The sequence below is a fragment of the Molossus molossus genome, unplaced genomic scaffold, assembly GCF_014108415.1.
Source record: "Molossus molossus isolate mMolMol1 unplaced genomic scaffold, mMolMol1.p scaffold_m16_p_21, whole genome shotgun sequence".
NCBI lineage: Eukaryota > Metazoa > Chordata > Mammalia > Chiroptera > Molossidae > Molossus > Molossus molossus.
This window is the reverse complement of record NW_023425357.1, coordinates 19248264-19392442: the sequence shown is the minus strand read 5'-3', so window position 1 is coordinate 19392442 and position 144179 is coordinate 19248264. Positions and strand designations below refer to the sequence as shown.

Sequence of the window (144179 nt, the reverse complement as noted above, 5' to 3'; positions counted from 1 at the left end):
TACTTGTTTGTTTACTTGTTCTAAAGAGCAGATGACACACGACTGATTAGACAACTGGCCAATAGTGGCCCAGACAACTTCCAGGGTGAAATATGTCTTCCAATCAGAAAGAGGAGAGGTGGGACAGGACAGGCAGGATTGAGGAGGTGAACTACTTCTCAGTTTGACCTGCCCTCCATATTGAGAGTGGCAAAAATAACCCTAATGTGTTCTAGACGCAGGTTCTAGACGCTGGTTCATCTTTCACGCCCCATTTAACAGATTTTTAGAAATAGCTAGACAGCATAAATTATAGCCGTGTTACATCACTAATGCTGGGATATCATACTCAATTTTTATCAGTTAAATTATTTCCCCAATTATGGTCATTCAATGTTATGAAAAAGAATAGGGTGAGAATTATTTAAACTGATACTGCTTGGTTTTCTACAATGATTATTTGATAGTATAAAAGCACCATGAGATTCCTGGAGAAAACACTAAATTTAAATGAAAGATGTACCTTTGCTTTTCCCTTTTATTTGGACTGGGTTTTTTGTGGGTTTTTTTTGGTACATGCCCCTAGCAGAAACCGAACCAGGACTCTCTGGTCCCCAGGCCAATGCTCCACCCGTTGAGCCAAACTGGCCAGGGCTGGACTGTTTTAAAGAACAGTTATATTTATGTTACTCATCTAAAAATAAATCATACTGTGCTTATATTAGCTATCTTAAAATAATTTATGAATAATATGTTTACCACTCTGAATATTGTTCACTACATCAAACTCTTATTTTTTATTTATTAATTTTAGAGAGAAAGAAAGGGAGAGGGAGAGGGAGAGAGAGAGAGAAATATTAATGAGAGAGAAACATCCACTGGCTGCCTCCTGCACGTCCCCTACTGGAGATCAAGCCCACAACCCAGTGCCCTGACTGGGAATTAAGCCAGTGACCTCTTGGTTCATGGGTCAGTGCTCAACCACTGAGCCACATATGCCAAGCACCTCAAATTTTTACTAAACTGCAATCTGGGGCACATGAAAATTTTCACATACACTCAAGCACACTTGTTTTCAAAAGTTACATGAACTTACTTTTTTAAAATTTGATTTTAGAGAGAGAGGAATGGGGGGAGAAACATTGATTTGTTGTTTCACTTGCTTATGCATTCATTGGTTGCTTGTTTTTTAAAAAATTTAACTTTTTCTATCACCATTTATCTCCTCTGTGCCCTCTCCCACCCTATCCCCCACATTGGTTGCTTCTTCTTCTTTTTTTGCTGTTTCTTGCTCAGGTTTTGTTTTATTTTATTTATTTATTTATTTATTTTTATCCTCACCCGAAGACATTTTTCCATTTTCTGTTCAGATAGAGTGGGAGGGAGAGAGAAGAAGAGAGAGAGAAACATTGACGTGAAAGGGACACATCGAGTGGCTGCCACCCGCATGACCCAACCAGGGCTGGGAACAAACTGCAACCAAGATACATGCCCCCAGCGGGAACCAAACCCGGGTCTCTCTGGACTGCAGGCCGACGCTCTAACCACTGAGCAAAACCGGCCAGGGGTTGGTTGCTTCTTGTATGTGCCCTGACTGGAGACTGAATTTGAAACCTTGGCATGTCCAGATGATGCTCTAACCAACTGAGCTACCCAGCCAGGGCCTAAAGTAATGTATTTTAAATAAAATTTATTACTTATTCAAATATGCTAGTCTAAAATGGAGATTATGCTTGTAAGACACCTTTGCATGCCAATGGTACTGAATGATTTTCTGAGAAATATGTAGAGAGATGTGGTTTTAGATTCAAGTAGGAATTCAAGGTTAGGGGAAGGACTATAGCAGCCACTGTAAATGTGGACTTCAGTACTTGAAAATCACAAAGAGAAATCCTGTCCCATCATTAGCACAGTCCTTGGAGCTAATTCCTTGAGGCTATGACAGTGAATTTAAGGCCTTTGGTAATTTGGTAAAGCTTTATGGATGCCTGAGGGACTAGGAAAATATGAAACTCTCCTTCCCCTCCCCCCACCCCCATATGCCAGATAATCAATTTTTCCCCTCTTCTTGCACTTGGAACAGTTGTCCAGCAAGAAAACTGAGAAATCCATTTCTTACAAAGTAGTACTAAGCCAAGAAAGCACTCACCACCCAATACTTGGTACCATAAAAATCCTTTTGTACTTCAAAATGGATCATTTTCTGTTTGGCAGAAGATAAGTACATAATAAGCATTTACTGGATTTTTTTTTTTTTCAATCTTTGCATAACAAGTACAAAACAATCAAGATGGTACACTTGGGGCTTAAAGTCTTCCCTTGGAACTTCGGAAATCTGATAAGATGTCTAAGTGTTCTTTATTAACTGTATATTATCAGATTTTCAAGGTAAAGAACTGTGGCAGATGAAAAACACAAACCTGGGACAGAAACTGACACATGGACAAATGCACTGTTCTTCTGTAGACAGTGGTAGAATAAAGAGCTACAACATCATTATTCTGGTGGTGGGAATAATTACACAGAATCTCCAACATACTTGCTTCTCTATAAAGAAAAAAAAAATCCCTGCTGTATTAAAACCACTTTGGGAAATGTATCTTAGAATGCTTTTTTTTTTTAATGGTATGTGCCCCTAGCGGAAACTGAACCCAGGACTCTCTGCTCTGCAGGCCGACGCTCCACCGCTGAGCCAAACCAGCCACGTCTCTTAGAATGTTTTATATGTTTATATAGGAATGCATACTAGCACAGTCCAATTACTTTATCAAACAGGCATATAAGAAAGGCTTTTACAAACTCAAAAGGGAAAAAAGCCTGGGAATATGGTGAGCTTTCAAAGTATTAAAGAGCAAAAACAGCCAAAGAATCAAGTGTTGTTCACATAGATGTATGTTCATCACATGTTGAGACGTGCAGTAGCTGAACTGATAACTAAACATTGTGTAGTACTATAGATTCTACAGGGCACTTTCATTTGCTCCTCAAAAACATTGGAATTCTAAAATATTATTGCCCTTTTACAAAAGTCTGAAACTCAGAAAAATGGTTTATTCAGGGTTGCTCAGCTAGTTAGGGTATGAATATGAGTAAGGCTTGATATTTGAGAGACTGGAAAATGCTCCTTAAATGAAACCAGCACTCTGACGACGTTGGGCAGGCCCACTACTTCAATCACGTGCAGGTACATAGCAATCATAACCGCTCAAGGGGCCGCCAGAAGTCACCTAATGGCTGTAGCATCCTGTCAAGAGGAGTTCACCCAATATGAAGGTCTTAAGCCAAAACAATTGTCCTTAGATTCTAGTAAACAAATCCTAAAATAACCCAGTTGCAGTTCTTTTCCTAGTTCGGATGTGTGACGGAAGTTCCCAGCGGAGATTTTAAAAATTAATACACACGCACACCTGAATGTGCTTAATCTGGAAAGCCAACGAAAACACAAAAAGCTTACACCTGAGGAATAACCAGCAGCTCCTAGAACAGTGAGACCCGTGAGACAGAAGCACAAAAGTCCTCTATCTTCAGGTAACATCGTTAGAGCTACCAGCACGGAGCGCTGGAAACACGAGCGTGCTAACTCAGAGCAGCGGGCCACGCGAGACAGCACGACGTGGCGGGGACCCCGGGGGTCGCACCCGCGGGGCAAGGGGCAGCACGGGATGCCTGGCCCCCCGACTCGTGCTCCCTCCCGCCGGCCAAATGCATGTAACCTCCCTCGGCGCGGTCAACTTGGGACAGTCGGCGCGCCCGCGGGCATGCGCACACTGCACTCCACGTGCCCTCGGCCCAGCCCCGCCTCCGGCGCTACGCGTGTCCCTGCTTCCGCCACGCCCGCCATGGCGGCGGCAGAGTCCGCCCTTGGCCCCGCCTCCTGGGGCGGTGCGCTGGTCACTTGACGCGGCTGCGGGCTGAGGAGACACAAGGGAAGTCGCTGTGGCCGCTGTTTGGTCCTCCGCCACCTAAAGCTGCCGGGACTCTGCCTCGCCGCCCGCTCCCAGCCTCGCGCGACATGCCGTCGGAGAAGACCTTCAAGCAGCGCCGCACTTTCGGTGGGTGCCGCGGCGGGGCCGGGGCTGATGCGGGCGGCCGGGCCCGGGAGGACTGAGGACCGACGCGGCGGGCCGGGCTGGGGGCTGACCGGGGCCGGAGAGGGCCGAGGGGCCGACGCGGCGGGCCGGGGGCACAGGGACTGACGGAGGGTCAGGCCCGGGAAGGCTGAGGAGCCGAAGCAGCGGGCCGAGCTGGAGGGTGACGGGGGCCTGGGAGGGCCGAGGGAGGGTCAGGGCCGAGGGAGGGCCTGGGAGGGCCGGGGGAGGGCCGGGACGGCCTGGGAGGGTCGGGAGGGCCGGGGGAGGGCCTGGGAGAGCTGGGGGAGGGCCTGGGAGAGCTGGGGGAGGGCCTGGGAGGGCCGGGACGGCCTGGGAGGGTCGGGGAAGGGCCTGGGAGGGTCGGGAGGGCCGGGGGAGGGCCTGGGAGAGCTGGGGGAGGGCCTGGGAGGGCCGGGACGGCCTGGGAGGGTCGGGGAAGGGCCTGGGAGGGTCGGGAGGGTCGGGGGTGGGCCTGGGAGGGTCGGGGAAGGGCCTTGGAGGGTCGGGAGGGTCGGGGGTGGGCCTGGGAGGGTCGGGGAAGGGCCTTGGAGGGTCGGGGAAGGGCCTTGGAGGGTCGGGAGGGTCGGGGGTGGGCCTGGGAGGGTCGGGGAAGGGCCTTGGAGGGTCGGGAGGGTCGGGGGTGGGCCTGGGAGGGCCGGGACGGCCTGGGAGGGTCGGGAGGGTCGGGAGGGCCGGGGGGGTGGGGGGACCTGGGAGGGCCGGGAGGGCCGGGGTGGGCCTGGGAGGGCCGGGAGGGCCGCCTGGGTCGGGGGTGGGCCTGGGACGGCCTGGGAGGGTCGGGAGGGTCGGGAGGGTCGGGGGTGGGCCTGGGAGGGCCGGGAGGGCCGGGGTGGGCCTGGGAGGGCCGAGGGGCCGAGGCGGCGGGCCGGGCACTGACGGAGGGCCTGGTACCGTAGGGTTGAGGTGCCGAGGCGGCGGGGACCAGACGCCGGGCCGGGTTGAAGGCTCCGGGGCCCCGGCACTGAGGTATGGGTGGCCGAGGAACCGGGAGGGCTGGGGCCCGAGGGCCCGCGGACCGAGTCGGGTGACAGACGGGCCGAGGGTTTCCGGGGAGGGCCGCGGGGGCAGCGGGAGGGAGGGGGCGCGGGTGGGGCGAGGTGCGAGCGCGGGCCCGGGGCGTCGCAGCAGGTCCCGCCAGGGCTTGCTTGCGCGGCGGTGCTGAATCACTTTTGGCCCCTCGTCAGCCCTCCAGGCTTGCGGCGGGGGGTTGCTGTCCCTTTAAAAAGCGAAAACCCATGTAAGACATGTGGGGCCGGAAGGCTGCCCCAGACGCTGGGCTGTGACAAGTCCTTTGAAGCGGTGGCTCTAGGAGGCAGGGGGACCAGCTCCAGGTAAGTGGTCCTGAGGGCCTGGTGGGCACTGAAAAACGCCCGTGCCGTATGAGAAAAGGAGGGAGCACCGGGGAGCCCCGCCGTCCGCACTGTTTCTGCATCCCCACACCTGCCGGCGCGGACCGCACCTGCGGGACATCTCGATCCAGCTTGTGCACAGCCTGGGTCGGTGGCTTTTCCTCTCGAGGCAGTTGGTTGTTTAAGGAGACTTAGACGAGCCTCTGTTGTTAGACATTTTCTCTTCAGTGACCTTAGTGAACTCTCTCTCTCTCTTTTTTTTTTTTATTTGTGGTGCGGGACCCAAACCCCGGACTCTCTGGTCCGCAGGCCGACACTCAACCGCTGAGCCAGACTGGTCAGGGCTCTCTCCTTTTTGTTAAACGTTTTCTTGTACCTGCATCTTGTTTATTTGTTTGTTTGTTTAACTTACAGATGTTTCTCCTTTTACCTTAGTGAACTCTTAATATTATTTAACCTTTATGCAACTCTGAGAGCAGCATTTAAAGCAGATTTGCTGTATCTGGCTTTCGTCCTCACGGAGTCTGGCGTTTGAAAGTTAACTGGGGACATTTGTGTGGGAAAGATGCCCATTTTCTCATGACTGAAACTATACTTTCCTCTGCTTCAAGTATTTTTAGGTTATTCTGGAGACACACGTTGTCATGAATTAGAAGGATTTCACCTGGAACCTGTGGCTCTGGGAATAAACAAGCAGGAATGCCCCCCCCCCCCCCGCGCCCTTTTTTTTTCCCCATTAGAGTATCTTATATACGGGGTGGGCAAAAGTAGTTTACTGTGCCATTATTACATTCTTTTGAGTTGATAAAGCTGTATTTTAAGAATTGTAATCTGTGCGTCTTTAATACGAACTGTAAACCTACTTTTGCCCACCACATGTATTGTGTGCTTTCCCTTTACCTCACCCTTTCCTCCCCGCCCCCCTTGAAGATCTCTTTAATAGTCATTTTGCAGAAGAGTATCAGATGTCTTTTAATGACTACTGCCTTTCTTTGCTCCTGATTATCATAACAGCACTGATAATTTTCAGAGATTTGTAGCACAGTAAATGAGGGGAATCAATTCTTGGCAAGAACCTCTTTATAAAATCTAAGACCAACCCGTTAACTTGAGCAGTTCTTTCTCTTTCCTAGTGAGTGAGTTTAGGTTAATATAAAATTGAATATAACTCTGTTGATATACTGTAATTGAGAAGGTTGAAATGAATCTCCCGGCCCACCCCAACAACCCCTTTTGTAGCTGAAGAAACGGGGGCGCGCTGAGGCAGAGAGGTGAAGTCATGGTCCACCTAGTGGCAGAGTCTGGACTTGCACTTTTAATCTGAGCAATTCTTCCATCTGCTAGGTAGTCATCATTTCCAATACATGAAGTGGATCCACACTCTGAATCAAGATGCATAGTGTATCCTTGCAAAATATATAATAATGAAAAATGTAATAACCTTGAAAAGTTCTTTTTGAGCAAACGATTTCGGATTCAGTCTTCTCAAATGTTGTAAGAATTTCACTCTATTTTCTTCAGTTTATTTAATATCAACCATTTCCCGGACGCTGTTCTGCTGAGATTTGGTGGTAAATGTAGGTCTTAAGATTCTCCATTAATAATGAAAGGGTTTGGCCCTGGCCAGTGTGGCTCAGTTGGTTGGGCCTTGTCCCAAGCACTAGAAGGATGCCAGTTCAATTCCCAGTCAGGGCACATGCCTGGACTACAGGGCTTGATCCCCTATAAGGAGCATGCAAAAGGCAGCTGATGGATGTTTGCTCTCACATCAATGTTTTTCTCCCTCTCCCTTCTTTTCTCTAAAAAATCTATAAATACTTTTAAAAAAAATAATGAAAGTGTGTGTGTGTCTCAGGGGAAGTTTATGTGTTGGTCTAGAATAAATAGCTTCAATCACTCTAATAGGTAGACTGGAGAGAGATTTATGCAAAAACTTAGGTAGCACTCCATGATGGATTGGATATTACATTTATGATTTATAGACAGATTGGGAAAATATTGGTTATGCTTCCATTTCACTCAGTGAAATAAATCCTGGAAAATGTGTGAAAGAGAAGTTTCACTTTTAAGTGTTCTGGGGAATCTCAAAGCAACTTTGCAAATGATAGTTGGTAAAATAAGGTACTTCAGACTCCTGTTCTCCATTCTTATCTGTTTGTAATACATAAGGATTCTTAGGGACAGGAAGAAAAAGAATCTAGGAAAGTACATCTTGATATGCATTTGGAGCAGTATTTCCATGTCACAGCTTTTATTTGTTTATTAACCATCTTCTGTGTGCAAGCCAGAGCCCTGGGGGAATGCAGAGATGACTACAGCTGTGTCCCTGACTGCCAAGGGCAGTCTGTTGAGGAAGACAAATGATAAACAGATCATTATAGCACTAGGAAAATAATTGAGTTAAAAGAATTGCTCTTTTTATGTGCCTTTGATCTGTGTTGTTGGTGTGCTCCTGTCAAATGTACTATTGGCCCCTAAAGTTAACTGTCTAATTAAAGAGTGAGGTATCAGCATATACCATATTTACTCAATTGCTTCAGGCTCACCTGGCCAAGATAATAAAGACATTCCTATGCTACTGTTCTCAACTTAAAAGAAGTCACTTGTCTTTAATTAAAAAATCATTTTTGTCTTCCTTTTATGGCCGTATTTTGGGGATAAATGAAAATAATGAAAACTTTTGATACTATAGTTCCTGACTTTGAAGTCTCACATTTAAAGTCTATTTTGTTTTTTCTTTCTTCATTTACCAAAATAAACCTGTTTCCTTGTGTAAAAAAATCTCTTTCCCTTATGCCTAAATGTTTCCACTTACCTTTTAGATTTTTTAGGATAAGCTTTTAAATAAGAAACATATTCCAGGGTATATTAAAGAGTTATCATCTATTTGCTAGAGTAAATTAACTAAATTCTGATTTCCTCTAACCTCTGAAATAATCAACCCTGACAAAAGGGAGGTTTTTGTTGTGAATAAGGCAAATAGCTAAGTCTAGATGGTAGAGCACCTTTTCTTGGATAGGAGTCATTGGTACAGGTCTCAGAGCAATGAGAAGAAATCCACACTCCCAAAAATAGAGAAGGGTTCAAAGAGTAATGTAAAGAAAAAACTCCTCCTTTATATCTCTTATACTCTCAGTACCCTGCTAAACACTGCGTCACTTCTGATACCAGATATGTGGGTTTTCCACACATCAGGCAGTTCAACTGGGTGTCCTACAATTTAACTCAATTCTAACACTATCCAGTGATACCTTCAGATTCAACAAGTTAAGGGTTCCGTCCCACAAGACTGAATGTTAGTGGTTGAGCCACTAACACTTCAACAACCACTACTTGCAAATACAGATGGTTACCTGTGCTTCTGACTGACTGGCTGTAGATCAGAGGTTCCCACAACCCCTTCATGTTTGATTAAATTGCCAGAGTGGCTCACAGAAATCAGGAAAATCATTTACTTATTAGGTTACTGGATTATTACAAGGGATATTAAAGGATATGAATGAACAAGCCTATGAAGAGATACATAGGGTGAGGTCCAGAAGACTCCCTGTCCCTGTGTCCCTGTGCTTGGTGTGTACTGCCTGAAAGCTTTCCAAGCCCTTCCTTTTGGATGTTTATGGAAGCTTCATTCTGTAGGCATGACTGACGAAAAAATTGACCATTGGTGTGACTGAACCTTTAATCCCCCTTTATTCCCCTCCCAGGTAGTCAGAAAATAGGGCTGAAAGTTTCAGCCCTCTAATCACTGTTGGTCCCTCCAGGCATCCAGCCCCTACCCTTAAAGGCTTTCCTAAAGTCACCTCATTAACATAAACTCAGGTGTGGTTGAAAGGGCTTGTTATGAATAAGGAAAGACATCTTTTATCACTTATATAATTTAGGAAATTCCAAGGTTTTGGGAGCTCTGTGCCAGGACCAAATATATATTTCTTGTTATAAATCACAGTATCACAGATGAAAACCACTAGGTTAAGTTTACTATTAATAGTACCTAAATTTATGTTTAGTCTCACATATTGAATAAGAATATGAACTAGTAGGAATCCATGAGTTTGCGATCTTATTTGTATGTAGCAAATATGTTTTTAAAAAAATGTTTTTATTGATTTTTATAGAGAGAGAGAGGAAGGGAGAGATAGAAACATCCATGTGAGAGAGAGATATCCATCAGCTGCCTCCTGCATACCTCCTACAAGGGATTAAGCCTGCAACCCAGGCATGTGCCCTGACCGGGAATCGAACCAGGACCTCTCAATCCACTGAGCCACACTAGCCAGGCATGTTTTTATTTAGTAATTTATCTTAGGAACTGATTTAGAAATGTTGCATGGGAAAATAGAAATAGAACTTTTATGTTCATATTTTAATATGGGAGTTACTTTAATAGTTTTTATTTTTTTTATTTATTTTATTATTTTTTTTTAATCCTCATCCGAGGACATTTTTCCATTTTTTGTACAGAGTGGGAGGGAGAGGAAGAGAGAGAGAGGGAAACATCGATGTGAAAGGGACACATCGAGTGGCTGCCACCCGCACGACCAACCAGGGCCGGGGACAAACTGCAACCGAGGTACATGCCCTTAGCGGGAACCGAACCCGGGCCTCTCCGGACCGCAGGTGGACGCTCTAACCGCTGAGCCAAACCGGCCAGGGCACTTTAATAGTTTTTATGAAGAATACTAAATTTTAAAATATCCAAACAAATTGGCAATGATGTTAGAATAAATTTATATTTATATATGTTATAACATCTTTTTTCTGGAGCTACCAGTATAGCAACTTTCTCAGGAAGTTCATGACATTGATCATTTATTTGCATACCATGAGAATGAATCCTGTTATAGTAGATCAAGGTGATTTTGTTAGAATGTTTTAATTAATGCTATCTTAATTAAAGTGTTAGTGCTTGATTTTTTTCAGTTCTACAAAAGATGCGTCTACTGCTTTGCTCTGCCAGAGCTAAGGAGAGGTGAATTCAGATATGTAACTCACTACCAAAAATGCAGTTAAGCTGCATTGGGACACTTAATAATGCCTATGTCTCTTTTCATTGCAGAACAAAGAGTAGAAGATGTCCGACTTATCCGAGAGCAGCATCCAACCAAAATCCCGGTAGGTAGTTTCAGGTATCTGTGTCTGTTTCAGTGATTAGTAATGTATGAAGAAGAGCGCAGTGCTTAAGTATAACAAGAGCAATGCTGCTGTATGCAACTACCCGACAGGGTTTCTACAGGAATCCTAAATCTTACATATCTTTTTTTTTTTTTTTTTAAGAAGAGAGAGAGAGAGAAACATCAATGTGAGAGCGAAACATTGATAAGCTGCCTCCTGCATAGCCCCACCAGGGATAAAGCCCATAATCTAGGCATATGCCCTGACTGGAAATCGAACCAGCACTCTTTCAGTGCCCTGGACGACCCCCAACCAACTGAGCCACATTGGCCAGGGCAGTCTGAGATACTTAATCTAGTTGTTTTTTAATTTTTAAAATTTTTTTATCCTCACCCGAGAACATTTTTGGATTTATCTTCTGATAGAGCAGGAGGGAGAGAGGTTGGGACAGAGAGAGAGAGAAACATCAATGTGAGAGAGATACATCGACTGGCTGCCACCCACATGACCCATCCAGGGCCGGGGACAAACTGCAATCAAGGCATGAACCCCTAGTGAGGAAACAAACCCGGAACTGTCTGGTCCGCAGGGCAACATTCTCACCACTGAGCCAACCTGGCCAGGGCTTAATCTAGTTTTTAATCTAATCACATTCTATTTCCTCCTAAGTATGAGTTTGTTTTCTTAATGTTACATCCTTCACAAGTCAACTGTATTTGGGAGGACAGGGAGAGAGGGGTTAAACTGTTAGTTTTTTTTTTTTTTTTAATCCTCACCCGAGGCCATTTTTTCATTTTTTGTTCAGGTAGAGTAGGAGGGGGAGGGGGAGAGAAAGAGAGAGAGAGAGAGAGAGAGAGAGAGAGAGAGAGACATCGACTTGAAAGGGACACATCAAGTGGCTGCCACCTGCACGACCAACCAGGGCCGGGGATAAACTGCAACCGAGGTACATGCCCTTAGCAGGAACCGAACCCAGGTCTCTCTGGACCGCAGGCTGATGCTCTAACCGCTGAGCCAAACCAGCCAGGGCTAGAACTGTTAGTATTTTATCAATGGAAGGAAATACCCACTTAAAAGAAAGCAAAGACTATTGCTGAGGGAAAATGATTAGCTCTCAGGATTTAAGCGTGACTGCACATTCCAGGCTACCTGACTTTTATATTTAAACTTTTTTTTCTCATTATTGATTTTTAGAGAGAGAGGAAGGGACAGGGAGAGAGATAGAAATGGAAACATCGATGAGAGAGAACATGGATTGGCTGGCCACCTTCTGCATGCCCCCCACTGGAGACTCAGTGCGTGGGTCGCTGCTCAACCACATTGTTTTCCTTGAGCTGGTTGAAAATTTCACAATATGTCTTATTTTGGGGGTTAACATATGGCTTCGAGTTGAGCTTTCTGGGGAACTGCCTTAATTTTAAGGTTTTTCTTTATTTTTGATGAGTACCTGCTATGTCTATTTGCCAACAGATGCTACCCCTTAGAAACAAATAGCCAGGAGAGCAGTCTGCCAGGATTTATTCCACAGTCTCCTTTTGAAATGTGAATATCTGTGTACATTAAAAGTTCTCTCTTCTGCCCGGCCAGTGTGGCTCAGTGGTTGAATGTCAACCCATGTAGCAAGAGGTCACCGGTTCAATTCCCGGTCAGGGCTCATGCCCAGGTTATGGGCCAAGTCCCCAGTGAGGGGCATGCAGGAGGCAACCAGTCGATGTTCTCTCTCATGAATGTTTCTGGGGTTTTTTGTTTTGTTTTTTTGGTACGTGCCCCTAGCAGGAACTGAACCCAGGACTCTCTGGTCCGCAGGCCGACGCTCCAGCCCCTGAGCCAAACTGGCCAGGGCTTTCATGAATGTTTCTGTCTCTCTCTCCCTCTCCTTTCCTCTCTAAAATCAATGAAGAAAAAAAAAAATTTTTTTTTAAAGAAAAAGTAATCTTTTCTTTTAGTAGTGTCAGGGTTTTTTTTGTTTGTTTTTGTTTTTAAGAAATCACATTTTTACTTCCATGTGTGTGCTTGTGACATGCTGAACAAATCTGAGAAGCAGATTCACAGCCATTCACATGTTGAGAATCTGATGTGTGGATAGACAGATGATGGAAGGACAAGGCACAGGCAGCTCCCTGGCCCTCCAGTCTCCATTCTCCAGTGGTGGATTTTTCTTCTGTGCTCCTGTCCATAGCCCTACCACTAAATGAAATTTAAGAAGGCACTTTTCAGATCTAGTAAAATGCCTTATTCTATGAATTATGCATCTGTCCTCCCAAATTAGAAAAGTTAAAGGAAAAAAAAAAAAAGAACTGGTCCTGGCCAGCGTGGCTCAGTGGTGGGAGTGTCAGCCCGAACACTGAAGGGTCATGGGTTTGATTCCCAGTCAAGGGCACGTACCTGGGTTGCAGGTTCGATCCCCAGCCTGACCGGGGCCCATGCTGGAGGCAGCCAATCCATGTGTCTCTCCCCCACCTCGCTCTTCCTTCCACTCTTTCTAAAAATCAATGGAAGGCCCTGGCCAGTGTGGCTAAGTTGGTTGGGTATCCTCCTGAGCACTGAAAGGTTGCCGATTTGATTCCCAGTCAGGGCACAAGCCCAGGTTGCAGGCTGCATGCCAGGTAGGGGGTGTGCAGGAGGCAGTCAATCGATATCCCCCACCCCCTTCCTCTCTCTCTAAAAATCAATGGAAAAAATATCCTTGAGTGAGGATTTTAAAAATACAAACAAATGAAAAGTAAACCAATCATTTATGGGTGAATGCAGAAGGTACCCAAGGTCATCTTATGTAGCATTTTCCAGGCTGCTGTGTGTTCCTTTAATGAAGGATTGTAAGGTCTTGAATTTTTTTCTTCTCATTCTCTACTTCTGCTTCTTCCTGGGCCAAGAATCTTTCTATATGGTCTCTGATTTCTGCTACCATTTAAACCTAGACAGATGTCATCTACCCACTGACATTTCCTTGTGGATATCATGTTCTGAACACACAGCCATAGATAAGCTCTTCATTTTAGCAAGGAAGGTGATGACAGCTTAACTTGGCCTTAACACAGAACCTCACGTAGGTCCCATAGAGGGGAACAAAGTACAGATAAGCATTTTTCCCTCTTCTAAAGAAACATGTAAAGATTTCCTGTTCATACTTCTCAACTTCTTGTGACACGGCAGAGAGTTGCTGTACGTGGAGAAAGATGTCTGTGGTACTCAGTGAAGTGATGATAATGAGGCTCAAAGGCTATGGTCAGAGCTTTTAATATGGTTTAGAACTAGAGTGAAAAAACCTTTTTTTTCCCTCTATAGAAAGGAAGTATGGAAGGAGCTAATGGATTTATTTCGGTTCATAATGTGAAACTATCAAAATGAAAGAAATCTTCAAGTAACAAATTTCTTTCTAGAACTAGCTAATCATGGCCTCTGCTTGTCACATACTTACTTAGGATTATTTTCATGTCAAATAGAGAAACGTGTCTCCAGCATTAAAAAAATTGAGTCTATTACACATAATTAAGATCTTACATTTTTATTAAGGTTCCTGCCATATCATAGGAAATAGTATTCAATTGATATAGACAGATTCAGATCTTTACACTTTAAGCTGCTACCCAGCTTCTCTGTTTCCCTAAACTTAGGGTCTTTTTCTGACTGGGTAGTGTTTTCATGGTTCCAAATAACAAAATACGTAGAAGTGTTTTCCTCCACCTACAACCACCCTGCTCACCTCCCTGGAGGGCAGCTGTTTTGCCTGTTCATTTTATAAGGGATAGAGAGCTATGAGGAAACCAACAAATGTGCTATTTTTTTTTTTTAATAAATTAAAAAACTTTTTTTTCTTTATTGATTTTAGAGAGAGAGGAAAGGAGAGGGAGAGAGAGAATGAATCATCAATGAGAGAGAACATCGATTGGCCACCTCCTGCATGCACGCCTCTGCGGATCAGGCCCACAACCTGGGCATGTGCCTTGACTGGGAATTGAACCAGAGACCTCTTGGTGCATGAGTCGATGCTCAACCACTGAGCCATGCCGGCTGGGCACAAATGTGCTATTTTAAACTCCATTTTAGCATGTGCTAGTTACAATATAAGAAGTATTTTATTTTTCTCTGTTAGTGGTTATTTTAAAGTCAACCTTTCTGGCTTCATTTCTAGGTGATAATAGAACGATACAAGGGTGAGAAGCAGCTTCCTGTCCTGGATAAAACCAAGTTTCTTGTACCTGATCATGTCAACATGAGTGAACTCATCAAGATAATTAGGTATTTAATCACCTTTTTATTTTTATTTCTTTGGGTAACTTTTTTTTTTAATCTTAGAGGAGGGGAAGAAGGGAGAGCGAGAGAGGGAGAAACACTGATGTGAGAAACATCAATTGGTTGCCTCTTGCATTGCATTGCCCCAACTGGGAACTGAACCTGCCACCTTTTGGTGTATGAGATGCTGCTGCAACCATGCCACACCGACCAGGGCATAACTTCTCATTCTTTATCACACTTACAGATAAATCTTTAGTTGTCATTAAAATTCTGCAAGCTTAATAAAACTAGATGTTTCTCAGTTTTTTATATTTCTTACCTGTTGGATCTCATGTCCCTTCTGATCCTTTCATAACATCTAATATAGATGTAGTCTTTTAATCAGAAAAATGACAAGTTTTGTATAGCAAAATCAGTAAAAGAATGTAGACCTGGTACAATGGTACATTGAGGTCTTAGTTTGTAAATATTTTAACTGTTTTTTTTTCATGTTTTAGACACTAATGGCACTTTAGACAGCAAACTAGTTTAAAACTGGCCTCAAGAAGCTCGTAAGAGCCCTGGCCGGTGTGGCTCAGCGGTTAGAGCGTCGGCCTGTGGTCTGGAGAGACCCGGGTTCAGTTCCCGCTAAGGGCACGTAACTTAGGTTGCAGTTTGTCCCTGGCCCTGGTTGGGTCGTGTGGGTGACAACCACTCGATGTGTCCCTTTCACGTCGGTGTTTCTCTCTCTCCCCCACTCTATCTGAATAAAATATCGAAAAATATCCTCGGTGAGGATTTAAAAAAAAAAAAGGTCGTAAGAATAACTTATCAAGGACCATTACTAATATTTGTCATGAATATAATCATAGAAAATATCTTGTACTTTGCGAGAACTCTCAGTCATCATCAGTAAGGTATACAATTTTGCCAGAAGCAGCATTTATAAAATCTTTATATTTTTGAATCAATAAGGGTGGGTGATAATTTTACATATGCTCCCTACTTGTTGATGTTATCAATGTGTTTTCACATTTTCTTTCCATAGAAGGCGCTTACAGCTCAACGCTAATCAAGCCTTCTTCCTGTTAGTGAATGGGCACAGCATGGTGAGCGTGTCCACACCGATTTCGGAAGTGTATGAAAGTGAGAAGGATGAAGATGGATTCCTGTATATGGTATATGCCTCTCAGGAGACATTTGGAATGAAATTGTCAGTGTAAGACTAGAAAAATGCATCTGTTCTAGAATTTTTTAAACCCTTACCAATGGGGAAAAAAAGGGATTTTACCACCTGAGATTGATCAGTTCATCTAATCACAGGTCATCAAAAACAGTAGTCTTCCTGCCTAGGAGTTTTAAAGTTGTTTTTGTACTTTAAGCAGAAAAAACTGAGCTCCAAGTGAGCACATTCATCTTTGGAAAACTATATTATTTAACCTAGGCTGTCTTGTTTTCAAATTTAGAAATTTAAAAATAAAATACTTTGCATTCTAAGTTACCAATAAAATAGATCTTCAGTTATTTTAATGATCTTTCCCTATAGGAACTTGCATTTTGAACATTCAGAGACAGTTTTTTGTCTAGGTTCACAGAACCTGCCAACTTGTTATTGAAGGGTTTCTACCCAACTAGAGAAGTCTCTAAGAGGATCTTTAGACATAAGTTGTCAAGCATAGCCTCCAAAACACATATGCCATAATAGTTGGCAAAAAGCAGTGCTAAATGGGGGTGTATAAGAAAACTGTGAACTGCTGTTCAAGGTTCCTGATTCCTAGAAAGTAGACCCCAAGTCAGCGATTTTGCGTGTTAGGAAGTGCTTATTTGGTTTGTTCTCCAGACAGTAACAAACAAACACCACTGCTTGGTAGGAGCCTTGAATAATGTATTTTGGTTAAGTTTCTCCCAAGGCCCAGAGAAAAGTGACATTTCTTTTGTTTTGGATATTCTCTGATTACAGAGCTCAAACTAGTGCCTGCTTTGATAAATACACAAACACTTGTATCAGTTTCCTTCTTTTGGGCAGTGGTAGGAACTATAGAATTCTGAAACTAAAAACATTAAAATTCATATGCACTTCCTCTACCTTTTGGCTTAAAGCTGCAGATGATACATGTTTTATGTTGTGTGTGACTAAAGTATGTTATAAAATTTACATTTTTAAGAGTATTTCAGTTATCACTGTTAGTCAAACAACCATTGAAATTCCCCCACTCTAAGTGCATGTCAGTTGTGAAGAAAACAGTAAAAGGACATATAGTCTCTTCACAGATATTAATATCAAAAGTTAAACATTTTTCAAGTCCAACTAGAATAACCACTGCTTCCTACTACCTGCATGGGGTTCATTACTTACTATTTTCATGGGAGTATCACAGAAAGATCACAGACCACTTTAGATTACATGTAGCAGGTCCTGATTTGCCCTTGTATATTTAGATGTGTATGGAATACCTGTGTCAGTCAAATATATTTACTGTAAAGGCGGGATTAGGTAATATTACTGCATATGGACCCTCAACCCCCAATCTCCCATCATCTACTCCTACTGCTGCATGCATCTGTCTACATGGCTAACTTTTAATATGTATATTTTTACATTATGTACATTCTTAATTGGCCTGTCTTGTTTAGATTGTATACGTCATTATATCTGACATTCTTGTAACTACTGTGTGGTCAATAAGATTCCTATAAGAAATTCTTTTTAAAAAACAAAAATACCATGCCAATGGGTGACTCATATCTCACGTTAGTGGGTAGTCACTCTATATTTATAGGATCTTTAAAACAAGTACATTTTTAAATGAACTAAGGTGAATAAAGGCACAACTAAAAACTCATCACAGCTCAATTTAATGGATCGTTGTTTGAGACTTGCAATCCTGCATACTAGCCAAAGCGAAACAAGTAATATCCTTCCTAACGAGGAGCATCCAGGCTGGTTTTGATGTGCGGGGGGAGCAGTTGGGTGGAGGGACACCCACCTCTGAAAGTCTGTCCTGTCATGGGCATCTTCACCTTGGTCAAGCTTCTGCCACCTGGTCTTGTCCTTACAAAACTAAATTCTCCTGAGAATTTACATGCCACAATAAAGAGGATGGATGTAGGGCTTTGGATGTTTTATGGGAATAAACACTTGTAGACTTGTTGCTCTAAATGAACAAGGTAAAACAAACACAAAGATACAGTATGTGTGTGTTGTGTGGTCAAGAAGGCATCACATGACTTAGGGTACCTCAGGTGACTGTGAGGAGCCGCACAGGTAAAGATATAGTACAGTCAAGTAGTGGCCATTGTCACTCATTTGGAAAACTCTGGACCCAGACTAAACTCAAGCTGAAGTGTAGGCACTGTAATGTTTGTAAAATATTACAGGGAGAGGGTTGAGAAAATGCTCTGCTTCCCCGAGTTCTTTGTTCAGCAGATGTGCACATGTCCCCCATCTCCAGAGGCCTGGCCTGTATGGTTCCCTCAAGACAACCCAGAGGCCCTGGAAGTAACCAAACAGAAAGGTGCTCCATGTCAGGGACTGCCAGTGGGTGCCAGCTGTCTCCTGATGTTATTTACCTAACAGTAGCCCTGACCATGCCTGAAAGAAACCAACAGGTCTTAGGGACCTTTATGGGGAAAAGGCACCAGGATTCTCCCTCCAGTGCTTGGCACTGCTCATGACAAAAATGCAGCCCTAGGCATACTGAGACTGCCACCCTCCCAAATCCAGAGGACAGACCTTTAGATGCCAGGGCACATTCATGCCACATTCACCATCATTTAGAAATGTTCAAAAGATGTTTAGATCTATTAACACCAACCTTGATTGTTATGAAACTTAGAGCTGTATGTAACATCTTTAAACCCCAATCAAGAATTCACATTTCTGTCCATACCAAGGACATTTTTTAAAAACCTGGGAAATGCAACAGAAAACAGATTAAAGACCAAGTATCCCTTTTGTAAAACTGAGAAGAAGACAGGACTGACTTCCTAGTTTGGAGATCACAAATTGTGATTTATTTGAAAAGACGGTGTGCTTCATATTTTGAGGCAAAGACCTAACAAAACAGTTTTTTTTCCATTTTTTTATTTTCAGTACATTAAATTTACTCATAAAAACATTCTAAAAATGTACAATTTTTCCTTTTTAACAAAGTATAATAAAACATAAAAACCCCAAAAACAGAATACTTGACATTTACAATTCAAAATCAAATTAGCAGAATATTAAATATTTACAAAACTATATTTTTAAAAAATATTTATAAAGTTACATGCAATTTTGTAGAATTGACATAAAAGAATGGCTCAAAAATGGGAGACTTTTCCTTCATTCCTAAAAAGAAAATATGTTCAATAGAAGCTGTGAAGATTCTTAAGTATACGAGGTCTTCAGTTTCAGTACCAAAGCCTTTGTCTGTGTGCATGTAAAACGTATGCTTGTGAGGGGCTTCTTACAGGACCCGACCAGCGCTCCCCTCCCTCCTTTACCAGTGTAGTAACGTTGACCTTTGGCCTCAACCAGCACAGTATGTAGTTTTGTGAATGTTGATTAAAGATACTTTCAGAACCTTGGGACTTGTCAATAATTGAGCCTCTTCAGAACCCATGGCTTTAAATGTCACCTGACTCATTCTTTGGGAGTCATCTGTACTTTGGAAAGGATGGCCAGTGGGATCAGATTCCACAGGCTCATCCTCTGAGGTGGGTGGTCAAGCTGAGCAGGGACATGGTTTCCCTTATAACCTTTTAAGACTCTTCAACATATAACGCCATCAGTTATCAGTATGTAAAACTATCAAGGCATCAAATAAACCACCACGAAAGCAGGAAGAGTGACAAAATGATAGAAGTGAGGAGGATAGGGTGCAACCCAATTCCCACTTGGCAAGTGCTTACTAGAAACACGAGTGAGTGGATAAGTACAAGCCTCGGTCAGCCTGTGCTCAAACAGGAAACATGTTACAGCTGTGTGACGTTAGGCAAAGTTACTACCACTGCTACTGCGCCTCCATACATAATGTGTAGTGTAAACTAACTATGTTAACTTCTTGCGATAAAGGACCTATAGAATTCTAAATATAGTGAATTAAAATACTCAACCTACTAACTACTATATTAACAAGCTGACTCCTGTAATCATTTGGAGATTCTAGATGATGCTGGTTTGTTTTTTTTTAAAACACCCAATCACATATCTGCTTTCAAAAAATAAATTTGTCTGTTTTCATTATAAGTGCTAGCTCCCATTTCCTCAGTGCTCTTTAACAATTAGGAGTTCTAATGTTTAAACATTTTCCAATTTTCAGTATGACTAGAAAATAAAAATTAGAAAATAAGGTAGAAAATTGAAAGTTTTGCTTTTTTTAAAAAAGATGAAATAGTTGTTTCACCCCAACACTGTATTCTACTTCGATCTATACATTCCACTTTCCCCATTCTTGGAGATAAAAATGGGGTTAGAAACTTTAATATATATTAGACTACACAAAGCAAAGTGGCTGGTGCCACACCTACCTGGTTGCCACAGCACTTGGAAACAGCCACGATTTCAGGAAAACGACTAAGTAGTTGAAAGGATTCAGTCTGATCTGTGTTTCTAACGTGAGGACATCTTCTGAGGAAATGCAAAATGCTCTTTTAGGCCTATTGACTTTGGTTGCTTTTGGAGAGAAATTCATCAGAGATAATGCTGCTAGCAAATATTCCCAAGTCCAAGTATGTGATTCACTTGGGAAGAGATGTGACGGCTCAGCAGCTTTGTGTCCTGTGTATCTCATATTTACATTTTACAATTCTCCACTTGGAATGACCTCATAGGAAATGTCACACCACACATGCACTTTCAAAGAAACCGGGAACTTTTATAAGACCTTTGATGACTGGAACACAGCCACACAATGTCTGAACTTATACCTCAATTTGAATGTCATACTTCAAAGTTTGTTTTTATTTTTGTTGTTGTATTTAATGCTAACTTCTAATATGTATCAAAATAGTTAAAAGGGTAACAAAAGACACTTTCATTTCCCAATACTGACCATTAAAACAAAAAACTTAAATATGATATTTTTCTTTTGTTATGAGACAGTTTTCAACAATTTCACTATGTTGAAATAGGAGTTATTTAAAATATTCCTTTGTTTAAAAAACCAAAAAATTTAAAAGTTTGGCTTTCAGCACATATCCAGGCCACTGTAAGGGCCTTCAGAAATATTAAAATCGTAAACATCAAAGAACACTCTTAAGTCTTCCTTTAACATAATATGACAAGTTCCAGTCTAGTATTCTTTAAGGCAAAGTTGTGTCAGTTCTCATTATTTTGACATTTTTGTAGTGTTTATAATTTAAGAGATCAATGTAACATCCCCCCAAAAAACTGTTGTAAGCATCACCGTTGCTTAAAAACTATATGTAATAATACTGTGTGTACCAGGAAGAGAATACAGAGGTCTGTCAATTCTGCATTGCATAGAAATAAAACTCTACTAAAATAAAATTCTAAAAAACTCGACTAAAAGCCTTTCATAAAAAAAAAAAAAAAAAAAAAGTAACAACTTTCCGCTTTAGTTTCCATGAAGCCAGGAAACTGATCTAAAAATTTGAAGCCTCAAATTCTAGGGTATTCTTTTGATTTACATCAATTTTGCTTGAGGCTGATTGTCCCATTTTAAGACTGGCCTGTACAATATGGTTTTCTTTTTTTAAATAAATATTCAACTGGAAAATCCCTGGGTAAGGCCTTATTGATCAATATTTTAATACTGAAGGCTTTAGCATTTAAAATATTGTTTGAGCAGAAAATTCCCTTTAGTCTTAAAGATTTAAGTCCATAAATTCAGACCAGAAAGCTCTCGTTGCAATGGGGTGAAACTGAGAGCTATGTGGCAAGGGCTATTTCCCACCTCAATAAAACTACACTTCTGCAGATCCTGCAGGCTCTGTCCTGTCGGTGCGGTCTTTTTAGAGTCTTATCACTTTCTATTGCAGCCTTCCATGTAATTTTTAACTGAACTAACTATTAACACACAGCCTAATACAAAAGAAGTCAATAGGAGAAAATTTCAAATCTTTTGCTCATAAATTACAGGACTGTATTATTGTTGAAATGTGTGTCTCAAGTATGCATCTGTTAGCAGTAAGCCTTGGGGTCCTTGGGAAGGCTGTGTGAGACTGAAACATCTTGCAAACCTTGCTAAGGATAGACAGCACCTGTTAGAGCCAACTCACAAAGGCCATGCTGTTGCCATGTGTCTGCAAGAGTTCCTTCGTGGTTCAAGAAGACAGGACTCAAAGCTATGGAAGGGCCGGTACAGAAGATTCTCAAAGCTTTGACAACCAGGGATTCTCTGGGACTTGGACCCTTAGAAATTGTTGCAAGTAACTATTTCTACTTAATAATAATGTAGTTTAAATTTATTTGCAGAAAAAAATTAAAAACCTGAAATTGCTACAAAATGTTTTAAGGAGGGAAGTAAATACTAAAATCTCTGTTGTGTACTAAGTCACGTAGCCTGCTGGTGCCAACTCTTTAAAAACAGATTTTCTGAATGTCTTGCACTGACTGCTCTCAGGGAGTTTGTCTCCAGAATTGCAGAGATTGACATCAGTTTACATTCTTCTGTAGTGTAATCCCTAAAAAGCCCAGAAATTAGTGCCTAACCACTTTAGGAACAAAACAAAACAAACAAAACAAAACAAAGGTGACGTTTTCCCTCACCCAGGGGTGTCAAGAGTCCGACTGGTGGAACTCCACGTGGAGCACTCCAACCTTCAGTTCTCGATTCCGATCTCGCGTAGCTGCCCTGGAATTACATGTGAGCCTAGAAGGACCAATTATGGCAATGCTCTTCCAGAGACGGGAGGTCTCTGCATTGCAACCAAGGGTGGAGGTGGCCAAATTCACCCGCTGTAGATACCCACTAGGCAAGTCCTGACATCAAGCTCCAATCTAGAATTTTGGCAATAAAACTGAGTTTGATGCACTCCTACACTAGGTTTTCTATCCAGTCTAATAAAGTAAAGCACCTTTGGATTAAAAATATTAAGCTCAACAGCAACTAGACTTCTCAGTTTTGTATTTAATTTTCCTTATGTCTCCATGGCTTAATAGTGTTCTGTTGCCAGAGAAAAATATCAATCTGTGGAGTCCAGACTTTCTGCTGGAGGGGCATATTTCAACCTAAAAGTACCTAGAGAAAGGGAAAAAAAGAGATCAAATTTGAATCACTGTATAATTACCACAAACATCCGATCTGTCCAAAATTATTTCCAGAGTCACTGGTCAAGATTCAGGTGCTGGAAATCTAGACCACCTGTTCTAACCACTGCCAATCCCCCTCTCCCACCCCAAAGCTGGGTGCTATTTTACTAGTTTATAAAATCAGATACGGGGTGAAATGACTGAGGAGTTACTAATCCATTCCTTTATTCTTTTAGGAGCTCTTTTTCTGGGACCCCAACAGCACGTTGCTAATGAGCTGTCCAGCCTGCATCCTCTGGGGGCAAGGGCCATGTGCTCTGGGCTCGCTGCTTCAGGAGATGCAGCACAATGTCCACCAACAGGGCTGGCCAGAGGTCACAGTTGCCCCTACCTGCCACCAGACCTACTAAGTCTGAGTTGTTTGTCTTTACAGCTCTCCAGGTCACTAAGATACACAGGCAGGTCTGGGAGTCACAGGTTTAGAGTAAACCTACAGAGATCAAGTGACTTTTCAAGGCTTCACCGTGAATAGTCACAGCTGGGACCAATTTCCCCAATGCTCAGTTTAATCATCTTTCCAAATCAACAGCAGGAACAAACCCACTGTAATAAATACGCCAGCCACACACTTGAATTTGACTCAAGGAGACAAGAGAGCGAGCTGGGGAAAGGAGGGAAGGAGGAAGATGGGAGCACAGTGAGGATGACAGCACGCACTCCCATGCACACACCAACAGCCATGGCTCCCTGGGAGGGGGAACAGAAGTGGGGACACTGACTTCCATCTGCAGCGTTTAAACTCACGTACTACGCCCCAGGCTTTCAGTTATAGGCTGGGGGTGGCATTACATCACCCATACTTTCTCCCAGTCACATGGCAAGAAGTAATCAACCCAGGAGCCATGGGGCCAGACCCACTCTCCACTGCCAGCTCATCACATCCTAGAGGAAGGAGTAGGCTGGAATCATGAAGATAGTCTTAGAACCAAAGTAACCCTCCTTTTCGGGGCTTCAGAACCTACCAAGAATTCCATGCTTTTGCAAAGAGCATTTAAAAAATTACTTCTTGTTTTAAAAAGAAGCAAGTTTACTATTATTTTCATAAACAGTAAACCTTTGCCTGCACCTCTCTGGGCAGCGCTGCACTGCTAACCAGTGTAGCCAGGCTGCCTTCGGAGCTTCGCCGGCCGCGGCCCGCCTTTACCTTGCCGATTGAAGTCCATGGATGGCTGCTTGCAGTCCTGAGCGCGGTGACCGGTGGCCCCACAGTTGTAACATGAGAGATTGCCGCTCTTTTTGTGACCGGAACCATTGCTACTGCCCACCAACCCCTGGGCCTGGTACACACCAGCCGCCCCCGCCATGAAGCTCTGCATGGGGGGGACAGCGAATGTGGACTGGCCTCCGAGCACGGGCTCGGCGGGCACGCTGCTGCCGTAGGGCGAGTGCACAACCGGGAAGGCGCTGCTGCTGTACTGCTGGGTGCCCACGTAGCCGCTGCCACAGACAGGGCTGAAGGGCAGGAAGGGGAAGGGGAAGACGGACGGCCCCGAAAACGGGTGCTGGAAATAGTTGGCGTAGCTGACAGTCAGGCCACCAGAGCCACAGCTCCCGCTGCATCCACAGGATGTGCACACGACACAGCCGGGCGGCGGGCCGGGGGAGGGTTGCTGGGGTGCAGGCGGCTGCTGATGGTGGTGGTGATGGTGGTGGTTCTGGGCAGAGGCAGGAATGTTCCCGGGGGAGCCGCTGCCACTGCTGCTGCTGCTGCTGCTGTAGAAACTGCTTTCAGGGACTGAGGAGAGCGCAGGGCTAGAGCTGGGGGCCGGGCAGCTGGGCACAGTGGCCATGTTCGGGAAAGATGGGGAAGGGTGGCTACTGGAGGAGGCGGTGCTGCTGTTCGCACAGAAGCTGCCCTGCAGGGGGCCCACAGGCACACTGTTCATTGCAGAGAAGGCAGCTTTGGTGTTGGCTGTGTACAGAGCAGTCCGGGGGTTTATTATTGCAGGGGGCACACTGATCTGCACATTATTAGAACAGGAAGTTTGCCCAGAAATGGCAGAATCCGCAGGGACAGATGAAGACACCAGAAGTTTGATGGGTGGCCGAGCCACGTGGAAGACTGTGCTGGGTGCTCCCAGGGCAGCAGTGCTGGTCTCCACCACCAGGGCTGGCTGCTGGGCCGGCTTCATTACCCTGTCCAGTGCTGATGTGTGGACGACTTTAGTGCGGGGACCAAAGGAGATGGAGGGTGACACAGAGCTGCTCTCAGCCAGTCCAGAGAGAACCTGCATGGGCTGATGGGGGGCAGACGTGGGTAACACGTCCATCATGGCATTGCCAAAGCTCTTGTCCACTTTGATGCCGCTTCTTGGTCCAGAGACTTTATTTCTTTCCTCTAAAGTCAGCAGTGAGTGCATAGAAGATGAGAGGAGCTTCATGTCCGTGGCTCCCCTTTCCGATTTGTGCACAGAATTCAGCATCCGGATGGGTGCAATGTGCGAGGCTGCAGTCATCATCTGTGGAGGCAGGGGGTGGTGGCCTGAAGGATTGGAGCCTGCCTCATTCTGCACAGGGAGAACCTGGGCTGTAGGTCTGGCGGAACTTGAAGTAAAATGATTCAGTAGCATGACAGGCTTCTCCTTATCGGAAACCTCCAAGTGCATCTCCACACCTAGAGATGGAAACAGAGAGGTCAGTACAGCTGCCAGGCCCGGGTGGAGGCAGTACTGCACCAGCCATGCTGGACATCCTTACGCCTGTCATTCTCCTCGGCGCTGTCCGAGCTCTCTTCCCGGGCCTGCACCCCCATCGGGCTGGGTGATGAGCTGGAGCACTCTGAGGAGCTGCCTTCCCGAGCCGTCTGGTGAGGGGGCTGCTCCACTTCCACCCGCAGCGCTGCAGAGAAGGGACAAGTGATAGCCTGAAGGTAGCACCCAAATCCATGCATTACAGACCTCTCAGAGGCCCCTGCTCACCCACCCCCCTGCAAACCTATCGCACACTGATTTCTTTTTATCAGTCCCAAGAAGGCAGGTATGACGATTTCCATATTCAGACAGCGCTCTGACATTCTTAGAGAAGAAACTGCCAAGGCCACCCAGTTAGTTATGTAGCAGACGCAAACACAGCAATGCTCTGGGCCAGATCTCTCATGCCTCCCCACTCCAACACTGGAGAATGAGAACAAAGGCTCCCGAAACAGTGAGGGGCTACAAAGTAGTCATCCACGAACAACTTGTTTCATGAGGTTGAGGGAGGTTAAGACCTTTTTAGTCAAATAACCATTTAAAAGATACACTGGCACTTTTTCCTTCCCCATTTACTGTTACTCTTAGTATTTCTACTATATAAAGAAAACAACAGCCCTGGCCAGGTGACTCAGTTGGTTGAGCCATACATTGAAAGGTCATGGGTTCGATTCCCAGTGTGGACACATATCCAAGTTGCAGGTTTGAGGCAACCAATCGATGTTTGTTTTGCTCTAAAAGTCGATAAAACCATGCCTTGGGTGAGGATTGAAAAAAAATAAAAAAGAAGCCCTGGCCAGTTTGGCTCAGCGGTTAAGGTGTCAGCCTGGGGTCCAGAGAGACCTGGGTTCAGTTCCCGCTAAGGGCACGTACCTTGGTTGCAGTTTGTCCCCGGCCCTGGTTGGGTCGTGCGGGTGGCAGCCACTCGATGTGTCTCTTTCACGTCAATATTTCTCTCTCTCTCTCTCTCTCTCTCTCTCCCTCCCACTCTATCTGAACAAAAAATGGAAAAATGTCCTCGGGTGAGGATTAAAAAAAAGTAAATAAAATAAAATATAAATAAATAAATAAGAAAACAAAAGAGCAACTTACACAGGGATCCTCAACCTTTTTCTGAGGAGAGGGAGGGACAGGAGGAGGAGGGGAATAGTGGTTGAAAAATCAGATAAGTGGAACTTCCAGCCCCAAAGCAGAAAGGCTGGTGGCTAAGCATTAAGGAGAATTTCAAAATGAACCCACTTGGCAACGACCTAAACATGACCTCCGTGCTCCACCATGGGGAAGAGATGCTTCCTCGACTGTGCACACTGCCTGCTTTTCCTCTCACCACAGTAGTGTCTGGATCTAATTCTTTTGCCCGAGCAACTTCAGGTGAGTACCAGCCTCCAGCTTCTAAGCCAAATGACCCTTCTAATTTCCTACAGTATAGACTATAAAAGCTAAAATAATGAACAGTAACTGTAAATACTAAAAAATGTAGATGGTAAAAGGGCGTGGTTATGAGGTCTAATGATTATCAAGAGGAACAGATTGCTCCACATGTCAAAGCTGACCCGGCTCTCACCCACCTGCAGCGTGGGGGCTTCGGACATTCTGCACGGGCCCCACGTGGCTTGTGGGGGGCACACGGGCCACTCCGCTGCTGGTGACTGGGGGTGGGGCTGAGGGGTTCAGGCACCGTTTCTCTGACTTCTCTCTGTGTAATAAGAAAGTATGCAAACGAGGGAGTTTTAAATTCTGCTGAAAAACCTTCTGATGTTTCACCAACTCTGCATAATATATATTCCACACAAGGGTGATTTTCACCAAAATAATCTTCAGGGTGGAAGTAACATTTGCTCACTAGTCAGATTCACTACGAAGGGTCTTTCCTAGCAAACCAGAGCACATTGATAGAATTCTAAAAGCAATAAGGCTTGATAAGCAATCAAAGGTGATCCAATCACTGATATGTAACAAAACTACAAGCCCTAGCATCTCTTCAGCATGTCAGAAACTAAAACAGGCATTTCACAACTCCACACTTACTTCTCCAGCTCCAGTTGAGTCTTGAGTTTTTTCTTTGCTCCCATGGTGAGGGATTCAAATTTATTTAGATCTTCTTCGGTAAGGCTCAGAAACTTCCATAGAAGAAATAAAAATTACAAAGTTACGAAGAATTAATTAGGATGCTGAAAACAAAGAACTCTGATTCTACCTCTAGGATATGTAAACAGATCAAACTTAACTGGATACTAAAAGACCTGGGAACACTAAAACATTTACTTGTTAAATATTTTGGTTTCCATAGTTCAAAGTATGAGATGCTCATTTTGCATCTAAGGGGCGGAGACACCTCACAACAGCCTGGTGAAGACCAGGTTCCCTGGAAGGTCCATGCAGTGCAAGCAGGTGAGACAGACATGCAATCAGCGGAAGTGCCCCTCCTCCCTGGGACAGCCCCTCACATGCAAGCATTTATCTTCCTGCAGAGAGGGGACAGTTCCTTTTAACAGCTCTTTCTTAAAATCTGGGACAATAGCAACTTTGTTGATTAGCACGTGATCCAGAAAAGTAGAGGCCATCAGAACTAAGCCTTACACCAAGCAAACAAATGATACTCTGGTTCTCGAGACAGTCCATGACATGATTTGTGAGTTCAGCCATTTTAACTGATACATTAGATTAAAACTTTTAAAACTGATCATGACCAAGGTTAAGTGAAATCTGTTGTTTTTAAGATCTATGACTCCTGCCCTGGCTGGTTTGGCTCAGCGGTTATAGCGTCGGCCTGCGGTCCGGAGAGACCGGGTTCGGTTCCCGCTGGGGGCATGGCCTTGGTTGCGGTTTGTCCCCAGCCCTGGTTGGTTGTGCGGGTGGCAGCCACTCGATGTGTCCCCTTCGCATCGATGTTTCTCTCTCTCTCTCTCTCTGTTCCTCTCTCTCCCTCCCGCTCTACCTGAACAAAAAAATGGAAAAATGTCCTTGGTTGAGGATGATAAAAAAAAAAAAAAAAAAAAAAAAGATCTTTGACTCCTAAACTGAGACTATTAAAATATACTTAAAATTGGTTTTTTATTACGTAGTAAAAGCTAGATTTCTAAGTTCAAGTGCAGATTTTTGGACAAATGAAATTTTAAACAGATAAAAGCAACCAAGTCATTTTATCCAACAGAGGGAGCTCAGAGTTCAGACACCACAAGTCTAATTTAGTTTTAATGGGTGATACCAAGACTTAAGAAATTTCAGAATTTAAGAGTGAAAAAATGCTCTTCAACTGAACTTTCTATGTAAAAAAATAATTTCTATGTAGGACTGCTTGAAAGCCCTAAAAGTCATCTATTCCTTTAGCTCTATGACCTTAAAATCAAGCCAAATTATCAGAGAGCCACTTACTGGGACCAGTGTTTAGGCCCCTTGGAATGGCCTTCCTGAGCTGGGCTCAGCACATGCACAGGCCTACATCGAAGGACATCTAAGATGGGGTTCCTGGGGTGTGGGCACCAGAATTCACTGTTTCTACCTACAGCAGGACGGATGGGTCACATCCTTCCCATCACGTGGAGTACCTACTTTGTAAAGACCCCCTCTCTAACTAAAAAAAGCTATTTGTTTACAATAAATCCTGTTGCAGCTTTTGCTTCAGATGCAGGCAACCTTCAAGTTCCACTCCACTGCCACCTTCCGGCCAGCATGCAGGACTTAGGGCATGCATCTGTCGTATTAAATGCTAGGCACTGATTTCCACATCACATACAGCTTCGAAACCCAACTCAATTCCTTTAGGAATGAGGTCAGAAGAAAGACAGGTTACCTGAGAAAACAAGCAAATTCTGCATTGCCTGCTTAGTAGCCAACATACCTTCTCCATTGTGAGCTGTTTAAAGACAGGATAGTATTTGTGCAAACGCAGTTTCCTCAGCCAATCTAAAATCCCATTTTGCTCCTGGGTCTGAGGGGTCTGCAGACTGGAAGGCATTAAGATGGCAGGCGAGGTGTCCATCTGGGTCCGGTAGGCCAGTGCCGGGCCCCCACCCCCTGCGTGGGAGCAGTGAGGCAAGGTGACCGCGCCAGCTGAGTGCTGCATGTGGTGCTGGGCACCACTCTGAGAGGAAGGGATGCCGGCCACTCCGCACACAGGCCTGCGAGGACAGTGGACATGTGGTTTCAAAAGACCGCAGCATCCACTGAAGGTCATGTTAGACATATGCACGAGCCAGCTTCTACATCCTGGACTGCATCTGTGGCCTCATCCACCGCCCACCTCAGAGCCCTCCCGCCACTCCCCCCACATGCCACCACGCTGCAGTCTGAGGTCTGTAGTGCGTTCGTGCACGTATGTGTATCTACTTGTATAATGAGCTTAAGAACACGTGTATATCCATGTACGTACATATGTGTGTGTCACAACCAGACTTATGGCTGAGATGCCTAGTTTCTTTCTGTTACTTGTATCACAGGATGATACTGACACAATCCTAAATTAAAACTGACTCCTAAATCTTTAACACTCAAATTTATTTAAAATAAAAAATCCTAGAAACTGGAAGGAACAAAAAGCATTCTACTTTCTGTCCTCGCCCCTTCCACCCTAAACCACAGACCTGTACAGACTCACTGTGCTCACAACGTACCAGGCTGAGTGGTACGCAGTCAAGAAGAAAGTCAACACTTTCCAAACCTCATTAACTGCCTAGCCCTTCACACAACCATGTGTGTGCACGCACATGCTCTCCGTGATGTCAGCCCACTAAAACGTCAGCTGCTAGACAAGCAGGGAGCCTTTCTGTCACCAGAGCACCGGCCTCACGAGAACAGAGGACCCTGACACAGCACTCTGCATCATGGGCCGAGTCACCTGTGGGAGCTTGTAAAAATGAAGATTCTCAAAAGTTCTCGTTTCCTAGAATGAAAAGGGCCCAGAAAGTGGCATTTGCAATAGGGTTTCTGGGAATTACAATTACAGTGGCTCAAAGATCCACTTCTTTTTCTTTTGAGAAATCTTTTCTTCTATACAATTCCTCTCTCAACATTACTGAAGACTAAGATTGAGAATGATTTAACTCTAGAAACAATTATTTACACACAACCAAAAGTAATAATGCCAGTCTAAAAAGTGTTGGTCACATAGTACAAGTCTCACCTTCCAGACACGCCCATCATGGTTCCGACTTTAGAAAGGGAAAGGTTGCCAGGACCTATGAGTTAAAATAAGTATCGTAATATTTATGGACAATAAAAATGTTCTCATTTTTATTTAATCACGTTTGACAAACTTACTTGGACTTTGAAGCTGTTGGGTGGGAGATGAAGTGCTGAAAAACTTCTTCACGTGGTCATTTTTCAGTACATGAGAAGGTAATGAAGCCAAATACCTAAAAATTAAACCGAGGGGTTTATCAGCATTAAAATTACCAAATATCCGAAGAGAAATTTTAATCTTCAATTAAGAGAAATATGTATTAGAGAAAAAAGTAAACAGAAATGCTTTATCTGTATTCGTCCTGATTTAATTCAATTTAATCCTTATCATGATTCATACTGTTTCCCACGCCCCTCCCCTTACAGCGTATGGACGAGCCTTGCAGGGCCCACAGTGCAGTGGGTGAGCTCTAAGGTGCCCGCAGTCAGCTCCACCGCAGTCACTGAGAAGCTGCAGCCACTGTGCTGCAACCAGGCGGCAGGTGCTAAGAGGCCGGCGCCCACTCTGAAGCCAGGCGGCAGGCCTGCGCCTCCCTGCACATTCATAAAACCAGCTGCCAGGACAGGATCCAGAGCCAGAGACACCTGGCGTACGAGGCTTTGTATTAGCTTCTGGAACAGTCTAACTTTCAACTATAGGGCAGAAATAGTAGTTATAATTGTATAAGTCTGTCAAAATTACATTAAATGGTAGCATATACTTTGATTTTTTATTTATTGATTGATTTTAGAATGAGGAAGGGAGCGAAGGGAGAGGCAGGGGGAAAACAGGAGGGAGTGAGAAAGAGGGAGGAAGAAGTAGTGATCTGTTGTTCCACTTACTGATGCATTTATTGACTGCTTCTTGTATGTGCCCTGACCAAAGATCAAACCCACAACCTTGGCTATCAGGATAACCCTCTGACCAACTGAGCTACCCGGCCAGGGCAAGTAGCATATACTTTGAAATTCCTTTGCTCATATCTCCTCAGTCATTAAGTCTTCAAATTGCCCATAACTGATGAAAATCCCTAGAAACAAAGTGGAGACTCGAACCATCAAGAGTAATGTGTAACCTCAAGAGCTCTTCAGATGCCTGGACCTGCCCAACCCCGCCCACACTTGGGTGGCCATCGGTCACACTGCCACTGGCGGTGCTGCGCCCCACGGCCCTGCGGTGGGGTGGAGGGTTACCTCAGGTCCGCTTCCAGATCCATGTGGTTTCGCTCTACATAAAACGAATCTGGGCCAGCTAAGCAAGGAATGAATTTCTCCAAATTTTCTTCAGGGTATAGCTGAGATAACTGAAATAAATGAAAAAGCACAAAAAGTATGTCAAAATTAATTTTATAAAACCAGAACTCTTCCATGTAAGTAAAACATGGGCAGGTATTAGATGGGGACATCTGCTGGTATGATACAAAATACCATTCTATTAGCTACGTCCACTTGGGATGTAGAAAGCCACAAGAACATCACACTCCCACCATAGTATCAAGAAAAAGCTTGATATTCTGCACAATCATACCTTTCCTTGAGCCCAACAGAGAGCTGAACTGTAAGGCCACCACCTGAACTGAATTTCAAGAGGCACCTGTTTCTTTGAGGAGAGACAGGGCACATGAACTGTCTCAGCACTAGAAGGTGGTGGCCGCCAGATAAGCAGGTAGAAGAGACTGGCCAAGACGGACACATCGCAACAGGGTGAGTGAGGGCCAGACAGCACCAGCCAGGAGCCCTGGACACAAGGGGAGTGTGCCCTCATTGCCCAGCTCTCTTCCACAGGCAGGAGATGGAGAGAGCCTGCACAAGGGCCAGTGTGCGCTGGCCCCCCTTGGGGGCTAGGCAGGAAAACCCTGTGCCTTCCCTGGGAGCCTTCACTCAATCCAAGACAAAAGCCCTTAAGCTGCTGGGGGAGGAACAAGACTACTCCTACTCTCAAGAGCCCAAGCAAAGTCCCCAAGTTTTGGGGGACGAGGAGAAGTCCTCCTGGCACCAGGCCACGGGCAAAGATACCCTGCCTTCAGGAAGGTAAAAGCGATAAAATCCCTCTGGCCCTGAGGAAGAGGCTCTCCTGGGTCAAGGATCCTGCACCGTCACAAGGCGGAGGTCAGCTGCTGCCAGACAATGAAGGGGCAGGGAGGCTGAGAAAGAGCCCCTGCCAAAGGCCTTATGTCTGGGCCTAGGGCTGGCCCAGGAGGAGGGAGATTCCTCCTTACCCTACCCCAAGTCCATCACCAGGCAACAAGTAACAGCTGTCTCCAGAGGTGGAGGTTGGGGTGGGGTTGAGGGGTCAGCAGAGTGGGGAGAACCCTCTGTGCCACAGCCACATAAGACTGCTGATAGCTGTGTGTGAAGCAGGACCACTGAGCAGAGCCTTCCTACCCTCCAGGCCTTCCTACCCTCCAGGCCCCACGGGGGCTCAAGGTACCAGAGCCCTTTCCTAGAGAAACCTGTCGGCCGGCACATTGAAGGGAACCACGTGACAGTAAACCCAGCCCAACCCCGGACCGACCGACTCGAGGACCCCACTGACAGCCTGACAGAGCAGCAGTGTGCCCATTTCCAGGCAGAACACAACCTCCCTCCTTCTCTGTATTTTCTAGACATGACTTCTAGCATTCAATCACAAACTGTAAGGCATACTCCAAGAAAAAGGGAGAATAAAAAAAAGTGTCAAGATAATCAGCAGAACCAGACTCAAAATCAACCCAAATGCTGGAACTAGCTACCAGACAGGGACTTTAAAATAATTATGATTAACATATTTATTTTTTATTTTGTTTTTTTCCTCACCCGAGGACATTTTTCCATTTTTTGTTCAGAGTGGGAGGGAGAGAGAGGAACAGAGAGAGAGAGAGAGAAACATCGATGTGAAAGGAACACATCGAGTGGCTGCCACCCGCACAACCAACCAGGGCCGGGGACAAACTGCAACCGAGGTACGCGCCCTTAGCGGGAACCGAACCCGGGTCTCTCAGGACCGCAGGCCGACGCTCTAACCGCTGAGCCAAACCGGCCAGGGCAACATATTTATTTTTTAAAAGAAGGCTAACATGAATAAGTGGGAAATTTCAGCAGAGATGGAAAGTTGATTAAAAGACATGTCAAACAGAAAAGCTAGGAAAAAAACCATCCCTCTTCCCCAACAAACAAGAAAACCATGGTATCAGAGATGAAGACTTCAAGAAATTCAACTGGCTCCTTAGCAGCCCAGGCAGAGCTCAGGAGTAACATCAATAAACTGAAAGACAGGGCAGTAGAAATTACCCAACTGAAACAGAGTGCGAAGAGTAAGGAAAACCATGAGCACCCAGAGCCGTGGAGAAGGTCAAAGGTCGAGCACATGTAACTGAAGTCCAGGAGAAGTACAAGTGAGCGGACGGAAGAAACAGCTGAAAAGATAATGGACAATTTTCCAAAATGAAAGAAAGACAGCAAACCAGACATCCAAGAACATGCGCCACTATAAACACCCAGACAAAAGACCAATGCAAGTCAAAGTTCCCACCAGCATCAGGGAATCCAGAGAAACTGTTTTTGTTTTTACAAAACGAGAGGCTAGACACAAAGGAGAGGAAACTCTGCTCTCAGTGTCACAGAGGAAAAATGAACTCCAGGGATCAGTAACCCTAGAGAGCACGGCACTGTGGTGCTCTTCTGTGCCTGAAAGGCCGAAGGGACAACCAGAATCAAACCACCTTCTGTCCAACCTTTTAAAACAGGACCCATCAACGGGACTTTTCTCCTACAGGACTGTGTCCTTGATTTTATAATGAAAATGTCAGACTCACTTTGGAGACACGTTAAATACATGTAGGTATGCATACATGTACACAAGTATATGTAGGTAAAGAGGTGATTATTTAGTAGTGGAACCCTTTGTTCAAATAATATTTGTTGAATCAATTAAAATATAAACGGAAAAATCTAGTATAAAACCGGTTAAGGTGGGACGAGGAGGAGCCCCTGACCACTCAGCAGCCTGTGTGCATCTCTCCTTCAGCCTCTGCGGAAGAGCAGCCAGATCAAACCTGGCCACTCGGTCACCTGCGCAGCTGCACCTTTCGCCTCATCTCATTCCCACCAACTGCAAGGAGCACAGACCGTGGTGTTGAGGACCACGTGTCACTGCCACACACCATGAGACGCAGGCCTTGGACTGCCTGTGGACCAGCACAAATTCCGGGCACTGCGTTCGCTCACTGTGCTAGCTGAAGGAAGGCATCCTCCGAAATCACTCTGCTGTATTACCAACCACAGGGGAACGAGAGCCTCTCATTTTTATTTAGCTGTGTTTTTTTTTAAGCTAATTTTTTATATTTTTTATTTATTTTTTTATCCTCACCCAAGGACATTCTTGCATTTATCTTCAGACAGAGTGGGAGGGAGAGAAGGAGGAAGAGAGAGAGAAAGAAACATCGACGTGAGAGAGACACATCGAGTGGCTGCCACCCACACGACCCCAACCGGGGCTGGGGACAAAATGCAACCGAGGCACGTGCCCTTAGCGGGAACCGAACCCGGGTCTCTCTGGTCTGCGGGCAAACACTCTAATCACTGAGCCAAACCGGCCAGGGTGAGCCTCTCATTTTTAGAGGAGTCCTTAATCACCTTACCTTTGAAATAAATTCAGTCACTTCAGAGGAAGATTTGGTTACTGATGTTACTGAAGAGTCAGACCACAAGACCTTAAAAACAAACAAACAAACAAACAAGCCTTAGAAACAGACGCCACGTGGGTAATCCACAGCACGCTCGTCCAGGCGTTCCTGCTGGCGCAGGTGCGGTGAACAGAGCAGGCCCGCGTGTACTGTGCACCTTGTGAATGGCGTTTCCACGCCCCTTGACTTGTCAGAGAAAGAGCATGTACTCAGGTCCAAAGCTTAACTCTGTGTTTTGTGCAATTATTCAAATATCACCAAACTACTCAGACATGGAGTCTGAGGCTTGCTCCTCACAGTTCCAGCAAACCCTGACAATTAGGACTCGTGAGGCCAGCACACGCTGGCCTCCAGTGGACCTCTTCTCCTTAGGGCAGCGTGTGACACCGGATGCGAGTCAAGACAGTACCAGCAACCAGCCCAGGCGCCCACACTTGTGCTTGTCTGTGCCCTGCCCGCAGGGATCTCGCAGGATGGGGCCCGAGGGAGTACACCACGACGACAGGCCGGGGCCTCAGTACTCAACAGCAGAGAGGCGTCTTTCACGGTGGGGAGTGTAGGGAGGATTTGGGGAGCAATCCTCAGAAGGGCTGTCTGGAAAAGTTCTACAATGTCTGTTTTTCCTTCCAAATGGACTGTAAGCTCCCTGGGCGAGAGGACTGGTCTCTTTCTTCAGGTTTTCCTCAGCAAGCCTCACAACGTTTCCACCTGAGGTGCTAAGTGAAGGTCAGGGAGGGCGTCCTGCGTGGGGAGGGCAGGAGCTGCTCTCGGAGGGGCAGGTCAGAAGTCCGTTGAAGGAATGAGATAAGGGGACAGAGGAGATGAGGGGGAAGAAGGGACCAGAACAAGAAGGGTTAAACCACAAAACAAAAACTTTAAGACCCAGAAGAAGCCATCGGAAGATTTCAAGTCAGGAAATATAATGACCAAGTACATTAAATTACCAAAATAAAGCATCATATTTACGCTGATTCAGAGCAAGCACTCCTGCCCCACCCTCGTCGTGCATGCTGAGGGCCCTTCGGCCTGCAGGGACTGCACCTCCCCTCCCGGCTGCTGAAACGCACTGAGTCCCCTCTCTGCCGTGTCACACCACACAGAAATCACTGAGCGTCTGTTTCATCAAGCTCCCATTGAACACAGCTAACTGAGGAAAGGACCATCTTCTTACTTGAACCCCAACACCTACGGGAATTCACCGACAAGGCAAGCACGGGCCTTCTCTGAATGAACGTGCCTTGCCATCTAAAATCTACCTACACCAAAATGAAAATACCCGAACTGTTTTTGTCTAAAATAATCAAATCTTATAACAACATTAAAAAGAAGTCTAGTGGTAACGGTGGTGGTGGAAGCTGCTACCCACATAAAACACAAGTAACATCTATGATTAAAGGTGAAAACTTTCCAGATATTAGATGTTTTACTCAAAGCATTGTTGACATCTTGTGTTTTACAAAGTAAAAGATGTGGAAAATGTATTTTTCCTTACAACTCTTACAGTATGGTAACAGTGTTTCTAGTTTGAATCTTTTCTCTTTCCTCCCACCTTCATATCACATCCTTATCCAACTAAAACATGAACTCCAACACCCAAACAGTCAGGGTAGCATGGACAGACTATGTTATGTTGAAACAGACAATCTGCATCCCCAACAGTGATGTACCTTTACACAGGTACAACTGTACAACTGTCCTAGGTAGTCTGTTCCAGAAATGTTTTTCTTTGACTTCCAAATGGAGTTGATACTTCAACTGTAGGCAAACAAGGAGTAAGGACTGGAAATGAGCTCACTTCCAGGCTGAGTCCAGCACCACTGTGCTCTGCAGATGCAGAATGATTCACCCTCACATCTTCTGCCTCTGCCTCACTTGCCAATCCATTCCCCTGCACCAGATGAAGGGACAGGCTGCAGAGGGGAGTGAATACGAGAGAAAGCCTCATGCCATGCCACATGCTAGAGACACACATGCCTCGTCAAATCCAAGGTGGCATCAACTGTGAGCTGCACCATTATTTTACATACCAAGAAAACAGTCTTTTCCTACCACTTACTCAAAGAGCTACTTGGCCCTACTGAGACAGATTTAATGCATCTTAAGCATAAGCAAAAAGCAAAATATGCACAAAATAAATATACACTTAGGGTTTCTTCACACTTTAATTCTGACTCACTTTTCAACTCAGTTTTCAACAGTCGTGTTTTTCCACATCACACTACGAAGCACGTGGAGTGACACTGTCTTTGCCCTCCACAGGAATCTGCCCAGCCAGAGGCTCCTGTGCGCTGCTCACGACACATCTCTAAGGTGGGCAGGAGACCCAGTGCCACCACACCTACAGCCAGGCCTCTGAGAAGACCCAAACCACCCTCAAACATGGGCAACGCAGTCACACAGAACATGGCAGCCTGTAGGAAGCACAGACCATGCATGGAAAAGAAAACTTTTTAAAAATTACAAGTATCATTGACATTCTCAGTGAACTAAGAAAGCATAACTAAGAACAAGATGCTATGAAAAAAGTTGTCACAGAACAAGTGTTCTTTGAAATGAAAAATAGAATAACAAAAGCAAACAATTCTATTCAAAAGATGGAAGATGGGGTAATCTTCCATAGAGTAAATAAATAAATAAATAAAAATAAATAAATAAATATAAATAAATAAAAAGGGAAGAAAATAAGAGGGGGGGAAAAACGCAAAGGACCAGTTTTGAGGCCCAACATGAAGATAAAAGGAGTTCCAAAACAAGAAAACAGAAAAATGGAACAGAAGATATCAAAAGGAATAATTCAAGAAAAGGTCCCCAAATGGATGGAGGTGAGTTTTTAGACTGAAGGGCCCACTAAACCTCTGCATATGATGACCACAGACCTACACCCAAGCAAGTCTCTGAGCAATATGCAAATACTTGGGCTAAGAAAACCCTGAAAACTGCTAGAGACCATAAAACAGGTCATAGCAGGATCAGGAGCCAAAACAGAGTCCTGATTCCCAACATCATACTCCAGTCAACAGGCAGGGCTCTCAGTCCTAAGGAGAAAGATACAACTCGGAATCGTATTCCCAACGTCAGGGTAAATAAAGGTACGTCCGAAGAGACATGGGAAGTCTCATAAACAGTACTTCCCAAGTACCCTTTCTAAGAAGCGACTACAAAACTACTAAACCAAGACTAACTTAAGACTAAAGATGACCTAAGACCCAAGAACAGGGGACCAGAGCTGGGAGGAAAGAACCTCCAGGTGGTGATAAGAACTGCGTACAGGGACGAAGACTTTGAGTCCAGGTCAGAGCACAGCCACAGCTCCAAAGATAAAACTAGGGTACTGGACACATCTCAACGAGGGGAGTTTTGGACACGCAGGAAAAACCTTATGAGTACTTTTTGTGAGTACTTACCCCTGAGTAAAAAAACAAACAAAAAGAGACACTTAACTCCAGGGAAAACACGATGTTGGAATGGAAAAATACTAAGCATATACCTTATGGCTTTGGTATCAACAACCTTCACATAGTAACACTAATTATCATACAACCACTAAGGCATGTATGAGAAGAAACAGATCCTTGCAACTCCTGGCAAGCTATGCAGAACTACTGGACTCTTTAAACTCTGCACACACATATATAGCTGATGAAAACAAAAACTAAATTAAAAAATAGTTGTCAAGCCCTAGCCCACCTGGTTCAGTTGGCTGGAGCTTCATCCCATGCACCAAAAAGTCACCAGTTTGATTCCGGGTCAGGGCCCATACCCAGGTTGCAGGTTCAATCCTGGTAGGGGCACATGTGCGATCAGTGTTTCTCTCTCTCTCCCTCTGCCTCCCTCTCTCTCTAAAATCAATAATAATAAAAATAGTCACCAAGATTCATCCTTTGCTAACAGTGTTCAAATATTTAGAGCGGTTAAGATTATTTTGAAATGAAAAATTTAATTTAAAAAAAAGATGCTAAAATAAATATAATGTCTAGGTTCTTAAGGAAGAATGGCATAAAAACGTTTTTTGGTTTTTTTTACAAATAGCATTCTATAGTTCTTTTTTTTTTTTTTTTTTAAGATAATTTACTAGCCTGGCCGGTGTGGCTCAGTGGATTGAGTGTTGTCCCACGGACTGAGAAGTCCCAGTTTAATTCCCAGTCAGGGCACATGCCCGGGTTGCAGGCTCAATCCCCAGTAGGGGGCATGCAGGATGCAGCCAATAGATGTGTCTCTCTCACATCAATGTTTCTCTCTTTCCCTTCCTCTCCAAAAAAAAAAATCAATAAAAACATTAAAAAAAGAAACATCAATGTGAAGGTGCAACATTGATTGGCTGCCTCCTGCATGCCCCCCACCAGGGATCAAGCCCAAAACCTGGGCATGTGCCCTGACTGGAATTGAACTGGCAACCTCCTGGTGCACAGGACATCATCCAACTGGGCCACCCTGGCCAGGGCTCTATAGTTCTTTTTACAGTTAATAAAGTTCTACAATCTAGTAGGTGTTTCAAGGGTTTGGAGAGCCTTTTGATTTTTTTTCCTTTCGTTTATGTGTAATTACTAAAGAAAACCTTTTCATTAGTTTATTTTAGTTATTCCAGTTTCTCAACAGTGAATTTGGAAAAGCTGTTAAATTTGGACATTTCACATGTACATACTAATTTTATTCTGTAGCTTGCTTCCTGTATACTGATTTGGTTTCCTCAGTAACTAGTAACTAGCAATTACAGCTTCAGCAAAAACAAAACCATTTCCATGGAAAAGAACAGGAAACTCAAACTTCTATTTGTACTACATTTGTGTATCTTGAAATCATCCTGATCTGGGGTTAGGTCTTCCTCAAAAAAGTAACCTTAATTTGTATCCTGGAAAACAACGGCACATAAAAATCAAAACTAGAGATAAACAAAGCTGAGAAAATTGGTAGGGCAGAAAGTCATTGACTTTTCCCTGAATAAGTAAAGGCTTTCAGGAAAAAATATTTCAGAGTCTTTCTATAGTGTTAGCAACAGACTGATACATCTCATCAAGGATGACAGACACTCCTAATAAGATATTTTAATTGTTATGGTCGCAGTATAATAGCAATTTATTTCCATATACAAAGGACAACCTATGTTAAGGACTATTTAATCTTTATTAGTTACAGTTCTGTAGAAAAAAGGAAAGATTTAATTTTAGGCAGGTAATTTTTTGTAGGTTTTATTAACTTTTTTTTTTTACATTAATCTTTGGAGGGAGGGAGGGAGGGAGGGCGAGCGCGCGCGCAACATGGATGTGAGAGAGACACATCGATTGGCTGCCTCCTGCACAACCCCAATAGGAGCCAGGGACAAATCGCAACCAAGGTACGTGCCCTTGGCCACAATCGAACCCAGGACTCTTTGGCTCTTACCACTGAGCCATACCAGCCAGGACAGTTTTATTAACTTATAACTGACAGTGAACTGCACATATTTAAAGGGCACAATTTGATGTTTCAACATATGTATATACCCATGATGAAATCACCACTCCAATCAGTATAATGAACATATCCTTCACCCCCAAGTTTCCTCCTGCCCCTCCCCAGGAAGCTAGTGATCTGCTTTCTGTCACTGTAGTTTGCATTTTCTAGAATGTTATGTAACTGGACTCTTTTTATATACTGTTTTTTTTTGGTTGGGGTAGTGTCTGGTTTCTTTCACACAGCATAACTGAATTTCATTTATATTGCTAAGCGTATCAATAGTTCACTCCACTGGATAAATATGATACCAAAGTTTGTTTATCCATTCTCCTGTGGAGGGACATTTGGGGTGTTAAATACAAGGCTGCTATGAATAATCATGTAAAAATCTTTGTATGAACATATGCTTTCATTTACTCTGAGTAAATACCTAGGAGTATGTTTAACTTTTTAAAAAACTGCCAAACTGTTTTCCAAAGTACTTTTATCATTTTACATTCGACCAGCAGTGTAGGAAAGCTCCAGTTCTTCCAGACACCTGCCAACACTTGGTATGGTCAGTCTTTTTAATTTTAGCCTTTCCAATAGGCATCTAGTATTGTTAACCTCACTGTGGTTTTAACTGGTATTTTCTAAATGACTAATGATGCTGAACATCTGTTCACGTGTGCCCTTTACATCCATACATCTTCCTTGGTGAAGTATATGTTCAAATCTTTGGCTCATTTTATTGGATTATTTTCTTATTATTGAGTTGGAAAGTTCTTTATATATTTTTGAATACAAATAATTTATCAGATATATAATTTGCAACTATTTTCTCCTAGTCTATGCCTTGTCTTTTCATTTTCTTAACAGTGCCTTCTGAAGAGCAAGTTTTAAAGTTTGATGAAGTCTAATATGTTTATTTGTCTTTCATGAATTTTTGGGTACTGCATCCAAAATGTATCCAAAAAAATCTTTGCCTCATTTAAGTCACAAAGTTTTCTCCTATGCTTTCTTCTAGGAGTTTTGTAGTTTCAGGTTCTACATTTAGGTCTATAATCAATTTGAAGTTACTTTCTGTTTAAGAGGTGAGATTTGGTTAAGGCTCATGTTTTTGTGTATGGATGTCCGTTCCAGAACCATTTGCTGAAAAAAAATCCTTTCTTCATTGAACTGGCTTTGAACCACTGTCGAAAATCAATGGACCACTTCCATCTGAGTCTAATTCTGGACTCTGTTCTGTGTCGATCGATGCCTTTACCCTTTAAGCAACGCCACAGTGTCAGGATTCCTGTGGTTTAACAGTGAATCTTAAAACCAGGTAGTGTGAGTCTTCCAACTTTACTCTTCTTTTCCAAATCATTTCGTCTACTCTATAGTTCTTCCCATATAAATTTTAGAATCAACTTGCTAATTCCAAGAACAGAGAAATCCTACTTGACTTATTTTTGAGGGAGGGGGTCACTGAAATGACAAGAGGCTGAAAGCTACGCTGCTGTCTTCTTGTCCTGCAGCGCGCCGATTCTCCCTTTCTAGAGCAGTAGGGTCTGGCAACAGCTAGCCAGAGTGACCGTGGCGAAACGCCAGGAGCTACAAAACCATAAGGTGGTTCCACTTGACTCACACGTAAATAATACATATCTGTATCCTATAAGCAGCAGCTTATTTAACAGAAGACTACAGCTCACCAGCACGTAAGCACACAGTTGAAGCTGTGCAAATTAATGGTGTGTTTTGTAAATAAGATACATTTCTTAAAAATGTTGGTTATATCTTTCCTTTGTGCCTTGAATACCATCCAACAAATGCAGTTTGGACTATGCAAATTCCTTTGGGCATATCAAGTTCGCACCTCAAAAAAAAAAAAAAATAGCTAGTTCGCATGTCCGGTGTGGCTCAGTGGATAGAGCATCATCACATGGACTGAGAGATCCCGGTTCAATTCCTGGTCAGGGCACATGCCCAGGTTGCGGACTCGATCCCCAGCAAGGGGTGTGCGGGAGGCAGCCAGTCAATGAATGTTTCTCTCTCACATTGATGTTTATATCTCTCCCCCATTCTCTCTCTCTAAAAAATCAATAAAAACATATTTTTAAAAAATAGCTAGTTGGACTGCTGAGTAGAGAATTATCACTTTCCTAAACACAAGAATATTTTTATCAGTTATCACATGAGGAAAAGTCAGCTTTTCAGACACTTAAGCTTAACCACTGGGGGTAAAAACATCTTAAATGGAACATCTAACCCTGTGTAACAGCCATCAGTGTCAACACTAAGCAACAGTCCCTAGTCCAGTGCAGCACTATTTCACAGGACTCAGGTACGGGTCCCCATCCCCACCAGTCTGCTGCTGCCTCCTCCTCCTGATCCTAACCCTCTCCTCTGAGGAGAGGCCATGACAGACCAAGTGTCTATTTTGCCAAAGCTCATTTCTGTGAGTAGCAGCAAGCAGGTGTGTTGTGGAGGTTTCTGCATCTCAAGCTGCACAATCCGGATTCCCTCCCACAAATAACAGAACTGAAGATGGGCAAATCAAAGCCAAGATGGGTGAGTGGGTCCAAGCACCCCAGACACGCCCCTGTTCAGCAGTTTCCTAAGTGGGTAGGCCATATGCAGGCAGAGGATGGTCACCAACAGCCCCTCAGGGCACGCCCGACAGCAAAGGGCAGAGAGTGGAGAAGAGACAGTGTCCAGGGTCTAGAGACTTGCTGGGCTCCTGGTGCTTAATAGGCCTGGATGACGCTGGGATTCGAGGTTCTCTGGCTGCTGAGACTTGGGTGCTAGTCGCAAGCTTCAGCAATCTCTAAAACCTAACCACTTTCCCGTACATTTTGAAAAGATATCTATAGCTTAACAAATAATTCTTACAAAGCCACACATCCCAAATCAAATAAAGATTTTATCCTTTTAGTGAAAAAAGTATTTAAAGTATTTTCATGCAGCTACACTCTTTGAAAAACTAGTAAACTGCACATAGTATATATACTAAATATTAAGCAGAAGTTTTTGTTCCCGAGAACATTCCCCAATAATGCAGGAAGCAGATTTTCCTTACCAAACAGTAATCAGGCGCGGAGTCAAAGGAGAACCTCACACAACATGCTAGGCACGTAATAGAACCTCAGGGGCACGGCCACCCAAATTCATTTCCCAGCCTCTTTCACAGCTAAGTGGGACCAAGAAACTAAGTTCTGGTCAACAAAACATAAGAAGTGTCTAGAATCTGCTTTTAGGAATGTTCCTTAAAAGAAAGATAAAACCTTTCCCCTTCTCTTCATCCTGTATCTTGCTATGTGGAATGAAAATGTGAGAACAGGAGCCCTAGCTGCAATCTTGGGCCATGAGGCTAAGGCACGTCCTAAGGATGCCAAAGCAGTCAACTGGAGGGAGGCTGGACCCTAAGAATTTTAGAGAGCCTAACTGTCATACCAGCACCTGGCCACCTCCCAGTATACCCCGATGTTGTTTAAGCCACTGTTATTGAGGATCTCTAATCGTAGTATACAGTATGTCTCCATTTTCACGATTCTCCACTTAAGCCAACTTAGGTAACCAACTACCAGCGGCTGAGCATGTCAGTCTAGAGAACATTCACCACACAGACCAAGAAGCTCTTGTCATCTAGTGGGTAGAGAAGAACAGCTTTCATTTGCAGGCTTTTACTATATCCAGATCTCATGCTGAGTGCTTCAAGGGGTTGTCTCATTTAATTCTCCCCCAAACCCCTCCTCCTTTACCGACTGGAGGTGTTGGGGCACAGAAGTTCAGCACTGTCCTCAGTCATGTGGCTAACAGGGTTAGAACTGGACTGTTAACTCCAGGTTGTTCCAGGGTCTGGCCCCTCCCCCTCACGGAGGCCGCTGAGGCCAGGGAGTGAGCCCCGCCCTGGAGATGGCCCACCCACGGGCCCAGCCCCAGCTTGCTGTCTCCCACAGCACTGGCAGTGCTTTGCAAAAAGGCCCATCTTTTATTCAGATAAATAGAACTATCAAGTCATAGTAAATATTTCTTTCCTATCCCTTAGAGGAGAAAAGGGGAAAAAAACTTAGCATCTTACCTCAAAGGAACATTCAACATTTCTTTCATTTTTTTTGTGTGATAATCCCTTCAGGTCTATCTTTTCAACACTCACTGTAAAAGTAAAAAAAAAAACACAAAAACAACAAACAACAAACAAAATTATAAAAATGAAATAAAACCTTTAATACATATTATTTTAGCATTTGATATTTTAGCAATTTTCAAAATAAGGCTTTCAATGCCCAGTGCCGTTCAGTCTCTTCTGCGGTGTGTTCACCTGGAATGAGAAACTTAAGAGGAAGGCAAAAAGCTGTCATGCTCAGGAATGGAGGGTGAACTTAAAAGTAAAGCAAGAAAAACAGGCAAAAAAATAAATACAAATCATAGAAAAGGAAGAGAACAGTCCTTGAAAAGAGAACATAAGTTCATTTAAATGCACCCAAGTATAAACTCTAATTATAACTGAAGATTAGCTATGATCTGTTCCAATTTCTGAAGAACTAATGCTCAACGTTTTCCACTGTTACTGTTTTAGACACAGCTGCCCAGAGCCTCTTATTGGATCTTCTTGTCAACAGAGCACGATCTCGTCCTTCCCCGACAGGGTAAGGCTGGAGTTGAACAGGACAGCAGTTATAGGATAAACAGTGACGAGTCCTAATGCTGCCTCTACAGACAGATTGGCTGCACAGACAGACAATGACAGAAAAGACAGACTGCCATTAGAGAGAGGATTTAAAGTTATCAGTCTCTTCATAACGCCCCTTCACACATGGGTATGTTTTTTTCTCCTCAAAAATAAAATGATACCTTAGACATATCTTCCTCTATTATTTTTTACTATTTCTAGAGAACATATGGCAGTGTCCTATGAGGATTTCTACAGATCTTTCAACCTAACTGTCCAATATGAAATACTTATAACATATCAAAATTACTGTTACAATTCCTACAGATTCCCGATCTCCTGGTCTACCACACAAATGTTTCCCAAAGTCTTCTCCAAGGAACATCAGTTTTGCAAGATGTTTAGGGCCACTTTCAAAAACGTTCATGGTCAAAAAGTTTGGATGAAAAACTTTCTCATAGACTGTCCGTATACATTCAGCATATTACAGGCTCTGAGAAGCTCCACAACAAAAATATTTTTATTAACAATTTCCCAATATTTTGGCCAAAGAACTCTTTCTTACCCTAATGTGTATGTATATCCAAGAGAAAACGAACTGCTCTATGCAACATGCTTTGGGGGAGGTTCTAACCCTTTACCACCCAATACTGTAGCTACTAACCACATGTGACCATTTAAATTTGTATTAATTATAACTGAATATAATTAAACTCTTAATTCCTCAGTTGCACTAACCACATTCTAAGTGGTCAAAAGTCACAACATGTGGCTAGTGGCTGCCATACTGTACAGCACAGACACAGAACAGTCAGTCATCACAGAGTTCTACTGGACAGCGCTGTTCTAAGCCAGGGGCTGGCAAGTTGCAGGCTGCCCTCCGCCCATTTGTGTAAATGGCTCTAATGGCACATAGCCACACTGTTTGCTTACGTATCATCAATGGCTGCTTTCCACCCCACAACAGCAGAACCGCCATATGCCTCCCAAAGCCAAAAATATTTACTATCTGGATCTTTGCAGAAAAAATGTTGCCAAGCCCTGCTCTAAACCAACAATCATTCGTTCACCAACATGTCTTATGAAGTTCCCGCTCTGGACCAGGTCTTATTATTCCAGAGACTGGGAATACAGCGGTGAACAGACAGGTGGGTTCTTGTACTCACACAGGTTATGGTCTGATGGGGAAATGACCATTCACTTGCTAAATTATTCTCTCGTAAACCTCCCTCTTTTTATCAAGTTGCATCAGGGTCAATGTGCATCTTGGGAGATACTAGAACCCATTTGGTTTAGAGTATTTTAAGTTTAAAATAGCGCCTTACAGGAAGGAATTACTCTAAAAAATGAGAATATTTGTTTCCTTTCTGGCAAAACAAAGAAAACATTACATTTAGAGGTTGTACACCTCTTATTTTCCCTCAAACTAGTCACTATTTCTGTCTGACTTCCTCAGTCATACTGTCAGCAAATAAACAGCTTTTATTATGTTTTCCCAACCAGTATTTTAAAAAAACTTGCCCACAATCACATCACTCTAATCCAGATCTTTAACTTTTTTAAACAATAGGTTATATAAAGTCAATGACTACAGAAAAACTTAGTCAGCATTTTCCCTGGCCACAGAACACCAATGTGTACCTAAATGTTCCAGAACTGAATAATATTAGGATTTACGAAAAGAAGCAAAAAACAAGGAAAAAAAAAACAAAAACTCATCTGGACTGAAAGCAGGAAGTGACTCATATCTGGACAGGAAAATGTGAAAAGCAGATGAACATTATTCAGCTGTTTTCAAATAAAAGAGGCATTTGAACTCCAGGACTGAGACGTTTGTGAGGACTCTGAAATCGTCACACCAATCGACATAAAGTCAGCACCACCGACCCACATGCAGGGAAGCTTGTAGCGTTGCCACCGGGGCAGCTCTGGACCAAGTCAATGGTCTAAAAGTTCTACGACCACACTCTCAGTGAGATTCTCCCCAGGCTGCCCTCCCTGAAACAACACCTGCCGTTAGACAGGGCTCTGAAAGTGGGGCGAGGGAGCCTGCTGGAGCGGAAAGGCAGGAGGGCATCTGCAGAATGGTTTTCTGTACAGACATCAAGTGACAATGGCGAATGTGGAGGGTGGGGTCATGGGATATTTAATTAGGATTCAAAGATGAATAAGCATGCTCTCAATTTTGGAGCTATATTAAAGACCATAATTAAAAAAAAAAAAAAAAAAAGGCCCTGGCTGGTTGGCTCAGCCGTTGGGAGAGTTGGCCCGTGGACAAAAGGGCAGCAAGTTCGATTCTGGTCGGAGGCATGTACCTGGGTTGTAGTTCCATTCTTGGCCTCAGTCGGGGTCATACAGGAGTTAACCAGTCGATGGGTCTCTCTCGCATCAACGTTTCTCTCTCTCCCCCCAACCCTCCTTCCACTCTAAGTATCTATGAAAAGGTACCCTTGGGCGAGGATTAACAAAAAAAAAAATCACACACACACACACACACAAAACAACAAACAAAAGCCATGAAAAAATACTTATAGTATCAGCTGAAAATTTATAAATTGTATGTGAAACATGATTATAGTTGTTTAAGATGTAAAAGAAAAACAGACTAAAAATAAATTAGCAAAACTAATAGCAATGATAGAAATAATTGTGATTGGTGGTGAAATTTTAAGTAGCTTTCCTCCAAATTTTCTATAATAATATTTTCATAATTTTAAAGTGTATTATCTAGCCCTGGCCGGTTTGGCTCAGCGGTTGGAGCGTCGACCTGCGGTCCGGAGAGACCCGGGTTCGGTTCCCGCTAAGGGCATGTACCTCGGTTGCAGTTTGTCCCCGGCCCTGGTTGGTCGTGCGGGTGGCAGCCACTCGATGTGTCCCTTCACATCGATGTTTCTCTCTCTCTCTCTCTTCCTCTCTCTCCCTCCCGCTCTATCTGAACAAAAAATAGAAAAATGTCCTCGGGTGAGGATAAAAATAAATAAATAAAGTGTATTATCTATATGCATGCAAGTATCTATTCACAATCCATTTAAAGTGTACTGGTAGATAAAGTGACCCTCCTCCTCTCCCTCTCACCCCCCTGGTCAGTCCTGCAGACTGTTTCATCTAAATGTCACACATAAGTCCCACTACTTTCTAGTGCACCAGCAGGTGTGTGTAAATTTTAGGGGCTAGGTATCAATCCATTGCCTGAAGGGACAGACAGTGAAAGGTGACTATGAAGACAGGATTTGCATCAACTGGAAAGACTCCAAGACTAAAAGGGTACACCTCTGTTCGGCCGGGCATGAGCCAGTCACGGCCAGAAACAGTGCTCTAAAGGCGGACTGGGAAGGATGGGAGGGCCCATCTCAGAGTAAGCTAGGGAATGAGGAGAAATGGGGCTGGGATCTAGACTGTGTAAAGGCATGTCGATGTAGGACAGATGAAGCTGGGACAAAGGAATATGAGGCTCGACCATGTTGAGATGAGAAAGAAAAGGACAATGTGCTTTTTCCTTTTAAAATTTTGTTTGTTCAAACTTTTCTTCTTTTCTTCATTCAAGATGCACACTAGAAATTCTCAAATCTTATGAGTTAGATCACATAGCCTTTAATAAAATTTATAGTTGCATTAAACTATTTTTATAATCGAATCAATACCTAATTTTAATTTTTTAAATTTTTTAATCCTAACCCAAGGACATTTTTGCATTTATCTTCAGATAGAGCGGGAGAAAGAGAGAAACATCAATGTGAGAGACACACATTGACTGGTTGCCACCCACATGACCCCAAACGGGGCCAGGGACAAACTGCAACCAAAGTACGTGTCCTTAGAGGGAACTGAACCCGGGACTCTCTGGTCTGTGGGCCAATGCTCTAACCACTGAGAAAACTGGCCAGGGCCCTAATTTTAATTCTTAAAAAATGTTTTATTATTGATTTGGGAGAGAGAGATCAATTTGTTGTTCCACCTATTTATGCATTCATTGGTTGTTTCTTATATGTGCCCTGGTGGAGGACTGAACCCACAAACTCAGCATATTGGGATGACAACACTCTAACTAAGCTACCGGCCAGGGCGCAATACCTAATTTTAAAAATCAATACACTAGCTTTGCTGGTGAGACTCAGCTGGCTGAATGTTGTCCCATGCACAGAAAGGTTGCCAATTAGATTCCGGGTCAGGGCACGTGCCCAGGTTGTGGGTTCGCTCCCCAGTCAGGGTGTGTATAGGAGGCAACTTATCAATGTTTCTCTCTCTTCTCTTCCCCCCTCCCTTTCTCACATTGATGTTTCTCTCTCTCTTTCTCTCTCTCTCTCTCTCCTTCTCCCTTCTCCTCTCTCTAAAATCAGTAAGAATAAAATAAAAACCAATACACTAATATAACTGAAACAAGAGGGAAGGAAATTTGTGTAAAGAGAAAGTACAAATGTGTCGTAATGAAAGCCCAGGCAAGTAGCTAAAAGGCCTGAAGCGGGACCAGGCTCAGGGGCTCGCAAAAAGAAAGATGATTTAGGACAACTGACTGACCAAGAGGCCACACAGCCAGCAGGTCACCAAAGCCAGGACCAGGAATACCTCTACCTCTCTTCATTTCAGCCCAGTGAGCTCCTGGATAAAACTGCTATAGCCTAGGAAACACCTTCACTACCAAGAATCTTCAAATGATTGATAAGAGCCAACTGTTACATCAGTACTTATAGATAATGGCTTTAATATGTTCCAAGAATAAGCCACTCTTCTGAAACATTTCCCTTTCTAAAATCTTCTGGGAAAAACTGGGTGGTTAGTAGTTCTCTGCCAAATATGTTTTTTACTTGATTTCAATGTATCTTTATTTGTTTAATTCTATATGCCCAATAACAAGAAACCACTTCAAAAATTACCAACTACACTAAAATAAATCATAGTAAAGAAGATATTATTTATGACTGAGGGGAAAGATGAATAAAATAATTTTCTAGCACAAACACCTCCTTCTCCTAAGATCTATATAATAGAACTCGTCCTCATACTTGAAATAAACTATATCAGAGTAACATTTAAGATGTTTCCTGCTTCAAAATTTTATTACTGAAATCTAGTTTTCATTTAAAAATTGAAAAACTGTATTCTTAAAAGTCTAGCTGAATAATAATGTTCATAAAATATCAACTTACTTTCTCACTTTCATTTACTTGCCTGTTAATGGGGATAAATTTTAGAAGCATTGCTTGTTTCAGCTGCTGTTAAAATATGAACATCCACTACTGCACTGATTAAGCTGATCCTTCTATCTGACATCTTTTAACGACATATATGTTATAGTTAAGAACTCTATCATATATTATTCTTTGATTTTTTTAGTCATCTAGCTACCTTGAATTATTTGATTTGTTAGTTCTCCAGAAATAGAGATAGAAATAAAGTAATACATAATTGAGAAAACACAAAGCTGATAAAAGAGTATTTCTAAAGTAGCAAAAACAGGAAGTGAACACACATTTTCCATTTGAGTGGTTAGTGATAAGACACTTGAATTTTGGAGCCTGGGGAATCTCACTAACTTATGTATCAGAGCAAACATGTTCTTTAGCTTTAGTAAATATTCAGCACAGTACCCTACGTAAGTGATAGAAAAACCACAGAGTCCAAAGTGGTAATGCTTGAGCTAGACCTCAAAGGGAAGAGCCCAACTGGGCAGAGTGCCATGGTGACCCAGGCCCAGGTATGAGAGCACATGGTGTTTGGGTAAGTTTAGTCAGAGTGGGAGCCAGGAGAGAGAGGGTGACAGGAGAGCAGAGAAGAGAGGGGAGGACAGCCACAAGGAGGCAAGGGCACAGATGGGGCCAGCCCACCAGTCCCACAATGGGCACATCAAGAAACTTGGGCCTCCCTGCAGGTCGAGGTAAACCCACAGGCTCTGCAGTCTGACGGGCTGTTTGAAACGTGACACTTTCCAGCTCAGTGACCTGGGGCAGTTATTTAATCCATGAACAAAAGGAATAATGGTCCCACTTCATGGGGTTGTGGTATCAACTAGGTGAACACACGCAAACTGCAAGGTGGCACCGGGTGGTGGTAGTGCTGTACGACATCAGCTACTGCCACCAGTGCTGCTGACAGGCTTCCTAAGCAGGGAGCCAGGATCCGACATGCTGGGCAGGTCCTTGTTCAGATGATGGGCTGGAGAGGTGAAACCGCAGGCGGCAGAGAGGATGGAGGCCTGGGCCAGGATGGTGGCCCAAGGATGGTAAGAAGAAACTATGACGGCCAGACCTGCCAGGACTATCAGGGCTGGGACTCTTCAAGAGGGAGGGAGAACAGTCATGGACTTCTAGGTTTTGCCCCAAGGGCCTGAATGACAGTATCAATCATGCATATTGGAAACCCAATTTAGGGGGTAGCAATGAAAGTCATGATTGCATTCTAGGCATACCGACTGAGGTACCAGTGAACTGTCTAAGTGGAAATAGTCAATGACCAGCAGGTTCACAGGGGTTTGGGGTCCAGGAGAAGTCTCAGCTGGACTCACAGATCTAAAGTCATCAGCAAACTGACAGTGGCTTCAGCACAGGCTCAGACCGTATTAAGTGGGGACCAGTAAAGAGCCCAGAGAGCACTGATGTTTAAGGGGCAGAAGAAGAAGGAATTGCAAAGGAAACAGAAGTAAACAGAAAGCAGGAGGAAAACCAGGCCAGTGTGTTGTCAGGAGACCCATGGAGCATGCCACACCAATGCTTGTGTATGTGCGATGTTCCACAATTTAAAAAATGAAAAGAAACCAAGGAAGAACAAAGTCTGGAGGAGGGTAATCACAAATGTCAGATGAAGATAAAAACCAAGGAGTCATTTGTGAACTTCCATGAGAACAACTTCAGACAGGAGACTGCTAACGTCAGGATGTAGGGGCTCAGTGGTAACAGAGACCCACCCATTTTTCTTCTAGTAACTTAGCTGTGGGCTGTGGGTGTACAGCACACATGATCACACATGACAACTATGGCAGGTTGAGAAAACTACCCTAATTGTCAACAGCTTACTTGGAAATGCATAAAAAAAAATGCAATGTTTGGATGGATGGAGAGATAGGCAGATAAGGGAAAGTAAAGTAAAATGAAATTGTGAGATTAGGTGGTAGCTATTCACTGTAAAATTATTTGAACTTTACTATATGCCTGAAAGTCTTCATAACAAAATGTTGAATAAAGAGGTAATAGAGAGAGCCCTGGCTGGTTTGGCTTAGCGGTTAGTGTGTCAGCGTGTGGACCATGGAGTCCCGGATTCGATTCTGGCCAAGGGCATGTACCTCCGTTGCAGTTCGGCCCAGGACCTGGTTGGGGTTGTGTGGGTGGCAACCAGTCAATGTGTCTCTCTCACATCAATGTTTCTCTCTCTCTCTCTCCCTCTCTCACCCTCCATCTCTCCCACTCTGTCAGAAGATAAATGTAAAAATATCCTCAGGTGAGGATTAATAAAAATAAATAAATAAATTTAAAAATAAAAGAGGTAATAGAGAAATTAAAATTACCAAGGCTTCTCAAAATTCCAAACACACATTAGAATCCCCAATACAACCCAAGAAAAATAATATACTGCTGGTATTTTAGAATTTAGGTTTCATTATAATTCTTGTCTTATTAGAATTCATATACTAGTTCTCGGGGTTGGGTATTGTTTTAACAAAACTACATGACTTTTGGGTTCAGTCTTTAAATTATCTTTGTCATAATAATACTGCACAACAAATAAAAAAACCTCAGCAGCACATAAAAGCATTTCTCTAGGTTAAAAAGATTTCAGTTTTAATCTATAATGTGTTAAATATCTATAGATATAACCTACATAAACAAAAGTATTTTCGAATCAATTTTTAAGAATACAAAGGGGTCCTGAGACCAAAAAGTCTTAGAACTTCTGGTTAATGATCTGTAGTTTAATTAAATTCAATGAAACTCTCTTTCACTGTCTCACGAAAGGATAACTAAAAAAAAATAACTACTCACTCTGGCTGGTTTGGCTCAGCAGTTAAGAGCATCAGCCCTTGGACCGAAGGGTCTGGGATTCAATTCCCAGTCAAGGGCACATACTTGGGTTGCAGGTTTGATCCCTGGCCTCAGTTGGGGTCGTGCAGGAGGCAACCAGTCCATGTCTCTCTCCCTCTCCCTCCCTCTCTCATTTCCACACTCTCAAAAAAAAAAAAAAAAATCAATGGGAAAAAATAATAATAACTACTCGAAGTCCAAAGAACAAAGTTACAGAGTTTCTTTTAGTTGGATTATTATTAAAAGTAATTTCCACCTCACCTTGTACATTATAACCAGCTCCCTAAGTTTTAATAATAATAAATACAAGTGACTGGGTTTGGGAAGACTCGCTCTCCCAGTGTGTGTACAACATCCGGCACAACATTCTTGAGTAACTCAAGGCCCCAAAGGAATACACCGTCGATTACCTGTTGCTAAAGCTAGATGTGGGCAACTATTGCACTGTTGTCTCTATGCCAGTACTTCAGAATCTTCACAATAAACAGTACAGAAAAAAAGGGTACCACTCACTTTTTAATGTGCCCTTTTAAACACTGTCACCTTGATTTTTGTTTTCTGTTCTCTTCAGTCTAACATAAGCATTAGCGCTAGGGAATGCTTACCTTGGGAATGCTACTTGTCTGTGACTCAGTTCTTCCATCTGTAAATGGGACAATATTCTCTTCATGGGATTGATGTTAGAATTAAATAGTTATAACTGAGCTCCCACAGAGCTCTTCAGAAAATTATGTGGGTTAGTCTATGTAATAAGCTTGGAACAGGACCTGACCAAAGCAATCAGAGTTTCAGACTGTCCTTACTGCTACTCCCTGAGCTTTGATACAAAAGAAATGTAAAAGTCTGAACTCATTTATAAGTTAAACTGTATCAGTGAAGACTTCCAGATAAGCAGAGTAAAACCAAAACACATGTGGGTTACAGAAAAGATAATGAGAAAACTTGGTACTAATAATACTTCAAGTGACTTCAAATTTTTTTTTTCTCCCTTTATTGATTTTAGAGAGGGAGCGAGAAAGAAGAGAACATCGATTGGCCGCCTCCTGCATGCCCTCCACTGGGGATCGGGCCCACAACATGGGCATGTGCCCTGACCAGGAACTGAACCGGCAACCTCTTGGTGCATGGGTTGACGCTCAACCACGGAGCCACAGCGGCCGGACCTTCAAGTGACTTTAGACTTCCAGAAGAGAAATAGCCTAGGCCCAGCCGAATACTACAAGAAGTGTGACTAATAAAACCAAGTAAATTTGCTTGCCAATTTCTGGATAGAAGAAACTATTATTACCTATGGCCATTGAATGGAGAATACTGTAGATAATTAATGATGTTTTGGCACAGGCGATGCTAAAAGCTGGCTCACTGTCTCTCTGGGCACCCACACACAGACAAGAAGAGTGTCAGAGATAATAGCCACATATTCAGCAACTGTATTTAAAAAATGGAAAGAGGGGTTCTTGGTAATTAGTCTCAAGTTAAAAATACTATGGTGAAGAAGAGGCCAGCCTTCAGATCAGGAGGGTGCAGGGTACGGGTTCTATGCTGGACAGTCTGGAGACAAAGGGAACAACACCCCATCAGAGGCACTGTTCCCTAGATGACACACAGAAGGAAAAAGGACAAGAGCAGTTTTAAAGGAAGAAAGTGCCTATCACTGAGTGACAACTACCCATCCAGGAGTTGAGGCCCTGCTGTATCCTGAGAAAGGACGGTCCCTGGAGCCGAGTACATAAAACAAGCTGCCTGTGCGCTCCCAGGACTGCTATAAGGATTTACTGTTTTAATACCATGTCATGGTCACGTATACATAAACCTGGGCATAGATGTTAGAACACAGCCATATCTAGCATATGACCCATGTCAGGGAAGGGTGGCTTGCTATGATTTTGTCAAAAGGGGGCTTTATTTAACAACAAAGTGTTTACTAAGCATCTGTGAGGTGCAAAGCACTGTGCCTGAGACAGGAGGGAGACACAGAACGGAAAACACAAAACAAGCAGGCATGGCTCCCACCTAGCGCAGCTCAGTTCTACGAGACACAAACAAAAAGGGGAAGGAACAAAGGCCAGCTGAGTGAGCGAGGGAATGCCCTGGGGCCAATGATGACCATCAGAGTCAGGGTCATCCTGGCCTTTCCGAGGACTCTGCAGACTTGGGGTTCACTGCCGAACCACCTAGTCCTACACATCGCCTTCATCCTAGAAAGACTCCCACACCTCCACACAGCTCACCAACTGTACAGCAAACTGACTCTGTGACTTTCCAAGTGGCTGCAAAAAAAACCAGGGAACTCATAGCTTTGTCTGAAAGGTGCCCCCCATTCAGTCCAGAGCTGCACTGCCCAATATGGCAGCCATGGTCCACAATGAGCTACTGCAATGGCAACTGCAATAAAAATTAATAAAATTTAAGGTTCTTAGTTATAAAGTGATGTTTCAAAAGTGCTGAAAGGCACATGTGGCTGGTGGCGACAGAGTTCATGCAGATAACAGACCATCCCACTATCACAGAAAGCTCTTCAGGACAGTGCTGCTCTAGACTCTACTCATTCTGGTGTGGGATGGGGAGCAGGGTGTAACGACTTTCATTTTCTGCCCTTTACACACATCAATATTTCAGATTTTTACAGCCAAGATACATTCCTTACTACGACCAGCGTTTATGAAAGATCTGAAAGCATCTAAACAAGTATCATCACGAGTATCTCCCTCTCCACTCTGGTATAACTCCTTCCCTTTCACCCTGCAAGTGGACGGACTCACCTTTGGAGTGTTTTCCTGCAGTCCTCTTGGGCAGCGACTCCTCAGTGGAATGTGCTGATGTACGCAGTGCATTCTCCAAACTATTACTGACACTGGTGACGGGGGTCTCAGTTCTTGGAGTGACCTTTAGGGAAAAAATATAATCATCTTATTTTCTCCCATTTGGTTCATATGGAATGATTTTCATTGTTATTTAAAAGTCATTTATGTTCACTGCAGTTTCAAATTTTTCTATAAAACAAGTGTAATAATAAGCACTTTCAGTGAAAGACAAAAATTTCACCAATCTACTACTCACCACTGAAATTTAAAACAGCCCAGAGAATTAGAAGCAAACATGAGGATTTACGTTCTGTGTCTGTGGTTCACTGGACTGGATAAAACTATGTCAGCCAAGCTGTCATGAATTATAAACCTATATGTGAGACAGAGCCTATAAAATTAATTACATAGCAGGACTTAACACTGTCCTTCTGCACATCTTGAATAAATCATGAAATGTTCTAAAAACGATCATAAAGGACAGAATATGACTGGATCTAGTTGAGGGTACGTTTTACAAAAGCAAATATTACAATTCCATTTCTAGGAATTCATCAAACTGAGTACAAGGGAGGGGGGGAATCTTGCTGCAGCAGCATTTGTAATAGTGACAAGCTGAAAACATCTTAAATAGCTACCGACAGAGACCCGACTAAATCAAGGACACTGCATTAACAGATGAACTCGGTCTAGTCATAAAACCACCACGAAAGCCTGTCAACATACAGAAAGACTAAAAAACAAGCCAGGGTATCACTCCATCCCCTCCTCCTTTTCTTTGGTTTAAAAGGAATGTATTTAGCCCTGGCCAGTGTTGCTCAGTGGTTAAAGTGTCGGCTCACGCACTGAAGGGTCACGGGTTCGATTTCTAGTCAAGGATAGATATCTGGATAGCAGGTTCTATCCCTGGCCCCAGTCAGGGCACTTGCAGGAGGCAACCAATCAATGTATCTCTCTCATATAGATGTTTCTCTCTCTCTCCCCCACTTCCATTCTCTCTAAAAATTAATTAAAAAAATATCTTCAGGGGAAGATTAACAAAAAAAATTAAAGAAAAATAAAATAAATGTGTTTGTGTGTAATGAATGGAAAGGGTCCTGGATGTACGCAAACCCTTTACTGCAGTGACCTGGGAACAGGGAGGAGGGCGAGGAGACTTTCTTGGGTGGGGTGGGGAGGATGCAGTAACTTTTCTTTCTCCTTAATAACAATTTTGTATTTGAAAATTTTACAGCCAAAATATATTTATGACTTGTAGGATTTAAAAGAAAAGATGACCAATGAATGTATATCAAAATTTCAAAGAATAAGAGGAAAGTTAAGATTTTAAAATTTATCAAAAGAGGTGTGACTTTTCACAGGTGAAGAAAACACTACTGTCACACACACAATAAAGGGGAAAGGAGCATGACTTTCAGTCCTGATTCTGATACAGATTCGACTTGAGACACGTATGTCTCCCCCCTGAGCTCTCTGGCCTTTGTTCTCATTAGTTTCCTTCATTACCTGGAGGGTAGGTGGGAGCAGATCAAAAGCACCTGTAAGTACACTGCAAGCACAGATCCCATCACCCAAATAAGGCTCTGGAGGCAGGGCACTGAGGCAGAGGCAGAGAGTTAGGAGGAGAGGATGGAGAGGGCCACGACTCCTACCGGGCTAAGCTAGCATTTGCCACATTGAATACAGAGCGACATCCAATCATTCAGAGAACTGCTGTTAGACCACCTGCCACATGCACCAGCAGCTCTCTCTACTCCCACCTTTGTCAGAACCACTGGAGAGCAGGAAGGCCTCCCTGCTTTGTGCAGACAAGTCCTGTACCACACGAGACACCACGCCAGAAAAGGAACTCACCACCAGGCTAGTGATCTGGAAGTTAACATAACTCAAGGAAATGACCCCACCAATCCAATACTCCCATAAAAGTCAATTCTTTTGATAGCATTACCAAGATGTTATCAACACAGTTAAAAATTTAAATCACTCAGAAAATTTAACTAAATTGAATTGTTTGCCTTAGGTTTGGCATAGTTTCTTTCATCATCCAATGGTCAGAATACTCCAGAAATAAACTTCTTTCCTATTAAGTAAGATAACAGAATAGGTTCAAGTAATTACTCAAAAAGCAAGCTTTTAAAAAAGTTCCAATAGTAAATATTACAATGGGAAATAACTCAGAAGGTTGATATTTATAACTATATAATAAACATAACCACAGCAGATTCCATTCTATTTGGCCTCACTCATATGAACCCCCATGTTCTCTTAGCAACCCTGGTAAGTAATTCTAAATCCTGGTCCTACAGAGAGGCCGAGGTGTCTGGATTAGTGACAAACCTCACCTGCCCTGAGCTCACACACACGACTGCTATTATGTCCCATACACACCCGGCTTGCCCACCCTGAAACATCTCCAACAGCCACAAAGAGAAAACGAGCCTCCTAACTCTCAATGCGCAGGGAAGAGGGAATAGTGGAGGAGAATGCATCAGTCATGGTGTTGAATGCATTCAATGCTGTGGCCAAGAGCACGCAGCTTGTGAAATGAGGAGAGTTGGACTGAAAGGGCAGATTTCAACCTGGGCTGCATGTGGAACCCCTGAGGCACTGGAAGAACATACTCCAACACCAAGTCCCACTCACCCCAATTAAATCAGAATTTCTGGAGTGGGGCCAGGACTCTGGTTGTGGTTTTCTTCTGTTTTATGCACTAAACTCCCCAGGTGATTCTAATTGCAGCCAGGGTGTGAATCACTGACAGCCCATGTCCAGGTTTTTGACTGTAACCTCATCTTGTCAATTCTCAGCAAAGTCAAGAAGAAACCCAGAGAGAATTAGGAAGCTCCTTGTGTGGATTAACAGAAAAAGCTATGGGTATAGGTCCAATTGCCATGCTACAAGGAAAAAGGGAAAAGCTGAGTTACCCTATCAAAATGTATGCATTACATCTGACAAATACATGAAAGAAAACTTTTTAAAGTTATAACTACTAGCAAGAAAATTTGTTTTCCTCAGTATTTTTTCCCCAAAGCATTTCTTCTTAGTTTTCCAAATGTCTACTTTTTCACAAAGACTTTATCCTTACTTTGCTCCTTTGTTTACAATGAAAGCAGTCTTCATTTCCATTTCCCAAAAATGCTGTTTTGGGGGTTATTTTTGGTTAAGTTACTTTGCCCATGTGACCTATGCATTCAACTCAGATGCTCTCTGACTCACCCTCACAGCAGAGCTCCAGTCATCAGCTTCATGTGCATGAGAATGAAGACTTGATCAGTTCCAAATGTCGCCTTCTGCTACTGAGAGCAAAGCAATGAGAAACTGCTCTCCAAAGACAGCCAGACTCAACCTTGAGGGATGTTTTCCATTAAGTTCAAAGTCCTTTTTTATGCAAGCTCCTTGCTTTATTTCTAAATGAATACTCAGCATGCACCCCGTCCCTACTAATCATTATTTGCATCTTCACAGCCAGCCTCTCCTGAGCTACAAGGGCCTGGCTCCTGTCCCCTCTCTGCCATCTCTCACTTCTACCCTCTGCTCAATCTACTGCAGCTCCCAAGGGTAAACTCTGCAGCCAGGTTCTGCCTGGAGGCCTTTGCCCTGGCTGTGCCCTCTGCCTGGAATGGCCTCCTCACTGCCATCACATCTACACTCGAATGTCACCTTCTGAGCAAGGACTTCTCGAAGCTCAGTGAGGCAGAGACTTTTTGTCTGTTTTGTTCACTGTCATATCCTCTGTACTTCAAACAGTGTCTGGCACAAACTAGGTAATTATTATTATTATTATTTTTTATCCTCACACGAGGACATTTTTCAATATTTTTTTCAGACAGAGTGGGAGGGAGAGAGAGAGAAACATCAATGTGAAAGGGACACATCGAGTGGTTGCCACCCACACGATCCAACCAGGGCCGGGGACGAACTGCAACCGAGGTACATGCCCTTAGCGGGAAACAAACCCAGGTCTCTCTGGACCGCAGGCCGATGCTCTACGATGCTCTAACCGCTGAGCCAAACCGACCAGGGCACAAAACAGGCAATTAATGCACACCTGTAAAATATATGACTGTATCCACCAAATTTTAATAAAATTCAGGATTGACCTAATAAAAAATTTTTAAAAACACCTCTACTTCAAAGTAAAATTTCTGTAGTCAAATTATGCACTACACAATCATCAAAGTATTCCATCAGGTCTAATAAAGGCCTGACAAAGCAGGCCGTGAATGAAATCTGACTCTGAAGTATGCTACTAGTCACGAGGCACATACTCCATTCTGTGGTGCTGCCAGGAAAGTGATTTTGGTCTGACATTCACCACATACCTAGGTAGACAGTACCGAGCTACAAAGTCCCACTACCTGGACTCACAGCTCGCACCCTGGCTCTGAGACAGCTAACCCTCTAATCGATACAGCTGTCCAAATAGAGACTAGGCCTCAGCGTCCAAACTGTAATGTGCAAAATGCCTCCAGATCTTGTTAAAATGCAGGTTCTGATTCAGAAGGTATGAAGTGGGGCCTGAGATTCTGCATTTCTAACAAGCTCCCAGGAGGTGCCAATGTTGCAAGAGTGTTTCAAGATAAAGGAGCTTGCCATGATCAGAACAGTCACATCTTTTTTAAAAAGTTGATATGAGAGGAAGAAAGGGAGACAGAGAGACACATCAACTTGTTGTTCTACTTATTTATGTATTCACTGGCTGATTCTTGTATGTGCCTTGAACAGGGCTCAAACCTGAAACCTTGGCATATTGGGATGACACTCCAACCAATTATGCTACCCAGCCAGGGCTTTACAACCTCTTTTTCAGCAGGATGTAAAAAAGAATCCAGTACCGTATACAGAACTAGATCAGACAAATTCAAAGACCCCTTCCAATGGTAAGATACAAAGGTGACAAACTGTATAAACTATTGGCCTAGAGAAGGGACATGAGTCGGACAGCATGACTTCCTCCAATTCTTTCCCTCAGATATTTACACTTCTCTTTAAAAGTTTTCCTCAGTCCATGAATCTGATGAGAAACCTAATACTACTCAGGCCATTTTAAAACTTTGTGTTTAAAACTCACTTTAATATTCATGGACAAGAACCACAGTTTTTACAAGAGAGTTTTAATTATTAAAAATCTATTTTATTTAAGATCATTCAAAGTCATCCAAATGGGATATGCTGACATGCAGTGGGACTGAAGAACCCCTAAACACAGATAAGCTGACTGGAGCCCTTGGTCTCCAAATGTCATACTTCACGCCACTACCAGGTATTTGAAGTGGCTCTGAAAATGGCAATAAGCACCAGAGCAGGGGTTTTAACTTTCTTTGTGAAAAACAAAAAACAAACATAAACAAAACCTGTAGCTGTTTGATGAAACCTCCTACCCTTCCCAGAAATATGTATTAAATGCACAAAATACACAGGATTGCAAATAAAGCCAATTATACTAAAAACAGTTAAGATCTTAAAGACAAAGTTCTTGAACACACTTAGCAAGCAGGTGTCATATAATCTGAAGGATGAGCATAAAGGATTTCTTAACTGCCTCATCCACTGCACTACGAAAACATCTGCTTTCTGTTGGTGACAAGTCACAAGCACTGTTAACACCACTGTGGGTTTCTTCCTGTTTTCATAATGGCAGCAAATGCTACATTTCCAGTTAGAGTCTAGTGCAGGTAAAGCTGTGATCTTCCCCGTGGCCTCTGCAAGTGTGCGGGCAATGGCAGAGTTGGCCAGCAAGCTGTCAATGAGGGAGGACACTGTGCTAGTAGAGAAGCCGATCTGCCAGGGCACCCTCAGATCAGGGCATGGTGACAAGTGTCCCCTTCTGGACCAAAGGGCCAAGAGACCACCATTATCAAAAGCACTCTGAACCGTAAGTGCCCTCCTCACTTTTTTTTTTACCTGAGTAGTATTAACATAAGCACTGTCTTACAAAAATGAGAAAATGAGCCCTGATAGGAAAATCCTCAGAGTCACTTCAGAGTTCAGAGTTCAGGTGTTTTACATGGGGTGGGGGTGGGGGGGGGTAGTGTCCTTTTGATGCCTACAAGTAGCTTCCTACCATCTATTGAAAGTCTGAACACCTTTACCCAATTTTTAGAAGTCTTCTATATTTTTATCCTTATTTTTCCTATAAAGTCTTATTTTCCATTAATCCTAACTCCTAGAGGCTACAGGAAAGAACGGAAATGTAACATTTGCTGCCATTATGAAATAGGCAAAAATTAACAGTGCTTGTGATTTTGCAGTTCTCAAGTGGGCAATCCCCCCAGGGGATATGGCTGTGTCTAGAGACGTTTTTTGGTTGTCATAACTGGGGGCGGGACTCTACTGGCATCTAGTGGGTGGAGGTCATGAATGTTGCTAAATAAACATCCTACAGTGCACTGGGCAGGCCCCCAAACAAAGAATTATTTGACCAAAACCTCAATAGTGCTAAAGTTGAAAAACTCTACCTTCAACCAATACCTTTTCTCTACTATAAGCCTTAGGACTTTTAAGGCAAAAGCAACCTCCTTTCTAACCAGAACCCCCTACACCCAGCCGAAACCAGAGAAGGTCTACAGCAGACCTTCTTAATCATCTCATACCCCCAACACAATCCCTCTAAAACAAATGCAATGTTTACCTCTAACTAAAAGTATATACAGATTTGCCCTGGCTGGTTTGGCTCAGCGGTTAGAGCATCATCCCACAGATCAATGAGTCACAGGTTCGATTCCAGTCAAGGGCACGTGCCTCGGTTGCAGTTCATCCCCAGGCCTGGTCAGGTCCTGTGGGAGGCAACCAGTCAATGTCTGTCTCTCTCTCTCTCCCCCTCCCACCCTCCCTCCCTCCCTCCCTCCCTTCCTCACTCCTTCCCACTCTATCTGATGATAAACAGAAAAATATCCTCGGGTGAGGATTAAAAAAAAAAAAGTATATGCAGATTTGTTTTCCCTACTCACTAGGTTCTTTTAAGATAGACCCTCGCCCTGGCGGGTTTGGCTCAGCGGTTAGAGAGTCAGCCCGCGGACAAGAGTCCAGGGTTCAATTCCCGCTAAGGGCACGTACCTTGGTTGCAGTTTGTCCCCAGCCCCGGCTGGGGTCGTGTGGGTGGCAATCGCTTGATGTGTCTGTCTCACATGGATGTTTCTCCCTCTCTCTCTTCCTCCCTCTCTCCCTCCTGCTCTATCTGAAGACAAATGCAAAAATGTCCTCAGGTGAGGATGAAAAAAAAAAAAAGATGGACCCTCAAATTAACCCTTTACATATGTGCCCTCACAATGCCCAGCAGAGGGCAAGGTGTGCAGCATGCGTGCAAATGTTCAATGTGTAAGTGTTATAGAGGAGGTTTTAAGAAAAACCTGGTAAAGCAATGGTTAAATCTTGAGAACCCAAAGTTTCAATGTCTTAGCTGTGCTGTAATTAAATGAATGACCAGTAATAATAAAAGAAACTGATGGGGATGAAGGAGGCAGGCAACAAGGCAATGGTTCTTGGGAATGCCTACAAAAAGAGAATGGTGTGCCTTCCCCTCACACATGAAGTTGAAAGTTCCAAACTCTACCCCCAGGTACACCCAAATACATTCGAAATGACATCTAGACAAGGTTTCCACTACAGAGATGTATGTACTAGCAAAAGACTAGAAACAATTAAGTGTTATTAATAAGGGACTGGTTAAATAAAATGACACATCTCCACTTGGAATACTAAGCAGCTATACACAAAAGGAAAACAACATGAAAAGGCTGATATGAGAGAAGCTTACAAAGCAGGGTGCACACTGAATGCCTAAGATGTGAACATTTTGTAAGAGGCCATGGAAATAAAATAATAAAAAATACTATTATCATAACCACACTTTGTAGAGTTCTTATCATACCTTTTGTCCAACGTGCTTATATATACATGCATCTATGTGATGGTCACAGTAATCATTACCTCCACCTTAACAATAAGGACTGATGCTCATCAAGAATTTCTCCAAGGCCATCTGGCCAATAGGGAACAGTCAGATCACTACAGAGGTTTATGAGTTGGTGTGGATTCAATCCAAGGAAAGCTCCAGACAGCCATCAGTTTCTGTATTCTGCAATCTGGGTTGGGTGTGAGTACCCTTCTCTTCCACATAGACACACCACTTAAAAATGGACTCTAGCCCTGGCTGTTTAGGCTCAGTGGCCCATTGACCAAAGAGTCAAAGGTTCAATTCTTGGTCAAGGGCATGTACCTCAATTGTGGGTTCCATCTCCAACCTTAGTTCCATGAGGGAGGCAACCAAGGCAACCAATCGACGTGTCTCTCTCGCATCAATGTCTCTCTCTCACTCTCTCTCCCCCTTCCCAGCTTCCCTCTCCATCTAAAAGAAGCAAAGGAAAAATATCCTCAGGTGAGGATTTAAAAAAAAGGACTCTACCATGTCCTGGCTGGTGTGGCTCAGTTGGTGTCCCATGCACTGAAAGGTTGCCAGTTCGATTCCGGTCAGGGCTCATGCCCGGGTTGTGGGCTTGCTCGCTGGCAGGGGGCATGCAGGAGGCAGCCAATCCATGTTTCACTCTCACATCAATGCTTCTAAGAATCAATAAAAAAAATCTTAAAAAAAAAAAAGGGGGGGGGCTCTACCATGACAAGTAATCACCTATTCTAAAATGAGCACACAGCAGCTTAAAGAGTTCATTATTTGAACTACAGTAAGACAAAATGTTGTACGAGTCATTGCTCATAAAATGTTAAAAGGGGAACAATGTTATCCCCAACTAGCAAGTGCAACTGTCTTGACAGCAATTAGGCACATGCAACAAATTTTCATTACATCTGTACCTCTGGATCCACTAATCCTGCTGGGAAGCATCTATACTAAGAATATCATCAGTGATACAACGATTTGCGTGCAAGGAGAATCATCTTAGCTTTACAAGAGCAAAAATAAATAGGAACAACATAAATATCCCCTAAGATTAATATTTAAATAAATTTACATCCCCATGATTAAATATTACGCAGCCTTTTAAAAATAATTTTAGAAAACATAAGGCATGGGGAATGCTCACATTTACATGAGTGAAATAAGGTAGAATTTTTTTCCTGGGTCATTTATTTTTATTTACTTTTTTAAAAGTGTTTTTATTTATTTATTTACTTATTTATTTATTTATATTTTTTCTTTATTGATTTGAGAGAGAGAGGAAGGGAGAAGGAGAGAGAGAGAGAGAAACATCGGAGAAAGAACATCGACTGGCCACCTCCGGCATGCCCCTGGGTGCCCTGACCGGGAATAAAATAAGTGACCTCTTGGTGCATGGGTTGATGCTCAACCACTGAGCCACACCAGCCAGGCAATTTTTATTTACTTTTTTAAAAAGTTAAGCATAGTTGGTATATAATATTACATTAGCTTGGGGTACACAATCTAGTGATTTGACATTTTTATACTTTACAATGTGATAACCTTACTAATTCTAGTAATCATCTGTCAAAGATGCAAATCATCTGTCACTTATCACAGTATTATTGACTATATTCTCTTTCACTTTTTTCACCCATCCCTCCACCCTCTCCCTTCTGGTAATCATCCCTTTGGTCTCTGTTTCTATTAGTATGTTCTGAAACAAGGTAGAATTTAATATGTCAATTGTGTATATACATAAACAGGCACTGAAAAATAAAAAAAGAAAATGCACCATAATATTAATAGTATTTATTATGGTTAGGGACTAAAAATTTTTGTTTTTCAATTTTTCTGCAAGGAACATCATTATTAGAATTTAGAAAAACCAACTGTCCACCATCTCCCTATCAAGCTGGGGGCTATTAAGGAGCTGTCCAGAGGTACTGAGCAGCATCCACAGATGTGAGAAATTCTGGCCTCATAGGAGAACAAATAAATAATTTCAAAGAAAATAAGGCAGGGGCCATGATTTCTGGTGGTCCAGAAACAATAGCAGAACTGAGGTCTAACTAGAAAAGGGGCCATCCAAGCCAAGAGCTACAGGAAGGGTCTTCAGACACAAGAACAGAAGGGGTGGCACCCCGAGACAATCAGAGCTGGCAGAAAGACCTTCCTGGCTAAAGCTTAAGTGCAGAGGGGGCAGCAGGGCCAGGTACCCTAAGGTGAGAACATGAACTCCAAAGTGTCTACAGATATAGTCATTTCTTTCCTATTTGTTTTCCAAGTAACCCATCTCTACACAGGAAAGAATAACATCTGTTAAATACTTTTAACTCAGTGGGGAAAAAATACATAAAATCAAAATGAAGAGTGATTTGTAAGCATTTTATTAAAATAGTAATTACGTGTCTCTAAAAACCAGAACAAGAAAATAGATAGTTTAATAGTGAAAGCTATTTGCTGACTTAGGCCAAGTGAAAGCCAATGCTAACCAAAAACCGTTTTCCATGTGAAAACACTTTTAATATTTCTTACCCTAGAGCTCAAAAAAAGAGAGAGTGAAAGATTACTGCTCAAAAATCTCAGCAAAAGGTACAAGGACTTAACTAGATGAGCTCCAGCAATGAGACTATAAAGCAAAGTTCCCCCACAAGCAGTCTGCAGAACAGTGTAGGTTCTACCAGGGGTTCCCAGCCCTAACTGGGCACATCTGAGATGCTTTTAAAAATTCAGATTCCAGGACACCTCAAAGCAGGCCAATTAAACCAAAACCTGGGGGTAGGTGGGCGGAGTGTGCCCTGGTACAAACAGCTCTGAAAAGGTCCGGAATTACTGCTCAGGAGACTGCAGTGCAGAACAACATGAATTTGAGGGAAAAGCCCTGGGCTGACTAAAGACAATACTTTAATAAACTATGCGAACATATAAAATGGGGTTAAAATAGCATCTTACTCAATTTCCTACATTTGTTACAGGATTAAAGTGTTTAGTCCTTGGAAAGTTTACAGAGCCGGTCACATAGCAGTTGCTCCATAAACAGCCACGGTTATTCAGGTTAGTGACACAACTGGAAGCAGGGTGTAGCAAGAAAGGCTTTTGTCTAAACAGCCTAACTACCCAGTATCTCATTCACAGCTTTATTTCAACACAATTCCAACAGGCTTAGGTGTATTCTCCTGGAGCAGAGCAAATAACAGGCAACAACTTTAAGGTTGGGGGAGGGAAGCCTAAAGAAATCAATGGTTCCTGCAAAAAGGTACAATGTTAGCAGTAAGAAGCCACAAGTGACAGCAAGGGAACACACAGAAGGATTTTAAAAAGATTAAAAGGCTTGGCCATATGGGAACAAACAATCCAACCTAAGTAATTTCTGAAGGTAACATTGTATTGAATATAAAACAACACATTCAGGATGAAAAACTTAAAATTATATGACCATGTAATATCAAAAATGGTTAACAGTGAAAACAAGTTTAGATGCTGAGGCTGCGGTTGTTCCTCCTCACCATGCAATTTCAGGTGGAATTTCATCCTGTGAAGGTCACATCCAAAAGGATGGCAGATAAGTAGGTTGCTTTTACCTTTAAGACCTTTGACATTAAGTGCACACTATACACAATATCGTTATTGTGCATATTTTGGCCAGAAGTATGTTTAAATATTGGGATTTTCTTTGAGAAACTGGCTCAATGTCTAACCATAGTAAGTAAATTGTGCTATAATGACCATTTTGGTTCCCAATATAATATTCAGCTGCCTGAGATGAACCATTCAAAGCAGTCAGCACATTAAAATGGTTGCTTCACGATCCCTGTGGGGCACTAGCCATGATATAAATCCAGTTGCAGAACATTTAGGGATCCTGGAGGGGAAGATCAGTCACTGAAATAAACTAGAAATGTGTGGGAAGCATCAAAGGTCCAGAAAGTTATCAATAAAACAGGCCCTTGGGTTTTATTTCTATAGGAGCCACAAATTCCATTCAATGAGTCTTGACTTGATGCCTAATATAAGCAAGGCAAAGCTGCTCAAAGTCAGAAACCAAATCTCTTTTCTGGCCAGCCATGCGGGGAAAGATCAGGCCAGAAAAGGCTCAACTGGAATGAACAGAAAGAAAAGACTTTGGGGTCAAGAAATTAAAGATTTACCTCCTTCGGCAGATATAACCAGACTCTACATCCAACAGGTAAATGGTATTTGCTCAAATGAATTCCACGACTACAAGTAAAATAGAGCCCAAATCTGCCCTTTCACACTTTTCCTGCAAGTTCATCCACACACCTGCTTCTCCATTCAGCTATTTAGCACCTATGAAGTTCCAGAATGTTAAAATCATCGCCTCACATTTTACAAATGACCCTCTAGTTCAAGACACAAGGCCAGCTCATTTCTTCTCCTCTGCACAGAACTTGAATCTTTATTTAATTTTATTTATTATTATTATTTTTTTAATCCTCACCCAAGGATATTTTTCTGTTTATCTTTAGAGTGGGAAGGAGAGAGAAAAAAAGGGAGAGACAGAAACATCAACATGAGAGGGACATATTGACTGGTTGCCCTCCGCATGACCCCGACCAAGGCCAGGGACGAAATGCAACAGAGGTACATGCCCTTGGCTGGAACTGAACCTGCAACCCATCAGTCCATGGGCTGACACTCTAACTGCTGAGCCAAACCGGCCAGGGCCAGAACTTTAATCTTTATAATGAGAAATGTCACAGTCAGTGTAAAACCCTCCTTCACAGCTACACTTCATGACAGATTATTAATCCTTCCTAGAAGATGTGTTCAATATCTACGCTAACATTGGATGATATAAAAAGCAGGTGATTTCTACTTTTTTTAAATCTTTATTGATTTTAGAGAGAGAGAGAGAGAGAAACATTGATGAGAGAGAACATCGACTGGCTACATCCTGCATGCTCCCCACTGGGGATTGGGCCCACAACCTGGACACGTGCCCTGACCAGAAATCGAACCGGCAACCTCTTAGTGCATGGGTTGACACTCAACCACTGAGCAACGCCAGCCGGGCAGTGATTCGATTTTCAATAATGGTTGACTAGTCAGACCAATCTTCATGCAGATAACCATAAACTCTGGACAAAGTATAAAAAACAATAAACTGAGCACAATCAAAAGCAGGCAGAAATAGAGGGAGGTCTACACTTGGAAAAAGAGATTTCCAATGGGTGAGTTTCATATCCTGCAGGCCAGTCCCCATGAGAAAAAGGAAGAGCTGAAGCTCAGACAGAACCCCAATCTTACTGAATTGAAAAACCAGAGATTAGAATTCTGGTAGACTACCGGGGAAATCCCAGAAAAGAGAGCACCTGGGAAGGGAAACACCAAGTTCTGCATACAAATTCTGCCCACATCTCTGAGTGAACCCTGAAACAGGCTTGCCTGATGCACGCTCCAAGAAGCCAAGCTAAGACCAAACAACTGAACAGAGATTGTAGCTGCTGATCAACACAGGGAAGAGAGTCCCAGAGTTTCAGTCCAGCTATATTTACTGTTGGCTAAACAACAGACAAAACACCACCAATACTCTTCAGGATAGAACAAAATCCAGAGTTTTTACAATGTCTCATTCACAAAATCCAAGAAGCAATCCTTAATTATTACACATGTAAACAAATTAAAACATGACCCATACAAAGAGAAAAAGGAGACACAAAATAAGCACAAAATAAGTCACATGCTGGAATCAGAGGAAGTATTAAGTGGCTGTTATAAGGAGGCTCAAGAACACAAAGGAAAATATGCTCACAATGTATAAACCAGAAAGATACTCAGGAGGAAAACAAACTATTTAAAAAAGAGAATTCAGGAAAGAACCAAGATGCCATTCGGTAGGTGAATAGATAATAACTGTGCACATCAAGTGCATATATTATCCAGTGATATGTAATATTACCAGTGATAAAAAGAAATGAGCTGCCCTGGCTGGTTTGAGTGTCAATCAGGGGACCAAAGAGTTGCGGGTTTGATTCTAGTCAAGGGCACATCCTTGGTTGTGACTAGGTCCCAGGCCCTGTTCGGGGTTTCGGGAGGCAACCAATCGACGTGTCTCCCTCACATTAATGTTTCTCTTTCTCTCTCCCTCCCATTCTCTCTGAAGATAAATGAAAAAATATCCTTGGGCGAGGATTAAAAAATAAGAAATGAGCTGTCAAGCCATGAAAAGACTCGGAGTAGCTTAAATGCATACTAGCAGATGAAAGAAGCCAAGGTGAAAGGCTATACATGCTGTATGACTCCAACTATGTGACATTCTGGAAAAGACAACACTATGGAGACACTAAAAAGATCAGTGACTGCCAGGAGTTGGGGAAAGGGGCAGGATGAAGAAGCAGAGCACACAGGACTTTAAGGATAGTGAAAATACTCTGTGTGATACTATAATAGTGGATAAGGGTCCTTACACATTTGTCCAAACCCACAGAATATACACCACCAAGAGTAAACTCTAATGTAAATTGTGGACTTTGGGTGAGTTTAATGTTTAATCTTTGTGTAAACCTAAAACTGCTTTTTAAAAAGTCTTAAAACAAACAAACAAACAAAAATTAAATGAAAAATGCTATTTCTGAACTAAAAAATCCACTGGATGAGCTTAACAGCAGTTTGCAAACAGAAGACAATGAATTTCATACAGATCAACAGAAAGTATCCAAGCTGAAAAACAAAGAAAGATTTGAGGGGAAAAAAATAACAAAGCTTCTGGGACCTGTGGAATAATCAAAGGTTTAACATACCTAAAGCTGGAGTCCCAGAAGGAAAGAGATATTATTAAGACAGGAGAAATTATGGCTGAAATTTCCCCAAATTTGGTAATAGACAAATTTACCAAATGCGTAAGTTCAGAGAACACTGAACAAGATAAGTTCAAGAAAACAACACTTGGTAATGGGGGGATAAATGATGATGGAAGGAGACTTGACTTGGGGTGGTGAGCACACACAGCAATATAAGAGCAGTGTGTTGTGGAACTGTGCACCTGAGACCTATATGATTTTGTTGACCAATGTCATCCCAATAAATTCAACAGAAATTAAAACACACACACAAAACAAACACATCACAGTCAAGCTGTTCCAATACCAAGACACAGAGACAATCCTGAAACCAGCCAGAAAAATATAGCACGTTGGATACAGCGGAACAGCAAAACACATGATGGCCAGAAGAAAGTGCCTCAACTTCATTCAATGCTGGAAGGGAAAAGTGAAAATACAGAATCCTACATCCAATGAAAAGACCCTTTAACAATACGGTAAAAGCAAAACATTTTTGGTTAAAAGAAAACTAAGAGAATTTCTTGCCAGTAGCCTGTACTCCAAAAAGTGCTTAAGAAAAATTTTCCAGATTGAAGGGATATATGGTAACAAACTGGGTCTCCAGTAAAGAATAAGAAGCACTGGAAATGAAAAATACGTGGGTAAAAATAAAAGACTATCTTTTCTCCTTAATTTAAAAAAGTTGCATTCATAATAAAGCAAAAAGAGATATTCTGTGGGATTTATAGCATATGCAGAAGTAATGCATATGCTAACCATAGCATGAAGGACAAAGAAAGTCAATGGTTACAAAACAATTGCCAACAGTCTTACTTTTGAAGCAGTACATTGAGAGACCAGACAAACCAATAGCTAAAATGAAGTAAGATTATACCTAAATGAAGTTCTAAAATAGGCAAAACTAAGTAATAGTGGAAAAAACTAGAACGAAAGAAAAAGAATAGAAAAGAGGCAGAGGGTTGGGCAGGCGGGAGCTGGTGCGGTGAAAGAGGGAACTGACAAGAAGATGGCATGAGGCATTTCCGGGGTAACAGGAATGTCTATACCTTGATAGTGGTTTGGCTACACAGGTTCGCGCATTTACCGAAACTCAAATGGCACATTTAAAATATATGTATTTCACAAAATGTGTTTTAACTTCAAATTTTAAAAAATATAGACAGAGCTTAGTACTAAGGATTATCAACTAAAGGTTATTGAATGAATAAAAATGAGTAATTGTGGGTGGAGAGGCTGGGAGAGGAATTATGTTATAAACACAAAGTGGGTTTCAAACAAGAAATCAGCAGCAGGCCCAGTGGTGGCTGGGTGCTGGCAGTGGGAACAAAAGCTGTGAATGACGTCACCCTTTCTACTTCTACAAGTGACACAGAATTTAGGCCTCCCTTTTTCTTCTCATTTCATATTCTTCAGGTTTTTCCTTTAACATTTGATGACGTAGGTAAAATATTTTTAAATGTAATTTTGGCTTCACATAATAAAAATAGCCACTTACAAATATCACCTTTGGCAAATTACTTACACTTAACCTCTCTGTGTCTGTTTTCTCACTGCTAAAATAGGGACAAAAATAGAACCTCACTCACTGAGTTGTTATGAGGACTGAATAAATACATTCGAAGCACTTAGAATAGTGCCTTGAACATAGTAAATATTTGAAATGTTATCTATCATTGGCATCATTCCCTCTTTTTGACTACCTGTTTTCTACTTCATCTCTTAATAATTCTAAAAAAAATCATGTTCATTGATAAATTAGTCTCCCCAATACATATATTAGTAATACACTGGTTCATGAGCTTCATACCTAGTCTTTAAAATAAAGAAAAAAAAAATCCCACACAAATAACTGTTCTCAGGAATACCACATCTTGCACCAGTACCCATATAAGAAAATACTCTATCAGGAAGCTGGAATCAGAGGAATCAGAAGATTCCATCCTTCCACAGGTAGTGGGTAAGATTGAAATAGTATTCTGATATTTAATTGTGTCCAGAAAGAGTACACACATCACACCGTGTTTCTCACAATTCACTACTGGGTACATTCAAAGTAACTCATCAATTTTATAACTTTATTATAGTTAGGTTGTTAACATTATCCCCGAGTTTTTACATTTTATTATTTCTCTTCCCCATAGATTGATTTTCTTCCTTTTCAAAGTTATTTTTTCTAGTCAAGACTTTTTTAATCAGTAAGAAACTCGAGGATGTAAAAATTTCTTCCTAGTAATTCTATTTAAGTTTTTATGTAGAAGTCCCAAATAATCAGGAGATGACTCTATAATGCTCCCTTCTTATAATTAACCTGATGTCACAGTTTTAAGTGGAAAAGAAATATAAACGAAACTTTAACTGGGATGATTAACAGCTGTTCAGTTTATTGCCATTCTATAGCCAACTAAAATATCTAGGCTTACCAAGATTTACAATTTTGTAAATATTAAAGGAATAAATTCAAAACAGTCTTACTTTTAGAACTACAAAGACTACTCCTAATCCACATGGATAGTAAGGGAGACAGTCTACTAAAGCATCAGAAGACCATATGCCCTTCCCCAGCTTTCTGTGTACTTGTCCATAAACTTGGTTTTGTCAGGGGGTAATAATATATAGCCCAACTATCATGTTCAGAGAATTTCTCCCAATGAAAGCTTCAGCACATCAGCTTTTGAAAAATAAGAAAGTAGAATACCATGTTAAAATTCACTAGCATCTACAGCTATGAAATGCATCAGAGAAATGACCACCGGATAAAGGCAATTAAGGACGAGCCTGAGTTGATAACAGGTATTACTAATGGGTCAAAGAAAAAAATGTTCTCACTAGGGTGACCTTTCATAAACAACCAACACCCCCTGCCCACTAGGTTTTCACAGATGCTCAGGAGATAGCCCTACTGGGACTAGCTCCGGGACTGAAAGACAAAGACAATTTCTGCCCCCCAGTAAGTCAAAGTTTGATGATGAAAATTTAAGGAAACTTATTATAATACAGTATGCTAAGTTCTAGGACAGAACAGGATCTGCAAAGGCTCAGGGGAAAGACAAAACAGGTTGAATATAAAGAACTGCAAGTACAGACAGAGGTGAGTATAGACAGACATGGATAGATCACAAGGGCCACAAAATACCATGCTAAGAATTGTACACCAGAGAGTAAGAAGCCCACAGGCTGCCCTGGCCGTGTTGCTCAGTGATTTGAGTGCTGGCCCACACACAGAAGGGTTTGGGGTTCAACTGCCAAAGGCACGTACCTGGGTTGCAGCTCAATCCCTGGCCCTGTCTGGGGCACTTGTGGGAGGCAAACAATTGATGAGTCTCTCTCACGTCGATGTTTCTCTCTCTCTCTCCACTACCACCGCCCCACTCTCTCAAAAAAAAAAAAAAAAAAAAATCAATAGAAAAATATCCTCTGGTGAAGATTAACAACAACAACAAAAATCCTACAGGCATCTTACCAAGGCCATCCCAGTGACACGGTGAGAACTGCTGTTAGAGACTAAGAGTAGGGCCACGGAGACTAGTTACAGTAGATTAGATCTAGGTCAGGGAGACTACAAGGTGTTATAGCCAACTAGACCCAGGTCAAGGTCAGAAGTTGGGTATGTCACAGTTATTTCTAAAATACTGTTAAGGTACCAATGTTTCTGAATAATCTAATTAAAAATAAAATAGAAGCCCTGGCCAGTTTGGCTCAGCAGTTAGAGCGTCAGCCTGCGGTCCAGAGAGACCCGGGTTCAGTTTCCGCTGAGGGCACAAACCTTGGTTGCAGTTGTCCCCGGCCCTGGTTGGGTCGTGCGGGTGGCAGCCACTCGTTATGTCCCTTTCACTTCGATGTTTCTCTCTTTCTCTCTCTTCCTCTCTCTCCCTCCCACTCTGTCTGAACAAAAATGAAAAAATGTCCTCGGGTGAGGATTAAAAAAAAAGAAATAGAATAGAGCAGCTATAAAGTTTTCTCTTGTCGACTTTAAACAATGACATCAGCTTAATTCTAAAAGGAGATCATCACTCACTTGCATTCCAGCGTTCTTAACTTGGGGGAGAGTGGAGTTACATGAGGCTAGGGTTGTGCTTGTTCCCCAAAGACTAATTTTATCTATTCCCTGGCTTCCTGGCAAATCACCCAAAATCTAAGTATCCCTATACAGAAGTGTGCCACATGTGTGACTATCATGCTAGGTGTGGTGGGGACAGGGTGAAGGAGAGGAGGACAGGGAGAAGAGTGACCTGGGCTGTGGCCAACGTGTTGATGGAAAACAAATCTATAAGGATTGTAAGGACTTAAAAACAAGCTGGATGGAGGGATAAGAAGGCAGGCAAACCATCTATGAAAGGCATGGGCTTCTCGCTGGGGAGCTTGGGGACAAGAGCAGAGTAGTCCTGGATGGGGATAAACTTACCTTTGGACAGGCTCAGCTGCCTAGAACCTCCAAGCAGGTCTAGTTAGGCATACAGGTTTTGGATTCATCGGTAAGAGTGGCAAAATCACAGCTAAAAATGTCATAAATTATAAAAATAAAAGAGAAGGGAAAAGAGGACAGGAGTCTGAGGAACACTATCATCAAAAGGGTAGGAAAGCAGAAGAGAAACTGAAAGCAAACTCAGAGAAGCAGGAGGAAAATCAGTGGTGCCAGAGAACTAAAGAAGGCTCTTAGTGGGCTGCCCAGGCCACACCCAGACTCCTTTAAGCCAGAACGTGGGGGAAGCACCTCAGCAGTCATGTGTTTTTTTAAAAACACTCTCTCCTAGGAATTCCACTGTGTGTGGAACCCACAGAACAAATGAGAGAAAAAAATATAAAACTGAAAAATATCCAGTGAAACTGACAAAGAAGTAGTCGTCCAGATAAAAACATCAATGAAACCGAATATAGTCTAGAAGTAAACCCAAATATATATGGGACATGCAGCAAATGATAAAAAATATTTCAAACCTGGGAGGGAAAAGATGGATTATTCAACAAATGGCACTAGGGCAACTGGGCTGTCATCTGGAAAATATAAAACTAGCTTCGTACCTTACACTATAATCAATTCCAGATGGATCTGTTAAATGTAAAATGAGAAACCACACAAGTTCTATACCAGAAGAAACCACAGAGAATGCCTGTATAATGTATAAAGCATATATATAATAACATATACAATGCATAATGTACAATGATTTTTATTTTTTTATTGATTTTTTTAAAGAGAGAGAGAAACATCGATGAGAGAGAAGCATCAACATCAATCGGCTGCCTCCTGCACGCCCCCTACAGGGTATCAAGCTGGCAACCTGTGCATGTACCCTGAGAACTGAACCAGCGACCTCTTGGTGCATAGGTCGACACTCAACCACTGAGCCACGCTAGCATTTCTGATTATGACACAAAACCCAGAAGCCATACAAGGCTGAGATAGATAGATAGATATATAAATAAAAATATATATATTCCCCCCCCTTTTTAACTGCATGGTAAAGTCCAAAGGAAAAGGGAATAAAATCTAAAAAACAAATATTTGCAACTTCCAAAGACAAAAGGACAATTTCCTTGAAACTTAAAGGGCTCCTAAAAAAACAATAAAGAAAAGATCAATAAAAGAGACAGGGAAAAGGTATGGAGAGCTTGCCAAAAATAAATAAAAGGTTCACTTGAAAAAATGTTCAACCTCACTCAGATGCAAAATAAAATTAAACTACACTGAGATGTGTTTCTCACCCAATCAAATGGCAGAGATCTGGGGAAGGGGGCAGGAAATGCTAACTTGTTCTCCATACCAGCTGAAGGTATAGGAACAGGCACTCACACATTGCTGCAGAAATTCTAAAAGGTGACTCTCAGCAATATCTAATAATTACAGAAGTACAAACCATTTGATCCACCACCAATCCCACTTCCAGGTTTCTATTCCACAGATACACTTACTGAAAAGTGAAAGGCTATGCATGCTGTTTTTCATATGTAAACGACACACGTAATATGTCAAAGACACTGAGTTGTCTGTAATGGTTAAGGTGGAAACAAAATGTCCACTGATAGAGACTGATTAAATAGCACATTCGTACAAGACAGTCATAAGCTAAAATGAAGAAGCTCTACAAACTGACAGGGAATACTCACCAGGAAAGACTGTCAAGAGAAAGGGGGACGAACGGTGTTGGGAATAAGACACCAGTTATCTATTTGTTAATAACACAGTCTCTCTGGAAGGTTCTATAAGCAACAAAGAGGGGAACAAAACTGGATGGCTGCAGAATGGGTAAGAAACCTGAAGGAAGATCACCAACCCACCACACTCCTACACTGAGTATTTTAAAATCATTGTTTCAGCCCTGGCTGGTTTGGCTCAGCGGTTGGAGCATCGGCCTGCGGTCCTGAGAGACCCGGGTTCGGTTCCGCGCTAAGGGCGCGTACCTCGGTTGTAGTTTGTCCCCGGCCCTGGTCGGTTGTGCGGGTGGCAGCCACTCGATGTGTTCCTTTTACATCGATGTTTCTCTCTCTCTCTCTCTCTCTCTCTCTCTGTTCCTCTCTCTCCCTCCCACTCTACCTGAACAAAAAATGGAAAAATGTCCTCGGGTGAGGATAAAAAAAAAAAAAAGAACTAAAATCATTGTTTCAGTACCCCTTTAAAAAAAAAAAAAATCAATCTCATGTAGTTCCAGTATGATCCCTACTATGAAGATTCTGAAATACAAAGGTGGGCAGGCACAATTCTCTAAATGTACTGAAAACCAATGAACTGTATACTTTAAAAGGGTAAATTTGATGTTATATGGGTTAAATCTCAATAAAACTGTTATTTTAAAAAATAAGCACATACCGACCACCCGGGCCGATTTGGCTCAACAGATTGAGCATTGGCTCATGGACCAAAGGCTCCCGCGTTCATTTCCGGATCAAAGGGATACCTGGGTTGCAGGTTCAATCCATGGCACCAATCAAAGCCATTTGGGAGGCAACCAATCGCTGTCTCCCTCACATCGATGTTTTTCTTTCTTTCTTTTCCTCCCCCATCCCCCATCCTTCCACTCTCTAAAAAATCGATGAAAAAATATTCTCGAGTGAGGATTAACAAAAATAAAAATAAAAATAAAATAAGCATATACCACAACTCATTATCACTTACATAGAGAAAAAACTATAAAGGATAAACGTAAACTTTTCCCAAAACTATGGCTTTATATTTAAATAAAATGGAAAGAGAAAGGTAGTGTAAGTCCAAACCCCATTATCACCATTTCCCATCGTGCCTTGAGGAACATCACACCTACAGCACCTGTCAGCTACTGAGTACAATAAAGCTGCTACAACCAACCACCAGCTTTACCACTATGAATACTTTTCTTTCTGAAAGTAAAAATGTCTATTTTACATTCCTCACACTTTTAAACTTCTTCTACAAGTCCTCAGAGCAGTAAGAATTTTAAGATAACACAGTAAAAGTTTGGAGAAGCAAATGTAAATAATGCCTATGTCAGAAAATATAGTTAAAATAAGTATCACTTTAAATAGGTAAAAAATGAAGCAGTCAGCATCTTTATTTCTAAAAGATAAGCACAAAGTCTCTAGGCTCAGAGATTTAAACAAAATACAACAGCTTACAAAAGAAATGCAAACAGAGCTTTAATGGGGCTGTTTTCTCAGGATTACACTAAATATTAGATTTAGAGAAACTAAGGCAGCAAAATGCATAAAGGCTAAATTTCATGAGTTGCCTACTCCAAGCAACAGAAGAGTTTATCAATGCCAGGCTTTAACTTTAAAGCAGCAAAGGAACAGAAAGTTAAATGAATGTGAAATTAGTTTAGGAGTGGCATAGGGAATATAGATAAAATTAGATACCATTTGTTTGGAAATATGGAAGCAATGGCCTCAAGGTTACTCATTATAACCTTTTTTTTTTTCTTTAATTTTATTTCTTGATTTTTGAGAGGGAGAGAAAGAGAGAAACATCAATTTGTTGTTGCATTTATTTATGCATTCATTGGTTGATTCTCATATGTGCACTGACTGGGGATCGAACCCAAAACCTTGGCTTATGGAGACAACATTCTAGCCAACTGAGTTACCAGGCCAGGGCTTATAACCTCATTATTAAGGGTCAGGCATAATTCTCCAATTTCCCACGGATAAACAAAAAAACTGTCAGCTCCAAGTAACTATCCAAAAATCAATTTAGAAAACGCTCCGAGAAATAAAAATTTACTCTATAACAAAGTGCCTTGCTCAAGTTAGCATTCCTCTATAAAAAGCCAGAGAGAACAGAAGGAAGCCTTCATTGCACATCTGTTAGACACTTTACATGTGACATCATGTGACCCTCCAAACAAGTCCATGAGGCAGGTAACTTGCCTTCCAATAGGGAAACACCGGAGAAGGGAGGATTCTGACCAAGGTCACACAATTAATTGGTCAATTCAGTGCCTATTTGGGTAGGGAGAGTGGGGGATAGATTAGCCCCTTCATCACACAGAGATTTTTGGCTTGACAGAAAGGCTCTCTTATAAATGATATTTTTGTTCTAGCTTTTAGCTTTCTACCCCACCAAAAAAATAATGACCACCATCTTCTGCTTTTAATAAAGTGATTGATGCATCTGCATATACAAAAGACCCCCTTCAAGAGCTGAACACGACCAGAATCATAGCCATGGACATTATCATGTATGGCATTTAACCTGAAGACTAACAGCACATGAGGCTGACCTTAAGAAACTGAAATCCTATGAACAGGTGACATTCCACTGGCACCCCAAAGCTTACTGAACTCCCTACTCCTTATTGAACTTATTACATTCCCTGGGATGTAACTTTCCCTTTGTTACAGTCGGAGTAACATTTTTCTGACCGGTGCACATGGATGGGATCTGAACACACACTTAAAAAGTAAACCACAATCTCAGAGGTCAATGTCACCAAAAAAGATAGGACATAGATTAAAACCAATGCAGGGACCACAAACACTTCTTAGAGGAAGACATTAAAGAAAAAAAGCCACAACCCAGGTTTGAAAGAGAGCTTAAAACCAGCAGCAAACCAGAGAGTATCAAACATTTAACTTAAAAGAGCTCAGACACTGTCAACGAAAGATACTCAGCACTACTAGTCCTGACTGCAATCTCTTGCTTCCCCAAAGTGTGTAATCTAAATACAACATACTGGTCAAAGAAAAATCTTTTTTTCTCGGAGCACAATTTTGGCATTGGGTCCCAAGGGGGTGTTAAAAATAAGTTTGAACCCCAAATACTTGGTTACATAGTTTTGAAACATTTAGACAAAAGTTCACATTTCTAAGTGGATGACCACAATGCCCTTCCGGCTTAATTTGGGAGACTGGAGATCTTTAACTTAATCTAGCATTCCTTAGGAGACTGACACCCTCAACACCCTTGGGTTCAAAAGCCTGGGATTTATTTCCACAAAAGAAGGTGGGCCTTGAGAAATAACTGTTTCACATGCTACTCTCTGTTTAGCATAAACATAAACACAGATATGCATGTGCATTCATAAATACAAATACACATATCAACAAATTCATATGCACGCACCTTCATCATATGTATACACACATACATGCACTCACAAGCACACGAATACATATATACATGCTCTCACACACGCGTGCACACACCGCGGCCCCACCGCTGACTGGACCTCTCCAGAGACAACACCTGCCCACTTAGGGAAAATCGACACCCAGGCCTGGGTCGCCGCATGACACCCGCGGATGTCGGTGAAGGTTCTAGCGCCTTCTCAGTACCGTCTCATAACGGCTTCCTTTTCGAATAATAAACACCAGATTTGGAGAAACCAAAGCGACACACGTATAGCTATTATCTGTCGTCCAAGAGCCCGATTAAGGGGACAAAGGCCTTATGGCGCTTCAGCCGACGAGGTGAAAGGACCGCTCAGGGGCCGCGACCTCTGACTGGGGCTATTTGTCAGTCTAGGGGAGTCGTGATAGCGGCCCTCCCAGACCTACCAAACCGACCCCGGCGAGACGAGTGCAACAGCCCCAAGGACGTGAGATGCCGGACCGGTCTTGGGGTGCAGAGTTTGCGGGTCGAGGTGAGGGCAGGGGTTTGGGATGGGGAGTTTGGGGTACAGGGTGGAGGCTTGGGGTACAAATGCGGAGTGGAAGCTTGGGGTGGGATGTTGGGGTTGCGGGCACTGTATGGAAGCTTGGGGTGCAGGTAGAAGGATTTTGGGGTTCCGAGTGGAGGCTTGATGTGCAGGTGGGGGTGGGGATCCCGTTATACCTTGGGGAGCGAGTGGAATTTTCAGGTTCGGGATGGAGACTTGGGTGTGGGTGGGGTTTGGGGGTGCAGGTTGGAGGCTTGGGGTGCGGACACCGGGCCCGCCTCCCGCGTGGGCACGCACCTTGTGGCAGGACGGGCAGGTGGGCAGCGCGCTCTTGCCCCCGTGGCCCCCGCCGCCGCTCAGGCTGCTCTGAATCTGGGTGAGCTCCTGGCGCAGCACCTGCTTCTGGTGGAAGCTGAAGGCCGGGTGGTTGGAGGCCATGGTGAAGAGCAGCAGGAACTCATCGCCCGTGCGGCCCTCGTTGAGCTGCAGCCCGTAGTTGTGGATGATGGAGTCGATGTGCGTGAGCGTGCGGTAGAGCACGCCAGCCGCCTCGCGCTGCTCCGAGCCCAGCAGCGCCAGTGACACCAGCAGCTTGCTGCGCACCACCTCGTCTGTCAGGTTGGTGAGGCTGCCCAGGTCGGCAGGATTGTTGGCCTTGATCTCCGAGTCGCGCAGCGAGTGGTAGTCCTTGCGCGCCAGGTCCTCGAGGCACGAACCGAGGAAGCGCAACTCGAGCGGGATGCACAGGTCCAGCAGGCCGCACAGGAATTCCACGCGCTGCGGCGACGGCAGCTCGGAGAACCAACGGTACACGCCGTCCCTCTGCAGCGGACAGCGCTTCTCCACCATGCTGCCGCCCGTGCCGCGCCGCCGCCCCGGGCCGGGGGCCGCCGCCCGGGGCCGGGGGCGCGGGGCGCGGCGAGCGCGGGCGGGGGGCGCGGTGGGGCCGGGCGAAGGAGGGCGGGCGCCGCGGGCCGGAGCGGGGGCGCGCGGCGCGGGAGAGACCCCCGCCAGGGGCTGGCGGGCGGGCGCGCGTGGGGCGCCTGGGGGGCCCGGGGCGGCCGGGGCGGCCGGGGGCGGCGAGCGGCCTCGGGCCCCCCGCTCACGGGCGGGCTCTTGGCCCGCGCCCGTCCCCAGCGGCGGCCGGTGCGCGGCGGCGGCGGCGGCTGCTCCTCGTCGTCGTCGTCGTCGCCCGGGAGGCGGCCGCCCCCATCTCCCCCCGCGCCGCAGGGTCTGTCACTGCGGGCCGCCCCCCGATGGAGCCGCCCAAGGCATTCCGCCGCTGCCGCCGCGCTGGTGCTGGCCGACCGTTACTAGGACGGAGGCCGCGGGCGGGCGGGAGGGAGCCTCGGGAGCGGCGGTGGAGGGACACGCGGGGCGCGGCGCGCGGGCGGACGGCGGAAGGATCTACGCCGGCACTCGCGCGGCCTCGCGCCCAGGCTCCCCGCGCCGCGGACGGATCCAAGCGAGCACGGCCGTGTTCGCTGTTGACGGGCGCCGGGACGAGGCTCAAGTGGGCGGGGTGGCTGCCTCTCGCGACAGCCGAGCCGGCAGGGCCCGCCCCCCCCGCTGATTGGCTCGAACTGCCCCTTCTAAGCCCGTGATTGTTTCGGGTTCCCAATCCCGATTCAGCTCCGCCGCGGCCACGCCCCCCCAGGGGCTATCGATCACGTTGGACCCGCCCCTCCCTGGCCAGCAGAGTCGATTGGCCCGCGGGGTCGGAGGGGCGGAAAACCCGGGGCGGATAACCCGAGGCGGATTTCTGGATGCTTTTGTTCCACAGATTTGCGTGGAGCATTGTTTTGGATAAAAGCCGGGCGTCCGATCTGTTTTATTCCTGAGCATCACAATAGGGAGATAGCGGGTGTCTTCGAAAAGCCACTGGAGCGGGCTCCGGAGACCTGAGTCCCCATCTCTATTCTGCCTGCTAAGCTGTGTGACCTTGGGCAAGTCGCTTGGTCTCTCTGAGCCCTGGGCGCCTTCTCAGAAAATGAGAGTAATAATATCCGCCTCCGGGACTTGTGAGCAGGTTGTGAGCTCACAGAGGGCGGGCGCCCTCATTTCTGAGGCTGTTGGCCTGCCTTTGGGATATGATGGGAACAAGCTTTCTCCATCAAGTAAGCCTGGTGTCAGTGGGTTATTGCCCCAACTCGGGAACCGAGAGGATGCGGATACACCCAGCAAGGGTCAAGGAACAGGTGAACCGCCCCCTGCCTGGCATTTGCATTGGCACCAGATTACAGGCTGAGGAAAACTGGGGCAGCCAACCAACCATCTTTAACTTACGCAACTGCAAGCAGCAGTCTTATCTACACATAAGGAAACTGAGGCTTAGGAACAAGAAATTCATTCCTCCCATGCCCTACCTCTAGAGCCTTCTTTTGATGTCTTGTGATCAAAGATGGGACTGTTAGCTCAGCAACTCTTTGGAGGCCTGATGTGTGCCAGATTCTACCCCTGATTGAAAACCATGAGCAAAGTGGTGCCCTCACTGACCTAGGGAGCTTACAACAGACATTGCAGAGCCATAGTTGGGGGGGAAAGAAAATCTGTTTTTCACCCCTCCATACCTCGGACAAATTTTCCCAGAGCCACCCACCCTGGTGTTCTTGGCCAATGTAGGAAGGAACAGGAATCCAGGTTAGCTACCCAAGGGTATTAAACCCATGTGGTAGCAGGGGCGAGGCGGGGTCCAGTTGGGTCTCCCCTCCTTATTTCCCCAGCCCAAACTAATTTCTACAAATGATTGAAGTATTCCTTGTTCTCTCTGACCTCACCTTTTCAAGTGATTCCAAGGAAGCAGTCACCTTCCCAAATTGACCATATGAGGGAGTGAAGGAACATGGAAATCAAGACTGTTAGCACCTTTGTTTGCTATTGACAAATGAAGTTCCTCAGAATGGAAAGACTTTGGTATCTTATCAGCATTGGGGTTTCCTCAAATGCAGCCCAACCTGGCTGTGAAACCCTCAAGCTCTGGTGCAAAGCCAACCTGGATTTCAGTCCCAGCTCTAGCCTGCTTGGGGACCTTGGCTGTTCACTCAACCCCTCTGAACCTGTTTCCACATATGTACAAGAGAGTCAGAAACTGCACCCTGCCCTCCCAGCTGACAGTGGAGCTCAGAGATGCTAATGGGAGCCCTCGTTAGCTAGGACAATGGAGCCACAGAAGTCATTGGATCAAGATTCCCCAGCTCCCAACAGCCTTTTCACCACTTCTGGCTGTGCTATTTGCTACGTAAAGTCTCTACTGGGTTGACTGGTGCCCTCAAAAAGATCATGTCCACACAGAACCTCAGAATGTGACCTTTTTTTTGGAAATATGGTCTTTTAGGTAAGAATCAAGATGAGATCATGGATTAGAGTAGGCTCCAAACCCAATGAGAGCCTCCTTCTAAGAAACATGAAAGAATAAGCAGAGACTCAGAGAAAAAGGCGATGTGAAGATAGAGGCAGAGATTGGAGCCAGGGATGCCTGGAGCCACCAGAAGCTGGAGGAGGCAGAAAGGATCCTTCCACAGAGCCTTCAGAAGGATCATGACTCTGCCCACACCTTGACTTTGAACTTCTGGCTTCCAGAACTGTGAGAGGATACATTTCTGTTGTGTTGAGCCACCAAGTTTGTGCTTATTTATTATGGCAGTTTTAGGACACATACTGTGTCATGTTCCCCTCAACTTCAGTCCAGGTAAATTGTTACCCTACAGGATCAGACCCCACTAAGGATTTGGGGGCTTCTGAGGGGAATGGGACCCATGCCTCACAACATTCAGGAATTGGTGGCCTGTCTGTAGAAAGAAACTGTCTCTTCCACACACTGTTTCCTTCCCTGGGAATCAGCCAAGTGTCTCCCAGGGGAAAGGGGTGAATACCCACCTGGCAGTCCTTCTGAACAAAATCTCTCAGGCCTGCCCCTGAGGCTGTACCTGCTCTCCTTCCCAGCCGGGGCTCCTACTCTAAAACATTCCATCTCCGAGCTATAGAGAGCTTCTCACTTTTCCTTTCTCTGCAAAAGGAGGTTGATCAGAGGATGGAGCATTCCTCCCCATGAGCACAACTGAAGCTACATGTAAAAGGCGGGGCTGTGTGTTCAGATAAGGAGAGAGTCCCCACACAATGCTGAGTGGGTCAGCAAGTTCACTCGCTCCTTTAGGCCATACTTGCCTTGAGCTTAACTCAGGGCCAGGACCTGATGGAGCAGTGGGCCCTGCTGTTAGGGAGCTCGAAGTTGAGGGTAGGACAGTATGTCTCTGCATTTTCCCTAGGGCTGGAATCAAGCATAAATTAATATTATTCTTGAGAAAGAGAGAGACTTGGAGCTCACCACAAATTCCCAAAACACATGATTTTGCAGTAGAGATACGCGATGCCTGGGATTATTTCTTGTGTTTGAATTAGTGATAGTAACTAAATTACCCCAGTAGGTGATGACAGGGCTGAGACCAGATTGGCCATCTGGATTCCATGTACAGCATCTACCCCCCCCAACACACACACACACACACACACACACACACACACAATGTCTTGCTTTTCCTTTCTAATTTAGAATTGGAAAATGAAAACAGAATTAAGACAGACACGGATTAAACAGTTGGGGCTGGAGGTGCACACACAGGCCCCCTGCCTGGATCTGCCACTTATTTTTTCCTAGGAAGTATGTCATCAAGATGTGTGTGGTCTCAAGTGAGATGGACTTACTGAGTTTCATTGTTCCCTTGTCCTAGACCCTGCTTTCCTGTGACTGAGAAAGCAAAAGGACCCCAAACCTCTCATGTGGAAGCCTTAGGAAGTGGGTTCTACCCTGGCTGGGTGGCTCGGTTGGTTGGAGCATCGTCCCATATACCAAAATGGGATTCAATTCCAGGGGTTCAATTCCAGGTCAGGATACATACCTAGGTTGCAGGTTCGATCCCTGGTCATGGTGCATATGGGAGGTAACCAATCGATGTTTCTCTCTCTCTCTGTTTCTTTTTGTTTATTTATTTATTTATTTAATCCTCACCCGAGGAGATTTTTCCATTTTTGTTCAGATAGAGTGGGGGCAGGGGGGGTAGAAACATCGACGTGAAAGGGACACATCGAGTGGCCACTTCCTGCACAACCCCAGCTGGGGCCAGGGGCAAACCGCAGCCGAGGTATGTGCCCCTAGCAGGAACTGAACCTGGTCTCTGAGGACCGAGGGTGGAGGCTCTAACCGCTGAGCCAAACCAGCCAGGGCTTTCTCCCTCCCTTTCTAAAAATCAATATCCTTGTGTAAGGATAAAAAAAAAAAAAAAAGAAAGAAGCTTACTGACATGATCTTTGCCCAGTGCCTCAACTCCTGATAGCCTCATGTGACTGGTCCTGAAACTGCTATCATTGTTCCCATTTTACAGATGCTCAATGGCCAGTCATGGGCCCAGGGCCATGCAGTTCATGTGTTGGAGCCAAATTCTGACCTAAGTCAATTGCCCAGACTCTGTCCCTCCAGGAGGAAAGCACAAAGGTGACTTGTCATTTATTCACTATTTCTGCAAACCAAAGACTCCAAAAGTGTCTGTCACATGCCAGTTTTCCTAGCTGTGACCGCTGACAAAGTCCACCTGGAATCATAAATGGGCCGTTGTCTCAAACTGCGCCCAGCCCTGCTTCTGCACAACCTCACACTTTCCTCCGCACAGACCTCCACTTCTAGCCCAGGGTGTCTTTGGCCTTGAAGTGGTATTTCTCCAGTAGGAATTATCTGGGCTCTTAGTTAAAAGGTTGATTCCTAAGCCTGACCCTAGATACTGACTGAGTCAGGTACCCGGGAATGGGCCATGGACTCTGTATTCACCAGCTCCCAGCTAATCCTGTATCCTAGTTTGAAAACTGCTATTGAGGTGGAGGTCATGATTTCAGGCTTCTAATGTGTTTCTCTGGATCAACCAACAGCAACCACAATAATAATCAGTTAAATTTGTGTTACATGCCTACCAGCCAGCAAGGATCCTCCGCATTAACACACTGGGAAACTGAGGCTTAAAGAGCACAATGGGAAAGGGAAAAAACCTCATGGACACGGACAACAGTGTGGTGATTGCGGTGGTGGCGGGGTGGGGAGGTGAGGAGTTGAGGGAGTGGAGGTAGAAGAGGGTACAGGGGGCATAAATAGTGATGGAAAAAAATAGAGGAAAAAGAGGTCACACTGTGGATCCCCATCGTTAAGTTCTGCAGCCTATTTCTGTTGTATGTTTGTTTTCCATATTTCTATGTTGTTTATACCACGGTAATGAAATACTCTGAAAGTCAACAATTAATTCACTGCCGCTCTCAGTCCTGTGTGTTTTATTTATTTACTTTTTTTTTTTACTGTGGAAGTTTTCAAAAATACCCACCCAAAGTCATGGGATAGTGTAGTAGTAATTCCCATATCCCCACTGCCTGGCTTCAAAAGAGAAGATGTTTTGCCTTGCCTACTTCATCTACTTCTCCCACTCCACCCCGACAATATTTTCTTTCGGAAGTATTTTAAAGCAAATAAATTGGAGAATATATATGTGCCTTACTGTGTTGTTTTTCTGATTATGAAGTAATACATGCTCCTTATAAAGAGATTATATTTTACTAAAAAAAAAAAAAAAACATAAAACAAAGCAGTGTAACAGTCACAAATAATCTCACTTCTCAGTGATAACCAATGTTAACATTTTGAAATACATCTTTCTAGCTACTCTTGTATTCATATATACTTATGCACAACTAGTTTTACACTCTTGTATTTATATATATTTATGCACACCTACTTTTACAAAAATGGTATATTCCAGGGCTGGGCTCATTCTGCGCCCCCTTGTTCCCCTTGTTCCCCACTCTGCCAGCGTTCTGCTCACCATGCCATGCTCTGAAGAGACACTCGCCACCTCCCCCAGCAAGTGGTCCTGGCCTACTGGCTCTTGGAACATGCCACTGCCCTGACCAAAGGTCCACACAGGCCGCAGGCTATGGCCTGTACAGTGTCCATGATCACACAGTACCACCTATGGAGAAAACCCTTGTGAAAACCAACATTCAAATGAGCTCTTCCTTCTGGGTGCCACGGAAGAGTAGCTCCACGTTCTATCTTGGCTGCAAAACACTGTAGACGCAGGAGCTGGTGTCATAGATGATTATAGAGGAAACATAGGTGGTGTACTGTTTAATTTTGGCAAAGAAAAGTTTGAAGCAAAAAAAAAGGGTGACTGAATTGCACTGCTCATTTGTGAACGGATGTTGTATCCAGAAATAAAGGAAGTTCAAGTTTTGGATGAAAGGGGTTCAGGAGGTTTTGGTTCCACCGGAAAGAATTAAAATTTATGCCAAGGATAAAAAATGAGAACATATTTTTTTTTCTTCTTAAAAGTAAAGAGGTTTTGCTTAGTGTTTTGCAATTCTGTAAGTTTAACAGCTGTAGCTTCTAACAATATTTGGTTGTCTTATGATTAAGGAGAGGGTACTCTTGATATCACGTAGAACTTTTTTGTGTCTTTCTACATTTGATTGTTGTATAATTCTTCGTGGTAACCTAATACAGTTTTTCTTTCTTTTTTTTTTTTCAATCAAATGTACATCAAATACAGATCCTCCCTAGAACTGTATTATTTAAGTCATTAAATGGTACCCCTTCAACAACTTCCTTTTCAGTTTGCTTTATAAATCATAAGCAAAGCCTTTTATTCAATAAATTTGAATTCTTTCACAGATACAAATTGTTATAGAAAGTGAACTAAAAGATAATAAAAAGTTAAAGTTAAAATGTGATATACTTTAGCCCGGCCAGAGTAGCTCAGTGGATTGAGCGTCACCCCATGGACTGAGAGGTCACAGTTTGATTCCCAGTCAGGGCACATGCCCGGGTTGTGTGCCAATTCCCCAGTGTGGGGCATGCAGGAGGCGGCCAATTGATGTTCTCTCTAATTGATGTTTCTATCTCTCCCCCTCCCTTCCTCTCTCTCTAAAATGAACAAAGAAAAAAAAAAAAATACCAACGGCAGCCCTGGCCAGTTGGGCTCAGTGGTTACAGCATCAGCCCAAGGACCAAAGGGTCACTGGTTCCATTCCTGGTCAAGGGTATGTACCTAGGTTGCAGGTTCAATCCCTAACCCCAATCAGGGTGGGTCAGGGTCATGCGGGAGGCAACCAACCAATTGATGTGTCTCTCTCACATTGATGTGTCTCTCTCACATTGATGTTTCTTTCTCTCCCCCTCCCTCCTTTCTACTCTATCTTAAAAATAATGGAAAAATAGCCCTGGCCGGTTTGGCTCAGCGGTTAGAGCGTCGGCCTGCGGTCCGGAGAGACCCGGGTTCGGTTCCCGCTAAGGGCACGTACCTCGGTTGCAGTTTGTCCCCGGCCCTGGTTGGTCGTGCGGGTGGCAGCCACTCGATGTGTCCCTTCACATCGATGTTTCTCTCTCTCTCTCCCTTCCTCTCTCCCTCCCACTCTATCTGTACAAAAAATGGAAAAATATCCTCGGGTGAGGATAAAAAAATAAATAAATAAAATAAATAAAAATAATGGAAAAATATTCTTAGGTGAGGATTAACCAATAAATAAATAAAATACCAATGGCATATTTCACAGATCTAGAACAAATATTTCAAAAATTTATATGGAACAAAAAAGACCCTAAATAGCCACAGCAATCTTGAAAAAAAGAACAAAGTTGGAGGGACCACAATACTGGATGTCAAACTATAATACAAAGCCATTGTAATCAAAACAGCCTGGTACTGGCACAAGAACAGGCATTTAGATCAATTGAACAGAACAGAGACCCCAGAAATCAACCCTAGCCATCATGGTTAACTAATATTTGACAAAGGAGTCGAGAGCACACAATGGAGTAAATACAGTCTCTTCAATAAATGGTGTTGGGAAAATTGGACAGGTACATGCAAAAAAAAAAAAATGAAACTAGACCACGAATTTATGCTATACACACAAATAAACTCAAAATGGATAAAAGACTTAAATGTAAGTTGCAAAACCATAAAAATCCTACAAGAAAACATAGTGAAATCTCAGACATCTCACGTAGCAGAATTTTCACCTATATATCTCCCAGAGAAACAAAGGAAAAAAATAAACAAATAGGACCCCTACATCAAAATGTGAAAGGTTTCTTTTTAAACAAACATACCAGAGTTCACCCAACCCAGTAACTCTCCTTCAAAGTAGTCACCCCACAAAGCAGCACTCTCATTGCAACTAAACTGATTGCTTGAAAATACACCAGTGAACTCCTCTTTTAAAACTGTCTCCAGAGACTGGTGTAAATCATTTTCCAATGTATTATATGCTGGAAAGTCTCCATGCTTCAAGGTGGATTGATATCTGGAGATAGCCTGTGCTGATAATTGCAAACAGTAGACTCTACTTTGCCTACTTTGAGCAGAAACATGTATTAAATCATCGTAGTGAACTCAGAGTTTCTAGCAGGGCCTGGGAGCCAGGTATGGATGCTATTCTTTTATCTTTTTAAACATGAATTGCCTATTCATGTTCTTTGCCCGTTTTTCTATCAGGTTTTGGATCTTTGCTTCTGTCAATTTTTTTGTTGTTGTTAGCACTATTAAAAAATTTTTTTTTCGTTTATTGATTTTAGAGAAAGAGGAAGGGAGAGGGAGAGAGAGATAGAAACATCAATGAGAGAGGACATCGATTGGCTGCCTCCTGCATGCCTCCCACTGGGGATTGGGCCTACAACCTGGGCACATGTCCTGACTGGGAATTGAACCAGTGACCTCTTGGTGCATGGGTCGATGCTCAACTACTGAGCCATACTGGCCAGACACACTATTACAGATGTCCTCCATTTTCCCTCTTGTTGCCCCCCTCCACTCAACCTCCGCCCTATCCCAGGCCTTCCCCACACTATTGTCTGTGTCTATGGGTTATGCATATATGATCTTTGGTTAATCTTCCCACCCCCTGCACTGAGATCTATTATTTGGTTCCTTGCATCCATGCCTCTGGACCTACTTTGTCAATTTATTTTGTTGATTAGATTTCACATGTAAGTGAGATCATGTGATATTTGTCTTTCTCTAGCTGGCTTGTTTTTAGCATAATATCTATGATGTTGCAAAGGGTAAGAGCTCCTTCTTTTTTTTTGTTTCTGTCCATTTTTAAGAGTTCTTTAGATATTAAGGATAGTAGCCCTTTATCTGTGATTTATATTGAAAATATGTTCTCCCAGTTTGTCAATTACCTCTGAGTTCATTTCTGGTGTTGTTTTTTTTAACCTTGAAAAAGTTGCCTGTATTTTTATGTTGTTAAATATATTGATGTCTTAAAAATAAAAATTAAAAAAAATAAATATATTGATGTCTTTTTAAAATTGCATCTGGATTTGGAGTTGTGTTAGAAACCTTTCCCTGCACCCAGGTTATAAACACATTAACCCATGTTTCATTCTGTTATGTATATGGGTTCATTTTTTCCTAATTAGATCCCTGATCCATTTGGAGTTTACTCTTTTGTAGAGTATGAGGTATTTGCTTTTGAATCTCAGTTTTATTAAATGTATTAATTAAACCAGGGTTTGCAAATTAAAATGCTTTAAAAAGCCAGGTAGAGAGTAAATGAGTAAAACTAGATGATGGAATAAAGTAAGGAGTAGCGAGGTCTGTGGCCAACCAGAGATTAAATGTAAAAAACACTCACTTAGTGGGTGTATGAGTTTCCTGGGGCTGCTGTAACAAAGTACTGCCAACTGGATGGCTTACAATGACAAAAATTTATTTTTTCAGTTTTAGAGGCTAGAAGTTTGAAATCAAGGTGTCAGCAGGGTTGGTTCCTTCTAAGCCTCTCTCTCAGCTTGTGGTGGTTGCCAGTAATCCTCACTAGGGCTCTTGGCTACCCACCCCCACTACTACCCCCTCATCTTCAAGTGGCCTCCTTTGTGTGTGTCTGGATCCAAACGTCCTCTTCTCATAACGACATCAGTCACTGGATTTAGGGCCCACCCTGATTTAGTATGCCCTCATTTAATTTTGCATATTACATCTGCAAAGACCCTGTTTCCAAATAAGGTCATAGTTATAGGTTCCAGGGGGACACTATTGGACCCAGGAGAGTGAGGGGAAAATAAGAATTGTCTGGAGCCCCCGTGGCCTGCACACTGAGAGTTTGGGGACCCTTTGCAGATAACTTACGTTGCTGTCAGAATCATGTCCGCCTAGTAACAAAGCATTTGCTGTATTGGGAAATTCAAACTGCACTCTGAGAACCGGTTTGGAAAAGCATTGACACTTGTCACTTTAAGATGTCCACAACAAAAGGAAGAGGAAATTCAGTGGTCCACTCTTCTAAGTCTGAACTAATAGATGGGGTGTCCTTACAGAAGACAGGTTCGTTCAGTCTGAATATTTGGGTTTCCCATTGGAAGCCGGGGCTCTGTTACGTTTTTTTCCTTTACTGTAAGGGGTGAATTTCTACAAATTTCTCTGTGCCAAAAGAGGGCCCATTTTGTACCAGGGGGAGGGAGATGGTGCCTTCCCTGCCCAGAGATCCAGAGACGGGGCTTCCTTTGCAGCTAACCTCCCGTAAGACCTGCCAGGTCCGAAGTCTGAGGATGGCCCCTAGGATTCCTGACCCCTGGTTATCCAAGCACTAATCTAAGTGCTGCGGCGAAGAGATTTTGCAGATGTAAAGTCCAAGGTCAGGCGACCTTAAAACATGGAAATCATCTGGGTGGGCCTGACCCAATCAGGTGAAACTTTTAAAAGCAGAAAGTTTTCTCTGGCTAGTAACAGAAGGGCACTCAGAGATGTTAGAAGGGTCAGAAGAACATGCCATGCCATTGCTGCTTTGAAGACAGACAAGGCCATGTGAGAAAGGGTGTGGGTGGCTTCCAGGAACAGAGAGGGGCCTTGGCCAACAGCCAGCATGGACCTTAGACTCAAGAAAGGAGATTCAGCCCAGCTGACACCTTTGTTTTCCCCTGTGAGATCTGAGCAGCAAACCCAGCTGAGCTCGTTCAGATTTCTGGCCTGCAGACTGTCAGATGATATCGGGGTGTTGTTTTAAACCACTGAGTTTGTGCTAACTTGTTATAATGAACACACCTCTGCTCTTGGTGAAGTTCTAGGGGTGGAGACACTAGATGGGGGAGAAACGGAGATTTGGGGTTGGGCAATTTCATTTCTTTCTTCTGTTTCACTTCCATCCATACGTTCATCCATTCAGTTTACAAGAACCTCTGTTCTCTGTGCAGGACATAAAGATACCAAGATCACCCGGGTGTGGAGTGTCCTCAGTGGCTTCAGAGGTTGATGGAAATCAGATGTGTGTGCCCTCTTCTTGTGGTCAACTGATTATGAAGCCCAGGGAGTCAGGTGTGTCTACTGCATTTTATCCTGGCACTTTATAGGTTCCTGGAGCTGGAAGGAATCTTGGTAAAGTCTTTTAACACAATGAGTCCGCCTTTAGGGTACTGCCTCAGAAAACTGCATTCCATACCCCTGCCCCAGGCTTTGTACATCAAACTCTGGGTTCCACTTAGCCTTGGGCACGTTCCTCCCCTCCTTCCAGGGGCTCTACCTTTCACAGAGTGGGAGATGGCAGGTGGGGAAACGGCTCGCAGCAGCTACTCAGTGCATGTTAGAAGTTGGGCTTACGGCCCAGCCGGTGTGGCTCAGTGGTTGAGCATCGACCCATGCACCAAGAGGTCACTGGTTCAATTCCTGGCCAGAGCGCATGCCCGGTTGTGGGCCTGATCCCCAGTGGGGGGCATGCAGGAGGCGGCCAATTGATGTTCTCTCTCATCGATGTTTCTCTCTCTCCCTCTCCCTTCCTCTCTCTAAAGTCAATAAAGAGGAGGAGAAAAGGAAGGGCCTTATGATCCTCAGGTGTGACCCCCACGGCACACCCCCCCACGGCACACCCCCCCCGATAGGTGTTAAGTGGCATGGCCCAGAGCAGGGCTCCCGAGCGATTCCTTCACCCCATCGCACAACTGAGGACTAGAGAAGGGACTTGCAGCTCTGGCTGCACGAAAGTATCTCCTGGGCATGGTTAACCACTGCCCAGCTGGGCCCGTGAGGAGCTAAGCCACTGCCCAGAAAGAGAACCCACGGAGCCTGAGTACCGGGCAAGGGCCGGGTTTCAGGTGGGAGGAGGGCTTGGTGCTGAGCAGGACAGTGCAGGGTTTGAAAACCATTTCGTCTCTTGCAGGCTTTGGGACTCTCATGTTGAGGGAGGGTGTTAGGAAGGAGGGAAATGAGAAAGCCCCTGCTCAGCCGGCGGTGACCCAAGGCCACAGCGTGGGTTGGGGGTGATGTTTGATCTTAGAGGTCGATCATGGACAAACATGGCCCTTTACCGTCCCTCCAGAAGACAGAGGGCTGCTGCTGTCTCTTGTGGGTTGAATTGTATCCCCCCCAAAATATGTGTTGAAGTCTTAACTCCCGGTCCCTGTGAACGCGGCCTTATTTGGAAACAGGGTCTCTGCAGATGTAAGCAGGTTGAGATAGTGTCATTAGGGTAGGTCCTAATGCAAAAAGGACTTGTGTTCTGAGAAGAAACACAGGAAGGAGGTCATAGGAGACTGGAGTGATGCAGCCACAAGCCAAAGGACCCCTGGGGCCACCAGGAGCTAGAAGAGGCAGGACGGATCCTCCACTGGATCCTCCCGAGAGAGGCAGCCTGCCAACACCTTGGCTTCGGACTTCGACCTCCAGAACTGAGAGAGAATCCGTTTCTTTTGTTTGTGGTCCTATGATAGGGCAGACCTGACACCAATCCAGCCCTCGAGACACGGGCCAGGGCTGTGCGACACGGCTGATGAACTGCCCGGAAGCCATTCCCAACTGTTCTCCCGCTGCCTCAGACCACAAAGGTCGGAGGACAAACATGCTACGTGCCCACTGCCCTTGCACCAGGAGTGACCGACCACGTGATCCAGTTTTGGTCAATGAGACCCAAGTAAGACTGCCCAGGGGTTCCTGGAAACCTCTGCTTCTCTAACAGAAGGGGAAACGTGTCAGGCGCACCCCCTCTCCCTCCCCATCAGAGCCTCGTTGCACACAGTGTGGCCCCAGCAGCAGGGGTCCACGGCTGCCATCTTGGTACCTTGTGTGTCAAACACGGAGACTCATCCAGACTCCGGGTCCGGCATCGTGCAGCTGCTCAACCAAGCTCGTGGCACAAGGTAAGCAAACCCGTATTTGTTCCAGTTAGTGGGTTCTCTCGACCCGCTGCTGAGCCCTTTCCTGGCCGATATCATGCTCTGCCCACAGGAGCCTTTGCAGACCCCTCTGCCTCTTAGTGGACCAGAGAGGTTGGAGGCGGGAGCTCTGGAGGGTGGAGCGACCAGATTCTGATCCTGACACTCGCACCACCAGGTTTCAATGCACCCCCTTGTCCCAGTGCCCCCCTTCTCTGCAAAACAGAGAGCAAGCTATCTACTTTACAAGATGGCTAGAGGGTAGGTGGGGGTCCTCCCAAAAGCTCAGTACTGTGAACAGTCAGGGCCAAGGTGAGAACTGTCTCATCTCACCTGGTCTTTGGACAAGCTCTCAACACCAAATGGGTACCCTTTCCTGTGTGTGTGTGTGTGTGTGTGTGTGTGTGTGTGTGTGTGTGTGTATCAGCGACACCATCCTCCTCCCTACCCACCCCACAGCTTGCCTCAGGTCATTTCCGAGTCAGAAAACAAGAATGGCAATAGATCATCACAGTCGCTGCCATTTCTGGAACGAGTGCTGTGCATGGGGCATGGGGCAGTAAGTTCCTTGCCTCAGGACAGACAGCTAACAAGTGACAGAGCTAGGTCTGGAGGCTGGCAGCACACCATGCCTCCTGCCAAGTCCGAGCTAAGGGTTTTGGCACCAACAGCAGGAAAGGCAAAAACGCCAGGGGACACTTTCATGCCTTATTTAATCCTTGTGACATGCTTTGAAATCTATGGATCGTTATCTTCACCTGGCAAAGAAGGCGGTCAGGCCTCGGGGAAGGAGAACAGACACTGGAAGAGCGTGAACTGGAACAAAGGTTTTCTGCTCCCAAATCCTGCTGCCCTGTCCCCTCTGGAATGGCTGAAGATCGAGGCAGGGTTGGGATCGCAGCTCATGGGTGAGAAGAGTCACTGTAGAGCGAGTGTCTTCAACATGAGGCAGGTGTGCCTACTGTCGGGGAGGTAACAACACCTGTCGAGACCGGTGGCGTCTGGGTACTTAGCATCACCATCTCTCTCGGTGCCCCTTTTACTGATGAGGCTGAGGCTCTGAGAGGCCACTTGCCCTGTGTGGACAGCCAGCAAGGACAGACTCATGTCTTCTCCCCTGTGTGACTGGCACACTGGGGGCTTCCTGATTATTCAAAGGCCTTTGCCCTCACATTTTAACCACAGCAGCTTTAATAGATACATATGTATGCTTGTATGCTTTTATATGTAATGCATATTTGGCTTCGGCTTCAGATTTGTTTGAAGAGTGGTTTCTGAGGCTCACACTTTTTTAAACCGCTGGTTCATGTGTCACACATGGTTCTTTACTGAGACTTTCTTTCTTTTATGCAGGACTAGCAATCCACGAGGACATCTGTACGGATCCATCAGCACCCTCCCTGGCTGTACAACACTCTAAGGCCACGCTGCGTGTCCCAATGGAAGGTCAGTCTTGTTGAAGCACACATACCAGTGACTTAACTAAATTCTTTTGTTTTGTTTTTTTACTTTTTATTTTAATCCTCACCCGAAGAAGATACGTTTCCATTGATTTTAGAGAGGAAGGGAGAAGGACACACACACACACACACACACACACACACACACACACATCGGTTGGTTGCCTTCTGTACACACCCTGACCCGGGATCAAACCTGCAACCCAGGTATGTACTCTGGCCAAGAATCAAACCCAAGACACTTTGGTGCACAGGAGAACACTCCAACTGAGCCACACCAGCCGGGGCTGACTTAGCTAAATTCTAAGCTCCTTGAGAGCAGGGACCAGGCTTGCTACTTTTTTGGGGGGTGGGGGGGAGGTCAGCTCTCTATGGATGCTTTGTATCCAGTAGGCACTTATCAAATGTTTGCTGATGATCATTCCATCCGCAAAGTTTTTGCAGTACATCTCCCAAAGATTTTCTTTTGTAAAGATGATGGTACTGTGTCAATTTCTCCAGTTAGTGGGAAGTTTCCTATCAATTATTATTTGTTATATATAATTATGGTTCTACTCAAATGCTTGTAAAGTGGAATTTTTTCCAATATTTTGTTAATATTTCCTTGTAACATAGCATTAATCCCAGGATAGGAAAGCCTTGAGCTGGAAGAGAATTTAGCAGTCAGGTAAGATAACTTCTTAATCGGCAGATGAAGAAACTCAAGTTCCCAGAGGTAAAGGGGCTGTCCGGGACCACCCAGTCAATCCACCTGTCAGTCTAGGTTGGGAGCTGATTGCTGGTGCAGAAAATAATTGATCCGATTCACACATCTTCAGTTTACTTTTTACCAGCTATATGTTGGACCACATTTTTCTGTATTACATTTTGCAATAACATGTTCTATTTACTATCGATCCATGCTTCTGTCATTAGACATGACGTTATCCATGTAACCTGCTAATTAGGAGCTCTCACAGGGCAGGACCTGGTCTGTTTGCTCACAGCGGCTAGTGTCCGTAAGGTAATGAATACAGATTTGTTGAATGAATGATTGATGAAACTTGGACTGAAACCCAGTGTATGCCTTTCTCATTACTTCAGTGTTCCACTCAGCATATATACTAGTGATCAAATGAATCTGTATATTGGGACCTACAAAGTGGAGGCCATCCATGGCCCGGCCCACATCGCAAATCTAAACCTAAGTCAGCCTGCACTTGTGGGAATGTGTCAAGGAAACCTAACATCCACCATTCACAATCCTCCAACTCCGCTTTAGCTCCCTGGCCTTAGAAAGCAGGACCTGCTGGCCTGCTCAGCAAACCCCTGGCTTCCTGGCCAACCATGCCATTTCCGCATCGCCTCTTCCAACAGTCTGTAAAACTCGCTCCTTCTCAAAATCCCTTGGGCAGAGGCCTCTATGGCTCATGAGACTCTGTACTCCCCCAACCCGTGGTTTGTTTTTCCTTGAATCAAGGACATCAAACTCATTACTAAATTGTTTTAGCTTTGTCATTGGACAGGAGACTAAGTTTCGTTTCAATGGGGTCTTAGTGAGAAATATCTTTGGCTGCACTAAACAATGACATTAAACATATAGGGGTTTATTCTTACATGCAAGAAATCCAGGGATGAGCAGTAGCCTGTGCTGCTCCAGTACTGATGCTCAGTGATATCAGGCACAACATCCTTGGTTCTTCTGGACTTTCCTCATGGTAGTAATATGGCTGCCATATTGCCACAGCTGTGGGCATCACATCCTGTGTTCAATGCAAGGGAAAGGGAGGAAGGGATGAAACCTGTAGATGTTTCTTTTTATTTGTTTATTTATTTATTTTTCCCTTTATTGATTTTAGAGGGAGAGGGAGAGAGAGATGGAAACATTGATTGGCTGCCTCCTGCATGCCGGGCCCACAACCTGGGCATGTGTCCTGACCGGGAATTGAACCGGTGACCTCTTGGTGCATGGGTTGATGCTCAACCACTGAGCCACACCGGCCGGACTGTAGATGTTTCTTATATGATGAAAAGCATACACCCTCTCACAGATTTCTACTTAAATCTATTTGCCAACATTGTATCTGTGGCCACCCATGCTGCAAAGGACATGAGGAAAGGAAGTGGCCGGGCTCTGACCAAGGGCTTGGTGACTGGGCGTGCTCACTTGCACCCCTGCCACCGCCCGGAGAGGAGTGTGCCCAGACTAGCCCGCTGGTCCCGAGAGGAGAGCGAGAAGGATGTGGAGCAGAGCCGCCCCGCTGAGCCCAGCCTGGAGCAGCCTCCGTCGGACCCCAAGATGGGAGAGTCCAGAGCTGCCCTATTGGTCAGCTGACCCTCAGCCTACCTGCTGATGTTTGAGAACTAATGTTTGTATAAAAACCCATATAACTTGCCCGGCTAATGTGCTCAGTAGATTGAGCATCCTCCCATGGATTGAGAGATCCCGGTTCGATTCCTGGTCAGGACACATGCCCAGGTTGTGGGCTTGATCCCCAGTGGGGGCCGAGCAGGAGGCAGCCAGCCGATCGATGCTTCTTTCTCACATCGATGTTTCTCTCTCTCTCCATCCCCTCTCTCTGAAAAATCAATAAAAACATATTTTTAAAAAAAACTCATGTAACTTAACACCCAAACAAACCAATTAAAAATGGTCAGAGGACCTGAATAGATATTTCTTCAAAGAGGATATATACATGGCTAGTAGACATATGAAACACTCTTAATGTCACTAATCATCAGAGAAATGCACATTAAAATCACAACAAGCCATGGCCAGGTGGCTTTGGTTAGAGCGTTGTCCCATACATTAAAAGGTTGCCGGTTCAATGCCTGGTCAGGGCACATACCTAGGTTGCAGCTTTAATTCCTGGTCGGGGCATGTGTGGAAGGCAACCAATTGATGTTTCTCTCTCTCTCTCTCTCTCTCTCTCTATCTATCTTTCTCCCTCTCTAATTATCAATAAAAATATATCCTTGAGTAAAGATTTTAAAAAACTCATACAATTAAATATTGTCTCACACCTGTCAGAATGGCTATCATCAATAAATCAACACACAAGTGTTGGTGAGGATACAGAAAAAAGGGAACCCTTGTGAACTATAGCTGGGAATACAAATTGGTGCAGCCACTATGGAAAACAGTATGGAGGTTCTTCAAACAATTAAAAATAGAACTACCTTATGACCAAATCCACTTCTGAGTATTTATCCAAAAAAATCCAAAACAGTAATTCAAAAAGATGTATGCACTCCTATGTTCATTGCAGTATTATTTACAATAGCCAAGACATCGAAGCAACCTAAGTGCCCATCAACAGGTGATTGGAAAAAGATATATGTATATAATAAAATATTACCATAAAAAAGAATAAAATCTAACCATTTGTGACAACATGGATGGACCTAGAGGGTATTATGCTAAGTGAAATAAGTCAGACAGAGAACGACAAATACCATATGATTTCACTTATCTATAGAATCTAAAGAACAAAATAAATAAATAAACAAAACAGACACACACTTATAGATACAGAAAACAAACTGAGAGTTGCTAGATGGGAGAAGGGTGGGGGAGGGTAGGTGCAAAAGGTGAAGGGATTAAGAAGTATAAATTGGTAATTACAAAATAATCACAAGGATATAAGGTACAGCATAGGGAATATGGTCAATAATATTGTAATATTAATAAATATTGTAATATTGTAATATTGTAATAAAATTGGTGCTAGGTGGGTCCTGGACTTCTCAGGGTGGTCACATTATAAGTTATATAAATGTCTAATCACTATATTATATACCTGAAACTAATATATTTTATGTCAACTGTAATTAAAAAATAAATAAGAGAGAAAAACCTCTTGAATCTGCATATTGAAAGATCACACCTTGTCTCAGAAAAATTAACAACAAAACAAAAATAAAACTGCACTAATACAAAAAAGAGAATTAATGATTGTCATTGTTTTTAAATACAAATTTTCACAACAGCTTTATTGAGATATAATTCATATACCATATAGTGTACCCATGTAAAGCATATAATTCAATAGTTTTTAGTGAATTAAGAGTTGTACAACTATCACCACAATGAATTTTAGAACATTTTCATTATCCAAAAAAGAAGCCCATTATCACTACTCCCCATTTCTCCCAACAACCCCACCCTAGGCAACCACTTACCTATTTCCATCTCTACGGATTTGCCTATTCTGGTTATTTTATATAGATAGAATCATACATTGTGTGGTCTTTTGTCACTGACTTCTTTAACTCAGCATGATATTTTCAAGGTTCATCCATATTGTAGCATGTGTCAGTATTTCACTGATTTATTTTGTTTTTGTTTTTATTTTTACTTTCCCCAGCATTATTGAAGTATCATTGACAAAAGTATGTATACTTAAGGTGTACAGCCTGAGGATTTTGATATATGGACACATCATGAAGATATTATCACATTCAAGCTAATTAGCATTCCCATTACCTCACACAGTTACCCTTTTTTTTAAAAAAAATGTTTTTTCTTTATTGATTTTAGAGAGAGAGGAACATCGATGTGAGAGAACATCAACTGGCCACCTCCTGCATGCCCCCCACTGGGGATTTAGCCCACAACCTGGGCATGTGCCCTGACTGGGAATAGAACCAGCGACCTCTTGGTGCATGGGTCAACATTCAACCACTGAGCCACACTGGCAGGGCTACCCTTTTTTTATATGTGTGTGGTGAGAACACTTACAATCCACTCTTTTAGTACATTTCAGGTCTACAATACAGTATTGTTAATCCTAGTCACCATGCTGGACATTAGATTCCCAAAATTTGTTCACCTTATAGTTGAAAGTTTGTACCCTTTGACCAACAATAATGATTGGTGCTTTGTGATGGGTTCTCACCTGTTACTGTGGCTATGGTTACCTAATACAGTGGGCATGCCTCATTGTTTACCCCAGGTCAGTAGCAGAGCATTTATTAAGCAGACCCTGGGGCATAGCAAAGAGGTCCAAGACATTGTTTCTCTTAGGGAACTTATATCTCTAACGAGGAGAAGAAAGCCCTTGGAATCATGGTGACTCACTATTTTTGTTTCTCATATTATTACTTTGCGCAACAAAGAAAGCAGTTGTGTGCCAGGCATTACAGTAGGCGCTTTGTATATTTAATCCTTAACACAGCCCTGCATCAGGCAGGATGCTTTTGGCTATGTGTACCAGAAAATCTAACTCAAAGGGGCTTAAACAAAAAGGAAGTTCATTGTCAAGAAGTCCTCAGGTAGTAAGGCTCCAGAGATAGTCAATGCATTGCCTCAAGGACACTGTTTAGGACCCAAGCTCTATCTATACAGTCTGCCCTCCTTTGTGTGTCAGCGTTGACCTTAGTCTGGCTCTCCTCATGTTCACCAGTGGCTGCACTGTTCCAGGCATCACATCCAGATTCCAACAACAGAAGAAAGATTATCTTTCTTTGTGTATTGATTTTAAGGGCAAAACCAAAAACCAAACCAAAACAAAATCTTTCCCTGAAGCCCCTCAGCTCATTGCCCAGACTGTGTCACATGCTCATGCTTAAACTAACCACAGACCAGAGGAATTGAGTCATCATGTTGGCCCTTGGATATGCCTTCTGGGGCTGGAGCCAGCCTCTTCTGAAGCCCATGGCTGTGCAGAGAGTGTGGAAACCATACAAGTTTAGAGTTCTGTATCCAAACGAGGACAGTGCGGCTGTGAGAGGTTATATGACTTATAGAGGTCACATCTGGTATACTGTTATGCCAGGCTTCCAACCCGGATGTGTCTGACCCCGAAAGTTTCTGCACTAGACCACCCTGCTGCTTTACATGAGGTGGCAAGATTGGATGAGGAAAGGCTTACATTGCTTTAGGGTTGTTGTTATCCTTTAAGTATCAAAATCATGCCTTGGCCAGTTTGGCTCAGTGGTTAGAATGTCGGCCTGCAGACCAGAGACACCCAGGTTCAGTTCCTGCTAAGGGCACGTACCTCGGTTGCAGTTTGTCCCCAGCCCCTGTGGGTGGCAACCACTCGATATGTCTCTCTCACATCAATGTTTCTCTCTCTTCCTCCCTCTATCCCTCCTGCTCTATCTGAAGATAAATGCAAAAATGTCCTCGAGTGAGGATAAAAAAACGAAAATAGAAAATATCAGAATCACTGTGGCCAGCATACTCCACTAGAGTTGACTTTTGATCATCATGTAGGTGCTTTGTATTCATTCATTTTACTGCTAGGCGGGTACAATCTAGCCTTGGATAACCACACGGGCTCATTCCAACACTGTCGGAAGGTCAAGTCGGCCAAGTTCATCACCTCCACATGTGGGGGACCGGCTCAGAGCCTCCTGCTATATTTGTCCTTCTTGTCTGCCCTGTGGCTAGTTCTCCGAGAGTGAGCCACCACACCAGGATGAGGGAAGAAACATCCCTGGACCCAGTACTCACCCATTGTCATGGAGAACTGTGGATAGCAACCTTCTCACCCTCATCATCCACTTGGCTCTCAACAGCACTGCACATGAGCATGAACACAGGCCCGTGTCGTGCCCTGGTCTCGAGTTGATTGCATGGATCCCTCTTCATTCTGTCTGGGTCATTAGTGGTCAGTGACATTGGAAATAAGTGAGAGCTGGGAAAACCCAAAGCTCTGGGAACCTGGGGTGATATGTCCTGGCTGTGTGGCCTTGAATGTGCCATTTATTCTCTCTGAGCCTCGGTTTTCTTATCTGTGTCATGGGTGATGCCTTACAGGACTGCTGACCATGAACACTGATACCTGATGTGTGGCTGGGCTCCCAAGAGCAGTGGCCATGATTGTCATTATCACTGGGCTTAGGCCAATAAAATTGGGATTGAATAGTCAAGGCTCCTAAGTGAAACTGTTGAGTTTATAAACTCTGGTGCCAATTTCTTTCAGCACTTGGAGTGTAGCCGAGGTGGATTCAAATGAAGTGGATCGATCTCCCAGTTGCCACAGAATATCTTGGCATTCTCTGAAACAAGAGTCTCGATTTTCCTAGGAGTACAGAGACTTCAAAGACTTGTGAGCTGCCTTGCTTTGTCCAGGGAAACTAGAAAAGAAACATTTAATGGATTTGTGTTTCTGTATGGGTGGGCACATTAGTTTCCTATGTCTGCTGTAACCAATTACCCCAAATTTAGTAGCTGAAGACAATACTACTTCATATCTGATCGTTCTAGAAGTTGCAAGCCCGAAATGAGCCTTACAAGTTTTAACATCGAGGTGTCAGCAGGGCTCCATTCATTCTAGAGACTCCAGGGAAAAATCCATTTCTTTGCCTGTTAAAGTCTTTAGAAGCCACTTGCATTCCTTGGCTGGTGGCCCCTTCCTTCATCTTTAGAGTGCATCTCTCCACCCTCTGCTCCCATCATCCCATCCCCTTCTTTCCCACTGATCTTTTTACTTTCCTCTTATTCAGAACCCTGTGATGACATTGGCCCACTAGATAATCTCCCATCTCAGAATCCTTAGTCATATCTGCAAAGCCCCTGCGCCATGTAAGGTGACATATTCACAGGTCCTGGGGATTAGAACATGGGCATCTTCGGGCTATTATTCAGCTGCTGCAGTGCGTAAAAGCAAACCTATGGTGGGGGGATGGAATGCGCGTCAGATGTCCAATGCGCTCCATGCTCCAGCCAGTGAGCATGCTCCTGGGGTGTGGGGCCGTCTGCTGAGGACCAGGATGGGATGCCAGATTATTTCTGAAGACTAAGAGAGAGATTTGGCTTTACTAATACTGGCTCTGGCTTGACACCGGCTTTCTGCGTCCTTGAGAGTCTAGACAGAAAAACAGACCACGCTGGCTACTTTGGCAGAGAGAAGTTAATAACAGTAATCAACCTTTAATAAGGTTTTTGCTTTTTGGAGATTCAGTGGCCCACAGACAATTACAGGCCAAAAATATTACATGGAAAATTCCAGAAATAAACAATTGAATTGCACGCCATGTTGAGTAGTGCGATGGAATCCCGTGCTGTCCAGCACAGGATGTAACTCATCCCTTTGTCGGGCTTGCTACGCTGTAGACACTCCCTGCCTCAGACTCACTTAGTTGTCCTCTCGATGATCAGATAGACGGCTGTGGTATCTCAGTGCTTGTGTTCGGGTAACCCTTATTTTTCTTAATAATGGCCCCAAAGTGCAGGAGTTTTTTGTTTGTTTGTTTTAATACGGACCGCTTCTCCAATTTGCATGGCACCCTTGCGCAGGGGTTGTGCTAATCTCCGTATCGTTCCAGTTTTAGTGTATGTGCTGCCGAAGCGAGCACTTGTTTTGTTTTTTAATTATTTTTATTAATTTATTTTTGTTACAGATGTTTCTCCTTTTTCCTGCATTGACACCCTCCTCCCAGTCCCTGCCCCCTGCCCCGTCCCCAGCATACTTGTCTATGTCCATTGGTTTCGCATATATGCATATAAGTTCTATGGTTTATCTCTCCCCCCACCCCCTTCTGAGGTTTGTCAGTCTGTACCCTACTTCTATGTCTCTGGGTCTATTTTGTGCATCAGTTTTTTTGTTCATTATATTCCACAAATAAGTGAAATCATGTGATATTTGTCTTTCTCTGATTGGCTTATTTCACTTAGGATAATGCTCTCCAGGTCTTTCCATGTTGTCTCAAAGGATAAGAGATCTTTTTTTCTTACAGCTGCATAGTATTCCATTGTGTATATGTACTACAGCTAGTGCAGGAGTTTTGATGGTAGTAATTCAAGTATGCCAGAGAGAAGCCGTAAAATCCTTCCTTTTAGTGAAAAAGCACGTATGTATAGGAAAAAACAGTCTATCTAGGGTTCAGAGTATCTGCAATTTCAAATATCCACTGGGGATTTTGGAACATATCCCACACGGGTAAGGGGGGACCATGCTACAGGGCGTTGGTTGACCTTATGTTGTAGGACTAGATGGCAAAAAGGAACCTGAGGTAACACAGAAAGGGAGTAGCTGTGGCCCCTTGGGCTTGGTCAGGCTGCAGGTGGCCACCCCTTACCCATCTCCCAACATATCTCCTGGGGGAAAAGGGAGAGCTTTGTAGCAAAATCCCATTGACCAATTTGTTAGCTCTTAGGATATTGCAACATAGGGTTGTGAAGTATTGGCTTAGGAAAGTGCATTTGCAGGTTATATACCTATCTCATTGAGTCCTAACAAAATTAGACAAGATTCCTGCAAAGAAACTGTGGACTGAAGGAAAGTCTGTGCTAATAAATCAAGCACAAGTAAAGAGCAAGAACATTGCAGAGGCAACTGTCTTATTTCTGGAATAGGCTCTTTACCAGATCTACACCAAGGTGAAAAGAAAAACAGGTCATCCAATCAGACATCAAAGGAACAGAACCCCAAATCCCACATGATCAAGAAGTCTATTTGAAACATGTGTTAACAATCCCATGACCATTCACAAAAATCCTCACCCAAAGGCATCTTCTTGCTGCTGTGAGGTATCAGTGATGATGGAAGTTGTCATAATTCACAAGATAGTAAAACACATTGTTTAATCTTTTGCTCAGCATGTTAAAACATTTATTTTGACATGTTTTTTATTGTGCATAAAATATGAGAACAGTGATGCACATGTACAATTCATAAATTTTTTATTTATTTATTTATTTTTTAATCCTCATCAGAGGATATTTTTCCACTTTTTGTACAGACAGAGTGGGAGGGAGAGAGAGGAAGAGAGAGAGAGAGAAACATCAATGTGAAAGGGACACATCGAGTGGCCGCCACCCGCACGACCAACCAGGGCCGGGGACAAACTGCAACCAAGGCACATGCCCTTAGCGGGAACCGAACCCGGGTCTCTCTGGACCGCAGGCGGATGCTCTAACCGCTAAGCCAAACCGGCCAGGGCCAATTCATAAATTTTAAAATGCACATACAGCCCTGGCCAGGTGGCTCAGTTGGTTGGAGTGTTGTCGGTACACCCAAAATGTTATGGTCTCAATTCCTGGTCAGGGCATGTACAGGCAACTGGTCAATGTTTCTCTCTCACATTGATGGTTCTCTCTCTCTCTCCTTTCCTCTCTTTCTAAAATCAATGAACATATCCGTGGGTAAGAATAAAAAAAATAAAATGCACATATATTGTGGGTACACACTGGAAAGTTTTTGCCTGATGGGATTCATGATTAAAAAACAAAAAACTAGGGAGACTGCTACCTGAAAGGATTCATGTCTATTAGGTGTCAAAACAAAAATGCCACAGTAAACGATTGTATAAAACATTTTAGCTTTGTTTTATGTCATCAAGAACTATCTAAGGAGATGACTAGAAGCAAATCATGAAGTTCTAGACATTTTTTGTTGGTGCAGAGAAGCTGTTGCATAGCCAAGGTGTTTGGCAGAGTTTTATTTTACTTTTTTACAGTTAGAGGAGTTTCTTCCCCTCTCCATGTCATTTCTACTTGTCAACAGAGTGAGAACTGGGTGGAGAGGAGGCGGGAGCTTCTAATAGCCAGAATGTTGTGGGGACAGCTCCGGCTCCCCAACCACACAAAGATTTCTGGTCATACGCATACCACATCCACAGACAGTTCTGGGTCATCCTCTCCCTCAAGACTGGGGTAGGAAGTGGAGACCAACATTCCTCCCTCCCCTTCGCCTGGACACTGTACCTGGCTGCAGAGATGGAGGGTGGAGGTGAATGTGTTTGGATAGTTGATGGGGATTTTTTTTTTTTGTAAATTTTTTTTCTTTATTGATTTTAGAGAGAGAGGAAGGGAGGGAGAGATAGAAACATTGATGAGAGAGAACATCGACTGGTTGCCTCCTGTATGCCCCCCCCCCACTGGGAATTTGGCTCACAACCTGGGCATGTGCCCTGACCGGGAATCGAACCAGTAATCTCTTGGTGCACGGTCGCCGCTAAACCACTGAGCCACACCGGCTGGGCAATGGGGATTCTTACCAAGGTCTTCAAGGAGAACTTAACTGAGGCTTTCTGAATTTATGTACAACATATGCATGTAAATGTCTCTGCCCATTTTTTTAAAAAACAGAGGGTTTGTGCCTTTTACCATTATTCTTAAAGGAGTCTGAGGCAGGTTGACAAGAATTGGGAAAACATCCTTCTGAGCTCAGGCTATGTCCTGGCTGTGAGATGGTCACTCACTTTTCTGAGCCTCAGCTTGTATCATCCAGATCATGGGACAGTCCTGCCCTCCCTTGGATTGTTGTCATGGACACAGAGTCTGTGCCTGGAGGAGCTCGGAAGCTGGCGGCCGTGCCCAATACCAGCCTTGCCAGCATTTGCTGGCTCCGTCCTGCTCCCCGGAGCCGCACGGGCCTCTCCGGTTCCTGGTTACCAGTTTCCCCAGCAGCCTTTTTGTTTGTTGGGAACAGTTTCTTGGGGTCTCCCAGAGGAAAGATTCCCAGCTGAGTTCCAGAAAGTGAACACCCTCTGCCCGTTCCTGTTGGAGGGCTCCCAGCTGAGCAGAAATGATGTTAGGAATGTTCATCTCTTGAGCAAGCAGCAGCGCTCTTTCTGCAGAACGAGAAGAAACCACAAAGGGGTCTTGCCAAAGCAGGGTGCTGTGGGAATATCCATTTTCTCGGTCCTGCCTCAGCCCACAATGCCTTCAAGAGAGGCTGAGTCAACCTGGCGAGTGGTATCGACTTTCTCAGCCAAATCGTGGTTATTTTATGTCACAGAAACACATTGGTGTCTCAGGTCCAAAGAGACTCGGGTCCTCGACTCCAGCTCTCAGCCGTTAGGTAGCAACGCCAGGGGCCCTCTGGGATCCACACCTCGGCCTCCTTCCTGGTCCTTAGATGCCCTCTTACATAAAGAAGCAGCACTGGAGCCCTGGCCGGTTTGGCGCAGCGGTTAGAGCATCAGCCCGCAGACCAATGAGTCATGGGTTCGATTCCGGACAAGAGTACCTCTGTTGCAGTTCGTCCCCGGCCCTGGTTGGGTCATGCAGGAGACAACCAGTCAATGTGGCTCTATCACATGGATGTTTCTCTCTGCCTCTCTCTCTCTCTCTCTCTCTCTGTCCCTCCCACTCTATCTGATGATAAACAGAAAAATATCCTCAGGTGAGGAACAAAGAAAAAAAACACAGCAGCACTGGGTGCAGTTTGGGTCTCTAACATGATGGTCAAGGGCCTCTGTTCTGGAATCCGATTGAACTGCATTTGAATCTCTGCCCCACCACTTAATAGTTGTGTGACCTTGGGAAAATTCTTCTTTCTCAGCCTTAGTGGGTTTTTTTTTAATGTGCAAAATGGCCATCACGAGCATTTGTCCCACATACCACAAAGGGTAGTTGTGAGACCTGAATGGGATTGTCGTTATGAAGCATTCAGCACAGGTCAGTGCTGACCCATGGAAAGATCCTAAGTGGAGGCTCTTGTTATTTTAGTCATCTGACTATAAAATTGGAAAATACAGAAAAACTCATAGGAAAACCAAAAGCGCTCATAACCCCATGCCCTGGAGGTATATACAGCTAGACTCTTGTTAGGTCTCCTCCCTGTTGGTTTTCTATGCATGTGTATTTCATAACTCACCTTGTTGATGAATGAGTACAGCTGACATACATAGATACGTTAGTTTCTTTTAATACCAGGCAGGGTGTTTCTTAACCCACTTTTATTCATTTATTTCTTTAAAAAATTTTTTTTTCTTTATTGATTTTAGAGAGAGAGGAAGGGAGAGGGAAAGAGAGATAGAAGCATCGGTGAGAGAGAACATTGATTGGATGCCTCCTGCATGCCCCCCACTGGGGATTGGGCCCACAACCTGGGCATGAGCCCTGACCAGGAATCAAACCGGCAAGCACCCTCTTGGTGCATGGGTCGACACTCAACCACTGAACCATACTGGCTGCGCTATATTTTTCTTTTTTAAAGAACAGATACTTTATTTATTTTTATTTTTTTCCTAATTTTTATTAATTTATTTTTGTTACAGATGTTTCTCCTTTTTCCCCCTAGACACCCTCCTCCCCATCCCGCTCCCCCTAGCCCCCCAACATTGCTGTTTATGTCCATTGGTTATGCACACATGCATATAAGTTCTTTGGTTCATCTCATCCATCCCTCCCGCCCCCTTATTCTGAGGTTTGTCAGTCTGAACCACACTCCTTTCTATGTCTCTGGGTCTGTTTTGTTCATCAGCCCACCTTGTTCTTTATATTCCAGAGATAAGTGGGACTATGTGGCATTTGTTAACGCGCTTCTTTTTAAAACTTAAAAAATATACTGAGAACACTTTCTCCAAATCCTTACATTTTACCATATTGCATATTTTCCCACACTTTGATGTTTCTGAAATCAGGATGCGTTTCAGAATCAATGTCCAAGGGAACGTGCCAGCTGTTTCTTCTCTCTCTTTTCCCCTGAGAAAGGAGTTATGAAATGAGTGATACATATAACGAATGATGACGTCTCAGACTGCAAGAAACGTGGCATCTCATTCTGAAAGATGCATCTTAAAAAGACCACATAGTATTCTTAGGAGCCTTCTCTATAATTAACTTAATTGACCTCTATTTTGGGACACGTTAGCTCTTACCATTTTTTTCACTATTATTAACAATTCTGCAAAAGAAAACATATGACAGGAAGAAGAATCAGGTGGCTCACGGACCAAGCGGGATGGAGGCTGGGTGGGGAGGTCAAGGTCACACCTAGCCTGTGCCGACCTTGCAGGGAGGAAGGTAGGAGATGAGTACTCCGGCCGTTCTCTCCTTCCCCCCTACAATCTCATGCCAGGGCTTTCATTGGCAAGGAAGGGGGATACGGTTTTTCAGGTCTGCCCCCACCTCCCTGGCCACAGTGCGGAGTGGCCCTGGATGGGCAGAGGCCATGCCCAGTGCACCAGCCATGTTGAATTGTGAAGCCAGCTCTAGACTGGGCGCCTACTACGCCAATTTCCCCTTCCCCAAGCAGGACAGACGGCACTGGAGAGAGGCCCCTTGCCAGCACCAGGCACAGACCACTTGCAAGCCCACGTGCTCTGAGGCAAGACAGCTTTCTCCTTTTCTGGAGTTCTGTCTGATGCCTACGTTTCGGGTAGGGTGCTATTTTTAAGTGCCTGGCACTGTGGATTAGTATACTTGAAGGGAGGAGAGGGGCTCAACACAGAGCAGGGCTGGGTGGGCAGGGGCGTGGAGGGGCTACGTCTGTGCTGCTGTAACAATGAGACCTCCGGCTGGCAGGCTGTCGTCACACCCACAGCTGACATTAATCACATCCTGCCTCACCTTCTCCAGCAGCTCTGACATATGAGGCCGCACCCTGCTTCTGAAAAGCTCCGCCCAGACTGTAAGGGTACTTCTCCACCATACTTCCTATGTTGAGCACCCCGCCCCCCCAGCCTTGGATGTCTCCTGCCTGGCCCTGGAGACTGGTGGGCTCTGGGCCATCATGAGAAGCTGATAAAGTCCGTTGCATGGCAGGCTCTTTGAGGAGAGTTCCCCTTTGGAATGTTGGCCGCTATGTAGGATGAGCCCGGAGGGGCAGGGTGTGGTGCCCAGCCCGATCACTTTCAGCTAGGGTGTTGGGATTGAAAGCAACAGAAATGGACTCTTGCTGACCATCCTGGGGCAGGAGGAGGGGGGCTACTGGAAGGAGATGAGCTAGTTTGCAGAATAGAAAGGATAACAGATTAGATGGATAACAGGTTACAGGACAGACAGGAGCATCCCAGCCTTCTAGGATCTGAGAGGTGGGATTCACAAGCAGTGGAGGGTTGGGGATAGGGGTGAGGAGATGTGGAGGGGGTGCAGGGAAGGGCGGATACTTCTGGGATCAATCTGCTCCATTTTACACATTAAACAACTGAAAGTCAGAGGGGGAGGGTGCTTGCCCAGGGTCATGTGGCTCCTGGGAGCCACAGCCAGCCCTGGATCTCAGACCTCCGGTGCAGTGGGACCAGCCCAGGTCCTCAAAGAAATCCAAAGCCTCCAGGGTCCTCCCTGCAAGGGGAAGAGGTCCCTACTAGAGGATCAACTCAAACAGTGTCATTTCCCTTCCCAGATCCTGAACCCTGGGGCCACACATTACTTACATTGGGTTGGCTCAGCCTATATGCCCCAGGCAGAGGGAGGGGGCTCCGGCAGGACTGGGCTATGACTCATTTCTGTCTACTCAGCCAAGAGTCAGAGAGGCTGGCAAGCAGAAGCCATTCCATAGCCACTAACCAGCAGCTGAAACTGTGCTCGGAGCAGCAGGGCCTCCACTCACACCAAGGCCACTGAAGAACGACCTTGGCAGGATGCCAGGCTCTGCCTCTCTGACCATCAGCAAGCCCACCTCCCCAGCCTCTGCCCCCAGGACAAGTCCCTTTGCTTCTTGCTCTGGCCATACGGGACAGCTCTCCACGCGGAGCACTGGGAAAGCCCTCTCCCTGTGTTCCCCTCAGCCCCACTAGCTTGGCATGAAAGAATCTGGGCTCTGCAGTCAGAAAACCACATTGTTGGCGCCACAGCTTCCTGGTCACGGAGCTTGAGCAAGTTGCATGCCTTCTCTCTGTCTCAGTTTCTGCCTTTGACCTTGGAGATAAGACCTCCCTTAAAGGGGTAAGGTGTGCGCCAAACACAGGTGTTTGCACCAGCTATGATGGCTGGTATTCTCCCTCCAGGCCTGGCATCCCCCTTTGGTACCCAGGGGAATGCTCCAGGCCCCTGGTTGCTCTCTTGAGCTGCCCATCACCTTGATCTGCATCATTTTCATAGCGCTTCCCAGATGCTGCCCTGTATTGCACTCGCGGCAGAAGTGAACATCTTGGCTGCCTAAAAGCAAGCTACACAAAACCCTCACTGTCATCAATTCTTGCCCTCTAAGGAGAGTGGCAAATTCACAGGGAGGATTTTGGCCCAGGGAGTCTGGTTAGCCAGGAGCAGAGGAAATGTGTCATCTCAAAGCACAGCCTTGTGTTCTGTGCTGCTAACCGCTCAAGTCCCGGCTTAGCCAACCGTCTTGGAGAGTCTGTGGTCTGTGTGTTGCTCAGGACTCTTTTTGCTGCAAATGACAGAAATTGAACCCAAATCTCTAAATTTAAAATAATATTCATTGGTTCACTAACTAAAAAAGAAAATCTATAGGTGAGTCTAGCTTCAGGTACAAGTGCATCTAGGGGCTCAAAAGATGTCTCTCCTTCTCTTTGCTCTCGTCTTCTGTGTTGGCTTATTTTGTTGTTGTTTTGTTTTGTTTTGTTTTAGAGAGAGAGGAAGGGCGAGGGAGAGAGAGATAGAAAGAACGATGAGAGAGAATATCGACTGGCCGCCTCCTGCATGCCCCCCACTAGGGACATGGCCCACAACCTAGGCATGTGTCCTGACCGGGAATTGAACCTGCGACCTCTTGGTACATGGATCGATACTCAACCACTGAGCCACACCAGCCAGGTGTGTTGGCTTATTTTGTATATCCTCATCCATGTGAGTAAGGATGATGATGGCTCTAGGCTTCTGTGGCAGGTTGTATATTTCAAATTTGGTCATATCAACATCTGACCATTCTACATGCTCTTCTGAAAGATAATATTGACATACTTCCATCAAGAGGGAGGGTTTATATTCCCTTCTTTTGAACTTGAATGCCCTTTTAACTCTCTTGACCAATAGAAAATGGTGGAAGTGACATTATCTAACCTCCAAGTGTCTTAAAAGGCATACAGCTTCTGCCTGGCTTGTTCTCTTTTGGGACAGTAGCCCTGGGAAACCAGTATATTGATTCTCGGTAAAAATGCAGATTGATTCAGCTTAGGCGAGAGTCTCATTTCTAAACCAATCTTTGTGGCCAGAGGGATGGAGAACTCTGGCTGGTTAGACTGGATTGTGAGCCATGCTCTGGCCTGGGGGGGGGGGGGGGGGGGGGCGGGGACAAAGATAGTCAACCTGGCCAGGACCACAGGGAGCTGGTCAGAACATGGCCAGACTTGGCTCAGCAAGGAAAAGGGGAATGTATCTATTACATGAAGGGGGAACCATTCTAGGATTAAAAAAAAGCAGGCCCACAGTTTATTTGTGAATTGCTCTGCTTATCAAGAAAATATTTTATTTGTTAAGGTATAGGAAGTTGGGAAGTTGGGAAAAGGAACCCAGAAAAATAAGATTCATGCTGTTTTTCCTATTATACATAGGTAGGATTTGGAGAAAGCAGGAGAACATTAAGATATGTAAGCACCTAATGCCTGAGTTACCCAAGTTTGTGTGAGGAACTAACATTTACCTAGGGCCAGTTCTGTGCATAGCATTGCATTGAGTATTTCATAAACATTCTCATTTAATGAGCCTGCAACTCTTGGAGGGAGGGACTGAGCCTCCAGGGTACATAATGGTGTGTGTATTAATTAAGATTATATCTTGGTTATAACAACAAAGACCAAAACAGAGATTTTTTTTTTTTTTTTATCCTCACCTGAGGACATTTTTTCCATGTTTTTGTTCAGGTAGAGTGGGAGGGAGAGAGAGAGGATGAGAGAGAGAGAGAGAGAGAAACATCGATGTGAAAGGAATGACCAACCAGGGCCAGGGACAAACTGCAAACAAGGTACATGCCCTTAGCGGGAACCGAACCCAGGTCTCTCGGGACCGCAGGCCGATGCTCTAACCGCTGAGCCAAACCGGCCAGGGCCAAAACAACAGAGATTTTAACAAGAGAGAAGTTGTTTTTTTCTCTCTCTCCCAATTGCCCAAGATTAAGCTATGCAAGCCAACACAGCAACTCGAGATGGTACATGCTCCTAGCAGGAACCGAACCCGGGACTCTCTGGTACGCAGGCTGACGCTCAACCACTGAGCCAAACTGGCCAGGGCTAGGTGCTCAGATATTTTATGTTGTTGTTCTGCTAACCCCAATATGTGGTCTTCACCTTAAGATATCTGTTCCAGCTTCTGACAGCACCTCTACATTCCAGCCAGGACAAAGAGGGAATAGGAAATGGAGGGCATCCCCTCTTCTTTGTAAGAACAAGGCCCCAAATTTTGATTTGTCTCTTCTGTTTACATTCCATTGGCTGGAACTGTCACATGACCACATCTAGCTGCAAGGGAACCTTCAAAACTCAAGGGTTGTAATGTTAAAGAAAGAAGGGGTGGTGAATGGATATTGGGTGATAACTGAAAGACTTGGCCTAAAATGCTCAAAGCTGTACAGTTGGCAGTATTCTCTAATGAGAGAGGCAGTGTGTACACTGATTAAGAAGAATACAGGTCCAACAGGTGTGTCTCAGTGGATTGAGCGTTGTCCCATGGACTGAGAGGTCCTAGTTTGATTCCCAGTCAGGGCACATACTAGATTTGCAGGCTTGATCCCCGGGGGGAGGAGGGAGCACGCAGGAGGTGGCCACGTCAATGTTTCTATCTCTACTTTTGACTCAGCGGTTGGAGCGTCAGCCTGTGGACCAGAGAGTCCCGGGTTCGGTTCCTGCTAGGGGCATGTACCAAAAAAAAAAAAAAAGGAGAGAGCAGGCCCCAGAGTCAAACTTCCATGGGGTTTAATCTTGGCTCTACCATTTAATAGCTGTATAATCTTAGCCTCAGTCTTCTTATTCATAGCACAGGGGTGATGATAATACCATATTTCATTGACTCTAAGATTCACATGTTAACATCTGTAAAATTGGGGTGTGTTTATAAGTACTGACCTGTTGAATTGACAGTTTTATTCCACTCTTGATAGTACATATGATAGTACATAATGGTGTATCTTATATCTTGTAACAATAACATCTAATATTCAACGAAATACAATTGTTTTGAAGATAAAATACGGCACATACATATTCTATTTGTAGAATTATCAATGGACTATAGAACAATTATATTCATATATATTCACTTGACTAGTTCTGGGGTGTCAGTAAGAACTCAATCAATACCAGCCATTACTGCTATCTCCAAGTGTTCCAGAGAAGGAAGTGGTTCATTCGGCTGGGGCTAAAATAACACTCGAAGTTCAGTGAGTTCATAAACCACCTACCTGTCAGCAGGCAAGAGGCAGACAGGTGCTTCCTGCGTTCCACACACCCCTCAGGGATTTTGTTTGGTTAAAGATTTTTCATTGATGTTTAGAGAGAGCAAGAGAAAGGGAGAGGGAGAGAGAGAGAGAGAAACATAAATGTGAGAGTGAAACCTTGATCGGTTGCTCCCCACACTCCCTGCCACTGAGGACCAAGCCTGAAATCTGGGTATGTGCCCCGAATGGGAATCAAACCAGCAACCCCTCAGTGCATGGAACGATGCCCAACAGAGCCATACTGGTCAGGGCGCCTCAGGTTTTAAAATCAATTTGACAGCCCTGGCCGGTTTGGCTCAGCGGTTAGAGCGTTGGCCTGCGGTCCGGAGAGACCCGGGTTCGGTTCCTGCTAAGGGCACGTACCTTGGTTGCAGTTTGTCCCCAGCCCTGGTTGGGTCGTGTGGGTGGCAACCACTCGATGTGTCGCTTTCACGTCGATGTTTCTCTCTCTCTCTCTCCCTCTCACTCTATCTGAACAAAATATCGAAAAATGTCCTCGGGTGAGGATAAAAAACAAAAACAAAAACAAAACAACAAAAAAATAAAATCAATTTGACAATTGATGGCTGGATGAAGGAGATGAGGGTTAGGTGTGGAGGAAAGGAGACTAGCTCACTATGCCTTAGACAGCTTGGGTTACTATAACAAAATACCATAATATAGGGGGTGGGGGGGCGCTTAAAAACCGCAGGAATTTCTTTCTCACAGTTCAGGAAGCTGGAAGTCTGAGATCAGGGGTTCTGGTGAGAATGTGCTTCTGGGTTGTGGACTTCTGATTGTGTCCTCGTAGGAAGGAGAGCGGAGTGAGGCAGAAGGCTTCCTCCTGACTCTCAGAAGGGCGCTGATCTCATGAATGGGGCTCTACCTTATGGCCTTATCTAATGCTGATCACCTCCCCAAGGCTCTGCCTCCTGATATCACATGAGGGGTAGGGTTTCAACATGTGAATTTGGGGGGGACACAAACATTCAGCCCATAACATTTACCTTCTCAGTTTCCCATCATAAGCCCTGGATGAATGTCCTGTGGCTGCCGTAACAAATGACCACTAACTATGGACCTTAAAACAATAGAAGTCTATTCTCTCCCAGTCCCAGAGGCCCGAAGTCTGAAATCGAGGTGTCAGCAAGGGCAGGCTCCTTCTCAAGGCTCCCGGGGAGGATCCTTTTTGCTGCTCCCAGCTCCCGGCAGCCTTTGGCAGCCCTCAGCTTAGAGACCTATCACTCCAATGTCTGCCTCTCTTGTCACCTGGTCTTCCCTTCCATGTCTCACCGTGTCTTGTCCTCTGTTCGTAAGAAGATGGCACACCCCGCCCTGGCCGGTTTGGCTCAGTGGTTACAGCATCAGCCTGTGGACCAAAGAGCTGCGGGTTCGATTCTGGTTAAGGGCACGTACCTCGGTTGTAGTTGGGTCACCGGCCCTGGCCAAGGTCACGAGGGAGGCAACCAGTCGATGTGTCTTTTTCACGTCGATGTTTCTTTCCTCTTTCTCCCTCCCTCCCTCCCGTTCTGTCTGAAAATAAATGGAAAAGTATCCTTGGGTGAGGAATTTTAAAATAAAGAAAGAAAGAAGAGGGCCCACCCTAATCCCATGTGACCTCCTCATAATCTCATGATACACCTGCCAAGGCCCTGCTTCCAAGGAAGGTCACATGGAGGTTTTGGGTGGATGTGAATATTTGGCGAGGCACTATCACTGCAAGGCATCCCTCACTGCAGCCTGTCTGGCCTTGGTGGATTCTGCTCTTCGCCCCCTCGTTTTTGCTCGTTTTCACTCCCCGACACATCTGCAGTTCCGCACAGCGTCCCTGACAGCAGCGTCTTTGAACGTTCTGTTCCACGCAGATGGGGAAGGCGGCGCCCAAACGCTCGGCGGGCCGCGAACCGGCGTAATCAACCGGGGAGATGAGGGGATGATAAGCTGGGAGAAACCATGAACAGAAAGGAACGGCACACGGGACGGGCTCACTCGAGCACACCCGAGTTTGTTGCCAGAGACCCCTGGGATGCTATTTATTCTTGTTTTATTTTTTTTATATTTTCCTTTTCATAACATATTCTAGTTAAGCACTGAACTTGTCAAAGCACAACAATGGCATAAAAAAGATTTCGAGTTTGCGGTAGTGCCTTTTTTCTTTTTTGAAGTGAAAAGGAAGTAAGCGAGGCAAGTGTGTTGTGAGCATCACAGATGAGTAGTTTCTCTACCAGGGGACAGAAGGGAGCTTCCTAAGGTCCATAGGATCACTTAGATGCACATGGGCCCGGTGGTGCGCTGTTGCTTTGGGGGTTCTTTAAAAGGCATCGTGCACTTGATTTCATTCGAATTATGAAAGGAGTTTTCTGAGGTCAGGTTTCATCATTTAAAAAGCAGTCGGGCCCTGGCTGGTTTGGCTCGGCGGTTAGAGCGTCGGCCTGCGGTTCAGAGAGACCTGGGTTCGGTTTCCGCTAAGGGCACGTACCTCAGTTGTAGTTTGTCCACAGTCCTGGCTGGTCGTATGGGTGGCAGCCACTCGATGTGTCGTTTTCACATCGATGTTTCTCTCTCTCTCTCTTCCTCCTTCTCCCTCCCACTCTATCTTAACAAAAAAGTGGAAAAATGTCCTCGGGTGAGGATAAAATAAATAAATAAATCAAAAGCAGTCGGGGATCTGAAGAAATCATGTAGCTCAGTGGTTCCAAGGCCCATAGCCCTAACACTGGTTTTGTTTTTTTTTAAATAAGAAATATTGTGGAATGCTTTTTTTCATGTTCTAAAATGAAACTTAGAGCAAACATAACCTACCTACACACCAGTTGCAAAAAACAATTGTAATGCCTTAACTGTAACATAAAGAAAAAAAATATCACTTAAAATGAAACAATATGGATTTCAAAAGGTCAGCGTTCGGGTCTGACCGTACGAGAAGACACGATGAAGTGGTCAGAGATCGCTCCCAGAGGGAGAATCACAGTGGCAGTGTGTGTCCATGGAAGCTCAAATACCATGAAGGTGTCGCTGCTGGTGATGCGATTTTCTAAAATGGTGAACAATTTTTTTTCTTCTTCTTCTTCTTTTTTTTTAATACTCCTCTTCATCCTGCTTTATTGTTTATTTTTTATTGATTTTAGAGAGGGGAAGGGAGAGAGAGAGGAGAGAGAAACATCCATGAGAGAGAAATCCATTGGCCGCCTCCTGCATGTCCCCCACTGGGGATCGGGCCCACAACCTGGACATGTGCCCTGACCGGGAATCAAACCAGCGACCTCCTGCTACATGGGTCGATGCTCAACCACTGAGCCACACTGGCCGGGCCCAAATGGTGAACGATTCTTAATAGGGTTCCGAACAGAAGTGATGATCTCTCCTTGACCATGTGGTGGTTGTACTCCTGGAACGTCCCGCGTATATTACAGCTGTGCAAAAGACAGAGATGGAGCTAGGTTCGAGACCCATCGATTACAGGAGGCTCTTTCATTTATGTGAAGATCGGGTGGGACATCAGAAAGTGGAAGGATCGGGGGAATTCGTCATTCGGGAGACTGTCGCAGTCACTGAACCCCTGCAAATTTTCAGAATACCCCCTAAGAGGCAGCACCCCTCTCCCCACCAAGGACTACTGATCTTTAGGGGGCCCTCATTTTGTAAGGACAATGAGGCTGAGAGATGGCAAGGGGCTGACCCTGTGTCACACACCCACTGTTGAGGTAGGGAGGGGCAATGCAAGCACACCCAGGGGACCTGTTACCTCAGTACAGGGCTTCTTTCCGACGGGAGAGCGCCCTGCCAGCACTGGGTCTTTCTTGCTCAGGGACAGTGGGGGTTGGGAAACAGAAGCTTCTAAGCTGAGTAGCCTTGCAAGCTGCTGAGTCACCTGAATTCTGAAGTCCTGGAAGGAGGAAAGAGGATTCCTCCAGTGATCTGGACCTCACTATGACAGCAAAGTGTTCGGAACGCATTCTTTGGCGTCAGGTGGACCTGGGTCCAAGTCCTGACTCTGCGGTCAACTGGCCAGGTGCTTTTGGGCCAGTTGATTCATTTCTCTCTGTGTCTCAGTTTTCTCATCTGTGAGTAGGGTTCATCATATCACCCAATGAGAGGGTGGTTGGGAGTACTTAGTGGGAAAGATACATATACAGTGCTAACTTAGCACGGTACCCGAGGGACATGGAAAGTCCTGCTCAGTGATCATAAGTTTATAGAAAGCCACAGCCTGAGGGAGGGGAGGCAAAGAAAATCCCTTCTCGATTAACCCTCCACATTTTTTATTTGTTTTACAATTCAGTGGTTTTTAGGATATTCACACCGTCGGGCAACCATCATTGCAATCTTTATTCCAGAAAGTTTGCATCACCCTAGAAAGAAGCCCCATATCCATTAGTGACCACTCCTCATTCCCCCCTCCCTTCAGCTCCTGGCAACCACTCTCTGTTCCTGTAGATTTGCCCATTCTGGAAGACACACAATACCTGGCCTTTGTGACTAACTTCTTTCACTCAGCATACTGTTTTTGAGCTTCATCCACATTGTAGCATGTGTCAGGACTTCATTCCTTTTTATGGCTCAATAATATTTTGTTTGGCTAGACTCCATTGGGCTATCCATTCATCAGTTGATGGATATTTGTTTTTGCTGCTTTTTGCTTTTATGAGTAATACTCCGTCTTCAGGGCTCTAGGCCCCGGGCACGTTGTAGGTGTTGATTGAGAGCTGGCTGAATCTCTTCTGGATCTGCTCCATGAATGAAACTGGGCTGGGTTTGGATCTGATTCCATAATACTCACTGTGTGCCTTAACCTCCCTGAATCTCAGTTTCCTCGTCAGGAAAATAGACCAGTACAAGGAATCAAGACAATGCTTGCGTGTGACTAGCACATAGTAGGCATTCAACATTTGTCTCAAGCCAGCCCCTTTAATGCCTTAATTATTACCCTCTGGCCGGGGCAGGGCATCCCCCTCTGCTCCACTCAACTGTCCAGAATCTAGCTGGGTTTTAGTGGGCGGTGCCCTGGAGCTGGATTATGCCACTCGTCCCAACTCCACATTCATGGTGTCACACTGGCAGCTTAAAATCAAGGCAGCGGGGGTACTGACACCCTGAAAATCAGCAAGCCTTCCAGTGAGGGCTTCCCCCACCCTGAGAGCCAGTGGTTAAACACTAAGCAGCACACCACAGGTTCTTGTACTGTCTGTCAAGCTGGCGTGAGTGGCAACAGGACACAGATTTCAGGAGAGGGCCGGATGGGACAAGGCCGGGGTTAGTTAAGCCCGAAGGGGTAGAACAGAGGTGGTTTGCTGCCCACCAGCCCCTCCCACTCCTGCTGCAGGGCCTGACACTCACTAGAGAGTCCGAAAGCCCCACAGCCTCACTGTGTCAGGCTCCGTCGGAGGCCCGCTGCAGGAACAGGACCTGGGGGAGGTCTGCTGGGTGGGGTGTACTTTTGGGGAAAGCTTTCCTCCCCAGTGAAAAGTGATGCAAAGCATGAGATGCCCACACATGGTGCTGGAACTATCATGTAACTGCGTGGAGAGAGACCTGAGACTCAGAGCACTGTGCTGAGGATGGGGCGTAGAGAGAGTCTGGGTCCTCAGTGGCATCATTGTATCCTTGAACAAGCCCTGGGACTGCCTACCTCTGGACTTCCCACTGGCATTAGTAAAATTACTTTGTGATTTGAGCCTTTTTTTTTCTTTCTTTTTTCTTTTTTGGTACGTGCCCCTAGCGGGAACTGAACCCGGGACTCTCTGGTCCACAGACCAATGCTTCAAACGCTGAGCCAAACTGGCCAGGGTGATTTGAGCCATTTTTTATTATTATTATTATTATTTTTTTATCCTCACCCGAGGACATTTTTTCCATTTTTTGTTCAGGTAGAGTGGGAGGGAGAGAGGAAGAGAGAGAAAGAGAGAAACATCGACGTGAAAGGGACACATCGAGTGGCTGCCACCCGCACGACCAACCAGGGCCGGGGACAAACTGCAACCGAGGTACATGCCCTTAGCGGGAACCGAACCTGGGTCTCTCTGGACCGCAGTCTGACTCTCTAACAGCTGAGCCAAACCGGCCAGGGCTGATTTGAGCCATTTTTAATCAGATGTTCTACTAGCAGCCTGATATAGATGCCAAGACAACAACAGGAACAGGAGACACTGGGCTTCAAAGAGAGTAGAAGGTAAATTCAGAGACATCAGCTTAAGATTCAGAAGGCAGGCCCAGCCGGTGTGGCTCAGTGGTTGAGCATCGACCAATGCACCAAGAGATTGCCAGTTCGATTCCCGGTCAGGACACGTGCCCAGGTTGTGGGCCAGATCCCCAGTGGGGGGCATGCAGAAGGAAGCCAATGGATGTTCTCTCTCATCAATGTTTCTACCTCTCTCTCCCTCTCCCTTACTCTCTTTCTCAAATCAATATAGAAAAAATAAATAAATAAAAAAGGATTCAAAAGGCAGGCATATACCATACCCTTGAGGTGGCTGGGTAAGGGTTCTTCCAACTCAAAGAGTGCTAGGGAAATGGAAAAATCCTTAGAAAAAAAATAATTGACAAGACCGACTCAAAAGAAATAAAAAGTCTGAATAGTCCTATATCTAACAAAAAAATTGAACAGTAGTTTAAAATCTTTCCACAATGAAAACACCAGACCCAGTGAGTTTTACAGATGAATTCTACCAAACATGCAAAGTCTATCATCCTAGTCTTACACAAACTCTTCCAAGGAATACAAAAAAAAAAAAAAAAAAAAGGGTATTTCTAAACTTGTTTTATGAGGCCAGTGTTATCTTGAGACCAAACTTGACAAGAACAGTGTAAGAATGGAAAATTACAGGTCAAAATCACCCATGAAGATAGAAAAATTTTACACAAAATAGTAGCAAACCCAATCTTTGATGTATGAAAAAGAGCAATGCTAAAATCAACATTCTTTTATCATAAATATTCTTAGCAGCTTAAGAACAAAAGTAAACTTTCTTAATATGATAAAACACATCTGCCAAAATGCTACAGAAGACATTATTCTTGGCAATGCACGTTCAAGGCCATGTCTTTAAAATCAGGAACAAAACAAGGTTAACTGTAGGTTAACTGTATCTTTGCTTCTGTTCACTATTGTCCTGTAGGAGCTACCAGACTAGGAAAATAAGAAAAGTAATAAAAGTTGTCAGATTTGGAAAGGAAGAAACAAAACTCTCATTACTCTCAGGTGATATGACTACATTAAAAACTTGAATCTACAGGACAAAGTAATTAAACATGGTAGAAGAGTTTTTGTTTTTTTAAATCTTCAGATGGAGTGGGAGGAGGAAAGAGAAAGAGAGAGAGAAAAACATTGATGCAAGAGAGACACATCCATTGGCTGCCTCCCACACAACCCCAACTGAGTCCAGGGAACCAACAACAACCCAGGTACGTGCCCTTGACCAGAATCGAACCTGCGACTCTTCTGTCTGTGGGCTGACGCTCTAACCGCTGAGCCAAACTGGCCAGGGTGGTAAGAGTTTTTAACAAGGTCATGTCCATAATTAAAAACTCAAACCTAAGAGCCAGGAGAATGAACAAGCAGCAAAGATCACGACTTAGACAAGAGGCACAGGGTACTGTCAGCAAGAACAGAACCCAGCGATTTTCAGCCGGTGCGTTACAATTTTTAAAACATGCAATGCCTGACTGTTTAGTCAGGGGCACTGACCTCTTTCCCCTTAGATTGTCAAATAAAAAAAAAATGACAACAGCCAACACAACAATAGCCATCCAGTGTGAATGAATCAAAACAATACCTTTTTTGTTGTCGTTGTTCACATAGGCAAAAACACATTTTTTTGGCGTGCCACAGAATTTTAGTAATTTGTTTATGTGTGCCACGAGATGAAAAAAGTTGAAAATTCCTGATAGAACCATCACAGAGCCACTTGGCCCCGGGTTCTGCCCAAGGCCAGAGCTGGTACAAGAATGTGGGTGGGTCTGAGGCCAGATATAACTGCGGTTCTACCTGGTTGGAGAGAAGGCATGGAGGGTGGGGAGCAATGCTGTTCCAGCACCAGCCCTATAAATCTCTCCTTTTACTCTTTTTCCGCTCTGGCAATACTGTCTCTGGGTTGCTTTTAATCCAGCAAGCATGTAACTAAATGGCTGGGTTTTAAAAGACAGATACACCCAGATCCGATGACCTTGCTCTGACACTCACAAGTCAGGAATTTCTGTACCTTTCTCTCTTTCCTCTTGCCGGTCTCACCTCTCACCTCCCCAGAACAAAGGATCTGCTTGAATGGCGCCTGTCCCGTCTCCTACACGCATCACCTCTTGTTCTAGTCATCTGTTGCTGCCTAACAAACTACCCTAAACCTCGTGGCTGTATGAAAAAGAAAAATGTATTACGGTGACAGATCTGTGATTTGAGCGGGGGCTGGCAGGGACATTCATCTCTGCTCTATGCGGATTCAGCTGGGGCGACTCAAAGCCTGAGGCGGGCTCAGCGGCTGAGAGCTGAGCGCACCTGAAGGTTCTCTCAGGTGTGGCGGGACCTCAGCTGACACCTGCATGTGACTTCTCCGTGGTGGCTGGCGTCCAAGAGCAAACATCTTCAGAGAACCAGGTGGAAGATACATCACCTTTTATGACCCGGCCTCCGTTGTCACATAGAGTCATTTTGACCATTGTCACAAGCCCACTCCCAATCAAGGGAAGGAAATCTACTTCTTTTGGGAGGAGTGGAAAAATCCCACGATAAGAAGAGCATGGGGGATGGGAGAGCATGAGAGCATGTGCAGCCACTTTGGGAAATTTGGTCTGCCCCCTCTCCCTGCTCCCAGCCTCCCCATTTGCTTGATAGCAAGCCCACTCTCTTTCCACAGGGGAAGCCCATGACCTGAGTTGGGTGGACTATAACCACTGTCTAGCTGCAGGGCTTGGGCCAGGGATGAGCATGAGACTCCAACCAGCTCAACTGAAGCCAAGCCTCTCTTGCCCTGTGGTCATAAACCCCACAGCAGGGGAAGCCGCACACTAACTACACAGCAGAATTTACAGACGGTGCCATGCAGTTGCTACATCAACCCTGGGCTCTGGTCTTCAGACTTCTTATGTGAAAAATCGAACCCTCAGCTGGATAGGCCATGGGAATAGGTTTTATGTTACAGATGAACACAGTCCTAATTTATACTTGGAACAGATAGCCACTCTCACCTTCACCCCAGATTCATTGCTGACACAGTCACAAAGCCCAGGACCCATCGTGGTTGGTATTCTTTATTTGAATAGCTATTTGCAAAGGGACCCACTTTTGTTCATCCTTCCAAGCTCATCCCTTCCAAGCAATGGGAATAAAACACTCTCAATAAACTCATCTTGAGTAAATAAGTAAGGGAACAGGTTAGCAAAAGCCGTGATGGCAATGGCTCTGGTGTCAGATAAATCTACGTCTGGATCCACTCCCTCCACTCACTGAGTGATCTTGGTCCGTGAATCTCACAGCCTCAATGTCCTCATCTGTGAAATGGGAACGATATGACCACTTCAAAGGGTGGTCATGAGGATTAACAGATTGAACGTGAGTTTACTGCTACTGTTGTTATTGAAACTGGTAGGAGGTGAGGATACTGAGGGGAGAAGAGGTGAAGGATAAATGGAGGTGTCACCCACCTTCACTCCTGATGGGGTGCGACCTGGTTCTGCCATTGAGGAGCTTCTTGGGGTGGGACTCAGCTGGCAGTGCTTCCACTGCCACACGTGGGGTCGCCCACGTGGCTGTAGGCATCGTGTAGGTCATTGGGTTGCGTAAAGACGGCCTCTCTCCCACACCTGGTGCTGGCTGTGGGCACAGCATCTATGGTCTTCTAGGCTCCAAGGGGCCTCATCCTCCACAGACAGATTGGGCATCTTCACAACATTCTGAGAAGGCAAGAGTGGGAACCGCAATGTCCCTTGAGACTAAGGTCACAAGTCACACAGCATCACTTCCCCTGAATTCTATTGGCCAAAGCCCTCTGCAGATTTGCAAAGTCACATTGCAGAGGAGCAGGTATACAGGCAGCTTATTTCCGCTCTGAACAGAGAATCACTTTCTCTCCAACCATATCCTCCTCTCGATGATCCCCACCCCCCTCAAATCTTTAGTTTCCCCCCTCTGGATAGTTTCCTACTGCTGTCGTCACAAATGACCACAAACTTAGCTCCTTAAAACAACAACAAATGTATGATCTTAAAGTTCTGGAGGTCAGAAGTCCAAAGTAGCACGCAGGACTGTGTTCCTTCCGGAGGTTCTAGAAGTGAATCCATTCTCTTGCCTTTTCTAGCTTCTAGAGACGCCACATTCCTTGGCGTGTGGCCCCTTCCTCCACGTTTAAAGCCAGCAGTGTAGCCCGGCCAGTGTGGCTCAGTGGTTGAGCATCACCCAGGCACCAAGAGGTCGCTGGTTCGATTCCCGGTCAGGGCACATGCCCAGGTTGTGGGCCCGATCCCCAGTGGGGGGCATGCAGGAGGCAGCCAATCAATGTTCTCTCTCATTGATGTTTCTATCTCTCTCTTCCTCTCCCTTCCTTTCTTTCTAAAAATCAATAACGGGGAAAAATTAAAAAAAAAAAAAAGCCAGCAGTGTAGCATCTTCTCTCCTCTCTGACTTCCTGCTTCCCTTTTATAAGAACACTTCAGCCCTGGCCGGTTTAGCTCAGTGCTTAGAGCGTCAGCCTGCGGTCCCGAGAGAACCATGTTAGGTTTCCGCTAAGGGCATGTACCTCGGTTGCAGTTTGTCCCCGGCCCTGGTTGGGTCGTGCGGGTGGCAGCCACTTGATGTGTCCCTTTCACGTCGATGTTTCTCTCTCTCTTCCTCTCTTTCCCTCCCACTCTATCTGAACGAAAAATGTCCTCGGGTGAGGATAAAAAAAAAAAGAACACTTCAGATGGCATTTAGAGCCAGCCAAGATAACCTCCCCTGTTTCAACACCCTTAACTGATCATGCCTGCAAAGTGTCTTGCCAAGGGAGGTAAATTACTTGTAAGTATTCACAGGTTCCAGGGAATAGGACATGGATATCCCTGGGGGCTGTTATTCTGTCTACCATAGACTCTCATACTTTTTCTTTCTAATCTGATAGTTTCCAAACTTTTTTGAACAGATTCCAATATGAGTTAAAGAGAGAGAGAGAAAGAATGCCCCAGTATATGTAATTAAAAGCCAGACTTCTTAACCTTTCCACACCTTTGTCTCCTCACCTGTGTGCTGCGGATGTTTGTTTCCTGTGGCTGCCATAACAAACTGGCACAGACTGGGTGGTTTAAACAACAGACATTGATTGTGTCAGTGCTGGACGCCGGAAGCCCAAGATCAAATTTTTGGCTGATTTGGTGTGTGGGGAGAGCCCTCTTTCTGGCTCGTAGATAATTTCCTTCTGCTGCGTCCTTGCGTGGTGGGAAGAGAGAGCACTCATCCTGTAGAACCTCATTTCTTCTTTATTATTTCAGTACTGCCAATTCAGCATGTTGGGGGTTAGGGCTTCAACAAATGCATTTGTTGGGGGGACACAATTCAGTCCAAAGCAGGGGATAACAACATCTCATAGAGTTGTGAGAAGTGAATGAATGAATAGCTGTAAAAGGCTTGGAGCAGGGCTATGCCCTGTAGGCACTATGAGGACTAGCTATTATTACTAATATCATTTATAAAGCATTTATCTGTAGTCTGCTGCTACCATTTTATGCACTTTGTCAAACATATAAGATAAACTTTATTTTTTATTAATTTTTAATTTTTTTGGTCCTTTATTGATTCTAGGGAGAATGAGAGAGAGAAAAACATCGATGAGAGAGAACATCGATTGGCCGCCTCCTGCATGCCCCCCACTGGGGATCAGGCCCACAACCTGGGCGTGTGCCCTGACTGGGAATCAAACCGGCGACCTCTTGGTGCATGGGTTGATGCTCAACCACTGAGCCACACTGGCTAACCTAAGAGAAACTTTAAGAGGATGAGATTAATTGACGTTGAAATGATAATAGTTTCTTCCTGTGGCTCCAGTGGATCATCTTGTATACATCCAGAGTGCCTGTGTCTCGCTGCCCTAGCCTGGGGGTTTGATTACTTGTGGCAGCTTCCTGGGTCCCATCCCAGAGTTACTGAGTCAGCCTCTCTGGTGGAGGAGCCTCTTATCTGCATCTTCAAAACATGCTGGTGTGTGAGAAACCGCTATAGTCAACTGTGGGAAAACACCTCGAGACCTATTTACATCCCTCCAGTCAAGGTCATGCCCACCCATCTGAACAAAACTATAGCTGAGGAACATCAGGTTCTCATATCCATGAGGTTGCAGTCACCCTGCCAACATCCAAACCAACCAGGTACCCGCACAACAATCCCATCTTCTTCCCTGGACACGGGAAACCATTGTGAAAGTTTGACACTCAAGTCACAGACGGGCCAACACTTTTGTCTAAGGGGGGATGTTTCCGAGTTCTTGGTTTCCAGCGAAGCCCTTTGACCTTCAACACGGGTGCCCGGCCTCCCTCCTTCACTTTCCGCACAGCCGCAGTTGGCACCCACACCCGTTCCCGAGGCCCAGTTGCACGAGAGAGCTGGATTCATTTCAGATATGTGAGCAGCACACTTTCCAAGTCCTTTTCATCCATACCCCCCCTCCTTTTCCCTCAGCTGGCCAGAGAGGTGGACTGCAGGTGGGCTGAGGGCAAACGCAGCTGCCCCCTGAGAGTTGCTTTTGGTTCAGCTTCTCAGAGAACCCCAAACGGCAGCCGCCCTCTCTGCGGGGGAGACAGATCCCCAGCTTGCCCGTTGCCTCTCAGGAAGCTGTTCCCAGCAGCCCAGGAGCTGATGCAGCATCAGAGAAAGCTGCTCCCCTACCTGGTTTGCGTTTGCTGGGTCTCTAACCAAAAGCCCGGTAAGGCCAGTGACCTCTGACCCTCCAGCCGCACACCCTGAAAGCTCTGGAGGCCTGAGAATGAGAAGAAATGAAGATGTTTGCTTCCCGTCCCAACGTCCTTCCTTCCTCCTGCCTCCTTTCCTTTCTCTCCCTTCCTTTTTCTTCACGCTTCCACTCTATTTTCATTGAAAAATTAACGTATACAAATAAGAAAATAAAGCCCAAACGCTATAGAAAAACATGCGATCAAAAGTCTCCTTCCACTCCAGATCCCATGGTACCACACTGGCCTTTTCAGAGCTAAGCAAAGTCATCAGTTTCTTGTGTTTTCAGAAATACTCCCTATCCACATACATATGTGGCCATGCATAGACATATGCATGTACATAGATCCCCTATATGTGCATACATATATATACGTGCACGTTCACCATATATTACACATTGCTTCTTACATAAGCGGGAGCATCCCTGTACCTTGCTCTTTTTCCCTAATTTATCCGCATCCTCTCTCACAGACCCTTCCTTTGCGTCTGACTGTGTGCTGGTTGTTGGTATATGGGTGCCGGCTGTGCTGATCCACTCCTCGCTCCTGATACACAGCAGGCTGTTCTCGGTCTTTGTTATAGTAAATAGAGCTGCATGGAGCATCGCTCCTTGTGCGCCTGTGGGAGGTGCCTTGGTACACACATGCCGGGGTGGGACCCCAAGAGAAGAGGTGGAGCTGCTGCATGTCTCAGTGCAGACAGTTGTCATCTCGTGGCCCTCCAAAGGGGCTACCCTACCCCACGCCCACTCCTGCCCACCATGTGTCAGAACTGCGCCCTGCTCCTGACGCCATGCAGCGTGTCGTGGGCCAGGAGCCCTTCCCCAGAGTCCCAGGCAATTCGCTCTCATCAGAGAGCAAAGGTGTTCAGTTGGCCTGATTTTCAAGTGACAGAATCCACCTCCTCAACTCTTGACTGGGAAATGGGAGTCCTTTGTTAGAAACATTATTATTAAAATAAATAAGTAAGCCCTGGCCGGTATGCCTCAGCAGTAAGAGCATTGCCTGCAGACTCAAGAGTCCTGGGTTCGATTCTGGCCAAGGGCATGTACCTCGGTTGTGGTTGGTGTCCGGCTCCGGTTGGGGTTGTGCAGGGGCAGCCAGTCGATGCATGTCTCTCACATCGATGTTTCTCTCTCTCTCCCTCCAGCTCTATCTGAAGATAAATGCAAAAATATCCTCAGGCGAGGATTATAAAAAAAATAAAATGAATAAGTAAATAAGTAACGAAGGGGACCAGTTGGAAAGGGCATCTTCGGAACATCAGCAGAACTGCTGGCTGCTCCGAGGGAGTCAGGGAGACTAGGTCCAGATCCTCTGGCCCCGGTCCCTCCGTGCTGCCAGAGCTCACCCAGCCAGACCGAGACGTGGAGTAGACACTGCCCTTTGCCAGCGCGGAAACAGCTCCAAGTCTGCTCCTCCGAGCACTTCAGTTCCCAAGTCACCAGAAAGGGTTATTAACCCTTTCCGCCACCCCAACCCACATAGCCCCCTGGCCCGGTGTAGGCGGTTCAGGTGTCTGCATCACTGAGATGCACAGACCAGAAGGGACAGTGCCAGATATGCCCCCTCCGAAGCGAAGGCTGCCGTGGGCCGGGGCAAGGCCGCCCGTGCCCAGCTGGACGAGCAGACCGAGACCTTGCTTCCTCGAGCGTGGATGGCCATTTCCTGTGGACGATGGCCTGGCCCACTGACTACCACACACCCCGCCCTGCCGAGCCCACCCCGTGCACACTGGAAAGACTGATCTAGAAGTTATTTATAGACTCGAACTCCACAGAAACCATTGTGTCTGTCGTTGCTGTGGCAACAGGGATGTGGAGCAGCACTGGGCTTGCGGGAGCCAAGGAGGCCAGGGAAGGCGGTGGATTTCCACCCTGGGAGCCCCGGCTCACACACGCCGGCAGGAGACGCCCAGGAATGAAAGGCAGCTTTCAATGGAGCTTCCAGTGGGCTGGCTCCTGTCCCAGAAACCAGCACCACCTGGATGTTTAGCTGCTGGCTGGTTGTTGGGTGTTGTTCAAACCTTTGATGAAATTATCCAGAACAATGTCCTCATGCCCGGCAGAAGTGTCCGTCAGCAGAGCTGCATGAGCTGCTTCAGGCTCCTTGGCAAAGCCCAAGAATCTGTATTTCATGTCTGGAATGGTGAAAATCCACAGGACGATCATCTAAATCGAGAGAGAGGTTGCAAACTCTCGCTCATGCTCTTGCACCCTGTGTTCACTTTCATTAGTTTCTTAATTTCCTTTTTTTATGGAGATGAAAACACACACAATATATATTCTTATCCTTCCTTTTCAAAAATAAGAATACAATATCCACTCTCAGGCATCTTGCTTTTTTCCTTTAATAGTATATTCTACAGCTGTCCTCAAATCCGTAGCTTACTGTTTCTCCTCCTCCTCCTCCATCTCCATCGCCTTTTCCTGCTTTTCATCTCCATCGCTTCCTCTTTCGTCTTTATCTCTCCTCCTCCTCCTTTTTTTGTTTTTTTACTTATTTAATTTTTCCATTACCATTTATCCCCTCTATGCCCTCCCCACCCCTGCAATCACCACACTGTTGTCCATGTCCACGAGTTCTCTCTCTTCTTTTCTTTTTTGCTCAACGCCCCCAGCCTGTCCCCCAACATTCTTCCACCAAAGCTGTCTGCCTGCTCTCTATCTATGAGTCTGTCTCCATTTTGCTTGGTGGCTCAGTGTGTGCATTAAGTTTTACATATGAGTGAAATCTGATGGTACTTGTCTTTCTCTGACTGGCTTATTTCACTTAGCATAATATTCTCCAGGTCCTCCATGCTGTCGCAAAGGGTATATTTTTCTTCCTTTTTAACGGCAGAGTAGTATTCCATTGTGTGAATGTACCACAACGTTTTTATCCACACATCTACTGATGGACACTTGGGCTGCCTCCAAATCTTGGCTATTGTAAATAATGCTACAGTGAACACAGGGATACATATTTTCTTTTGAATTAGTGTTTCAGGTTCCTACGGATTAATTCCCAGAAGTGGACTTGTTGGATCATAAGGCAGTTCCATTTTTAATTTTTTGAGGTAACTCCATACTGCTTTCCACAGTGGCTATACCCTTTTCTCCACATCCTCACCAACATTTGTTGTTTGTTGATTTATTGATTATAGCCATTCTGACAGGTGTGAGGTAATAACTCATTGTGGTTTTAATTTGCATTTCTTTGATGATTAGTGACATTGAGCATTTTTTCATATGTCTATTGGCTTCAGGTCTTTAGCCCACTTTTATTTTTTTTTAATTATTATTATTATTATTATTTTTAATCCTCTCTTGAGGACATTTTTTCATCTTTTATTCAGACAGAGTGGGAGGGAGAGAGAAGAAGAGAGAGAGAGAGAGAAACATTGACATGAAAGGGACACATCAAGTCGCTGCCTCCTGCACGATCCAAGCAACCGTGGTACGTGCCCTTAGCGGGAACCGGACTCGGGTCTCTCCAGACCTCAGGCCGACGTTTAGCCCATTTTTAAATTGGATTGTTTGCTTTTTCGGTGTTGATTTTTATAAGTTCTTTATAAATTTTGAATATTAACCCTTATCAGATATATCACTGGCACATATGTTCTCCCATTCAGTGGGTTGTCTTTTCATTTTGTTGATGGTTTCCTTTGTTGTGCAAAAACTCTTTAGTTTGATGTAGTTTCATTTGTTTATTTTTTCTTTTGTTTCCCTTGCCCTAGGAGATATTTAAAAAAATATATTGCTATGAGAAATGTCCGGGATATTACTGCCTATATGTTCTAGAATTTTTATGGTTTTGAGTCTAATATTTAAGTCTTCAGTCATTTTTAGTTTATTTTTGTGTATGGTATAAAAAGGTGGTCTAGTTTCATTTTTTTGCATGTATTTTCCCAACACTATTTATTGAACAGCCTATCTTTAGTTCATTGTATATTTTTGCCTCCTCCATCAATTTTTTTTTTTTACCCTCACCTGAGGACATTTTGGCATTTATCTCCAGATAGAGTGAGAGGAAGAGAGGGGGGAAGAGAGAGAGAGAAACATCGATGTGAGAGAGACACATCTACCAGCTGCCACCCACACGACCCCAACCGGGTCAGGGATAAACTGCAACCGAGGTACATGCCTTTAGCAGGAACTGAACCCAGGACTCTCTGGTCCGCAGGCCAACGCTCTAACCGCTGAGCAAAACTGGCCAGGGCCATCCTTTGTCAAATATTAATTGACTTAAAGGTGTGAATTTATTTCTGGACTCTCTGTTCTGTTCCATAGATCTGTATGTCTATTTTTATGTCAGGACTACGCTATTTTTATTACTATGTCCTTATAATATAGTTTGATATCAGGTAGTGTGAGTCCTCCAACTTTGTTCTTCTTTCTCAGGATTATTGTTGCTATTCGGGGTCTTTGTGGTTCCATATAAATTTTTGAAATATTTTTTCTAGTTCTGTGAAAAATGACATTGATATCTTGGTAGAAATTGCGTTGAGTCTGAAGATTGCTTTGGATAGTATGGACATTTCAATGATGTTAATTCTTCCTATCCATGAGCACTGTATATGTTCACACTTATTTGTATTTTTCTTAATTTCTTTCTTCGGTGTCTTATAATTTTCCAAGTACAGGTCTTTTATAGCCTTGGTTTAATTTACTCCTAGATATTTTATTCTTTTTGAAGCAATTGTGAATGGGATTTTTTTTTTTTAGTTTCCCTCTATGATAGTTCAATATTAGTGTATAAAAATACAACTGAAAAAAAAAAAGAAAAGAAAAAGACTATACTTTCAGGGGTCATTTCTATAGTTTGTTACTAGAGAGGTTTCTCTGATAGTGTAGAGCACCCAACACCACGAGGAAGAGATACAGTGTTCTCTAAAAAAAATACAACTGATTTCTGGATATCTATTTTGCATCCTGCTACTTTACTGAATTCATATATCTGTTATAGTAGTTTTTTTTTCTTTGTTTATTTTAGAGAGAAAGGAGGAAAGAGGGAGAGAGAGACAGAAACATCAATGAGAGAGAATATCAATTGGCCTCCTTCTGCATGCCCCCAACTGGGGATTGGGCCCACAACCTGGGCATGTGTCCTGACCAGGGGAACAGGTGACCTTTTGGTGCATGGGTCAATGCTCAACCACTGAGCCATGCTGGAAGGGCCTAGTAGGTTTTTTTTATCCTCACCCAAGGAGATTTTCCCATTTTTTGTTCAGATAGAGCAGGAGGGAGAGAGAGAGAGAGAAACATCGACGTGAAAGGGACACATCGAGTGGCTGACACCCGCACAACCCAACCAGGGCTGGGGACAAACTGCAACCGAGGTACATGCCCTTAGCGGGAACCGAACCCGGGTCTCTCTGGACCGCAGGCCGACGCTCTAACCACTGAGCCAAACCGGCCAGGGCGGGCCTAGTAGTTTTTTTGGTGACATCTTTAGGGTTCTCTCTATATAATATCATGTCATCTGTAAATAATGACAGTTTTACTTCTTCCTTTCCAACTTAGATGCCTTTTATTTCTTCATCTTGTCTGATTGCTGTGGCTAGAACTTCCAGTACTAGGTTGAATAAGAGTGGTGAAAGTGGACATCCCTGTCTTGTTCCCGATCTTAAGGGGAATGCTTGTAGTTTTTGCCCATTGAGTATGATGTTGGCTGTGAGTTTGTCATATATGGCCTTTAATACATTGAGGTATATTCTCTCTATTCCCACTTTGCTAAGAGTTTTTCATCATAAATGGATACTGGATTTTATCAAATGCTTTTTCTGCATCTATTGATATGATCACGTGGTTTTTATCCTTCAGTTTGTTTATGTTGTGTATGATGTTGATTGCTTTGTGGATATTGTACCAACCTTGCATCCCCAGAATAAATTATACTGGATCATGGTGTATGATCTTTTTAATGTATTGCTGGATTTGGTTTGCTAATATTTTGTTGAGAATTTTAGCATCTATGTTCACCAGAGATATTAGCCTATAATTTTATTTCTTTGTTGTGTCTTGATCTGGTTTTGGAATTGGAATAATGCTGGCCTCATAAAACGAGAGTGGGAGTCTTCCTCTTGAATTTTTTTTTTTTTATCCTCATCCGAGGATATTTTTTGATATTTTGTTCAGATAGAGTGGGAGGGAGAGAGAGAGAGAGAGAGAAAGAGAGAGTAACATCGACGTGAAAGGGACACATAGAGTGGCTGCAACCCGCACGACCCAACCCGGGCCGGGGACAAACTGCAACCGAGGTACGTGCCCTTAGCGGGAACCGAACCCAGGTCTCTCAGGACCGCAGGCCAACGCTCTAACCACTGAGCCAAACCAGCCAGGGTGAATTTTTTGGGATAGTTTGAGAAGGATAGGTGCTAGTTCTTTGAATGCTTGGTAAAATTCACCTGTAAAGACATCTGGTTCAGGGCTTTTGTTTGTTGGGAGTTTTTTCGATTACTGCTTCAATTTCACTAGTCGTGATCTGTCTATTAAGATTATCTGATTCTTTGTGATTTAGTTTTGGAAGGTTATATGTTTCCAGGAATTTATTCATTTCTTCCAGATTGTTCAATTTTTTTGGCATATAGTTGTTTATAATATCTTCTTACAATCCTTTGTATTCCTTCGGTGTCAGTTATCACTTCTATTCTTGCATTTCTGATTTTATTTATTTGGGTCCCTTCTCTTTTCTTCTTGATGAGTCTGGTTAAATGCCCCACGAGGAGCTCCAAGGCTGGCCTATCCCTTCAGGGGTGTCCCAGACAAGGGTGAGGGGCTAGGCCTTTATATCCTCACATGGCCCAGAAGGCTTGTGGCTCCAGGCAAAGCATCTCTTCAGCTGACGTTATGTCCAGAGAAGACTGTCTCCCAGCATCAGGGGTGATAAGTCCTTTGGTCCTGCAGGGTGGTCTGGGTGGTGAGCACAGCATTTGCTATTGCACATAGTGCATACCCAAGATGGCTCACTATGGCTGCATTCAACTGGAAGGAAGGACAGGGGCGAGGGAGGGTGCTCCCCGGTCTTTAAGAACACAGTTCAGAAATTGCACACATCACCTCTGCTCTGATGCCCTGGCCGGAACTGAGTCACATGGCTACATCTCCCGGCAAGGAGGCTGGGCAGCCGTGCACCTGTTGGAAGCCAGAGGTCTCCTACGATGTGACTGATGGAGAGAGCATAACACCTGGCATTGACATGGGCCAGCCCAGAGCCCAGGTGCTCAGCCAATCAATGAATGAGCTAAGGTGTAACAAAGGGGCTGGCCATCTACTGTGTGTAGGAAACGTGGGATATTTTCTCCCGATTTAGGAGGACTCAGAAGGACGGTGTGTGTGTTAGTTTTCTATGAGGCACAATAAATTATCACAAACCTAGCAGCTTAAAACAACCCAGTTACTGTCTCAGTTTCTGCAGGTCAGGAGTTCAGGCTCACAAGCTGTAGTCCAGGTGTTATCAGAGCCGTGCTGTTATCTGGAGGCTCGACTGGGGAACTCTCCGTTCTGAGCTCACGCAGGTTGTCGGCGTAATTTATTTCCTTGTGGTTGGAGGACTGAAGGCCTCACGTTCTCACTGGATTTCAGCGGGAGGCTATTCTTGGGTCCTGGAGGCACCCACAGATCTCTGCCTCCTGGCCTGCACCGAAGGCATTTCATGGCATGGCTATTAATTCTTCAAGGCCAGGAGGGGAATCTCTCTCACTCTAGTCTGCTAAGTCAGTCTTATACAATGAAACATAACCATGCGAGTGATGTCCTATATTATATTGATTAGAAGCAGATCACAGGTCCTGCCCACACTCCAGGGGAGGGAATCACGCAGGGTATGATTCACTGTGGATCACCCTAGGATGTGTCTGCCACAGCATGAGATTGTGGCAAGAGATTCAGAAAGCCAATGTTCCAGACCAGTTTCCGCTACTGCTGCGTGACCTTGGACGAACCACTCACCTCCTTTGGGCCTCAAAGTCCTCATCTGTACGAGGAAGCAGTAGAGGTCAATGGTTATTAGCTTCATCATTGAAAGAGATGTGCTTTTTTCTTGCGTTCAAAGAATATGTTTAGCAGTTCTGTTTTTCATGGTAATCACAAGAACGAGGCTAGAAAAGCGAGCAATGACTAAGCACTTGCCATAGGTCAAATGCTTCACATACACTCTGCAATCCTCCCGACAATGCCACAAGGTGCAATTGCTCCCCTCGCTTTATGGACCAGGAAACCTGGCTCTGAGAGGCTGAGGGACCTGCCCCAGCCACCCAACTAGAAATTGGCAAGGCTGGGCACCCGGCCCAGGCAAGTCCAGCTTCAAAGCACATACCCTTCCTGCTGCGGCTCTATCTCTTATTGGCAGCCGCGCCGTTCTCTAATGGAATTTAACTTCCAGCAGGCAGGGGTGGGGATAGGAGGAGATTACTGCTTTTGACCTTGACAAAGTGCTTAGGAAAACCTGGGCCTCTCACCAGGCCCTCCTGCCGACCCCCTCCCCTCCCTCTACCTTTCTGCTTTTATCGAGTTCAGGGCAAAAGAAGGGGAGGCTAAGGGACGGTTTGACTTTCTGGCGGTAAGGTTGGTCCTACATTGTGCTCACCCATCCTCATAAATATTTAAGACGTCCCATCTCAAGGAGAACAATGACCCAGCCAGGACACATGGTCACCGCTGGTGAAAGTGTCCCAGAAACCTTTGAGACTTTTGCAGGGGGGTTCTTTCTTAGTGCATAGACTTAAGGGTTTCTGACGGAGAAAGGGGGGCCCTTGGAGTGTCCGTCAGGGAATGCATGGCCTGTTCACGGTAGGATACCAGGGTATTCAGAGGGTGTGACTTGCGGGGAGGGGGCTACGAGGAATAATGCAGGGACCCTGGGGGGACAGCTGCAGGGTTGCTACCACCCCTGGGCCTGGACTCTGAAGATGAGCAGTTCTGGGCCCTGGAGGGGGATGTGCATGGAGTCCACAGCCTTGAGAGGGCATGACCTTCAGTTGTGGGACAAGCCCGTCCGAGGCAACCCTGCAGGAAGGGAGCCCGAGGAGCACACACTGAACACGCTCACTCGGCACCTTCGTGTTGATTTTACAGCAGGGGGCCTGCGGGAAACCCACAGCCAGGGTGCCAGGGAGCCCGTTCTGCAGGAAGCACCATCAGCTCCCCGAGCAGAGAACCGGGTGGAGGGGGCAGGGCATGGATGTGCAGGGCGTTTGGCTACCCCGAGCCTAGCCGCAGCTGGAGCAGGGCAACTGGGCAGGGCGTTGGCAGTGGGCATTGTGGCAGGTGGAGAAATCACACATAAGCAAATAACAGCTGACATATTGTTAGGGCTCTCTCACAACAGGCTAGAGCTGGGCGCGGGGAGAGGGGCGGGGAGAGGGGAATTGTTCTGTATGACTGCTGGAGGAGAGTTTGGAAACGAGGGAGGCAGAGAGTGGACCAGAGGGAGGAAGTGAGGAGAGGTGGAGGTGGAGAGAGAAGAAAGTTGCCAGAGAAGGGGGCAAGGAGGCTGGGTTAGGAACAAAGCGTGTGTGTTGGGGGGGGGGGGGATCCATGACAGTTCTTTGATGGCAGATTGGCTTTTAATAGCAAAGAGGTCTGTGACTGCAAAAAACACAAAATGTGGAAAACTTTTGGGGGAAAAGGTCATAGCTTTATGACTTTAGGGTAGACAAGGATTTCTTTAACATAGACCCTCAAACTGTAGAAGAAAATGTTGATGACTTGGACATTAAAATTTGAAAACTTCTGTTCAAAACACATTCCTGTAAATAAAGTGAAAACACCAGTCACAGATTAGAATTTATTTGCAGTGGAGGTAACTGATGAAGCATTGGTAGCAGACTATCTAAAGAATTTCTGAAAATCTGTAAGTCAAAGTCAAGTAACCAAATGGAAAGATGGACAGAAGACCCATGAACAGAGAAATGCAAGAAAGAGAACATGCAAGGTGAACAAATGTATGCAAAATGTGAGACTTTGCAAGTCAGCAGGAATACACAAATCAAAATCACAGTGTAATACCTTTTCTTACCCAGCAGGTTAGCAAAACTTGAACACCTGACCACACCAGGTGACAGAAAGGGTTGGGAAAACAGGTGTCTGATTGTTGGCTGCCGAGAAAGTCCCTGCATGTGGCATCCAGGAGAGGCCAAGTCGCGTATGTCCCATGACCCAGTGGTACTCTTTTAAGTATGGGCCACAGAAAAATGCTCACACATATACAAAAACCCATGCACAGCCTAGCCGGTGTGGCTCAGTGGATGAGTATCAACCCATGTACCAAGAGGTCACCGGTTTGATTCCCAGTCAGGGCACATGCCCAGCTTGTGGGCCCGATCCCCAGTGGGAGGCATGCAGGAGGCGGCCAATCGATGTTCTCGCTCATCGATGTTTCTCTCTCTCTCCCTCTCCCTTCCTCTCTCTCTCAAATCAATAAAGAAACAAAAAAAAGTTTTTCAAAGACCTGTGCACAAAGGTTCATAGTAGTATTGTTTATAATAGCGAGCAACCTGGAATGAATCCATAAATTACAGTGTACTCGTAAAATGGAATCCTGGAGTCACTACAATCAACAAACGAAAGCCACGTGGATAAATCTACGAAACATGACGTTGACTCAGAAAAGCTCAGTGGAGAATGTGACATACTACTACTTCCACAAAGTTTGACAAGGTTCCCAGAAGAGGTGGGCTGGGGTTTCCCTGAAGTTGTTTGCACCTGCTCCCCCCACTCCTCCGTGAGAGGGAACCACCGCACAGGCGAGGGCGGAGACCGGTGTGTGTGTCAGTGCGTGAGAACACGTGTGCGAGTGTGAGACAGCACAGGTGAAAGGCAGGCACTGTGAGTGTTTGGGTGTGCGTGATTGTTAGTGTGAGACAACGTGAGCACGGGAGGGGTTGTAAGTGTGTGGCCGTGTGTGAGTGTAAGTGTAGGCGTATGTATGGGTGAGCGCATGAGTGTTGGAGAGGGTATAAGAGGATGTCGATAGGTGTCAGTGTGTGACAATGTGCGTGAGCGTGAATGAGAGTATGTGAGCATGGATATGTGTGAAAGTGTGTGAGTGTAAGGTGAGTATGTGTGTATGTGTATGAGTGTGAGCAGTGTGTGACTATGGTATGAGTTTGCGGGCAGTGTGTGGCAATGGGTGTGAGTGTGTATGAGAGTGACAGTGGGTTGCGTGTGTTAGTGTGACAACAGGTGTGAATGTTGAGTGTGAGCAGTGTATAAAGTGGGTGTGTGGGTGAGCAGTGTGCGTGACAATGGGTGTGAGCAGGAGTGTGTAAATCCATGAGTGATTGTAAGTGTGTGTGCTGACAAGGCTGAGGCTCAGGGTGTGTGTGGGGGAACCCTGACTGGCTCCCCAGTGTTGGTGACTTGGGGGCCACACCAAGGGTATGGCTCCCCCTCCAGCCCTGCCGTCACTGGCACAGGGCCATTTCGGCCAGCCAGGCCAGGCGTGGGGCGGCACGGGAGGAATGAGGAGCCTGGTGTCTTTAGGAGTCGCCTCGAGGGCCAGAACACAGCGCTGAGAGCTCAGGTGTGAGGACCTCGTGCCCAATCTGGGAGCGTTTCTACCCCAGCCTTCCAGCAGGTGGCAGTTTGCAGCAGAAAGTCGGGGCAGCAACACGCTGGGGCGTGGGGGTGGCTGATGTTATCATTCTTCCACTTCTCCACTGGCTTTCCTGCTCCCCACCCCCCGATTTTCATTCTAACCCAGGGGCTTCAATCCTGCAGGTGCCACAGGTTCAGGGGCCCTGCTTTGTGTGGGCAGAGCGGACCGGGGTGCCCTCCAGAGCGGTGGCTCATGGGAGGGAACAGGTGCATGCCTGAGGGGAGTGCCTGAAACAGTGCCCTCGTCCCGCACCTGGCACACCCTGCGTACCAGACCCTGCAATCTCTCCGACCTGAGCCCCTCTGGGAGTTACTAAGTCATTGCTGTTCGCCTTTGTCTCTCTTATTAGCCCCCGAATGCCCTGTGAGGGTCCAGCCTCCTCCATCTCCATGTGTTTCAGAGACGGGCTGCCCGGCCTAGTGGACAAAGGTGGGGACTTGAGTGAGTATGAGACGCCCTGCAAAGGCACAGGGCCCCTCAGCGAGCCCTCCTTGCCTGGTTTATCGGAGGGTGCAGGGGGTTGAATTGTGTTCCTCCAAAAAGATGTGTTTACATTCTAATCCCTGTGACCTGTGTATGTGGCCTTATTTGGAAATAACTTGACATTCACAAATGTCAAGTTAAGATGAAATAACGCTGGATTAGTTGAGCCCTAAATCCAATGTCCCATGTCCTTATAAAGAGACACAGAGACAGACACACATAGAGGAGAGAACATGTGATGACCGAGACAGAGACTGGAGGGACGCGGCCACAAGCCAAAGAACAGCAAAGACTGGGGGCCACCACCAGAAGCTGGAAGATGAGGCAGGACTGGTCCTCCCGTAGACCCTTCGGAGGGAGCAAGGCCCCGCCCACACCTTCTGGCCTGCAGAAAGTGAGTGCACAGATTTCTAGGGGTGTTTTTAATGAATGAATGCATTCTTTTTTAAGGTTTATTTGAATTTATTGGGGTGACGTTGGTTAATAAAAGTGTAAGATTTCTGTTGTTTTAAGACCAAGATGTACGGTCCTTGGAATGGCAGCCCCAGGGAGTGAGTGCAAAGGGCGTGCACAGGAGTCGGGAGGAGGCCGCCTGGCCCTGGCTCCCGGCTCTCTTTTCCCTGAGAACTGGCTTGGCAGTGGAGGAGCACATGGCTCCTGCCAGCCTCTGACACAATTCTGCTCAGCTGCTGCACGCAGACCTCTCCGTGTCGCCTGTCCCCTGGCTCTCGTGTGCTCTGAGGACATACCTGAGGCCGTGCTTCAGGCAGAGGAGGGATGAGCCGCCCTGCCTCTGCCACTCACAGCACGAGAGGGGCTGTCCCTCCGTAAAAGGGACGGGTAATGCCTAGCTCACCGGGTCGTTGTACGGGTGACACGGACCTCGCCTGTGCACGTATAGAAGGTGATCAGTAAGTGTTGTAAATACTAACTGCTTCTCAAAACAAAGGAGATGTGAAAAGAGACGACCAACGTCTTGATTTCCTCTTGGAAGCGACAGCCACAGAGCCGGAAGCCCGTGGTGGACCAGGTGGGGGGACCAGAGCCTGGCTGAGCACTGGCTCGGGCGGCACTGCTCACGTGGAGAAGGTGTGACAGGAAGAAGCGCTGAGGGGGAAAGTCCACCTGCGTGTAAGTCACACGCAACAGGCCCTTAGAGCTTTGCTGCCGTGCGGAGGTTGCAACCGGGTGTTTGAGGGAACACAGAGGTTCCACACTTGAGCGCTGGGAACAGGCGAACAGAGGCTGTCGGGTTCCGAAGGAACATGAGCACTTTGAAGGCGTCGGGTCCAGCTGGAAGGTTTCTGAGGTCCGTGGAATGCAGGCACACGTTGCATCACATGGGAGTCTGGCAACACAGGTCAGGGACTCAGTTTCAGAGACTGACCTTTTCAATGCCCCCTGTGGTAACATTCATTCACGCTGTCGAGTATAAGGGCTGATAACATGGTAACAAACCCTTTGCCAACAGCAGATGCAGGCAGCAGATGCAGGCAGTAGTGAGCAGAGGGCCTGGGCCTCCAACAAGGGGGAGGGCACCCTCGGGAGACGCCAGCGTCCAGATCCTCTTTGCACCGTGGGCCTGCCTGGTCCAGCCTCCTGGACCATCGTCTACGGCTGGAAGAATTTGCTTCCATTTGTAGGAGGACTGGGCAGCAGGAGCCACGGTTCTGAGAGAAAGTCGAGATCAGATTTTTGTTGCTATTTTTTAGCTAAGATATCTTTGTGGGACTCAAATGGGGGTACTGTAGCCTGATGTCCGTGGTCACACAGACCTTTAGAGATAAAGCAATGGTTCTCAGACTCTGTACTCACACAGATTTGCACTTTGCGGGGGTTTGTCTGTTTAAAATGAACCATCAACACTTGCCCGAAGGTCCCTGTGCACCTTTTCTGTGGACGATCAATAAGGCTACATCCTTAGATGCAGAAGGTGCTTTGGAAATAAAGATGCTGCCCTTCGTGTTGTTTACCACTGACAATGTCAGAAACAACGGACAAGTCCAAGACCAGGAGACGAGATAAGCAATGCTGTTTACTCCAGATGGACCACGGGGTCACCAGAAGAGTGGATAGAGATGTTAGCTGTATCGGACCTATGACCCAGCAATTCACATCGCAGAATTCATCTCAAAGACGCACGCGAGGGACAGAACACTGGAGTGTTACAATTACCGCGAAAAAGCGCGGAAACCACCCCCTTGTCACCCAGCAGAGACTTGGGTGAATAAGCTGCTGCCCTGGAATAGAATGGAATCCAGTCTTTGCATCAGGAACAGAGGGGCAAGTTCAAAGAATTTAGTGAAGGGACAATTGATAAAGATGTGGGTGGGGTTAAAGGAGATTATCAATGGAAGTGGAAGAAGCCTGGGTCTGGTAAGTGGGGAGCTCTTAGCACCCCTAGGCCTTCGGGTGGGAACGCAGCCCTGGCCCACCCATGAGGAGCAGTGTCCGGGGGCTGACGGGGCGTGCCCATGTGGACGGGCCTGTACAATAACAGGGTCATGTCAGAAAGGTGGCCACAGCCCTTAGAACCGTCTTCATGGCCCAGTTGGTGTGGCTCAGTGGTTGAGCATAGACCCATGCACCAAGAAGTCGCCGGTTCAATTCCTGGTCAGGGCAGGTGCCCAGGTTGTGGGCCTGATCTCCAGTGGGGGGCGTGCAGGAGGCGACTAATCGATGTCCTCTCTCATCGATGTTTGTATATCGCTCTCTCCCTCTCCCTTCCTCTCTCTAAAAAAAATCAATAAAGAAAAAAAATAATAAAAAGACTAAACACTCTTATAATCCACATCTTATCAAAAAAGAAAGAGAGGTTATGCAATTCACCAAAGGCCATACATCCAGGAGCAGACTTCAAATCCCAGAGCCAGACTCCCGAGTCCACATGTCGGGCTGTTTGCTGTCTCCTGAAAGGGTTTCTTCTCCCTGGTCCGTGCACCTCCTCCCAGCCCAGGGTACAGCCCTTGTAGCTGAACGCCACTGCCCCGCTTCTGGCTGTGTATCCGTCTCTGAAACACCTTCACTCTACTCTGCTGGGGAGGAGCGGCTGGGCTCCTGAGTGGACAGCGTCCTGCCGACCCACAGCGACTTGCCACCGGCTGGAGGCCATGCCTCCCCTCTCTCCACCTCCTAGCTCCCGGCCACAGCTGGGTAACGTCTCCGCTTCCTGGCTGGCCAGTATCTTCTCATTCTGCCAAGACTTTCAGGAACACAGCTGGGATGGCTGGTGACCAGAGGGATCTGGCCCTGAGCGGCCTTCCTGGCTGCCGAACCCCTGGGGTATGGGGAGCACAGAAACCGCTTCTCTTTTCTCCAGCTGCCGAGAGAGCCCAGCTGCTGGTTCAAGGTCTGAGGGACCCTGCCAGGCCTGTCCCTGGCTCAGGGCTGGCCTTGTTTCCCTTCCAGGAAGAAAAGAAACAAAACCTCAGTCTGTGGGCCCAGGCCGA

General features: G+C 44.9%; 2 protein-coding genes and 2 non-coding genes across 4 annotated transcripts; 2 read left to right on the top strand and 2 right to left on the bottom strand.

The window, feature by feature from the left end:
- The first annotated feature begins 3863 nt into the window (after nucleotides 1-3863).
- MAP1LC3B (microtubule associated protein 1 light chain 3 beta) lies at nucleotides 3864-17610 on the top strand. Its single transcript, XM_036275130.1, has 4 exons — nucleotides 3864-4031; nucleotides 10497-10552; nucleotides 14685-14791; nucleotides 15816-17610. Exons 1-4 carry the CDS (start codon nucleotides 3992-3994, stop codon nucleotides 15988-15990), a joined length of 378 nt encoding a protein of 125 aa, XP_036131023.1. The 5' UTR covers nucleotides 3864-3991; the 3' UTR covers nucleotides 15991-17610.
- Nucleotides 17611-22498: 4888 nt separating this feature from the next.
- Nucleotides 22499-82015, bottom strand: ZCCHC14 (zinc finger CCHC-type containing 14). Its single transcript, XM_036275465.1, has 13 exons — nucleotides 81464-82015; nucleotides 56379-56502; nucleotides 45017-45090; nucleotides 35497-35568; nucleotides 32072-32181; nucleotides 30977-31071; nucleotides 30840-30894; nucleotides 29559-29838; nucleotides 27746-27837; nucleotides 27286-27413; nucleotides 25725-25865; nucleotides 24172-25641; nucleotides 22499-22956 (listed from the first exon to the last, which is right to left on the bottom strand). The coding sequence occupies exons 1-13, from the start codon at nucleotides 82013-82015 to the stop codon at nucleotides 22901-22903; spliced, it is 3249 nt and encodes a 1082-aa protein (XP_036131358.1). The 3' UTR covers nucleotides 22499-22900.
- A 22960-nt stretch (nucleotides 82016-104975) lies between these two features.
- On the bottom strand, nucleotides 104976-105079 carry LOC118639641. The gene has a single exon (XR_004961221.1). It is a non-coding gene; the product is annotated as a U6 spliceosomal RNA (small nuclear RNA).
- Nucleotides 105080-133438: 28359 nt separating this feature from the next.
- LOC118639707 lies at nucleotides 133439-133661 on the top strand. Its single transcript, XR_004961264.1, has one exon. It is a non-coding gene; the product is annotated as a small nucleolar RNA U3 (small nucleolar RNA).
- The last annotated feature ends 10518 nt before the right edge of the window (nucleotides 133662-144179 follow it).

Coding starts and splice junctions, on each gene's coding strand:
- MAP1LC3B (XM_036275130.1), top strand. CDS start 3,992: ATGCCGTCGGAGAAGACCTTCAAGCAGCGCCGCACTTTCG. Junction 4,032..10,496: donor CAAGCAGCGCCGCACTTTCG/GTGGGTGCCGCG, acceptor TTTTCATTGCAG/AACAAAGAGTAGAAGATGTC. Junction 10,553..14,684: donor AGCATCCAACCAAAATCCCG/GTAGGTAGTTTC, acceptor CTTCATTTCTAG/GTGATAATAGAACGATACAA.
- ZCCHC14 (XM_036275465.1), bottom strand. CDS start 82,015: ATGGTGGAGAAGCGCTGTCCGCTGCAGAGGGACGGCGTGTACCGTTGG. Junction 29,839..30,839: donor ATGATGGGCGTGTCTGGAAG/GTGAGACTTGTA, acceptor CTGTCCTCGCAG/GCCTGTGTGCGGAGTGGCCG. Junction 25,642..25,724: donor CGCCGAGGAGAATGACAGGC/GTAAGGATGTCC, acceptor TTCCATCTCTAG/GTGTGGAGATGCACTTGGAG.